Source organism: Chenopodium album, chromosome 15, assembly GCF_948465745.1.
Source record: "Chenopodium album chromosome 15, dcCheAlbu1.1, whole genome shotgun sequence".
NCBI lineage: Eukaryota > Viridiplantae > Streptophyta > Magnoliopsida > Caryophyllales > Amaranthaceae > Chenopodium > Chenopodium album.
The window spans coordinates 29,820,040-29,964,218 of NC_137848.1; the positions used below are offsets into that span (position 1 = coordinate 29,820,040).

Here is a 144,179-nt window from a genome sequence, read left to right on the forward strand (position 1 = left end):
AACATATCTTATTCCTGACCAAACTTATTTTATTCCTAACATTATAATTTTATTCCTGATATATTATTGTATTTACTGACAATTACAATATTATTCCTAATATTTATATATTTATTCCTGACTAATATTATCTTATGACAAAAATGTAGTAATCTTTTTTTTTTTTTTTGGTTTTAGGAAATGCAACTACGGATCATTCATTAATAAACACTCCTTGGAGGTAGTCAATAACAAAGAATTTCTACAACCTTGTAACAATATGTCAAGGGAACGAAGAAGCAACAAAATTATGTGACGTTGCTTTGGAACAAATGTACAAATCTGTAAGAAAAGTGTTCCAAACAAATGAAGAAAAAATTCGTGAGCTTGATGAAGAACAAAAGAGAAGGGATGCTGTAAAAGATCCAAAACGACCAAAAACAAAAGGAAGGCCAAAGAAAAACAAAAGAATTAGAGGACATTTTGAAAGAAGAAGTACAGCAACTAGAGATCCAAATGAGTTTGGTACAAAAACTCCAAATCCACAACTCATTTAATATTGAGACATTCATCAAATAATTTTTATTCATTAAAAATATTTGTAAAAAATATTATATTTTCTTCAGGTATATTTTGATTTTGATATTTTATATTTATAATCAAAATTAAGTTTTAATAAATTTTATTATTCCTGACAGAATTATTCTAATTTCTGAAAAAAAATCATACTATTCCTGACTAATATGATTTATTTCCCGATAAAAATCTCTTATTTTTTGAATACTATGTCCTAACTGTCTTTTGTTTTTCCTGATAAAATTAATCTAACTTATGCAAAAACAAGCATATATGCCTGACTGATAATATTAAAAATATATACATATATAAATAACTGTAAAAACAAAATTTATCAACCAAAACAAACCTAATATTTAACTACAAAAAGGAAATATATATACAAAATAAAATTATCTAACTATTGACTATATTTTGCTGTTCTTGCATTTCCTTTAGTTTCTGCTGCTCCATCTTGTATCTCCTCTCTTTTTCTTTCTCGATAGCAGCCTTTTGCTTCTCATATTGAGCCTCAAGCTTCTTCCTTGCAGGCTGAGCTTTGAAAATTTTGTCTTTGGAAATAGAAAAGGCAATGCAATCATTCCATAATTTCTTGCGCAAAAAATTGTCTTCTCTGTTAACCAAATCATAAGCTATTTTGCATCTATACAACTTCCGATTTTGCTTCTGGAAATTTATACAAAAATAAGAACACTAAAAAATAATTAATATAAATCACAACAAATATCAAAAAAAAAAAAAAAAACACTTACAAGTTTTAAATCAAGAAGTCCTCCATCTAGTCCAGTATACTTTTGCATACACATTAATGCAAAAATCCCACAATCATAATTTTATGTGCTCGTCTTCCAAGAAAAAGATGGAGTATTCCATGGCAAACTAGTAACCTTTTCCCCTAATGGATGTTCATTCTTTTGCAAATAAATGGAAACAGCTCTAATCTGTAAAAATATATATATATATATATATATATATATATATATATATATGTATGTATGTATGTATGTATGTATAAGCATTGAAAAGTGTAATTTTCAATAAACAGAATGAGATAGTTAGTTTACAAAACCTTACCAAATATTTATCTATTCCATTCAAATGACTTCGATCAATATCGGTCCTATTATTTATCCAATCTATATGTGGAGTTATACTAGGAATAAAATTGAAAACCATCAAAGTATAATGATTATTGTACCAAATGGGAAAGGTTATCTGCAAAACAAAAAAACAAAATAAGTTAAACTATTATATCTTATAGACATATACCTGATATAATTCGTCTAATATCTGACTAAAACTTCCTAATTTCTGACTTTTAGATTGTTATGCCTGACTAAATACAACGTTACAGGAGATGAATTATCTAACACTTGACTAAAGCATGATAATTCCTGAAGAATAATATCTAATTCCTGATTCTAATAATCTAATTCCTGAATAAATATTGTAATGTTTGATTCCTGATGTACATTATCTTAAACTTCAAAATCTTAAATCCAAAACTCTAACTGTAAGACTGTTTAATTCCTGAAGAAAATATTGTTATGCCTGACAAAAATAAATTAATACCTGACATAAGTTATCTAATATCTGACTATAAAATAATTATACCTGAGTTAGATGTTGTAATCCCTTACTAAAACTTTCTAATTTCTGATCAATATAATTTAATTCCTGATTATAATAATCATATTTCTGACTTAAATTGATATGTGTGAAAAAATACAACAATACCTGAGATATTTTCTCTAATGTCTGACTAAAACGTAGTAATTCCTGACTAAAACTAACTTATTCCTGATCATAATAATCGAATTCCTGACTAAATATTGTAATGTTTGATTCTTGACCTATATTATGTTAAACTTAAAAATGTTAAATCCAAAACTCTAACTCTAAGACTGTTTAATTCCTGAAGAAAATATTGTTATACATGACAAAAATAAATTAATACCTAACTTTAAAAGCTAGTACATGAAAATAAAAATATATTACCTAAGTAAAACAAGAAATAAAGTTAAAAACTTACCAACTCTACTTCAGCTATGTTGAGCATTGGAAATCGTTTAACCCACTTATCAATGGAAACATAAACATCATGAGAATCATGTTTTTTCAATTCTAAATCAAGCTCCTTTTTTGTCAACTGATCCCTAAACTTTGCATAATCTTCTGGATCATTTTCCAAAGAATTCAAAATTTTTTCCTATTCTTTGATGTACTTCACTTCTTTTTTATATTTTTCTCTCTTTGTTATATATCTCTGTATAGTCTTCTACAATACAAAAAATTAAAAAATATATTATGATATATACATAAAAATTCAAATGATAATAAGTAAAGAAAAACAAAAAAAACTTACAGCAACTCCAGTATGAAAAACAAATCTTTTGTACTGAAAAATATCTCTGTCACTTATTTTGCTCTCTTCAATATTCAGCACAGAAGCCCAAGCATCATGAATAGCACTATTAACCCAGATAGAGGGACGCAGTGAATAGAACTCCTCTTTTACCAAAATAATATCGCTTTGGGAAATATCTTCAGTGGCAAATTGACAGATAACAGTACCAGTATCTTCCACATACCGGCTGTTGTTACACAACTTAACTCCCTCATCTTCTCCTATAGGATCTAACTCTTTCTCCTCGTCATATTGCCTAAAAAAGAGGAAGTCACACATGTATCTTTCATGCTCACCTAAATTTTTCAGATACAGAGGCTTATTTTCCTGCAAACTCCTAGAGACAAGAATTTCTCTATTTTGAATCGGAATCTTATCAATAGGCGGATATACCCAATCTGAATCACCAGCTGCTTCCAAATTAGCCTGCAATTTCAACTGCTGTTTATCTCTTAAATATTGTCATCTCTCAACCCTTTTTTCAGCATATGTATCAGCAGCAATAAAGGTAGTTTCAGGTGGATCATTTGCACCAGTAGGAATTTTCTCTACATCAATTAACTGAATGTGTGTTTTAGGAGGCTGAGTTCCTATTTCCATAAGCTCATCTTGAGACAAATCAGCAGCAATAAGAGGAGTAGGAGTTTTATCTATTAAAATTGGTTTAGCATTAGCAGAAGTAGGAGATTCTAAAACTGCATTTGGAACAGATTCCTTTGCGACAGACTCCTTTGCAACATATTTACTTCTCATTAAATCTAAAACTGTAGTTGTATCTCTAGGCTGAGCTTTCTGGAAGAAAAATAAAATGTATTAAAATCAAACAAAAGTAATCTAAATCCAAACAATAATAAACTATATAAATATAATATGAATCGTGAATCAAAAATTCTTATTACAGATATAGGTAATCTAATAGCTGAATGAATACATCTTTTTCTTGATAAAAAACGTATTGTAATAAGAATACTTTAATCAGAAATTATAATTAGTTTTAAAAATAAGTTAATTTCTAATATCTGACAAGAACAACTTTATTCCTGATTGAAATAATTTAGTTCCTAACAAAAATAATTTAATTCCTGCCCAAACTGATCTAATACATGCCTAAAATATTCTTATTCCTGATATATTTAATCTGATTTGTAACCCTATTGCTTTCAGGCATATTTTAATTCATGACAAAAATATTTAAATTGCTGACAAAACTTATATAATAAATGAAAAAAAAAAATCTAATTCCTGACAATAAGAAACAAACAAATTTATGATAAAATGAGTTTTATTCATGACAAAATAAATCTAATTTCTGACCAAAATACTTTCATTCATGAAAAAAAATAACATAAAAAATTACATGATGCACCTCATCAATAGGTAAATGATGTTCTTCTGTAACTTTACTATGTATTACATCATCAGATTTAGTAAAAACCTGAAAACATATGTATAACAGAAATAAAAAATATATATATTTATTTATATAAAATATCAAATTTAAATACAATAATTATTTTAATAAATTATTCAAATAAAATAAAGATATTAGACCTTAGATGTGATGTCATCATCCTTGTCAATTTTTCTTTCTTTTTCATTAGTTACTGGAACTTCTTCTTCAGTAACTTCAGCATTTTGTTCTTGGTATGGTAGTAAAGATGATTGAGGAGAAGGAGGAGTAGGAGTAATTAATTGAAACTTTGGCATAGAATCTTCTCCCGTGGAAAAACTCTTACCTTCTTGCACAACCCTAGCCTGATTATCATTCAAACCATCAGAATAAAATTCATTGAGTCCCCTGGCTTTCCTTGGTGTTCTAGGAGGTGATGTTGAAGTTTTTAATGATCCTGTAACCAGCTCATGACCAACCATGGTTGTAGAACCAAGAACACCCTCCCCACCAACTGAGCTAACCATATTTTCTAATGGTGCTGTGCCAGGTTCAGAATATACAGTACCAGCTTCTACACCAGTCAAGAAGTTGCCTTCATCTGTATTTTTCTCTGGTATATCTTCAGGCATACCACTTTCAGGTATATCAGTTTCTTCTTCTACATTGAATTCTTTTACTTTATTAGCACCCTCTAAATTATCTCTTTCACGTATATCTTGACTTTGGTCTTTCTCCAAATTAAGATCAACAATAACATTATTCACCTATGTAAAATAAATATTAATGTCAAACATAAATCTTAAATTAATTTCATATATAAAATGATGATAATGGTAATTAAACTTACAATTTCATCAGGCTTAAGCTTAAGATCAAAATTATCCAAATCAGTGGCCAACTTTTTGCTCTGCATAGCAGCTAACACTATTTCATCAATTTTTGCTAAGAATTGAGGATTGGAATATACATCATCTTCTCCTTGAGATTGAGATTCTTGTGAAGTTTTTATTGCTTCATCCTTCAAATCAATAGCAAAGTGAATTTGGTTCTCTGATACGATTTTCAAGTCACGACCAAATTTCATCATTTTCTTCTTCACAGCCTAATAAAAAAATGAATAAAGAGTGAATGAGTAAAATATAATAAAATATCCTACCTACAAGGGAATTACAACATTCTAATTCCTGATAAAAGTAATATAAATCTGACTAAAACAATATTATTCCTGACTAACATTATCATATTCCTGACTAAAAGAATTCATCCTTGACTAAAATTATCATATTCCTGAGTAACATTGTGTTATTTCTGATAAAAGTAATCTAATTTCTGACTGAAATAACGTTGTTCCTAATTGAGATATAACTTATTTTTTTATTAAAATAACTTCATTCCTGACCATAATTATCATATTCCTAATATAAGTAATTTAATTTCTGAGTGACAATATTAATGCTGATTGAGATAATTTATTTCCTGATATTAAATTTCTTACTCCTGATAAAACTAAATTAATATCTGACTACAATTAATCCTCATTCATATTATATTCTATTCTATATTAATCACTTAATTCCTGACAAAAAGAGCTAGTACATAACAGCAGCTTATTCAGTATGAATTCTTGAAGAAAAAACTTTACAAAATTAATAAAAATATGAGATTTTAAACTTACATCAATGTCCATTTTATCAATCTCATCATCAGTGGGGTACTCTTTAGGAATCCTGTACATTACATATCTAGCTTTGTCATCTTCAACTTTCAAATCAATGGTAGCAGATTGTACACCCTGACCTTCCTTATTTTCCCAAGAATCTTCATCACTAGTATCTTCAAGTTTAAACTCAATGCTATCCAACTGAAAAGATTTTAGAAGCTCCTGTTCACTTTTCTCAGCAACGGCTTTAATCCTCTTATTCAGACTTTCACAAGACCAATTCATTACAAATGGCTTCCTATCTAAAGTGGTCCCAAACTCAAACTTTTGCAAAAAAGCAATTACAAATGCAACCAGACAACCATTTACTTGTTTTGATTTAGTTTTCAATACCTCTCCTGCTTTCTTCTTCAAAACAAAAGCCTGAAAGTCTGCTATTGAATCACATAACCAACCCATCACATAACCAGCCCAGTTGTAAGTCTTTATGAAACGTACATCTTCCAAAGACTTGATGATGTTAAAATTTGGGGACTTGTCACCAATTGGAGCCAAAAAATTAGATATAGCAAACATAACAAATAGTCTCTTGAATTCATAACCTCCCTCTCTATATTTCTCAAACAATGTTTGATAAGTAAGAAAATTGACATATGTCTTCTTCTTCTTACTTTGAACTGCTCTTTGAAAACCTTTTTCAGATTCATCACCAGTTTTCCTCTTCTTTTTCTTGTTAGTTTCAGAGTCATTTCCTTTTTCCGATTCATCTTCTACATCCAAACACAAAAACTTCCTCTACTCTAACTTCAAATTGTCATCAGGATTAAATCCTTTCTTGTTTTTTGAAATCTCTTTCACAGCTAGATCGTATAAGGAATACCCAAAACATCAGCAATATCAGAACTATCAATATGAATAGCATGTTCCTTTTTACCAACTATCACATTTCTTGCCTTGGGATTATAATGAGTTACTAAATAACCGTACAACTGATGGCTAATATTATCCTTCAAATTCATATGAAGCAATCCACCAAAACCAATGTCTCTTACATCCTTCTTTTGCTTATCACTTAAATCTTCCAGAATTTGACAAAGATGATTGGGACCAGATTTATTACCAAGCTCTAAGTCTGAAATATCATCTTCAGTAAGAGAACTGAAAAATTGAAAAGTAAAAAATGACATTAAAATTGAGAGCTATATAAAACATTCTTATTCATGATAATAATTATGTTATTCCTGAAATTAGTAATCTTATTTCTGAGCATAAATATCTTTTTCCTGGCAAAAATAAACTCATTTCTGACCAAAATAATCTTATTCCTGATGAAAAAATTATTATTCCAAACTAATGTAATGTGTCACATATATATCTTATTACTGATAAAAGTAATCTTATTTCGGATTGAAGAAATATTATTCCTTACCGATGTAATTTAAATACTGACAAAAAGAAGTTAATTTCTGACCAAAAAAATCTAAATCCTGAAAAACATAAACTATTATCAAAATAAAATAATCAAATTCAAGACAAGCTAATTTGCATATATATGATTTATCACAGAAGAATAAGCTAATTTCTGATAGAAAAATTGCAATTCCTGACAAAGTAATTGTAAATCCTGTTATTATCAAATTGCAATATAATAATTAGATATGGTATGTTTCCAAAGAAAAAAGATTCTATATAAAACAACAAGTACAGAATGCTATATCTTTTTGCGAATTAAATAGAAACAAAATTTCACACCTAACAGGTCGACTTCGTTTAAAACCAGGTTTAGGACCACGCTTCTTCAATGGAGGTTCTGAATCGACCCTACAGAACGAAATAATAACTTATAAAAATGGATTTTTAAAAAAACAGTACAACCTAAAAATTAATGAAATATAATAAACCTTTCGGCCATTGCAACTGTCTTCTGCTGTTTTCGTGCTTGTTTACTTCGTTTAACATAAACTTTTAAAGGAGAAGAATCTTTAATCGACGGAATGTCAGCCATTAATATAGTCGAAAATGACGAAAGTTAGGGTTTATATAAAAGAAGTAAAAATTAAATACATGCAAATAAAATTAAAGATGGAAAATGAAGTAGTGATGCGAATAATTCGAAAACGTGAAGTTAAGTCGATAGTAATGGAGTGTAACTGATGAAAATGGAGTGAGAATGCAGAAAACGTGGGTGAGAAGAAGAAGGAGAAAGGCGGGACGTTGGGTTTGGTTTTTTTTTTTTTTTTTTTTTTTTTAAAAAAAACCCATGGTTATTTAAAGATCGGGCCGCGCGCGGGCTGAACTTTAAAGAAACGGGCCGAGCGCGGGCCGAGTAATAGAACGGACTCACATGAGTCCGTTCTACACAATATATTTTATTATAATTTTTTATTTACAAACAGTGACCCGGGACATCGTTCGGGCCAAAAACTAGTTAGTATCTTAATTGCTATTAGAGGTAAGGCTAGTGAATATTTTTGATTGGGAAAATTTGTGTAGAATTACTCGGAAGATAGGGTGTTTTGTGAAGAACTACCCATATTTTTTTTATTGTTTACAACTACCCGAAAAATGGAAAGTGTTTGGGTAGCACTAACCAATAACGTTTTCCGTCCATTTTACATGTTAGTGCTAAAACGTTTGGGTACTAATCCAAAGTTGTCTTCATTTGCTAACGTGTAAAATGGACGAAAACGTTATTGGGTAGTGCTACCCAAACGTTTTTCATCTTCCGGATAGTTGTAAACAATAAAAAAAAAATGGGTAGTTTTTCACAAAATACCCTATTTTCCGGGTAGTTCTACACAGATTTTTCCTTTTGGTTGTGATTAATAAAATTGTTGCCTTTTTCTCAAAAAAAAAAAAAAAAAAAAAAAAATAAAAAATTCAGTAACATCATCGTGGACGGAAACAAAGTTAACTTTGTTCCTTTTCACTTGTACGCTTCACCTATTTCTCTCTCCTTTATTGCAGCGTACTCAGAGTTCTCCATTGAAGCAGCTTAAGGTAAGTTCATATTCAACTATCAATTTAATTATACCATCAAAATTTAATCTCAAAATCTAGGGTTTCATTTAACACTAACATTAATTGAATTGAACATTAGGAATTTTGGATTTCCCCAACTAGATATTTTCTCCATCTACAAGCTAAAAATTGAGAATTTCGGGTATCTTCAAAATTTTTCCTAGAAATCCCACTCTTAGGGTTCCAGATTCATCTATATTTTTTACTGAAATTTTCTATTTTTTTTGGTTTTTTTTTTTAGATTTAAGGGTTTAGTTCAGTTGAACCTACTGAACCCTTGTTTAATGTAATTTTTTTTTTTTTTTTTTTGTTAAATTGAGCTACTTTTACTGTTTCATTAATGAAGTTGATATATTTTTGTTGTTTGTGATTTTTATAGTTAAACAAGATGGCGGATCCCCATCCTCATAATGTTGAATTTGAGGCTGCCAAATTTTTGCAGAAGCTCATTCACGAGTCTACAGACGAGCCTGCGAAATTGGCGACGAAACTCTATGTTGTGAGTCTTCGGTGTTGCTGTCGTTGTCTCTGTCTTCTTTTCCAAGTGGAATTTTGGTGATCTTTGATATATATGTTATGATTATATGGTTGTTAATTTTCATATGTTTTTTATGTTTTAGATATTGCAACACATGAAAGCAAGTGGGAAAGAAAATTCTATGCCGTACCAAGTAATATCTAGGTAAGTAGTTTACAATGAGTTCATCATTTCATTAGTTTTATGTTTTATTATGAAAGCATACGGTGAAATTGTGGACCTTGAAATTTTTCGATTGATTTATGTTGTCGTGATGTGGCTTGCATGCGAAAAACTGTTAGTTTTGGGTGGTGAAATATAAGAGGTTTAATAAATCTTCATGCAAACCTGACTCTGGTTGCGTTTCTTCAGTTAGGCAAAACCATGTTGTTAATTAGATTCTGATATCTTTCCGTCAAAAAATTAGATTCTGATATCTTGCTATTGCTGATAGGTTATTTTTAACTACAATATTAAAGCTATGATCTGGAAAAGTGCTTACTTTAATGTTTGTTAAATTTCAATTTCACAAGGGCCATGGAGACTGTTATAAATCAGCACGGCCTTGATATTGAAGCATTGATGTCGTCACGCCTTCCTTTGAGTAGTGGATCTCACTTGGGAGAGTCTGCCAGAGCACAATCAGCAGGTGTTAACTGAAGATTTTATTTTCTTCTCCTTCAAGCATTTCATTTATTCAACGTGAATGTTTTGTAATTGTTGAATTACTTTGCAGGATGTTCACAGTCTGCTGGAGTTGTCGCAGACTCTAAATCAGGCATGATTGAAAATGAGATTACAAGGCCTGATGGTTTTTGTTCTGGCAAGCCACCTGCTGTTCCTAGCAGTATTGGGAACGATCCTTTCCAAGGACCAGTTTCCCAAAGGAGTGCAATGTCGTTTGATCATGAGAGCCCTTCAAGTATTGACACTAGATCTACTAACTCATATTCACAGGATAGGCGTGAACCGCCAGGTTGGGAGCAACTAGGTATGCAGAAAGATCCTAAAAGATCCAATATCAAGAGAAAGAGGACTGATTCATCTGGCATAGAAATACAGGAAGATATCTCCCAACAGCTTGATTCTTATTCTGGCATGCCTGATATGAGAAAGGAGAGGCTTGCTGGCAAGTCTGAAGCTGGAGGAACTCTTCCAGGTGATAGCTTACTACTCTGTACTCTGTGTTATATTACTTATTTACCCACTGCACGTGCAGTGGTGCAGAAAACGGAGGATGAGTTAGGGTTCTTTGGGCTGTGAGAGTTACATTGTGCTAGTTGTTTGACCCCTTTAGTTTTTAATTAGAGCAAATTAATCCTTCCGCTTATAATGATTCAGGCATTCAGCAATCTACCATTAACCTCATATTTATAATGCTAGAGAAGGAGGTGTATGAGCTTGAACTTGTGGAACCATCTTGCTATTGCTGTTTTTGCTCCACTTCCTTGTGTTGGTGTTGGTTTCCACATCATGTGCAATATGCAAGATGATAAATTTTCTTTTATTATTCTCCCGCCCACTTTTATTTGATCAATTATCTAGCTACGATCCATTTCTCTGCGAAAAGGTCCTTATAACGATTCATGTTAGCCGACCCCAAATCATTTTCAGACTAAGGCTTTGTTGTTGTTGCATTTTTACATGGGTTGTTCTTCTGCTGATCGTCTGCTGGTAAATCTGCAGTTGATTCTGAAAGCTGGAAGCAAGGATTCTTCAGGGGTGCAACCAGCTTGCGAGAGAGAATTGTACCAGGGCAATTATCATCTGGTATCAAAGTTGACGGAGCAATGAGAAACTTAAATTCACCTTCTTCTTTTGACGCTGCTGAAATTTCACATATACCAGCGAATGCTGATAGGCTTTCTCAAGTAATTTCTCACCTTTGACTACTTAATACATCTTTCTTGCTCTCTGTTCAATTTCACTCCTTCTTCCCTTTATCTTCTCCATCGCCCTCTCCGCAGATGTTTTTATCCTTTTTGTAGGGGGGGGGGGGGTAGGATGAATTGCCAGGCAGCTAATTTAGTGAGTAACATCGATTTTCAGTTTTAAAGTATGTCTTACTTGACAAACAGTATTTGTACGGAATTAAGAATAACTGTACAAATCTACAAAGTAACATGATAAGTTTTTCTTTGAGCAAGAATATCTGTATCTTGGGCGCAGTGCTTGAAATGCTCCCGCAGCATTCTATCAAGAATAGGCTGTATACTAATACACTGTTTGTTATTTGTTTTTGTTCATTCAATATTGACTTTCATGTTTACCAATACACAACTTTAACTGTTACTATAATCATGTTTAAGCAATAAATATAAAGAAGTCGATAATAATGATTCAATGTAATGAGACAAATCTAATATTTCTTCCATTTCTCTTATATTGCAACAATTACCAGAAACATGCACAAATGTTGCTACATTACCATATTTGCACATGCTTTTTCTCTATCTCTCTCCTCACCACATGGGTTTCTATCTTTTTCTCTCTCTATATCACTCAACATCCTACATTTCTTGTCTTCACCCCCTTGTTGGAATATTACGGGGACGAAGGAAGTAAATTTACGTTATAACTTTTTGCTTTTATAAATTAGTAGATATATATGGTGAAAGTAAAATTTACTATTGAGGATAAATTATACAGAAGTATAAAAATGCACTAAAGGGGTTGCTAACCATTTAGCCAATATTTCTGTGTCGTCTAGCTATCAAGTGACAATATATTTATGAACTTAAAAAAGTCAATTTTTATTTAGAACCTTGACATGAGCAAGTTTCCTCTAAAAAATCTGCTGGTTTCCTTCTTTCGAAGTGTGAACAAAACCATCCTCCATACTAAAGAAAAGTACCTTTATCTTCCTTATTTGCTATGTAACATAAACATCTTTGGCAGAAAGGGGATTAAGTGAACTTATACTAGACAAAACTATGAAGAAGTGCCAAAGAGATTGAAATTGTGGACTTAAAGTAAGACTCTAAGAGACAATCAACATACATTTCCTCCACTTGGCATTGGCTACAAACCTATAATCTGCTTTCAAAATTAAAATTCCTTCAGAGTACATTGTCTCTTGGGAGTTTCTTCATTATTGCTTTCCTTGTAGAAATGTTCGTTAGGAGCTTATCTTTTCCTTCTTATTAGTAGAGAAATGAAGTAGATATTCCTTTTAAGAAGTCATAAAAATTTCTTAAAAGATTAATTTTCCTCCCAGGACCTTCAAACTCATTAATTTAATTTCATCCCGACAACCCATATTTGTGAAATTTCATTCTACATTTCCATCCTCAACTTTTCTGTGTGTGAAATTTAACCCCTATGCTTTATTGATATTAAGTTTCTGTAAAAAATTAGTCCAACTTAAAAATATACTTACTATTGAAAGGAAGATATACCCTCAAATGACACTAAAATTAGTGTAAAGAGAAAAATAACCTCAATTACTCTCGGTAATGAATTTTAATTTTTATACACTGATAACTCCACCATTTCATGAGTAACTAATCATTACCTTCATATAACACTTGTTTTATTACCGATTCTTGTTTCTCTTTTGATTCTAATATCTTGATTTTTTTTTTTTAATCAATTCTTTATTGCTTTCTAATAACTATTCATTTAATCGTACCAAACTTTTTGTTTGGTCACAATCTCTACAACATTTCATATGTCATATATTTTTCACACATTTATATAACAATGCAAAAGGGAACATTTCCAACACTTCCTTTACTACCATACCTAGACAATTTTCACTCATGATCATCTCCCTAACATGTAACATATACAAAATTCTACTACCTTCTATCCTAACATCCTATTTGCTTTCCTCATTTGGAATATGGGAGTAAATTAAGGAAAATGAATCTTATTGTGAGAGAAACAATTAAAATAATAGAGATTCTAATTTATTCATGAAATAGTTTCACTTTTTAAAACAACAAAATGATAAAGAAAAAAGAGGTACAAGGTAATTAATATGTCGATTGGCAAGAGAGAATAATGATTAAAAATATGAATTATGCATCATGAAATTTAATCATTATTTAAAAAATCTTGTGAGAAGAGAAAACTGTGATAAATTTGGCACATTTTCCAAATAAATAGTAAAAATAGATGGATGTTTTTTTTTTGAATCGTGTAAGAAAGTATTCAAAATAAGAACTTTTTGAACCTTCCTAACTAGGAAGCAGAATGAATAAATATGATTGGAGGAAGTACTACAGTAAATGAACTACTGATTCAATCCGCTAAATCCATCCATGGAGAATTTTATGCATGGACTCATATTAAGTTCTTTTTTAAAATTGAAATTTTCTTTTATTATTTTTATGCCAATAACAATTTAGTTATATAAGGTAACATGGCATCTTTGAATCGGTGCTTTAGATCACAAAACAATGACATTTGGTATCGTTAATTAATGATGTGTTATGCCACTTAAAAGGCATCTAGGAAAATTATGCCACCTTATAATATTAGTGTTTGGTTATAAAATGAAATTCTAGTATTTTGTGTGTACAAAATCTAGTATAACTGTTATGATATAATTCATTAACTGTCAATTTTTAAACCATTAGATTCATGTTGAGTTGTATTAAGATCCATTTATGATACAATAAGATTATAATTTACCTATTTTATAATTATTTAATAGATGTTTTATCATTTTATATAATTTTATTCTTGGCTTTTTCAAAGCTGTTCTGATTTGATTTGCATGTTTGCCAACATACAACTTTGATTAATTACATTTGTAACTACATTTAAGTACTCCTTCGGTTTTTTTTTTTTATGTTCTACTTGTTTACTATAGCTATGCAAATTAAGGAAACATTGTAGAATGTGACTGGGTGTAAGATAAAGTAAGAGAGATTGTAAAAAGGTTGGTTTGTGTAAGAAAAAAGTGAATAAAGTAATAAGTGAGAAAGTGTGGAAAGGTGTAATTATTATGTTGCTGTAGGGGTAAGATGGTAAAAAGAGTTGGTCTAAAATAGAATAAATCAAAATGAGTAGAAAAAAACGAACGACCTAAAACTGATTATTAGTGCAAGAAATTTTTTTGTATTGGTTTAAATTGATTTTAGCAAAACATTATTTTTTTATGGTGAAAAGAACAAAGCAAAAAATTGAAAGAGAAAATTCTAGTTTTCATGTAATTTAAATGCATTTAATATGAACACATGATTCCAACATCTAATGAAAAAGAAATGCTATACATGATTTGCTTCTTGGTTGCCATGAAGTCAGGTATAGGACTTCACGGTTATCCAGAAATAGGTTATCATCTACTCTCAAACTATCCATGGAGCATAAAGATTTCTTGTAATCGTCTACCATACAATGTTGGTAAATGTTGTAGTACTATGAGCTGACTCTCTGTCAAGTTATTGGGTATTAGGCCCTATTGTGTTCCCCTTAAGTCCTCTTATTTCATGAATAAGAAGTTCAGATAAAGGCTGTTAATTAATAACTTTCTATATGTTCAAGAAAGAAAAACTTCAGATGAGGGTTACTAAGGTTACCTAAATTCAATCTACAGCTAAGATAAGCTCTAATAACTTAGCTTAGCTTAGATAAGTTTAGATTAGTATAGTTAAGTTTAGATAGGTTTAAATAAGTGTAGATTAGGTGAATAGAATGCACCCTTACATTGTAAGTGAAAAGTGTTGATGGGAAAAGTTGAAAGCATTTAGAGTTACTCTATCGTTTTTCTTTAGAATGCTTAATTATTTCACACCTGCTCAACCTGTACTGTTTATGATGATTTGAAGTCGGTGATTTAGATTTTTTCTGCTAAGGCAAAATTGAATATGAAGTGGTTGCCAGTCTTGTATCTTCCTTGGCAGTCCTTTGTATAACTATTGTGACCATTTTAGATGCCAATCTATTTTACTTTTCTTTTGCTTTAGTTTGTCATGTCGTCTTCTATTGTTGTGGATGCACTGGTTGAACCTTTAACCTGTTGTTCAAATAAGCATACTCGATCCCTCTGCCACAAGCTTTTATACATTTAAATGTATAGGTTTTGTAACCGATAACTTAAAAAATTATTCTGGTTGGGGCCTTGCTTGCTCCTGAGGAAGATCCTTTAAGTGTACCTTTATTTTTCGTTGCTGACCTTTTAATTTACTGATCTGACATTGTTTGATCGTATCTTTCTGTTAGGCTATTAATCCCAGCAATCACTGTGGAGGGGGGATACCTGGAAGTTCAGGTTCAAGAGATACAGGAAAGTATCCAGCAAGTACTGCTTCTGTACCAAGCATGCCTTTTAAAGAGCACCATTTGAAGCAGCTAAGAGCCCAATGTTTGGTCTTCTTAGCATTCAGGTGTGTATTATATTGTTGACAAATTTTATCTTGACAAACTATATTAGAGAATCGGTATTTTTATCTTGACGAATTTTCATTTGCATAGAAATGGGTTGGCCCCAAAAAGACTCCATCTTGAGATTGCACTTGGAAACATCTTACCTAAAGAAGGTACTATGCTCACAACCTGTATCATCAACTATACGTTTTGAACTAAAAGAAAAAAACCTTTATGTGTCTATATAATTCTAATACTCTGTTTGATGCTGCTAGGATCCAGCAGTAGTGTAGATGGAGCTCAAATGGAGCTAGCAAAAGATAAGGGCAAGCAACAAACAACTCTTGAGTCGAGCAGTATATCTGAAGTCCCTTTGCCATTAGGAAACATGGCTGGCATGAAGAGTGATGGTGCTCCTACTGCTTCTGCTGCGGGTGCAATTGTTAGAGAGGCTGATCCTTTATCAAAAGAAGCTGAGAATATAAAACATGAGGCGGGAAAACCTGCATTTGCTGACCTTTCACATAATGATGAAGATATGAAACACCATCCTCCTGGAAGTAGAATTATGGAGGATGATACAGAGAGTCAGGAAACAGCCAACTCTTCTGCACTTGTTACTACTTCAATTCAGCATGATACTTTAGGGATGAGAAGTCCAGCCACCCATGTACATGAAGAAATTTTGCAGCCAGGGGGGGCAAATCATGTGGCTTCTGTTGTTGGTGTGAACAAGCAGCTAAATCCTGAGATGATTAGGTGGGCTAGAGTTGGTCATAATGACCTCCCACGAGGGCCATTGCATTCCACTGTTCAACATGACATTGGGGTCAATAATGAGATTTCTTCAATTTTGTCTCAACGTGACAGCCATAGTCAGAACCAACAGCTGCCCGATAGCCAATTGTCCTCATCTTGGAAGTCAATTCAAGGCATGGACAATGGAAATCACAGGGCAAGACCAGTAAATGATGCTAACATGTTGCTCAGTAATGCCTTGCATGGTGAGTAAAACTCTTGGCTGGAGATGCTTGGGTGAAAAGGCTATGTTTATGTTATAGATGAAAATGTGAGAGTATGGGGTCTATTGCAAACTGTAAAATGGAATTAGTTGATATAAATTTATGTTGTGGTTTGTTTCATGCTTTTTTAAAAGAAAAGCAAATATCATACTGCCGGAGGGGAAGAGGGAGTATTATTTAATTTAATGGGATAGTGGTGTACCTTATGTTGCATTAATTTGCTAAGTAATAGCAGGAAAAGTAATTTTAAAGAAGCTGAATGGGCCATATATACAACATAAACTTAAAAATAAAGAAAAGTCTCAGAGGTATTAATTTAACAAACATGTAAGAGAAAAACGCACATTTTCAAGTATATCCCTTCACCTCACCTTTCAATTGCTCCTCTTCATTTGCAGTTTTCTTCTTAAGGAACTAAGCTTAGTTATGCTCAGAAAAATGATCTGCATTGACTTTAACCCTACATTACCTGTGAGGACTGCCCCTCCTTATCATACGCATAGACTCTGTAGTCAAACTATTCTGATGTAATCGCATGCCCATAATCTTGTTACTCTTCATTTAGTTTATTAATGTGCAGATGGTAATGGTGCTCTAGAGTATCAAACAAAGTCTATCTCAGATGGGTCAATAGTTGTTCCGGTGGCTGATTCAAGCTACATGCATAAGGATTCTAGCTCTCTTGCTACTATGGATAAGCTTATAGAACCTGAAGAGGAAGAAAATCCAGTGTCTGCTAACTTGCGCCCTTCTCCAAGATACACATTGTCTGAGAAATGGATTATGGCTCACCAGGAAAAGAAACTTGCTTCAGAACAAAAGTGGGTGCAAAAATTGCAAAACGCTGACCAGAGAATCGCCTCATGTTTTAGTGAGCTTAAGGTATATCCTATCCTGTCGATTTTTTGTTATGGTATATGACTTACATTGGGGGGGCTCACTGCTTAATTTCTATATCCTTTTCAGTGTATATGGAACTTAGCTATTTATGCATGTTATAGAACTGAATTTTATGGAAAGTAGCTGTATATTAAATGCTTAAAAACTAATGAAATTTAGCTGTAATTAATCTGTTTTGCTGGTAGTAATGCTAATCAAGGGTCACATATTTTTTACACCTCTAGTTGATTTTATCTTAGGTATTAATTATGTACTCCATGTAAACATGTAACTTTATTTTGCACATAGACCAAGGTAAAGGTGGATGAAGACATTAGGGTGGTGAGTGCGAAGATGGAAAAAAGACAAGTGTGGAGAGTGGCTTAGTATGTTGAGTGGGGGCCATTTTACTAATCTTTTGTCTTAATTTCAAGATATTAGTGTGGGTCAAATGAGCTATCTGAAGTCCATTAATTGATAAAATTTTCTCGTAAACCCTTAGAATTCATTGATTGAGTGCAGGCAACTAAGATAGCTCCCAATTTAAACACATTAGAATGTTATTAGAGCCTTTTGGGACTTCCGTGATCACGGTTAAACAGAAGAAAATTTATCAATGATCTTGGTATTTAGAAATGTTATTCAACATGTATAAAGGATGAACAAAAGGTGGTGACTCTAGGAGAAGCATCAAGGACATGGTCATGATCAGAGGGAGTGTCTTAACAAGAGTGTGCTAACTTGGGTAGGATAATTATTGCCTTTTTCTAGTAAACACTTCAACTTAGGTGAAATAGAAGCTCAAATATGTAGTAGAAATAACAGAAGAAATAATTTTAGGTTTTTTAAAGGAACTTAAGCGCAAGGAGTTTGTGGTGGTATACCGTATACCCACTTATTTTCCTTGGCTACTCTTGGAAAAATAAGGTTTTCTAGAAGAATAAGATTTGGTTTCTTCTGAAAGCTTTAAAATGAGAAACCTTATTATGACTGTAAAGTCGTAAACCTTTTTCTCCAATTACGTATTTCATAAGTGTCTTGGTATGTTCCAGCCATAAACCCTTAAAAGTGTCGTTTTTGTACACATAAATAAAAGGATGCTGATTTCATGGTTGCTCTTCTAATTTTCTTGTCTGTGTGATCTGTAGGAAACTGTTAGCTCATCCGCAGATATATCTGCAAAAACAAGGAGTGTGATAGAGTTGAAAAAGCTTCAATTATTGGAGCTTCAGCGTTGCCTTCGAAGGTGATATAGATATAATTTTATCTGTCTTTTGCTGAAATATTCTTTCTCTACTTATCTGAAATTTTTATGTGTCACTTCTCCAGGAATATCTTGAGTGATTTCTTTAAGCCCATACGAACTGAAATGGACCGTTTGAAATCAATCAAGAAACACCGAATTGGTAGGAGATTGAAGCATGTAGAAAAATATGAGCAGAAGATGAAGGAAGAACGTCAAAAGAGGATCCGCGAGAGACAGAAGGAATTCTTTAGTGAAGTAGAAGTTCACAAGTGTGTCTGATGCTATTTTTCAATAAGATGTTTCATATTTGATCCTGTTTGTTCTATATATGTTAATTATTCTCTCCATGCCCAAATATAAGTCCCATTTTACCCAAAAACATTGTCACTAAATTAAAGTCCCATTTGACCTTTATCTATTTCTATGTTCACTTTTACTTAACCAAATCCCACAATCTTATGTTTTTTATTCATTTTAAATCAACCAAATCCCACTATCTTATTTCCTTATTCACCTTCCAAAAAATGTGTGCAAAAGGCAATGAGACTTTTGTTTGGGGACTGAGGGGGTATCTTGTTTAAATCTTGCTGTTTCGGTTTCTTTTCACTGTATTTCATGTGTGGCTTCGACTTCACTCAGGGAGAGACTGGAGGATGTGTTTAAATATAAGAGAGAACGCTGCAAAGGTTTTAATCGATATGCAAAGGAGTTTCACAAAAAGAAGGAGCGGATACACCGGGAAAAGATTGACAGAATTCAGCGTGAAAAAATTAATTTACTGAAAATCAATGATGTGGAAGGATATTTGCGGATGGTTCAGGTATGAAAATTGAATCAACTTAATTGTTGCATTTTCTGGCCTTAAGTTCTGAGTTTTACATTTGATTTGAAAATTGTTAGGATGCAAAATCTGATAGAGTCAAGCAACTTCTCAAAGAGACAGAGAAATATCTTCTTAAGCTTGGATCAAAGCTTAAGGAGGCAAAGGCTGCTGCTCGACAAGTCGAGATGGATGAAAACAGGATTGCAACTATTGATGAGAGCAGCGACATTTTCGCTGATATTGAGGATGAGAGTGATCAGGCAAAGGCAAGTAGTAGAAAAGGGTTTTCGATTTTCTTCCATTTTAGGGGAATACTCTCTCATTTTTATTTATTTATTTATTTTTTGTTTCAGCATTACAAGGAAAGCAATGAGAAGTACTATTTGATCGCTCACAGGTTAGATTCATGTCTTTCACTCTAAATAAGCATAAATCATATTTTGACTGTTGTGAGTTGAAGCTGTTAAATTTGTTTGTTTAATCTGCTAAAATCGGGTTCATATAGTAGTGTAAAAGCTTTGTTTAATGAGAAATAATTTGATGGGTACAAGAATGCTGATCTTGCTGATTATTTTATTTCCACAGGAATATGTGATTTTTTATTTTTTTATTTTATTTTTATTTTTTTGACTTGTGTATAAATTACTAAATTAGGAGCATTTGAGTGAACTTTGTAAACGATGATGTCAATAACTAGTGTATTATGATGCAATCAGTTGCTACTCGTACTTATTATTATTTATAATTTATTTAGCCTAACGCTCACCTTCTAGCTACATATTGGAATTTATTTTTGCAGCATCAAGGAGAGCATTGCTGAGCAACCAGCTGGACTTCGTGGTGGAAAATTAAGAGAGTAAGTTAGAACAGAAACTTTGCTATTCTAGTTCTTTCTTAGAATAGTCTTGTGGCTACTCCTTTCTTCTGAGGATCAGTGTACTGTGACTTGCGTTGTCATGTAATTTGTTATTTATTTATTTTTAACTTTTTTTTTTGTTAAGGTACCAAATGAATGGTTTGCGATGGCTTGTCTCACTGTACAATAATCATTTAAATGGAATTCTTGCTGATGAAATGGGTCTAGGGAAAACTGTTCAGGTATGACTTAATTGGGTTTGGGTTCACATGATTCAAGAAGGAATATAGAGCTTGTGATGGTTTGCAGTTACAGATTTTGAATTGTGGATGATCTAGTATATTCGTACTGCAGGTGATCTCTTTAATTTGTTATTTGATGGAGGCAAAAAATGACAGAGGACCTTTTCTAGTGGTTGTTCCGTCATCAGTTCTTCCTGGATGGGAACAGGAAATGAATTTATGGGCGCCTGGTATAAACAAAATTGTTTATGCAGGGCCTCCAGAAGAGCGGCGTAGACTATTCAAGTAATGAACTTTTGTATTATAAAGTATCTATTTCATACATAATACCCTCACGAATAATTGCAGCTGTTAATTTTCTGCTGTAGGGAGAGCATCATCCACCAGAAATTCAATGTCCTTCTGACAACATATGAATATCTTATGAACAAGCATGACAGGCCAAAGCTGAGTAAAATTTTTTGGCATTACATTATAATTGATGAAGGACATCGGATAAAGAATGCATCATGCAAGCTAAATGCTGATTTGAAGCTTTATCATAGTTCTCACAGATTACTATTAACTGGAACCCCTTTACAGGTTATTGATTAATCTTTTTTTTTTTTTTTATACATTATCTTCTTATTACACTCTTTTATCGGTTTGTTTACACTCTTTCAAGTTATGTAATCCCATTGATTTGGTTATCATCCATTTCTTTAATGTCAAATAATATGGTGACCTTTGCAGAACAATCTTGAGGAGCTTTGGGCTTTGCTCAATTTTCTATTGCCAAACATTTTTAACTCTTCTGAGGACTTTTCTCAGTGGTTTAACAAGCCATTTGAGAGTAATGGTGACAATTCCCCTGACGAGGTGACTTTAATTTTGGCACCTTCTCACTGGTTTATCTTTCAGAGTTTTTTCACTTATTCACCTGAAGTTTTGATTTTCATCACCAGGCCTTGCTATCCGAGGAGGAGAATCTCTTAATCATTAATCGTCTTCACCAAGTTCTTCGTCCATTTGTACTTCGTAGGCTGAAACACAAGGTTCCTCTGATGATATCTGTTACTTTTTTCCCCATCTTTTAATCACATATATTAGTCTTTGTTGGTATAATGGCGACTCCGATTGAAAATACTATCTTGGACATGAATGCTTATATAATTAGACATATGATACTATTATAATGGCGCCGAATATAGTTTTATATCTGATCTATAAGGCTAGGCCACCAAGAACAATCCTAAAACTCCGATTAGCTTTTGCATGAAGACAAATTTAACCACAGACTCACAAATCTAACAAATTGAAAGTTTTAAGCTGTGTATAAGTAATTGTGCTTGCTGTTCTCTCACTTATACAGTAGATTTTAGGGAATTGAGAAGATGGATGAGGTATTAATGACGAAATTTGTAATCTATTTCGAACAAAACTAGTAAGGTATGATTTGATTGATGATAGCTTAAAATAGCATTTCAAAATTCTTTTTCCTCTCTCAACTTGCACTCTGCCTTATTCTCCTGGCTAATTCTAAATCCAGTAGCACCTTCCTCCCTTGTTTAGTCTATATTACTCCCTCTGATAAGTAATAATCGCAATAGTAGGGAGGGCACAAAGTTTTAGGCAAATTATAGAGAAGTGACAAAAAATAGTAGAAGTGGGGCTAGTAGGAGAGAAATAAAATGAAATAGTAGTGGGTCCTTACCAGAAAAGGAAGGGTTGCAATTATTACGAAATGGATGAAAAAGGAAAGTGTTGCGATTATTACGAAACGGAGGGAGTACAAAAAACACAACAAAGCACCATATTTATATTAGTAGCTTCTTAGCCAGGATGTGTCATCCATGATTAACCACCCCCCCCCCCCCCCCAAACACACACACACACACACATCCTCCTCCCTCACGTTTTTGGTATTTGAATGGAATGGGTTTTAATTTGGTCATTGAGGAAGCTAGTTTTGGGTTTCAGGATTATTTTTATATGTGAAGTTGTATGATATTTCTTTGTTTCTTAATACTTGCAACTATTCATACAATTTGACTATATTTGCTGATTTAAATATAAGAAGTATATAGTTATATAGGATCTTGAAGATACGCCTCAAAGTATATTTTCAAAACATGACGTGTTAATTTAAAAAATATAAATGATTGATAATCTGCATTGGCAAACATGAAAATGGAAGTGTGGCAAGTATTACAAAGCAGAGGAAATACATATTAAATTTTGAAACTTTTTCGATACTTGTACTTTTTATTACTTTTACGTTACCATCAGGTGTTGCTAAGAGACGAGAGAATTTATGATAAGTATACGGGGATCTGGAGCAGCTGAAAAGAAGAAAGCATCCTGTTAGTGTTTGCTTAAGGAAGGGGGAAAATGTGGCTTTTGATAATATGCTGTTTTCGTAAACCTGGTTTTGGCAGTGGCCATGAATACTTGGTTAACTTTTCCTAGTGATGTACAACTTTTCATCAAAACTCCTCTCTCTAAAAAGCCTTTAATTCTTCTTTATATTAGTTGACTTCTGGCTCAATTATACTTTCCGATCACTGTATCAGTGTAGCTATTTCTGAATAGGAGATACATAATAGAAAAAAGGGTAGCTAAAGTTTAGTGATCATGTTTTTTGCAGGTGGAGAATGAATTGCCTGAGAAAATTGAGAGACTTGTCAGGTGTGAGGCTTCTGCATACCAAAAACTCCTGATGAAGAGGGTGGAAGAGAATCTCGGTGCACTTGGGATGTCAAAGGTTTCATTATTTTCATTAAGTTTTCTGTTTCATTTTTTTTTTTTTGAAGAATCATATAGATTGAGATAAAAAATCTGGTTCTTTTTTTAGACCTATCTCAATTTTCAACACTTGATAAAATTCAGAAAACCAGTTTCATGCTCTGCACATATTGGTCCATATTCTAAATTAGTTATTTGCTTATGTTGATCACTTATTATCAGGCTCGAGCAGTTCACAACTCTGTCATGGAGCTCAGGAATATCTGCAATCATCCATATCTTAGTCAGCTTCATGCAGAAGAGGCATGTTTCTTTCTATTAATTGGAGTTGTTAGTTTATGGTTAAGGGTGCGGGTTGGAGGATCGGTGCATAATTTTATTTGTCTATATGCAGACATTATTTTTTTTTTTTTTATTAAAATTTCTTCTTAATGTAGGTGGATAGTTATATACCTAAACACTTTCTGCCACCAATTGTAAGGCTGTGTGGCAAGCTTGAAATGCTCGATCGTTTGCTTCCTAAACTCAAAGCAACTAATCATCGGGTATTGATGCACTTACTCTTGTTGTTTAAGTCCTTTACTTTATTATTAGATTAATGTCTTTCAAATGTAGATGGTGACCCTCCTTTTATACATATGTGGTGGCCAAAAATATGAAAAAACGTGAAAATTTCAAAAATTAATTTCACCCAATATCATTGTTATACAAAGGTTTATGTAATCTTACAGCCAAAGAAATAAAAAAACCTTGTTAACTTTTTGTTGTTTTAAAAAAAAAGTAAAAAAATGGAACTCATTCCTAACTGAAACAACAAAACACACGGCCTGTGCTGCCACAGCATCACTCCTTTGTAATCCCATAGCCCCAGCCCCCAAAAACCTCAACAACTGCTGCCTAAAAACCTCAACCACTGCTGCCCATAACCCTCACCAACCTCAACACTGCTGTCCATAATCCCCACCTACTTTAACCATTGCTGCCCTTTACCCGTAGCCCTGCTCCCTTGATTGCTGGCCTAACTACCTCCTTTCTTTGGTTCTCTTACCCATTTGCCCCTTCTTCTAGGGAGTCTAAATATGATTTATGAAGTCTACTGATGATGTGGGCAGGATACATATCCAACAGGGGAGTAGTATTGAAGATTTTGATGGTTGCTTTATTCATGGAATAAATTAGGTCCTGTAAATTATAATATGTCCAAGTAGTTTAAACCGACTTATAAAATCAAAGATATGATTGAAGACCACCAACACTTGTATTTATTGAAAGAAATGTATCTATTCACTTGGGAGAGTAATCCCAAAATTACCTTTGAAGGCTTTAAAGATGTCTGATATGGAAATATTATATACTACCTCCATTTTTTTTTTTTGTAGTTGACATGTATTCCTTTTCAAAAAGATTATTTTTAGTTGACATGTTTCCTTTTTGGGTAAGTTTTATACTTCGCATTTAGTAGTCCCCCTTTTTGGTTAAGTTTTATACTTCGCATTTAGTAGTCTACCCCACTTGCTTTATCATTCTCTCTCCTTTCATTTATTTGTGTGCCTAAATTGAACGCGTCAACTAAATAGAAACAGAGGAAGTAGTTGGCAACAACCAAGATAAACTAATTGAGTATTTAAAAGCTACAGAAAAGGGGCTACTGAGGGAGCAGAGTGCCGATGATCATGAAGGGTGGTCTAAGTAGGGGTGGGCAGTTGTAGAGAAGTTAATGAAGAAGGGAAAGGGTGCAGTTGTGATGATGGCTGATTAGTTGGTTGGAGGTGGCAGAGGAGGTTGCTGGTGGCTATGTGTTACATGTGCATATGTGTAAAGGCGTATTCTCATAAAAAAAATTTAAGAACATAACAAAAAGTTAACTGGTATTTGGTCATGAAGGTCTTAGAGTCAATCAGAGCAATAACAATTGCCTACTTTTGAAAAGTCACCGTTTTAGTGTAGCAATGTGAATGTGTAATAAAAAAAGGTTTATCATGTAAAATTTTCTACCAAATAACTATATGGCAATTGGCAATTCAGTAAAGGATACGGCGGCATGATCCAAAATAATTAAATAAATCAATTGTAACTATTAAATTCCTTAAATTCACTGATTTTTTGACTGTGGTATGAACAGTCAAAGCCTAAACTCAGCAATTGTAGAAAACAGTTAAATTTCACATTTATACATTAATATTATTGAAGTTTCAACTTTCAAGCTAGATGAAGTCATCAATTAGCTTGTTTCAGTGGTGACCGTTGTTAAATTTAACCTGCTGACTCATGTGCTCAAAATTAAGAAAGTGATTGTAAAAAAAAAAAAGTAAAGAAGTTATGTTATCTGTAAGTTTGGATATATGTCTGGTGTGGGGCATTAATGTCCTGCAAAGACGTTATGCTTATAACTTTACAATGAATCACAAACATTTAATTATTTTAGGTTTGGTTTTCACTTGATTCATATGAGTGTCTATCTACCCAAAGTCCCAAACACTTTTTGCATGTTTATTATGCTCTTATTTGTCTGGGCAATACAATCAGGGCTTTTGTTTTTTTGTGCTACTGCATTTGCAAGGATTATTGTTTCAGTGAGTGATATTGGGTGAATCCTCGTTTTATTTTGCAGGTTCTTTTCTTCTCCACAATGACTAGGTTACTTGATGTTATGGAGGAATATCTTGTATGGAAACAATATCGTTACCTTAGGTTAGATGGGCATACATCTGGCCTAGACCGAGGTGCTCTTATTGAACAATTTAACCGACCAGAATCTCCTTATTTTATATTCCTGCTCAGGTTAGTGTAGACTTGTTTTTGTTTAAGTTAACTGGATTTTAGAAGGTACAAATGGTATCTGAATCTTTGTTTAAATCATTTCACCCATTCAATCCGTTAGTATAATTCTTATTCGTGTTTGGGATGTCACAAATGTTTGCAATTTGCTTGCTTAAAGAACTTCCACTGTCTTTATTTACTTGCATCACACTATTTTGTCGTTCACTTTAAGGAAGATCAGACTAGGTAAACAGGAAAAGTGATTAAAATAATTGTACCACCAATATAAAGAAAGTGTTAAGTTATGGTTTAGATTTTATAGCTTAATCCGTCAGTTTACCCATCTATTTACCTTCTCTAATGACTACCTCAGATAGTATTCCAAATTGTGTTGCAAGTATTAAAAAACTAGAGGAAGTTTATTTCATCAATTCATCGTTATATTATATACTAGTTAAATAAATTTAGTCAATATAAATTCGTCATTGATTGCTCTAATATATATATACAGATTTTTTTTTTTTTTTTTTTTTTTTAATTTATTTATAAAAAAAACCAGCTTAGGTAGTATTCTGTACTTCGTATAATGCACTAACTTTTCGGAATAAAAAGGGTATAATTAGGAGCCATATAATTTAAAGAAAAATATTTGGTGTATTCAATTATTGAGAAGTAATAGATGGGGATATAGTGTTGTCATAAATGTTTTTGGCGAAATATAAAATAGATTTATTATTTCCAAGATGATAGACTATTATTTAGCTAAAATAGTGGGTTTAATTGAATTCGTGGTGTTTTGTGAATCCATGTAATGATTTTGGGTTCTAATGATCTCTATTTGTTGCTCAATATCTTTTTTGTGAGGAATAGGATTTGTAGATTGTTGAAGCTTTTTTAAATCTCTTACTTTTTACTGTATTTAATTTTATCTATTTTTTTTTTCATGTTTTGTAGTATTCGTGCTGGTGGTGTTGGGGTGAATCTTCAAGCAGCAGATACTGTCATCATATTTGACACAGATTGGAATCCTCAGGCATATTTTCTGTGCCCTTTCTTTTGTTTTTTCTGTTGGTTTGTATGTGTGAGTGAAATTTTATTTTATTTTATTTATTTATTTATTTTTTTTTTTTTTTGTGTGTGTGTGTGTGTGGGTTGGGGGGTGGGGTTGGACACTCATGATGATAATGTTGGTTTGAATTTTTAAATGCTGACTTTATTTATTAATGATTGTGATATAAGGTTGATTTGCAAGCACAAGCTAGAGCCCATAGGATTGGACAGAAGAAAGATGTGCTTGTTCTTAGATTGGAAACAGTAAGTTCATATTTGTCTCAGGGTTTTACCTTTTTTCTTTGTCTCGCATTTACCTTGAAGATGTTGTGATACTTTAGCAGTAAACATTACCCGAGCATATTAATTTATTTAATTAACTTAAATTTTAGATTTGATAACCCTTTATTACCAATCTTTAATCAATATGACAAAGAAATGAAGTGAAGGTTGAAATCTGCTCAACGTCTCCTTTTGTGTTCCACTTCCTCATGTATTCATGATTGCATTCTGATTGTCTTCATATGATGGAGCTAATTAGACTCATCACAAAGTTGCCAAGGCACTGTGAATTATTTTTCTTGGTGATTTTACTGTAATTGTAAACATATTTCTAAATTACGTTAGATTAGGAGAGATGTGACCATGATTTTTGGTTTCATTTATATTCAAGGTGCTGAGATGAATCAATATCTAAGGGAATTTGGCTTGGACATTTGAATGAAGACGTCCTCTTCTTGTTGGTCTATTGTAGAATAATTCGGTAAACCATGTTGAGCTAAGGCACAAATCTACCACCCAAAAGCATAGACTATGCAAAATTATTTGAGGGATTTTGGGCTAATTTTCGCTGTATTTTTAATTCTTTGTGCAATTATAGAAGGATTAGTAAACTGAACATTATCCAATTAACAATATCAGAAAATGGAAGAAGTCCCGTCTTTACTTATATTTTTTGGGTTCGCTGCAATATTATGTTTTGCACTGTTGGTTATGCAAGTCAATGCTCATTGCAGATCTTTCTTTACAGCTTATAATTCTCATTTCTTTTCTGTGTTAATTTTATGCTATAAGACTGTTAATTTGTCACCCTTATTGTACGATTTCATGATACTCAAGGTCCATACTGTGGAAGAGCAAGTGAGAGCTTCAGCTGAGCACAAATTGGGTGTGGCTAATCAGAGTATTACTGCTGGTTTCTTTGATAACAATACAAGGTATAACATATTTAGCTAAATTTTTTTGCTTTGCTTTTAGATTTTGTGGTAATTTATACATTACTATAGCTTATTGCTACATTATAACTTATACCATCTTTCAGTGCTGAAGATCGTAGGGAATATTTGGAGTCTCTCCTACGGGAATGTAAGAAAGAAGAAGCTTCGCCTGTTTTGGATGATGATTCCTTAAATGACATATTAGCCCGCAGGTATCATATTTGTGTCCAGAATTGTTTGTGAGCTGTTCATGGATTTTAATCTTTTTGTTTATTAATTTAACTTTTAATTTTTTACTTTTATGCTTATTGCGTGTGGGACCCTGACTGGCAATGCGGGTAAAAACATGCATAAACCCAAAAGTGTTGTGCACTTTCAAAGACAATGAGATGCAGTTGTTTTTGTCATGGTTCTGACCTTGTTTGTTGGGACAAGTGGCAGTAGAACTACTTTTAAATTGTTTATCCAAATGTGAAAGTTTGTTTTATGTAAAATACTGTGCTCACATAGTTTAAGTGTGTGTTGTTGGTTTTTAGTTTCTCTGTGTATGTATGTGTGTGTGTGTTGTTGGCATGATGATAGAGCTAGCTTTAGTATATTATTGTCCCATACTTCTTTCCTGGTGCTTGATTTCCACTTTCTCTTATCTGAACTTCGTATTTTTATTTCAGTGAGTCTGAGATCGATGTATTTGAATCAGTTGATCAAAAAAGGCGTGAGGAAGAGATGGTATGTATCTCAAAGAACACAGATCTTAACTTTTATCTATTCTGGTATTCTTCATAACACCCCCATCCCTCTACCCTCAATCAAAATGGTGTACTTATGTTATTGTTGTTGGGCTTGCTATCACTTTAAATTGAAGATAACATGGAGGAGGCTGTTACTCGAGATGAAGGGTGATTGTTCTGAAGTGCCGCCTCTACCCTCACGTCTTGTAACAGATGATGATCTTAAGGCATTCTATGAAGCGATGAAGATACATGATATTCCTAATGATGGGACATCTTCTAGTTCTGGGATGAAGAGGAAAAGTGGGTATCTCGGAGGTTTTGATACTCAACAATATGGGCGTGGGAAGCGTGCTCGAGAGGTGAGCTAATTATATTTGGTCTTGTGCATAGTACATGTTATCAATCCCTCCTTTGCTTTTGGCATTTATTTTCATCTTTTGTATGATATGCATGAGCTTGTATAATTGAAATATTTGTCAATTTCCCATTTTGATACATTGACTCTGAGTTTGCCTTTATAATTATTCAGGTACGGTCTTATGAAGAGCAGTGGACAGAAGAAGAATTTGAAAAGATTTGTCAGGCTGAGTCTCCTGAAACTCCCAAGCTAAAGGATGAGAAGATGGATGTCTCACAGTCATCAGACAATAGTCAAACTCCTGGAAAAGTAGAGCTATCTACGCAGACCCTGCAATCTCCTCCTGCTTTAATATCTTCACCACTAATCAAGAAAGAGGTCACACCACCTGTTAAGCGGGGGAGAGGTAGGCCAAGGAGAACAACTACAGATGTCTCACTGTCTATGGGAGTTAGTGCAACACCTATTGGAGCTAGTCAACACGCAATTCAATTACAAAAAGGAACAGATTCAATCATGTTGAATTCAAGTTGTCTGGACACTCCTGGTACTTCTGGTTTCACTAAAGATACCAGTGCAGACAAAAATCAGAATGTTGCAATTTCTCACATCTCTGAGGCAGTTCCACCGTTGCCACCTATTGATTCTGGGGTTCAGTCTAACCCTGCTGGTACTTTAGTTTCATCGCAGTCTAAAAGACAAGGTCGAAAGGGGCAGCCAACCAATAAGTCTATTGGAGGGGATTCAGGGGTAGAAACTGTTAGGCGGCGGGGGAGGAAACCTACTCGTGTGTTACACCCTGTTCCTACTGGCTCTCTGGTTGAAGATTCTAAACCTGTCGAAAAACTTGCTTCAGATACACATGTAGCAACTGCTAGTGTTAGCACAGATTACCATCTTGCTGAGGGCTCAGATCCCAAATGCTTGAAGGGCCGTGCTGGGATTGTCGTCAAGAATTTAAATGGATCTGAAGTTGCAGCTAAGAAGACTTTTTGTGATTCCTTATCATTGACTGTTGCTCCTCTTACTGATTCAGAAACAAGCAAACTTACTGCCGTTTCACATAACCAAAATGTATCTGTCCAAGAATCAGCAGCTGTACAAGCTCCAAAACCAAGTGGTCAGTCTAAGCTAGATTTATTGGATTCCTCTTCTGTTTCATTGGCTCCTTTGGAAGCTTCTGCTGCCAGCAAATGTGATCCAGTCTCTATTTCCAAGAGTTTTGATGGCCCAATCGCATCACCAAAAATTGGAAGCCAGCCTTGTTTGAAATCAGGGGCTGAGCTTCAAAGCATTAACCCACAATCTGCTAATCCTAGCTCTGAAACTGCCCTGACCAGCTCAACTGGACTCAGGCCTGGTAGAAGACAAAGTCAGAAGCCTCACGGTGGAATCGAACCAGTCCGACGAAGGGGTAGGAAACGGGTAAGGATTGTGCCAACTGACCCAGCTGCACCTGATGTTCAAGATAAAAATTTGAAGGAGCCTGTGAAAATCACAGATCCATTGTCCACCTCTGCTGTTACATATGTTGCAGAACATTCTGGAACTGGTAACATGGGAATGATTTCAGATGTTGCAACAGTTCCTGTAATTCCTCTTGTCCCAGTTTCAGGTTTCATGCTAGGCTCTGCACCTTTGACTTCTACTAGTGGCTCAATGCATCATTCAAGCATTGGTTCACAATCGAGTCCTGTTCTACCCGGAACTTCTGCTATTCCCCTTCAGACTCCTAAATTATCTGTTCCTTTGCAAGTCCAAGGACAAGATCAGAATTCACAAGCCGGAGAAACTGCATCACGTCGACGTGGAAAGAAAAAAAGTGCAGCGTTGCTTGATAACTCGGGTGATCAGTCTTTATCATCCAATAAATCTGATAAGAGTCCTAGGGGCTCTGGTGGCCGCAAAGTCATAGCAACAAGAAGTAGGCGAGTAAATAATTCTCGTAGTAAGATTGCACAGGAAGAGGCAGATGCATGTAGCAAATCTATTGCTTTAACTAATAGTACAGATGCCGTCCAGCATCCCAACCTGTCTTCTCATGTTCCAGATTCTACCCTTGTTAAATCCAATGAAGCCAGTATTCGGGGGTCAAGGCATGCTAACCCGTTGGAAGAGATTACATTATGTCGCACTCCAGCAGATATTCCGCCTGTATCATGTAAGGGTAAAACAAATGTAATTGTGTTGGCTTTAGAATCAACTGGTCCTGCCGTGGATCCTCCTGGGAGTAGTTACAAAAATGCAGATGGAAAAGTTGAATGTTCGGAGTTACAAAAGAGTTCTGCTCGAAATGTACTCATGCCAGTCGTTGATGTTTCTAGATCAGAAGTCAGCTGTAGTGCTGGTGTTCAAGCTCCTAATCTGGATGAGGAAATGTCCGCACCTCCTGGATTTGACACCCCAAGATCAGAAGTGCCAGATGCTGAACTGGAGAAGGTGTCAGAAAGAGGTGTTCGTGGTGCATCTAAGATTACTGATGCAGAAAGAAGTTCTGTTGTCTTGGCTCTGGAATCAACTGCACTGACAGCCACAAAAGAAGAATCTTCAGAATTGCTGGGAGTTGAAGGTTCCAGAAAAGGAAGTATCTCTTCTACAAAGCCTATAGTTTGTGAATCTACTTCTAATTTGGCTGATGCAGCAACAATAGGTCAGCCAGAAGAAGAAATTTCAGCTCCTCCTGGGTTCGACATACCTCAACGTTGCCTATCTGAAAATGCTGTTGCAATGTCTTTTGAATGTGTTGCTGGCCTGGCCTCGGACCAGGTGATTGATTCTGCTTCAAAATCGAAACTTGACCAATGTTCTCAAGGTACGTCAGATGCTGATCCTGAGTTTAAAAGTTTGGAAGAGAGAATCAGATACTTTTAAGGATTTCTTCTTTTTCCTGTAATTCCTGGAGCATCAGCAGGTGAACTTATTCGATGTGATTGTTGTTTTTTGTTATCTTGTTCATGGAGCCCTTACTAGAATTTTTTATCAGATGCACTTCTTAGATGGGTATGCTGGTTTTGTGCTCAAAAAACTCCATCTCTATTAATTTTGTATACCATGACTTATTTTTGCTTTAATATAGGTAGTATGGCAGCTTCTTTAATTTGCATTTATGTTTGACAGGATCTCTTGATGGTAATGCTGAAATTAGCACTGTTGAATCTCCAACTGCTTCCACTGTTGTAGGTTTTGGTATTACGTTTGCGTCAACATTGGAATCAAGTTCAAAAGAAGCTGAACCTTCTCATGGTATGTCTGAAAACATGTACTCGTTAAGTAACTCATAAGAAAGTTTTTTTTTTCATGCCTGGAATGGTGACAATATTATTCTGCCAGTACTACAATGCGTTTTGCATGATTTAGCTGTTTCTATTCTAATTTTGCAGGGCCTGATGATGCCAAAGTTGATGCTGCTGATGCTCCTAAAGTATCTCATACTGTGGAAGCTCCTAGTTTAGAATTAAAAGTGGAGGACTCTATTGCAGCTCCTACTCTAAAGTTAAAAGTGGAGGAATCTTGTGGTATGTCTGGAACATGATTTTCGACTGTTTTTTCTTTTCTGTTCAACTTATGTTATTTACGATACATATTAGATATTCCTTTATAAGTGGGACAGATGTATTAATTTTCCTTAATAATAAGTTTGTAATTAAGAAAAGTATTTTTGATCCATCATAGTTCTGTAATTTTGTTTTCACTTTACAGAGCCTGAAGTTGACAATGCTGAACATAATGTCTGTGATCCAGAGTCTGATGCTACAGCAACATCACCTTTAGAATTGGCTAAACATAAAGAAGAATTACATGGTTTGTCTAAAGCACAATTTAATTTTGTTACATGGTTTGTTATCTTTTTTTCTTTATTTTGAATTTTTGATTGACATTGCTGAATTGCTGATCTTTCTGTAATAATGACAACTCCTGGCAGTTTCCAGCAAATCAATTATGTTAATTTGACCATATTGTCTAATATCTTACTAAAAACGCAAGGGAATTGTGATTTTAACATAGCTATGATGCTGGTATTGCTCTTCGGGACCCCAGTAAAACTAACTAGGAAAGGTTGTTAAACACAAGTTTAGAGGGTTTCGAATTGTGTAAACGAGGGAATAAGGGTAAACTGATTTTAGAATTAGTTCTCTATTGGAACTTATCCTTCATATATATACTTCCTCCGTTTGTTAATACTTGCAAGTTGCAACACTTGCCTAAATGGAAATGTCACAATACTTTAGACAGCCGTAAGAGAAGTGAAGTAATTTGTCTTTCTTTTTTGCAGGATCTGATGGTGGCAATGCTGAAATTGATAATGTTGATGCTCCTACACTTTCTCATGTTGTCAGTTTTGAAACGGCGGCAGCTAGCTTGGATTCGACGGAAGAGTGTCACAGTAAGTGCAACAATTTTAATTATGCAGTCCATATCACTTTGTTGTAGTTTTTGGCATCTATTGGTTGGTTTATAATGCTTTGGATTTACCACAATCACAGCATTGTTTAAAAAGGTAATGCTGAACTTGCTGATGTTGATGCTTTTGAAATTTGTCATTCGCTTTTGCAGTACCTGATGGCGGCAAAGCTGAGCTTGATGATGTTGATGCTCCTACGGCTTCTCATGTTGTCAGTCATGAAAATGTGGCAGCTTCAAATTTGGAATCGACAGAAGATTATCGCGGTTAGTTCAACAATATATGTATAATTAAAATTATAGTCTATAACTCCGTTTGAGGTGTTGAGGCAATACATATCCCTTTATATTGCTTTGGTTACCCTGTGTCGGTTGTTTTATAATGCTTTGAAATTACCACAATCACAGCATTGTTTAAAAAAGCGTACAGTTGTTCTGTCGCAATATTTCTTTTTAAAAAAGTCACTGAAGAATCAGACTTAACTGTAAATTATAAAATGAGTGATTAAGAGCCTAAGAGCAATACACATGTAAGAGAGAGCTATAAATAAAAGAGATTACTGGTATACAATATAAGAAAGTAACGATAAGTAAATACTTAAACTACTGTAAAATTTTGGAAGCCGTAATAGAAGTGGAGAAATTTGTCATTTGTTTTTGCAGGACCTGATGGTGGCAATGCTGAACTTGATGATGTTGATGCTCCTATGGCTTCTCATGTTGTCAGTCATGAAACTGTGTCAGCTTCAAGTTTGGAGACGACAGAAGATTGTCGTGGTAAGTTCAACTGTATATTTACACGTTATTTAAATTACAGTCTATAACTCTATGTTTGAGGACTTGTGGCAGTCATATCACTTTTATGTTGTGTTGGCAACCCTGTGTAGGTTGGTTTAGAATGCTTTGATATCAACACAATCACAGCATTGTTTAAAAAGGCGCACAGTATTTTCTGCACAATTCTTTTTAAAGCCGCTGAAGGATCAAACTTAAGTGTAGAGTAAAAAATGAGTGATTGAGAGGTTTACAAATGTAAGAGAGAGCTATGAATAAAAGAGATTACTACGATACAATATAAGAAAATAATGATAAATAATGCTTTAACTAATGTAAATTTCTGAAAGTCGTAATAGAACTGGGGAAATTTGTCATTCGTTTTTGCAGTACCTGATGGCGGCAATGCTGAACTTGATGATGTTGATGCTCCTACGGATTCTCATGTTGCGAGTCATGATACTGTGGTAGCTTCAAGTTTGGAGACGACAGAAGATTGTCGTGGTGAGTTCAACAATATAGTTACGCATTTTGAAATTACAGTCTATGACTATATTTGACGAGTTTAGGCTGTACATATTACTTTCATGTGGCTTTTGGCAACCCCATGTCAGTTGGTATATAATACTCTTAAATTGCAACTATTACTGCATTGTTTTAAATTTTAATTCATTTTTTTACTGTTTATATTTTAATATATATTTTTTTTAAAAAGTTAAGTTTCACTCTCTTCAATGAATCGCTGAAAGGCTCTGGAAGACCGGACTTAACTATATAGTAAAACACTGATTAATTGAGAAATAAACAGAAGAGAGTTATATAGTAAATTGTAAGATTTTAAACTATCACATCATTGTTTTAAAAGGCACACTGCTTTTATTCACTGTTTATATTTTTTTTCGCTGTTTCATTCTCTGCAATGAGTTGCAAAAAGGCGATGTTGGACCATACATAACTCATTGAAAAATAAACAAAAGTAAAAGAGTGTTATGAAAGAAAGAAATCATTGGGATAAATTTTTGGGATGGAAAATTAATGACAATTGTGTACTTTAACTTGAAGGTAATTATTATTACTTGTTTTATATTTTGGAATACCATAAGAGAAGTGGAGTAAATTTGTGTTTCTTTTTTGCAGGACCTGATGGTGGCAATGCTGAACTTCGTGATGTCGATGCTCCTACAACTTCTCATGATGTCGGTATACAAACAGTGGCAGCTTCAAGTTTTGAGGCGACAGATGAGTGTCATAGTAAGTTCAACAATTTTAAATATGCATCATTGAAAATGCTCTCTATAGTTTGAGGAGTTGAGGTAATCCATATCACTTTCATGTTGTTTTTGGCATCAATTTGTTTGTTTATAATGCTTTGAAATAACCACTACTACAGCATTGTTTAAAAATTAAGTGATAAGAGGTATACAGATGTAAGAGAGTTATATGAATGAAAGATAATATTGGAATAATATATCAGAAAGTAATGATAAGTATATAAAATTTAGGAAAGGTATATTAAAAGTGGAGAAATTTGTTGTTCGTATTTGCAGGACCTGATGTTGTCAATGATGAGCTTAATGATGTTGATGCTCCTACAGCTTCCCATGTTGTCTGTCATGAAACTGTGATAGCTCCAAGTTTGGAGACAACCGAAATTTGTCATGGTAAGTTCCTCAATATATATATAGGTGTAATTTAAAGTAAAGTCTATTACTCTATAGTTGAGGTGTGGAGGCAGTACTTATCACTTTCATGTTGCTTTTGGCTACACTTTGTCGGTTGGTATATAATACTCTGAAATTGCAACTATCACAGTATTGTTTTAAAAGGTGCACAGCTTTTCTTTCACTGTTTATTGCTTTATTTTATAGTTAATATTTTATTCTTAAAAAAATCAAGTTTCACTCTTTGCAACGAGTTGCAAAAAGTCATAGAAGTATCAGACTTAACTATATACTAAAACTAAAACATTAATTAATTGAGAAATAAACAGAAGTGCGAGAGGGTTGTGAAAAAAAGAAATTACTGGGATAAAATATGGGATGTAAAAGAGATGATAATATTTACTTTAACTTGAAGGTAAGGAAAGCCATAAAAGAAGTGGAGTAATTGTCTTTTCTTTTTGCAGGACCTGATGGTGATAATTCTGAACTTGATGGTGGTGTTGCTCCTACAACATCTCATATTGTCGGTTTTGAAAGTAAGGCAGGACCTGATGGTGATAATTCTGAACTTGATGGTGTTGTTGCTCCTACAACATCTCATATTGTCGGTTTTGAAACTAAGGCAGGTTCAAGTTTGGAGTCGGCTGAAGGCTCTTGTAGTAAGTTCAAATATCAAGATACACATCTCTAATATACAGTCTATATTTGAGGAGTTGAGGCAGTCAATAATCTCTTTCATGTTTCTTTTGGCAACCCTTTGTCGGTTGTATAACTATCACAGCATTTTTTTAAGAGTGCACAGCTTTTCTTCATTGTTTATTTATTTATTTAATTTCTTTAATTTTTAATTTTTTAGTTAAGTTTCACTCCGTATGATTAGTTGCATAAAGGCACTTAAGGAACTTACTCAACTGTGTCGTAAAATGTTGATTAATTAAGAAATAATTAGAAGTAAGAGAGTGAAATGAAAGAAAGTAATTACTGGGATAAAATATGAGATGTAAAAGTAATGACGATTTGAAACTTTAAGTTAATGGTAATTAATATGATTATTATATTTTTTGAAAGCCATTAGTGAAGGGGAGTAATTTTTCTTTCTATTTTGCAGGACCTGATGGTGGCCATGGTGAACTAAATAATGTTGATGCTTCTACACTTTCTCATGTTGTCAGTTTTGAATCTGCGGCAACTTCAAGTTTGGAGGTGACAGAAGAGTGTCACAGTAAGTTCAACAATTTAAATTATGCATCACTGAATATACAATCTATTTTTTGAGGAGTTATGGGCTTATGGCAGTGCATATCAACTAGTTGGTTTGTAATGCTTTGTAATTACCACAATCATAGAACTTTATTTTTTATAAAGGTGCATTGTTTTTCCGTCACATTTTTTTTTTGTTTTTATTTTTTTTATATTTTTTTTGTAAACGCTTAAGGATCAGACATAACTGTCGAGTAAAAAGTGAGTTATTTAGAGATATACAGGTGGAAGACAATGCGATGAATAAAAGAGATTACTGGGTTAAATTTTAAGAAAGTAATGATAACTATATATTTTAACATTTTATATTATTTTCGAAATCCTTTATAGAAGTAGAGACATTTATCATTCGTTTTTGCAGGACCTGCTGGCGGTAATGCTGATCTTGACTATGTTGATGTTCCTATAACTTCTCATGTTGTCAGTCATGAAACTGTTACAGCTTCACATTTGAAGTCGACAGAAGATTGTTGTGGTAAGTTCAATTATAGATTTATGCATCATTGAAAATACAGTCTATAACTCTATAATTAAGGAGTTGAGGCAGTACATATCACTTTCATGTTGCCTTTGGCAACCCTGTGTCAGTTGGTTTATAATGCTTTGAAATTACAACAATTACAGCATTGTTTATAACGGCGGACAGTTTTTCTGTCACAATTTTTTTTTTTTTTTTTTTTTTTTTTTTTTTTTTTTTTTTTTTTTGTTAAAGGTGCTGAAGGACAAGACTTAACTGTAGAGTCAAAAATAAGTAATTAAGAGGTATACACATAAAAACACGTAAGATAGAGCTATGAGTAAAAGAGATTAATGGGATAAAATATACAAATGTAATGATAATTAAATACTTTAAGCAATGTAAAATGTATTTGTAATAGAAGTGGACAAATTGGTAATTTGCTTCTGCAGGACCTGATGGTGGCAAAACTGAGCTTGATGATGTTGATGCTCCTACAGCTTCTCATGTTGTTAGTCATGAAAATGTGGCAGCTTCAAATTTAGAATCGACAGAAGATTGTTGTGGTTAGTTCAACAATATATTTACGCATCACAGAAATTATAGTCCATAACTCTATATTTAAGGTGTTGGGCAATACATATCATTTTATATAGCGTTTGGCTGCCCTGTGTTGGTTGTTTTATAATGCTTTGAATTTACCATAATCACAGCATTGTTTAAAAATAGCACAGTTTTTCTGTCACAATCTTTTTTAAAAAAAATTCACTGAAGGATCAGACTTAACTGTTGATTAAAAAATGAGTGATTGAGAGGTATACACATGTAAGATAGAGATATGAATTAATTAGATTACTGGTATAAAATATTATTAAGTAAATACTTAAATTAATGTAAAATTTTGGAAACTGTAATAGAAGTGGGGAAATGTGTCATTTGCTTTTTTGCAGGACCTGTTGGTGGCAATGCTGAACTTGATGATGTTGATGCTCCGATGGCTTCTCATGTTGTCAGCCATGAAACTGTGGCAGCTTCAAGTTTGGAGATGACAGAAGATTGTCATGGTAAACTCAACAATATATTTACGTGTCATCTAAATTACAGTCTATAACTCTGTGTTTGAGGAGTTGAGGCAGTACATATCACTTTCGTGTTTTGTTGGCAATCCTGTACTGGTTGGTTTAGAATGGTTTGAAATTAACACAATCACCGCATTATTTAAAAAGGCACACAGTTTTACTGTCACGATTTTTTTTTTTTAATTTTTTTTTTAAATGGCGCTGAAGGATCATACTTGAGCGTAGAGTAAAATATGAGTGATTGAGAGGTGTACAAATGTAAAAGAGAATACTAGGATAAAATATACGAAAGTAATGATAAATAAATTCTTTAACTAATGTAAATTTTCTTAAAGGTGTAATAGTTGTGGGGAAATTTCTCATTAGTTATTGCAGGATCTGTTGATGGCAATGCTGAACTTGATGATGTTGATGTTCCTATGGCTTCTCATGTTGTAGGTCATGAAACTGTGGTAGCTTCAAGTTTGGAGGCGACAGAAGATTGTCGTGGTAAGTTCAACTATATAGTTACGCATCATCGAAATTACAGTCTATAACTCTTATGATTGATGAGTTGTTGCAGACTTGCAGTCTTGCAGTACATATCACTTTCATGTTTTGTTTGGCCAGCCTGTGTTTGTTGGTTTATAATGCTTTGAAGTTAACACAACTACAGCATTCTTAAAAAACAGTGCCCACTTCTGTCATGATATATTTTTCTTTTTTAAATAGGCGCTGATGGATCTGACTTAAATTAGAGAGAAAAATGAATGATTGAGAGGTATATACAAATGTAATAGAGAGCTATGAATAAAAGAGATTATTAAGATAAAATATAAGAAAGTAATGATAAGTTAAAACTTTAATTAATGTTAAATTTTGGTAAGCCGTAGTAGAAGTTAAGAAATTTGTATTTCGTATTTGCAGTACCTGATGGCGAAAATGCTAAACTTCATGATGTTAATTCTCCTACGGTTTCTCAGATTTTTATTCATGAAACTGTGGCTGTTTCAGGTTCGGAGTCAACAGAAGATCGTCGTGGTAAGCTCAATAATATATTTACGCATCATTGACATTATGTTATGTAACTGTTTGAGGAGCCGAGGCAGTGCATATCACTTTCATGTTGTATTTGGCAGCCCTGTGTTGGTTTATAATGCTTTGAAATTACTACAATCACAACATTGTTTAAAAAGGCGCTCAGCTCTTCTGTCACAATTTTTTTTTTTGGATTCATTGTGTTGCAAAAAGGGAGTATTAGACTTATCTGTATAGTAAAAATTTAGTTATTGAGAGTTAGACAGATAGAAGAGAGTTAAGAACTGAGATGGGAATGTAATGATAAGTTACATCAACTAGACTTTATTTTTTATTTATTAAATTATTGTTATTATTTTTTTTTTTTCATTTATTTATTTGGGATAGCCATAGTAGAAGTGGAGTAATTTGTCTTTCATTTCTGCAGGACCTGATGGTGGCAATCCTGAACTTCATGATGTTGATGCTCCCCCAATGTCTCATATAGTTGGTTGTAAAACTGTGACGGCTTCAAAATTGGATTCGAAAGATGAGTGTCATGGTAAGTTTAACAATTTAGTTGCACATCACTGAAAATACACTATACTTCATGAAGCCCCCATATCACTTTCATGTTGATTTTGGCAACATTATATATATATATATATATATATATATATATATATATATATATATATATATATATATATATATATATTAATTTAGATTTATTTATTTTTCATACAAAAAATTAAGTGCCACTCTTTTAAGTATGTCGCCAAAAGGCGGTAAAGGATCAGACTTAATTGTAGAGTATTGAGATTTTCGATTGTCTAACGGAAGTAAGAATGTTAAGAACAAGAGAGACTACTAGGATGGTAAATAAGAAGTAAAACTAATGATAAGCTTTTAATTTAACTTCAAAATCGAGTTTTTTATAAGGCATAATAGAATTGGAGTAATATTTCTTTTTCAGGCCCAGATGGTGGCAATGCTGAACTTGATGGTGTTGATGCTCCTACAGCTTCTCATGCTGACGGTTTTGAATCTGTGGCTGCATCAGGTTTGGAGTCGAAAGAAGAATTTAATGGTAAGTTCAACAATTTAGTTACATGACATTTAAAATATACTATTTACTTGAGACTACTAGGATGGTAAATGAGAAGTAAAACTAATGATAAGCTTTTAATTTTACTTGAAAATCGATTTTTTTTATAAGGCATTATAGAATTGGAGTAATTTTTCTTTTTCAGGACCTGATGGCGGCACTGCTGAACTTGATGGTGTTGATGCTCCTACAGCTTCTCATGCTGACGGTTTTGAATCTGTGGCTGCATCAGGTTTGGAGTCGAAAGAAGAATTTAATGGTAAGTTCAACAATTTAGTTACATGACATTTAAAATATACTATTTACTTGAGACTACTAGGATGGTAAATGAGAAGTAAAACTAATGATAAGCTTTTAATTTTACTTGAAAATCGATTTTTTTTATAAGGCATTATAGAATTGGAGTAATTTTTCTTTTTCAGGACCTGATGGCGGCACTGCTGAACTTGATGGTGTTGATGCTCCTACAGCTTCTCATGCTTCTCATGCTGACGGTTTTGAATCTGTGGGTGCATCAGGTTTGGAGTCGAAAGAAGAATGTAATGGTAAGTTCAACAATTTAGTTACATGACATTTAAAATAAACTATTTACTTGAGACTACTAGGATGGTAAATGAGAAGTAAAACTAATGATAAGCTTTTAATTTTACTTGAAAATCGATTTTTTTTATAAGGCATAATAGAATTGGAGTAATTTTTCTTTTTCAGGACCTGATGGCGGCACTGCTGAACTTGATGGTGTTGATGCTCCTACAGCTTCTCATGCTGACGGTTTTGAATCTGTGGCTGCATCAGGTTTGGAGTCGAAAGAAGAATGTAATGGTAAGTTCAACAATTTAGTTACACGACACTAAAAATACATTCTATACTTGAGACTACTAGGATGGTAAATGAGAAGTAAAACTAACAATAAGCTTTTAATTTAATTCGAATTTTTTACAAGGCATAATAGAATTGGAGTGAATTTTTTCTTTTTCAGGCCCTGATGGTGGCAATGCTGAACTTGATAGTGTTGATGCTCCTACAGCTTCTCATGCTGATTGTTTTGAATCTGTGGCTGCATCAGGTTTGGAGTCGAAGGAAGAATGTAATGGTAAGTTCAACAATTTAGTTACACGACACTAAATATACATTCTATACTTGAGACTACTAGGATGGTAAATAAGAAGTAAAACTAATGATAAGCTTTTAATTTAACTTGAAATTTGATTTTTTTATAAGGCATAATAGAATTGGAGTAAATTTTTTTTTTTTCAGGCCCTGATGGTGGCAATGCCGAACTTGATGGTGTTGATGCTCCTACAGCTTCTCATACTGACGGTTTTGAATCTGTGGCTGCTTCAGGTTTGGAGTTGAAAGAAGAATGTAATGGTAAGTTCAACAATTTAGTTACACGAACTAAAAATACACTCTACACTTGAGGCAATATGTATCACTTTCATGTTGCTTTTGGCAACACTTGGTTGGTTTATCTTGCTCTAACATCATTGCAGTGTTTAAAAAGGCATCTAATTTTTCATTCACTTATTTTTAATAAGGCATCTAGGTTTGGAGTCGAAAGAAGAATGTAATGGTAAGTTCAACAATTTAGAATATGCACAAATTATAACTCAGCACCTATAAAACAAGTACTAGTCTGGCAATGAAATAATCATATGTGCATATTCTCATAGTCGAATGTGCATAATGTTTACATAGAATATGCATAATTTTTTTAAAAAAATGTTGATATATTCTGATTGGACGAAAAAAGCATGATAAACGATGAGCACTAATATTGTGCATAATCTATAAATTAGATGTACGAGCAAGCATAATTTTTAATTTCATCAAAATGTCTACGGCTAGCTTAGTGGGCTACCTTATCCACTCTCAAATCAACTCTTGTATCTCAATACAACTCACTAATTTTGTGCAATTGAATGTTGTAATCATCAATAAGATTAAGCTGAAATTTATTGTTAAAAAAACAAGCACAGATGCTATGATTTTTATAGAGTGAAAACATGTAGAAGGAAGAGAGAGAAAAGAACAAGAGTATGTCAATTAAAAGTGCACATTGAGTAGTGAAAATTTGGGGATGAAATTGGTGGAGCTTGATTAAAAGGAAGATTATGAATTAGTGGGAGCTATGGAGATCAACCCTCAAAGTTCTATAATCCGACGATATTCAGTATAATAGTGGTGAGGAAGATGAAGTAAACAAAATATTATTTTGTTTTTAATATCAGCAGTTAGATTGTTTCATATGAATGGCTAAGATCCCTTCTCATCTTTCTCATTTTCTACTAAATGTGCATTATTTTCTTTTGACCCTTGTTACTTTCTTTCAAGTTTCTAGGAAAACGAAATTTTATGCACTTTATGTACAAAAAATATGCACAATGAATTTCGGTCAAATTTTGTTTGCACATTTTGTTCAAAAATTATGCACATTGAGTGAAAATTTATGCACAAAAAATCCTTCTCATTTTTAGAAACTTCTCCTTTGACCCTAAATTTAGAACAAGTGAGTAAAAATTTAGAAAATTTGATTTATGAAATTTAGAACATGTGAGTCAATTTAACACCTGATATAGAATAAAAAACATGTGAGTAAAACTTAGAATATACGAGTAAAAATTAGAAGATACGAGTAAAAATTAGAACATATGCTTTAAAATCTAGAACATATGATTTAAAATTTAGAACTTATAAGTTAAAATTTTGGAACAATTTATTTAAAATTTATTACATTTGATACAACTAATTTATGGTAGACTAATAATTTAGAGGATATGATTTAATTTAGAACACCTGAGTAATAATTTTGAACACCACATTTTAAATTTAGAATATACGAGAAAATTTAGAACATAAAAAGTGTTCTCACATAACAAAAGGGCTCACACATAAAGGTGGGATTCTCATGAGAGTCGTGTGATTTGTTTTTTGGCAGTACCTGATGGTGGCAATGATGAACTTCATGATGTTGATGCTCCTACAGATTCTCGTGCCAGTATTGAAAATTTGGCAGCTTCAATTTTGGGGTCGACAGAGGAGTGTCATGGTAAGTTCAATAATTTTATTATGCATCACTGAACACTTGTGCAGTTGAGTCAGTCTATATTTCTTTCTTGTTGGTTTTGGCAAGCCTTGGTTGGTTTATGCTCTTAAATTTTGCAGCAGTGTTTAAAAAGCATATAGCTTTTCTTGTACACTTATTTTATTCATAAATTTAGTGCGATTCTCTTTAATTAATTGCAGCAAGGCATTGAAGACTTTACTGTAGGGTGAAAAATTGATTTATTGAGAGAATAAACAGAAGAGTGTGTTACGAATGACAGAATAATTTAAGATCTGAAAAGGAATAATAATGATAAGTTCGTATTATCTTTTTTTTTTTTTTGGGTTAGCCATAATAGAAGTGGAGTATTTTCTCTTTCGTTTCTGCAGGACCTGATGGTGGCACTACTGAACTTCATGATCTTGATGCTTCTCCAGCTTCTCAGGCTATTGGTTTTGAAACTGTGGCAGCTTCAAATTTGGAGTCAAAAGAAGAGTGTGAAGGTAAGTTCAACAACTTAGTTACTTATTACTGAAAATTCACTCTATACTGCAGGCAGTCCATATCACTTTCATGTTAATAGTGCAACACTAGGTGTTTTATTGCTCTGAAATTACAAACATCATAGCTTTTAAATATGCGCACTTTTTTTGTTTAGATGTTTGTGCATGAGTTTTCTTTTTTGTTTATATATATATAAAAAAATATTATATGTGAGTCTTTTTGAATGAGTTGCCGCAAAAAGGTACTGAAGGATCAGACAAAATTGTACAGTTAGAAATTGAGTGATTGAGTGATAAACAGAAATAAGAGTGTTTTGAGCAAGAGGGATTATTGGGATAATAAATGAGAAATAAATGTAGTAAAAAGTTGGTACTTTAAAGTAATTTTTTTTCCCTTTTTGTAGGACCAGATGGTGGCCATGATGAAGTTGGTGGTGCTAATGTTCCTTCAGCTTCTCATGATGTTTGTTTTGAAACTGTGGAAGCTTCAAGTTTGGAGTCAAAAGAAGAGTGTCATGGTAAGTTCAACATTTTAGCTACATGTCATTGAAACATTCTGTACTTGAGTAGTTAAGGCAATCCATATTATTTTCACATTGCTTTTGGCAACATGGGGTTACTCTATATTCCTTTGAAATTACAATGACCACATCATTGTGTAAAAAGGGGTGTGCGCACACTCACATATTTTTATGTTAAGTGGAACTCTTCAATGAGTTGCAATAAGGTGCTGAAGGATCAGTCCAACCGTACAGTAAAAAACAGAGTGATTGAGGGTTAAACAGAAGCAAGAGAGTTATGCACGAGGGAGATTACTTTGGGATAAAAAATGAGAAGGAAAAGTAATGATAAGTTGGAGCTTTAACTGGTGTTTTTATTTATATTTTTTATGGATAGCCATAATAGTAGAGTAATTTGAGTTTCCTTTCTGCAGGACCTGATGGTGGCAATGCTAAACTTCATGATGTCGATGCTCCTACAGCTTCTCCTGTTGTCGGTATTCAAACTGTGGCAGCTTCAAGTTTGGACTCAAAAGAGGGGTGTCATGGTAAGTTCAACAATTTATTGCCGCATCACTGAAATTACAACCCTCGCAAATGTGCTTAAAAGGGGCACAGCTTTACACACACACACACACATACAAACCTAGTATTGTCAAGCAATTCCCTGGAACATATGCTAGCATAACAATAAGTTATGTTTTTATGCTTGAAATTATTATTGAATCCTCTTAACAAAACATATTTTTCTTTATCATATTAACAAAGAATGTAGTTTATTGGATAAGACTAGTGTTGAAAATTGAGGTTGGGTGTTCGAGCCTTGTACAAAACCTTATATCTGATTTTTGAGTAATGGAAAGCATGAAGTGAAGAAGAGAGGGCCATGTGGAATATAAACATCCTTTGGGATGCTTTTTAATACCTACAGTATAGATTAATGTCTCTTCAATGATTTGCAAAATGGCACCGAAGGATCCCTATCACCTCAATCGGTCTCGACTCTTGAGCCTTTCTGTTCATTACATCACAAGAGATGCTGAACATGGAGATACCTTTTTAATTTTGGCTGTTTTTCATGTCCTTCAGGGTGTGATGATGGAAATGCTGAACATGATATCAGTGATATATGTAAAGTTTCTGACACTCCAACAACCTCGACTTTGGTATCAACTGATAATGAACCATGTCATGGTATGTCCAACAATATATTCTGCTTTTAAGCTTAAATTGCCACAATCCTCAGTTTGGGCTAATAATATATTCTGTATGATAAATGTTGCTTCTATATGTTTTTGACATGCTTGGCTGATGAATCTGACCTTTGTCAATTATCCCTTTGAGAGTGCAGAAAAACAAATTGGCACTCTAAAACTAATAATGTAATTAAACTAATAATGTAATTTGCCCAGCTATTTTAGGGCCTGATGATGGCAAGGCTGATGGTGTTCCAACGGCATCGTGTGCGGTTGATACCAATACTGCGGCAGCATCAACTCCGGAATAAAAAAGAGAGCGCCATGGTATATTTTGATGATATTAACCCAGCATCACTAAATTTGTGTTAGAATTTCCTAGTCACACTTTGGCATGCTGTGTTTGTATATTATTATTACTGTCCAGTTTGTTTGTTACTACTGAAAAGCTGGAGATATACATTATTATGCCAACATCTGCTTATTTGCTTGACCAAGATATATGTTTGTTAATTTTGTAGGGAGTGATGATGAAAATGCTGAGCATGAGTTGATGATGCTTCTATATCTTTTGGTTGTTTGATATTACAGCAGCTTCAGCCCGAGATAACAGTGATGCTATGTGTTTAGTTTTAGTTGAGCATCCCTATACAATTGCCATTTTTCATCAATGCTATTCCATTGAGACTTGGTGTAAATAGATAATTTTATGTGACTTACATGCTTCATCAATGTATCTGAAGCTTTTCTACTACCGGGTTGAAATTTACGCTTCTGGTTCAAAATTACGTGTTCAAAATTACGTGATTACTGTGGCTATGCCGCCGAGGGGCTTGTGTTCAATTCGCTGAGCATAGTCTCATTTGTCTCGATTAGGTAGGGATCACTAAGCATGATGTGAGGTGGGATGATGAAGGGCATATAAATTATAACCACCATGGATGGTGGGGTAAGTGAGAGTGAGCAAGTTACGAATTAAATGATAGTTAAAGCGTGGATATATGCTAATATTTTGCTTCCTTTTAGGATTCTAATCTCTATTAAACGACTCGTGTAAGATAGAATTGTAGATTTTTTTTTATCTTATTTTTTTTATCTTATCTCAGAAGTCCCAACTCTTCTAGCATTTTAGTTCATGTCAAACTCAAAAGATAAAACTTTAGAATTCTAATCCCAATCTAATTGTCATATCTTAAGTGTCTCCTATTTCATATTTTACTCTGTTTTCTTTATCCATCTTCTAGATGTTTTTGTTTAGGGTAAAATTACCCCAACACGTTGTCCATTCTTGAAATGACATGTGGCCTTATTAAAGGGCGACACATGTCTATATAGGAAGATGACACGTGGAAAAACACTTTACATTTGGAGACCCAATTCCCGAGATAAGCGCTAAAAACAATGCCTCTTTATGACACGTCAAGAAAACAATAATACTTATGCCTTGTTAGTCTTTCAAGCATTTGGTCAATGAAGGGAAGGGGAAAATGATCCTTTTTGGTGGATGTGTTTAGACGTCAATAGTCTATACACATTCGCCATCCCATGACCGTTCTTGTAGAAATGAGCTCACCTCTCTCATTCTCTACAACGGTCATGCCTCTTTTCTTTGGGACAACGTGGACCTAGGGAACCCATCTAGAGCTAGAGATGGGGAAAATGATTTCCGCATCCAATAGCTTAGTGATTTCCTTCTTGACTACCTCCCCCATTTGAGGGTGTAACTTTCGTTGTCTTTCAATGCTAGGTGAGGTGCCCTCCTCAAGAGTGATTTGGTGTGTACATAAGGCCTGGCTTATACCTTTGAGGTCATCAATTGTATAACCCAAAGCACCTTGGTGCCTTTTCAAAACACCACATAACTCTTGAGTTTGACCCTCACTCATGGCGGAGCTAATAATAACGGGAAAAGTAGAGTTGGGCCTAAAAATTCATACCTAAGGTGTAATGGTAGATGTTTGAGCTCTACTATGGGGACACCTATACCTTCCTTTACTGAGACCTCTTGCAATGCATCATGGCTTGAGATTCCCATGCAAATATGATCATCACCCTCTTCCATGCTCTCATCAATGATTCTCTCAAAGAATGCCATTTCCTTGCCATGATCACCTATCTTTTTCTTATTCAACAAAACATACTCAAGTGAATCATTAGATGTGAGAAAGTGCTCATGCATGGAATTCACAATATTATCTAAAATTTCAACTCTCATGCAATTTGCAAGTGAAGAAGAAGGATATTTCATGCTTTCATTCAAATCAAATTCAATAACCTCTTCTCCAACTTTGAGGAAAATCTTAGCACTTTTAACATCAATAATGGCACCCGAGGTAGCAAGAAAAGGTCTACCAAGTATGATAGGAATATTGACATCCTCATCCATCTCAAGAACCACAAAATCAACCGGAATCACAAACTTCTCTACCCTCAAAGGAACATCCTCTACCTTACCTTTTGGAAATTTAATTGATCTATCAGCTAATTACAAGGTAATGTTGGTAAACAAAAGTTCCCCTAACTCAAGTCTTTGTAAACCGAATATGGCATAAGGCTAATACTAGTTCCTAGGTCACACAAGGCATTATCAATTTGCATATTGTAGATAACATTTCGGGGTCCTTCAAGTTAGGCGGTATCTTGTTCATAATGATTGCACTACAATTCTCGGTCAAGCTAACCGTTTCCGCCACATCACAAGTCCTTTTTCCACCCAAGATGTCCTTAAGGAATTTTGCATAATTTAGCATTTGGTCAATGACATCTGTAAATGGAAGAGTAAGATGAAGTTGCCTAAGCATCTCTATGAATTTGCCAAATTGTTCATCTAATTTGTGCCTCATGAACTTTTGGGGATATGGAAGCTTGGGTTTGACAACTTCTCTTTCTTTCTCTTTTTCTTTTTCAATTGGTTTCTCACCTACATCCTCATTCAAAGGGATTTTTTCTTTCTCATCCTCAACCAAAACCTCCTTAGGACTCTCCTTAGCCTCACTCTTCCTAGACACACCATTCTCAAGGATCCTACCATTCCTTGTCACTATGGCATTTATCTGTCTCTTGAGATCTAAACCTTGAGAAGGTAGAGAAGAAGGACTTGCATGCTCTTTCAAAACATTTTACTATGAGCCATGGCCTTGAGCCTTTGGAGTGAAATCAGGTAGGGGACCTCTTTGATTGTTGTTTTGAAAATTGCCTCAATTTTGGTTACTCCAATTGCCCCGACCTTGATTTTGGCCATAATTTTGATTGTGGTTACCATAATTTTGATTATGGTTCTCACGGTGGTTATAATTGTGTAGACACCTGATTGTGTCTCCCCAAATACCAAACCCAGTGATGAGTACCTTTCACGTTATTGAATATCGAGCAAGGTGAAATGTTGAAGAGTTTTGCGAATTCTTCTGTTTTCTAAAATGTTTTAATAAAAATATTTCATTTCTTATTTCGAAAATCATTCATTTTGTATCCTATTTATGAAAATTGTCCAATCAAGTTTAGTTTGGTTCATGATATGGGTCCAATAATTGTGTAGTTGGATGGGGCTTGAAAAGAGCTTTCCAACGATATATTATAAGCCCAATTTCGAGTTATACCAAGGAAGTTATGGCTAAAATACTAAACTCTAAAAAATGGGTTTTATGTACGGACCAAATGATCATGTGGAGGGTCCATTAATTATAATTGTATTCCTAAAATTTTTATGATTTATCTTAATCTTTTAGAATTATCAAAGAGGTTATTTTGAGTTCTAAAGGGATTAAGATTGATAATTATAATTATTATTTAATTTGAAAAGATAGAGAGTTCTACATCGGATAAAACAAGTGTTTTAAAAGGATTAAATCTGATTTAATAATAGATAAATACGGACTCCGGCTAACCCAATTTGATTGGAAGTTGGATTCCATATGAATTTTATCGTACAGTTTCTATCGCACCGCGATAGGATTATCGTTGTGTGATAGAGCCATCGCGTTGCGATGACCCTGTCGCGCCGCGATGGAGCCAGTTTTACTCTGAGTCAAATTTTGACTCTTATTGATCGTTTTTGGTCAATTTTTCTCTATAAATAGGGACGACTTTCCCCGTTTTCAATTCACCAACAATCAAACACCATCATCATATTTTCTCTCTTTCTATGCTAAAGCTTATTCCTTCTCTCTCTCTTGATTTTCTAAGCCCTTTTCTACACCTTTTTACAAAAATACATCATACGTCCTTCGCGAAACTTAGAAGACCTAGCCAAGCTCGAAGTTGCCTTAGACCTCGACATGAAAGGTTGATAGTTCTGAGGGTTTGGTCCCAAATCTCCTCAATTCTTTAATAAGATTTATAGTTTAATATTTTCCTTGAATTTACTAATGTGTGTTTTATTTTGATAGATAGAGGTACGAGGCATCAAAATAAGTAATTTGATTACTTAATTATTCTTTTGATAGAATATTATTTTAATTCCTAGTATCATGTTAGGATGTTTTATTGTTTTCTAGTATCATGTTAGGATTAAAGCTTTGATTTTTATTATTTAGTGACATGCTAGGATTTGTTATTAATCTTATTAATATCATGCCTAGGATCTTGCTCAAATTATTATGCTTTGATGAAAATATTACGATGATGATGATTTGTGGTATCGATATTTTTATGTTGCTTGATATATTATTGTTATTGCTTGATCACGCCCTCTCTTGCAGGTTTAAAGGGAGTTTGTACTTGAAATCACGTTTAATAAGATAATTAATAATTTGAATTAGGCAAATGTGATTTTAATTCAAGTGATCGCCAATATAGCCTTATTTATGCATTAATAATAAACCAACATAGATTAAACAGTTATAGGATTAATATAATGATTGTATGTTAATTGGAAGGCGCACATGAATATGAGAAGAACAAAGTAGAGGCCTATTTAGGGCAGGTTCAATCTCTTTTAGGTTGGATTTGTACCTTCATCCCCGAATACTCAGTCATGGTTCAGGACCATTATGGAGTTAGCGATCTCTGTGATCGTGAAGGGGTGTAACCTTCACCTCGTGAATGGTTTACAAGTTCCTAAAACTTATTGGCGACTCGTTTGCTCTAGCTTCCTTCTCTTTGGACGCCACCATGCTTAAGTGCATGATCACATTGGGGCTCAAAGTTGGGTGACTTGAAATATTCCCTACAATTTTTAGCGACTCCACTGGGGAGGATTTCTATTTTAATTCCTAAAATTTATTTTGGCAATGATTTAGAATGAGTGGATGAGACTTGAAACATTCTAAATATTCATGTGCGTAATTTTGATTAACATTGTGGCATAAGCATTAAAAGGTCCGCATTGGAAAGACCATCCTTAATGCATCAAAAACATAGGATTTTTATATGTAGGAAATTTGGGAAATATGTTTCACAAGTAAAATCGAAAAAATACTACGAAGATCGAAAAATTCTAAGAACACAGAAAGCTACAGAGGCATGTAGGAACTGTCGCGAGATAGCAGGTTCCTTCGTAGTTAGATGGCCTTGTCGCGGCGCGACAAAGCCATCTACTCGCGATGAATACTATTTTCTCGCTTCGAGTTCTTCCAATACCGAGCCAGAAATCTGCCTTTTGTTTTGACCAATTCGAGTACTGTTTGGCCGATTTTACTTCTTGATTGAGTTTTTCCTTCTTTTCCGAAACCCATATGTGTTCTACATATGGCTTTAGCCCTTGGGAATTCACGCTCTAATTACCCAATTAAACGCTTCGTGCAACGAAGCGTACATCCGTGTTTGTGAATTCACCAAACCATGGAAGCAAGTTAAACTTGTTGGGTCCCATCCATATGCGCCAACCCTCCTAAGGTAAGGCTTTCGCGCGATGCATCTGGACTCATAATTATGGACCCTCTTTTGACTACCACAATCCTTGAACTTTAGAGAACTAGAGCCATGGTTAGGTTGTAAACTTATTGCATCATATTGTGACTATTTGAATACTTGTGCATCTTTTACTTGTGCATAGCCTATATGTGATTGAACTAACCATTTGTTTTGACTTGTGATTATAAATAAGTCTTAATAAAATGATTAAATGACTAAAGGACTTTGCTTAATTAAGTAATTAATTAATTTGGATTATTAAAGTCTAATAAGTTTCGACTTAACACGACTTAGCACGACTATAGGCTTACCCTTTTCAAGTAGAACACTGGAAACAAGTTAAAATTGACGTTTCAATATTGACGCGGAGGTTTGGCTTGTGACGCGAAGCATAAGTGTCCATTGCGACGCGATAGTGATATCGCGCAGCGATGGCTCTGACGCGACGCGTTAGTGCCATTGGTCATGCGATGGTCCAGTTTTCTGTTCAGGTCTTCTCGTCAAGTCTAAATTGTTAATTAATTAATAACCAAAGTTGTAATTTGGTCATTAATCGAGTCTAGTCACATAGTCCCATGGTCTTACACAATTATCAAGTGTGCCACTCTCACTCACTAATTAATAAGCACACACTTTGTATATATGTCACCACGACCATGTCTTAGAGTCTTGTGTACTGTGCACGTTTTTCCGTCATTTTTTTAGGGGGGTAAGTCGGATATTATCCTCCCAACATAACCATGTTTCTTATATTTGATTCCCAAAATATGCACCCATTTTTTGCTTTTTTGTCTTTTAAACCAATAAAAGTAAAGGTCAATTCGAGTCGAGTCATTAAAAGAGTCAATGGTTTAACATGACAGCACTTGGTCAAAAATTATATCTCCCCAACAAACCAAACCCTGTGATGAATACCTTTCAGGTCATTGAATATCGAGCAAGGTGAAATGTTGAAGAGTCTCGTGAATTCTTCTGTTTTCTAAAATGTTTTAATAAAAATATTTCATTTCTTATTTCGAAAATCATTCATTTTGTACTTTATTTACGAAGAATGTCAAATATAGTTTAGTTTGATTCATGATATGGGTCTAATAATTATGTAGTTGGATGGGGTTTGAAAAGATATTTCCAGTGATATATTATAAGCCCAATTCCGAGTTATAACAAGGAAGTTATGGCTAAAATACTAAACTGGGCCTAAAACAGGTTTTATGTAAGGACCCAATGATCATATGGAGGGTCCATTAATTATAGTTGTATTCCTAAAGTCATAATGATCTATCTTCATCTTTTAGAATTATCTATAAGGTTACTTTGATCTCTAAAGGGACTAGGATTGATAATTATAATTATTATTTACTTTGAAAAGATAAAGAATTCTACATCGGATAAAACAAGTGTTTTAAAAGGATTAAATCTGATTTAATAAAAGATAAGTATGGACTGCAGCTAACCCAATTTGATTGGTAGTCAGATTATGTACGAATTTTATCATACATTTTCTATCGCACCGCGATAGGCTTATCGATGTGTGATAGCCATCGCGTCGCGATGGAGCTAGTTTTACTCCGAGTAAAATTCTGACTCTTTTCTGATCGTTTTCGGTCGATTTTTCTCTATAAATAGGGAAGATTTTCCCTATTTTCAATTCACTAACAATCACCCACAATCATCATCTCTTCTCTCTCTTTAATCTAAAGCTTATTCCTTCTCTCTCTCTTGATTTTATACGCCCTTTTCTACACCTTTTTACAAAAATACATCATACGTCTTTCGCAAGACTTAGAAGCACCTAGCCAAGCTCGAAGTTTCCTTAGCCCTTGACGTGAAAGATTGATAGTTTTGAGGGTTTGGTCCCAAATATCCATTTCAATTCTTTAATTATATTTATTGTTTAATATTTTCCTTGAAGTTACTAACGTGTGTCTTGTTTTAATAGAAAGAGGTACTTGGTATCAAAGTAAGTAATTTGATTACTTAATTATTCTTTTAAAATAGAAATCATGTTTAGAATATTATTTTAGTTCCTAGTATCATGTTAGGATGTTTTATTGTTTTATTGTATCATGTTAGAATTAAAGCTTTGATTTTTATTATTTAGTGACACGCTTGGATTTGTTATTAAACTTGTTAGTATCATGCCTAAGATCTTGCTAACATTATTATGCTTTGATGAGAATATTATGATGATGATAATTTGTGGTATTGATATTTTTATGTTGCATGATGTATCATTGTTATTGCTTTGATATATTATTGTTATTGCTTGATCACGCCTTCTCTTTTAGGTTGGATTCGTACCATCATCTCTGAATATCCAGTCATGGTTCATGACCACTATGGAGTTAGCGATCTCTGTGATCGTGAAGGGGTGTAACCTTCACCTCGTGAACGGTTTAAAAGTTCCTAAAACTTGTTGGCGACTCTTTTACTCTAGATTCCTTCTCTTTGGACGCCACCATGCTTAAGTGCATGATCACAGTGGGGCTCAAAGTTGGGTGACTTGAAATACTTCCGACAGGCGACTCCACTGGGGAGTATTTCTATTTTAATTCCTAAAATTTATTTTGGCAATGATTTAGAATGAGTGGATGAGACTTGAAACATTCTACATATTCATGTGTGTAATTTTGATTAACATTGTGGCAATAAGCATAAAAAGGTCCTTTGGAAAGACCATCCGTAATGCGTCAAAAATAATGGATTTTTACATGTAGGAAATTTGGGAAATATCTTTCACAACTAGATCCCGAGAACACAGAAAGCTGCCGAGGCATGTAGGAATTGTCACTAGACAGTAGGTTCCATCGCGGCGCGATGGCCTTGGCACGGCGAGATAGCCTTATCGCGGCGCAACAAAGCCATCTCCTCGTGATGGATATTGTTTTCTCGCGCCGAGTTCTTCCAATACCGAGCCAGAAATCTTCCTTCTTTTTTTGACCGATTCGAGTACTGTTTGGCCGATTTTACTTCCTGATTGAGTTTTTCCTTCTTTTTTCGAAACTCATATGTGTTCTACATATGGATTTAGCCCTTGGGAATTCACGCTCCATCTACCCAATTGAACGCTCTGTGCAAATAAGGGTACATCCGAGTTTGTGAATTCAGCAAACCATGGAAGCAAGTTAAACTTGCGGGGTCCCATCCATACGCGCCAACCCTTCCAAAGGCAAGGATTCCGCTCGATGCATCTGGACTCATAACCATGGACCCTCTTTTGACTACTATAATCCTTGAACTTTAGATAACTAGAGCCATGGTTAAGTTGCAAACTTATTGCATCATATTGTGACTATTTGACTGCTTGTGCATCTTTTACTTGTCCATATCCTATATGTGATTGAACTAACCGTTTGTTTTAACTTCTGTTTATAAATAAGTGTTAATAAACTGATTAAATGACTAAAGGACTTTGCTTTGTTAATTAATTTATTAATTTGTATTATTAAAGTCTAAAATATTTCAACTTAACACGACTTAGTATGACTATAGGCTCACACCTTTTCAAGCAGAATACTTGAAACAAGTTAAACTGACGTTTCAATATTGACGCGGAGGCTTGGCTTGTAACGCAAAGAATTAGTTTCCATCACGACGCAATAGTGATATCGCGCAGTGATGGCTCTAACGCGACGCGGCAGAGCCATTGGTCATGCAATGGTCCAGTTTTCTATTTAGGTCTTCGCGTCAAGTCTAATTTGTTAATTAATTAATAACCGAAGTTGGAATTTGGTCACTACCCGAGTCTAGTCACATAGTCCCATGGTCTTACACAAGTGTCAAGTGTGCCACTCTCACTCACTAATCAATAAGCACACACTTTGTATATATGTCACCACGACCATGTCTAAGAGTCTTGTGTGCGCGTTTTTCCGTCGTTATTTTTAGGGGGGTAAGTCGGATATTATCCTCCCAATATAACCATGTTGCTTATACTTGATTCCTAAAATATGCACCTTTTTTTGTTTTTTTTTGTCTTTTAAACCAATAAAAGTCAAGGTCAATTCGAGTCAAGTCAATAAAAAAGTCAATGGTTTAACATGATAGCACTTGGTCAAGAAGAGAAGCGCGCTTAATCAAGGACAAAACTTTTGTCCAAGTTTTACCTTTTGATAAACCCATCAGGCATAGAAAAAAGTTCGTGATAATGGCTACCCAACAGGAAGTTTATGAGATCAAGCAAAACATCAATGGACTTACTAAGATGATCAAGAGTCTTGCTCTCCAAGTCAATGACCCTAGCAGGCAACTACAACTTGATACTACCAAGCGCATGGAGGAGAGCCTCACCCAAATATCCAATGACTATAAGTTTCATGGGATTAGCTTGCAAGGGGTCTAAGTGGACAAGGAACTTCTTCCGTAGAATTTCAATGCCAATGACATCCCTAAATTCAAACCAACTGACAACCCTTATTTTCATTTAAGAGCTTTTGAGACAATAATGAATATTAAGTTAATTGATAAGAGGGTCTTCCCTTCGCTTTTCCACTATCTCTTGAAATCGTTTGTCAACAATGGTTTTTCTCCTTAGATAAGGAAAAGATTGCTTCTTGGGAAACCATTACAAATGCTTTCATAGATAGGTACAAGTGAAACATCCAAGTTGAAACTGACCGTAGGGAACTTGAAATGTTGAAACAGAAAGAAAACGAAGGATTTACTGCCTTCTTCAATAAGTGGAAGGAAACTTGCGCTAAGATGGTCGAGGTTCCTACTGAAAGGGAGTCTGTGAGGATATTAATTGAAAACCTCCCAGAAAAGTATTTAAAGCACTTGAAATACCAAAACAACTTGAATACTTTCAAGGCTGTCTATAACAAAGGCATTGATATCGAGGATGACCTCGCGAAACAAAAAGCTGCTATTAATAGCTATAGTGGCTGGAAAGGAAAGAAGAACGACAATCCTTTTTCTTCCAAAACCACCCACTCGAATAACGTTAGCACTATCAACTTGATGAAGTTCTTGCCATGAACAATTAGAGACAAAGGAAACACTTAGGAGAAACTTTACTCCTATAGGCATGAGTTATGATACCGCCTTTGATCGGCTTCTCATAAACCCTATTGGACCAATGGGAGATCCACCAATCAAAAGGAGGATGGCCAATTAGAACCCCAATGCACACTGTAAGTATCACCAACGCAGGGGCCATGCCACCGAAAATTGTTGGAAGTTGAAAAAAGCCTTTCAGGATTTGATTGACAACAACAAGCTTCCATTGCCTCCTACTAGCAAGAAGCCAAGCATTAATAACGCTCCACTTTCGGACGCCTTGGAGATTTCCGATGAGGAAGATCATTTTGATTCATTATTCCTCATCAAACCAATAGAAGAAACTCATGCTATTGAAGAAGAGGAGGAAACCTTCTTCTATGCCATGAGTGATTTTCCCCCAACCAAGGAACTTGCCTCTAGAGAAGAGGTATGTTTTCTCATAAATACAGTAGGGGAGTTAGTGAGGTTACTCAAGGACTACAATAGTCAAATAGAAGAGGCTGAAGAGAAACGCATCATTGAAAAGTTGATGAGTATTTCTCCCCCTAAAACCTCCGAAAGAAAGCTATTCACCTTCAACGTGGTCACGCCACCGAGAAAGAATGACAAAGTTTATACACCTATTGGGACCTCCCATGAAAAGATGTTCAAAATGTTCTTCGAGAATGGAAAGGTTAAACCTTTGGAACCAAGACCATTTGAATCACTAAAAAGGACATATAGGTTCTACTATCAATATCATCAATTTGGAGGGCATACCATATAACTCTATTTCAAATTTAAAGATCTCATCCAAGGATTCATTGATAGTGGAAAGCTTGTCCGAGCTAAACAAGAAAAAGATGTTAGTAATGGAGTTTGGGATAGTGATGACGAAGATGTTTTTCTTAAAGACGTAGAGGAACCCCCACTCTCCACAATCTATCCCGTTGATGACATTTGGGATGAAGAAGACTCCCCCATAGATGTCATTACGAGATCAGGAAGGATGCAACCTCCCATCACAAATCCACCTATTCTTACCACTCAACAAGTCCCTATACCACTCATAGAATATAACGATGTTGTTAAGCAACTTAAGAAAACTTAGGTTGAGATGAATGTATGGAAATTATTAGCCACATCTCACGAGCATAGGCTCGTGGTAATGGATGCTTTGGCTAAGGTAGGGATAAACTCAGAAACCACTCATGAGGGATTAACCAACTTCCTCACATATGATCTTCCTAGTCCCATCAATTTGATCACCTTTTCTTACAAGAATTTACCTCCAGAAGGTTACAAGCATAACAAGGCCTTGAACCTCACAATGATTTGTAAAAGAACGAATGTCCCAATGACTCTTGTAGACAATGGGTCGGCAATCAATGTTTGCCCACTTCGAACTGCAAGAATAAAAGATGAGGACTTGTCTCCATCTACACAAGGCATAAGAGCCTACGACAATACTCGTCGTCAAGCTCTTGGAACAATCACCATGAATGTTACGGCAGGAGTCATCGAACATACTACTATTTTTCAAGTGGTAGATATCAAAGTCTCATTCAACTTATTGTTGGGACGCCCTTGATTTCATGACCTTAAAGCTGTCCCTTTATCCCTCCATCAACAAGTTAAGGCCGTAGTTGGAGGAATTCCTGTCAAAATCGATGCTTCCCCTATGAGAATCATGATACTCCTTTGAACAAGTGTATTATTCTGATAGAGGGTTCGAAATTATTAGAAAGCTAATTATTCAGTGAGGTCAAGTGATCAGAATGCCTAGTTGGAGGCCGCTTCGGATCAGTAATATTAATCCACAATTAATATTACAGCTTAATCTTAACTAAACCATTCGGGTCACACCCAAGCAACTAACGATCCGACACGACAAATTAATTCGGAAGGAATTAATGAGTCGCTCGAGTTTTAAATATTTAAACGTCGAAAATCGAGTTAGGAGCGTCGAAACCGAGCGTTGCAAGTCGAGTCGAATTAATAAGAGACCAAATGGTAAAATCAAACTAATTAATCGACAATTACCAAAATACCTTGCGCATGTGTGTGCGTGGCTTGCTACGCATGTGCGGGCTTGGTGCGAGGCCAGCACTGCTAGCGCGCTAAGCTAGCAGCGCCTAGCAGCTAGCAGCTAGCAATATGCTAGCGTGCTAGCACCAGGCGCGCATGCCTTGGCCAGCAACCCACAAGCATGCGCGGCTTGCTGGGCCAAGGAAATAGCCCTCCCCGCATCATAGCACGAGCAGGCCTAGCCTAGCACAAGGCCGCCAGCTGGGCACGCCTTGGTGCGCAAGGCTGGGCGCCACGTGGCAGCTTGTGAGAGCAGTCGGTTTTGGGGAAGCTTGGGGAAGAAGGCATGGTCCCCTCCCCTTGTGGTCCTCACCTAACCTCTCCTTGTGTGATTGCCACTTGTTGATTAATTAGTTGTTTGGTATTTTCTTTTATTTTTTATTTAAAAATAAAAAGGAAAAATTGATTTTACCAACTCTCCCACATTGATGGGAGAGTGGAATTCTCTCATGACATTCTCTATAAATACCCACCTTGGGATCTGGAGAAAGCCACTAGAGTAGGAACTCAATAAGGCATCTCTACTTGAGAGAAAACCTTTAAGTTCATATAATAGTTGAGTAGTGTTTTGGTCCGACTTGGCTAAACTCCAAGTAAGAGACCGGTTGGGATCGAGTTGCGGGTGGATATCGTAGGAGGTCTCTATGCTTGCAAGACTTGGCTTTGAAGTAAGAGCTCCGAGTGAGATAGAAGCACGCGGAAAGGGTAAAATCGTCTTTTCTCTCTTTCTTGTTATTTATGTCGTTTTAGTTATATTAATTGTGAGCGGGTCTTGGGGTCGTGTTTTGTTCTGCGGTGAGTTAGACTCATCGAAACCCAACAAATCAAAGCGGTCGATAAACTGATCATAAATGTGGAGCATGATGAAAATGATGAAGATTTATGGGGTTTTAATGGCGAAGAGGTCTCTTTAATCGAGGAAGATGAAAAGACCCTTGTTGGCTACGACCTCCATTTAAATCTTATAGTTAACACTATTCTTAAGACACAAGGACACTTTCCTGGAATGATTCTAGGAAAGAAGAAAGGAATAGCAAAACAAATGGAATTACCTAGCCTCCCTAAGTTAGATACTTTTGGACTTGGTTTTGAACCAACTCTAGAGGATCTTAAGCGAGCCCGAGAAAAGGCTAATGCACGGAGAAACGCTCGTACCCAGAAAAGAGCAATCCCAATGGATCGTTATCCTCTCACTCTAAATGGACATTTCATAAGAGAGGGAGAAGATTATCCATGCTACAAATTTCCTGAACCATTTGTCAAAGATGGAATACGATAATTAGGGTTCGAAATTTTCTTGGATTGCAACTTTCTAGATGAGATCCCAACTCCTATCCACAAGGAGGAAGCACTTCCATGCTTTGACTTTAATGTCATGGGTCTCCTCTTCGAATACGAAAAGAATGAGCCTAAGTGCATCGGCAAAAACTCCACGCTCATCCAAATAGTGTTATAAAGTGAAAAATTTGACCCCTCCAAGATTATCACTCCGGCAGAAGGATTAATTCAAGGATGGCGAAAGACTGTAAAGGTGACTACACCTAGTGGAAGGACCAATGTTTAAGGAGTTCGAATCGTCTGAGTCTGAGTCTGAGTCTGAATTTGAGTCTTCTGTCATCGAGTCTTCTAAGACTCGTATAGTTTCACCTCCCTCTATTTCCCCCTATTTTAGCACCTACTCCTAGGATAGTTAGTAGTCAAGTCCCAACGGACGTTTCTCTTTTTGATGTAATTATTTCATAATTTAATAATATGTCTTCTTCTGCTTACTCCTCGTGTCACTCCCTTACCCAAGATGACGAGCATTGCTTTACTAACAATGAAAATGACAAAGAAATAATTAAACCAATGGAAACACTTGAGAATAAAACATCGATAATTGAAGAAACTGAAACTATTAACATCTCCAAGGATCCGACTATTAAAAGAGAAGTTAAAATTGGTTAAACTCTTAATCAAGAAAAAAGAACCGATTTAATTAATCTACTAAAATAATTTATCGATTTTTTCGCTTGGTCATACGAAGATATGCTAGGAATGAATAGAGAAATTTCTCAACACACTATACCATTAATTCCAGGAATGAAACCTGTAAAACAAAAGTTACGTTGAATGAAACTCGATGTAGCTCTTAAGATAAAAGAAGAAGTACAAAAGAAATATAACCACATGTTTTATCAAAGTATCCAAATACCCTGAATGGGTCGCCAACGTGGTACTAGTTCCCAAGAAAGATGGTAGGGTAAGAATGTGTGTCGACTACAGAGATCTACATAACGCAAGTCCTAATAACGACTTCCCTTTACCACACATCGATATCCTAGTAGATAACACAGCCAATCACGCACTTCTCTCATTTATGGATGGATATGCAGGTTATAACTAAATCCTCATGGCTGAAGAAGACATGGAAAAGACCACTTTTATAACACCTTGGGGCACTTACTGTTACACGGTGATGCCATTCGGGTTGAAAAATGCAGGTGCCACTTACCAAAGAGCAACAACTGCTTTACTTCATGAAATGATGCATAAAGAGGTTAAAGTATATGTGGACGATATGATTGTAAAATCAAAGGATCGTCCGGGACACCAAGTAGCCTGAAGAAAATTCTTCAAAAGGTTAAGAAAATGTAACATGAGGCTAAACCTAGCCAAGTGTGCGTTCGGAGTCACTTCGGGAAAACTCTTAGGCTATGTCATTAGCACTAGAGGAATGGAGATAGATCTAACCGAGATCAAAGCAATCATGTCAATGCCACCGCCCAAGACTGAGAAACAGATTCGAGGATTTATTGGCCGGTTGCAATATATAAGTAGGTTCATATCTAAACTCACCACGATATATGAACTAATATTCAAAAATCTCAAAAAGAATATGCCGGTGATATGGGACAAAGAATGCTAAAAATCCTTTGATAAGATCAAAGCCTATCACGCTAATCCTCCTGTGTTAGCACCCGCACTTCCAGGAATCTTTCTTCGCCTATACCTAACAGTTACGAAAGAAACAATGGGAGTTATGCTCACGCAAGAAGTAGAAGGTAAAGAAAATGTCATTTATTACCTAAGTAAGAAAATGCTCGAGTATGAAGTACGTTACAGACCACTTGAAAAACTGTGCCTTGCACTTGTGTGGGCCACAACCAAACTAAGATATTACGTGCTCGTCCATAAGGTATATGTGGTATCCCGAATGGATCCCCTTAAATATCTCTTTGAGAAATCCACACTCAACGGACGAATATCTAGATGGATAGTGAACTTAGATCAATTTGATGTAAGATTCATGCCTTAAAAAGCCATTAAAGGATCAGTGGTTTCAGACTTCTTAGCAGATTTCCCGATCGAAGATTAAACACCAATGTACGAGAATGACTTTTCGGACAAAGACTTAATGGTCACGGAAGATGATACTTGGACATTATACTTCGACGGAGCTTCAAACCAAAAAGGATGTGGCGTAGGAGTCTTATTAGTATCGCCTAAGGAAGAACACGTTCCAATCTCAATCAAGTTAGATTTCAACGTTACCAATAATGCTGCAGAATATGAAGCATGTGTGGTAGGCCTTGAAACAACTTTGGCATTGGGAGTAAAAAACATCAAATATGTGGAGATTCTCCATGGCCATTCTCGACGTGGAAAATAGACATCATTGGAAAAATAACCCCTCTTGGGACAAGAGGCCATGAATATATCCTCGTTGCAATAGACTACTTCACAAAATGGATTGTAGCAGCCTCATATGCGAAACTCACCGTAAAAAATGTAGCACTCTTTATCGAAAGAAATATCATTTGTGGATATGGTGTCCCACATGAGATGATAAGTGACAATGGAACTCACTTTCAAGCGGGATGTGAAGAATTACTCCAAAAATATGGCATTCAGCATCATCATTCACCCCCATATAGTCCTTAAGCAAATGGTAAAGTAGAAGCATCCAATAAGAACTTAAAGACTATCATCGAAAAGATGACAGAAAACTACAAAGATAGGCCTGACAAACTCCATTTGGCTCTTTGAGGTTATCGCACGTCAATCCGCTCATCCATAGGAAATATGCCATTTTCCTTAGTCTACAGAATGGATGCGTACATTATGAGTGTCATTTATGGCACTCATTTAAACTCTTTTAGGATGAATTTTGATTTCTTTTATATCTCTTTTATCTCTTTTTCTTTAGTTTTACTTGTTATCTCTAGTTTGTGTTTTCCTTAGTTGTTTTCCCATTTTCTTGCATTTATTAGTTTATTTTGCCTTTTCTCCTTTATTTGTTTGCTTCTCTTTAATTTCAGGAGAATGGTGATGTTCAAGGAACTCAATGACCTTTTCTCGGGATTTTCAAAGCTTAAGATGCAAGTCGGTCTCTCTTCTTGAAGCTCAAGTGCTAAGGTGTGCAAAGTCCAAGTCTTCTAGGCCGCACTCTCAAGCTGCGTGGGCATAAAAAATGGTGTTTAACCCACCATGGTGGCCTTTGGAAACTGCCACCCCCAACATGTATCAAGTGGAGCGCACGGGAGCATCAAAGGACGCATGAGGAAGCTTTCCCCTGCACCCAGGCACGGGCGCGCATGACAATGGCGCGGGCGCGTAGGTGGGAGGTGCGGCCGCGCAGCTTCTCTCCCCATGTTCCGTACCCACTTCTTTGCGACCGCACATTTAGAGGAGAGGGTGCGCTTATTGGGGTTCTTTTTGGACGTCTAACTAACTTCTCCTTTATTAGTTTTACTATATATAGAATTTCTTCATTTTTTAGAGAGAGAATGAATTAGAATTAGACTTTTGATTGGATTCTTAGAAAGAGAAGCTCAAGATTTTGGGAAACTTTGTTCTTAGATTTTAGAGAGAGAAACTTGGTAATTGATGATTGCTACATTTTGATCTTCATTCACTTTGCTATTGATAAAAGTTTTGTAAGAATCCTTTCCTCTTTAATGCAATTTTAGTGTTTGATTCTTGATATATTGTTGAATTTTTATAGTTTGTTTGATTTGATTGTTGATATTTGGATTGCAATGTTGATGATTAGTTTAGTTATGCTTTTCAATTTTACAATGTGTAGTGAGTAGTTCCTTTGCTAGGGAAGTGGTGAAACATGTATGAATGATAAGCTATAGCTAATTTGGGGGTTTTTGATTGATTGGATGATGTGATTAAATTGGTTGATGGAATTTGTGCATGTGTTTGATTTGATGAGGAGTATCTAACCTTGATTATCAAGCTAGATTGCATATTAGTTTTCAATGATACGACAAATTGGAAGCTATTATTATCGATTGATCTTGTTTTGCGATTTTCCTTTGAAGTCATTTGTAGAGACATCTAGCTTGACCCTAGGAAATAGCTCTTTAAGTGATTTTATATTTAAATACCGTTTTCCTTCACATTGCTTGCTTGATCAATTTCCCGACAAATTTGCAAGTTTATCGTGAGTGCATGTGGATCCTAAATCCCTAGTGCTTTGATATCGATTTCTATTATTAGCTTTGATTATATTGATTTACTAGTTTAGACCAACCCTATTGCTTAAGATTTCGGATTAGCTTAACTGGAGACTTTAGCTTATACCTCATTCCCTTGGGTTCGACCCGGACTTACACCTATACCTTGGGTTGGGTTTAATTATAAATTTGGTTTTGATTGGGGATACTTAGAATTCAACGACCTATGTTTTCCTGACGTCAAAGATGGCGTCGTTGCCGGGGAATGGCATGGTTATTTACTATTGTTGATTGAGTCTATTCCACTTTATTTGAAAAATGCAAAAAGATTTTCTTTCCTTTAGGCTACATTTGTAGCCGTGCTATTAATATTTTCCCTTGAGATTTGTATGCGTAGGGCACGAGATCGAAATTTAGTGCCATATGATCCGGAAATTGAGAGGACCATAACAAGGATAAGGGTTGCTAATTGTTCCTCAAGCTCAAGTCCCTCAAGAGAGGAAAACCATCAAGAAGAAGAAGAAGAACGAGAAAGTATGGGTGCTAATCTGAGAGTATCATTGAAGGAGTTGGCAACTCCGGGAGCTTATAGGTTTGAAAGCGAAATTGCTCCTCCCACGACACCGGGAAATGACTTTGAGATAAGACTGGCGATGATTACTTTGATAGAGAGGCGTCAATTTAGTGGAGCCAAGCATGAGAGTCCCCTCAACCATCTTAAGAAGTTTGAGAAGTATTGCAATACCATCAAAGTGAATGGGGTTACTCAAGAGTTCATTCGACTTAAACTTTTCCCTTTTTCTCTTATTGGACGTGCTCTAGAGTGGTTAGATAAAGAGGTGAAGCCAAACTCTTTGAGAACATGGGATGAAGTGACTAAGGAGTTTCTATCTCGGTTATACTCACAAAAGAAGACGGCTGAAGCAAGAGCTCTCATTTAAAGTTTCAAGCAAAAGCCCAATGAAAGTCTTTATGAGGCATGGGAGAGGTATAAGGAATACCAAGGAGAGTGCCCACACCATGGGATTCCCACCTATCAAATCATCCAAATCTTCTATGGAGGTCTAAGCCCTCAAGGAAAATGTTGCTTAGATGCTGGTGCCGAAGGCCCTATCATGAACAAAACGGAGGATGAGGTGGTGGACTTAATTGAAGATGTGGTAAGGTATCACATGGATTGGCAAGAAGGTGAGAGAGAGTCGACAAGCAAGAGCGGTTCTGCAGTGTATTCAATCGACCATCTCAATGATCAACAATTTGTCCTCACAAATTTCAAACTTGGGAAAGGAGATGAACTCGATCAAAGAAAAGCTTGAGAGTGCTTCATTACAAGAATCAATTCTTCCCTCCCAAAATAAGGGGAGAGGTACATCTTCTAACTTAACTCCTCCTTCTACTTCGAATAATATGTCAAATGGATGTTTGTTTTGTGATGTATGTGGATCATATGACCATGATGCTTCTAATTGTCCACATGCTTTTGATAATTGTGATGATGTTGATAATAATGATTGTGAACAAGTGAACTTTGTTTCAAACAATAACAATGGGCAAAGATTTGATAGACCAAGGAATTTTGGGAATAGAAATTCTCACCAACAAGGGAACTTTGATAATTATAACCAAAATGGTGGTTATAAGAACCAAGGAAATCAAAATTTCCGAGGTAACTATAACAATCAAGGCTATAATAATCAAGGTCAAGGTCAAGGTCAAGGGTATGGAAACCAAAGCCAAAACCAAGGCTATGGTAACCATTACAAAAACAATGGCCAAAATCAAAATCGGGGTAATTTTCAAAACAACAATCAAAGGGGACCCCCACCCGATTTTTCTCCAATAACTCAAGGTAATGGTGAAAATTCCTATGCTCAACCTTCATCTTCTAGGACTACTTTGGAAGAAATCATTGCGAACCAAACTAAGATTTTGAACACTTACATATCGGTAAGTGACAAAAAGTTCAATGAGATGATGACACACAACAAAATGCTTGAAACACAAATCACCCAATTAGCAAACACCTTGAAGGAGAGTGTGAATTCTAGTCCTACTTCTTTACCCTCTCAAGGAGTTGATCCTAAGAAACCTGTGTATTCTATCACCACAAGGAGTGGTAAAGTGCTTGAAGAGAGAGGTTCTAGAAAGAGTGAGGAGGGTGAGAAGGTGAGTGATTCAAGTGAGAAGAAAGAGCTTGATGTGTCAAGGAAGGTGAGGCAAGAAGCCAAAGATGAAGAGAAATTGATGAAAAATTGCATGAGGATGTGATCAAAGCCAAACTTTCATATCCCCAAAAGTTTTTGAGAAACAAGATTGATGAGAAATTTGGGAGATTTCTTGATATGCTTAAGAAAGTTCATCTTTCAATCCCTTTTACCGAAGCTATGACACAAATGCCAAGATATTCTAAGTTCCTTAAGGAAATTTTGAGTGGCAAGAGAGAGTGTAATGAGGTTGAATCGGTAAAGGTTGGGGAGTGTTGTAGTGCTTTGATTCACAATGACTTACCCAAAAAAATGAAAGATCCGAGTAATTTTTCAATCCCTTGCAAGATTATTGGAAAATTGTTTCAAAATGCTCTTTGTGATCTTGGTTCTAGTGTTAGCATAATGCCTTATTCGGTCTTTAAGATGCTTAAGCTAGGTGAGATTCTTCCAACCAACATGTCCCCCTCAAGATAGGTGAGTTTACGATTTCGGTTGACTTCATTGTGCTTGAAATAGTGGAAGATGACAATATATCTATCATCTTAGGGAGACCATTCTTAGCTACTTCGGGAGCTTTGATTGATGTGAAAGGTGGCCTTATTACTTTGCGTGTTGGTAACAATAAGACAAGTTTTGAGTTTAAGTCTATGCATGAATCTTTGTCTTTTGTGAAAGGAATTATGTGTATCAATTCACCGCGTTCCAATGATAATGTATGCATGTTTGTGTCTTCAACTAACGATGTTCTTGAGGTTTGTGATGATGTGCCTTCAAGTGTTGAAAGCAAGAAGGTTAGTAAAGATAACATGGAGTCCTCAAGGCTTGTGGAAGATAATGTGATTGATATACCCTCATGGTTTAAGCTGTACCCGAGAGAGGATGAGGTTGACTCCAAATGTGTTGATGGTGAGAAGCCGTCCACTACAAGGAGCAAGAAGACAAAGAAGAAAAATAGCTTTTATGAAGAAGAAGTTGAAGTTGAAGCAAAGAAAATTTGATTCGGAATTTTCAACACAAGAAAATACATCCAATAAAGAAGTGGAGTTGCCAAGAAATGGCATGAAGTTTGTTTCCTCTACCGCTTTGAACAAAGTGGTGTTCTTTGACCCTCCCTGATTTGGAGGAATGGTCGAGATTAGGACCATAAGCAAGCGCTTCCCGGGAGGCAACCCCGATTTCTAACCGGTTCAAAACCCCCAAATTCCACCAGTTTTGAACTGCTGGGCATTTGGGGGGTGGCAATACTCCCTTGAAAAGCCACCGGTTCAAAACCGGTGGCAAAACCAAGTATTGCAACCAACCGATGGCAATAAACCTTCCGCTTTATTTTTTTTGGGTATTAAATATAAATGCCACCGGTTAACCGGTGGCAATTTACATGTAAAATTTTTTGTTTTGTTTTGTTTTGTTTTGTTTTTTTCACTTGAAATATAATCGAACAATTAAATGTAAGAATCACAAGATCGTAATCAACCAAAATATAATCGGAAATATAATTATCATTAAATTGTTATTGTACAATACCAAAATAAAAAAAATGAATAAATAAATAAATAAATTACAACATAAAAAAAAAAAGTTACAACATAAAAATCAAAAAAAAAAAAAATTACAACATCTAAATCAATATTCCAAAATCAACATCTTAATTCTTCTATGTGGAGTCATAATCTAATACCTGCATCAATTAAAACACCAAAATTAATAAAACTCACGAACTCAAAATAAAAAAAGATGCATCATGTACCCAGAAAACTCAAAATAATAAAAAAAAATTTTAAAAAAACCTAGAAATCCCCGAAAAAAATAAAAAATTAAAAAAACCAGAAAACTCAAAATAAAAAAATAAAAAAAAACCCAAAAAAAGCATGCATGTACCCAGAAAAATCAAAATAATAAAAAAAAATTAAAAATAAACCCAGAAATCCCCGAAAAAAAACCCAAAAAATAATAAAACACCAAGATTAAAATTAATAAAAACTCATAATAAACTATGAAAAAAAAAACCCAGAACACTCATGCAATTTCGAAAATCAATTAAATTCAATTAAACGCAGAAAAATCAATTTAACCCAGCAATTAAACCCAGAAAAATCAATTAAACATAGCAATTAAAAAATCAATTAAACCCAGAAACCCTAACCTCGAATAATCAAACCCAAAAACTGCGAAAAAGGGCGGAAATTGATATTGATGATGTCGTCAATATGTCGGTGTTGTTGATATTGGTGTTGGTGGTGGTGGCGGTGGCGGTGGCGGTGGTGTGGTGATTTCGTGGGTGATGGGGTTTTTTTTTTCCGGGTGGAGTTGGGTGGTTTCGGTGGAGTTTCGGTGAAGAATGGTGGTTTTAGGTGGTTTTGATGGTGGCTGGGTAGTGGCGTTAGGGTGTCGGCGATTTTATGGAGGACGAAAGAGATAGAAGGAGGAGAAAGAAGGAGAACGAAGGAGAGAGATGAGAGATCAAAGGAGAAGAATAGGGTTAAGTGGTTATAAAACGGTTTTTTTTTTAACTATTGTCACCGGTTCAAAACCGATGGGATTAATCTTTTCCCCACCGGTTCAGTTTGAACCGGTGGCAATAATCTTCCCTCAAAATCCCGCCCATTTTTCCCCATCGGTTTTTAAAAACCGGTGGCCTTAGCTCGGTGCCAATCTTCTTTTTTCACCTAGTGTTTATAGGTAGAATTCATGGGAATCGGACCCCTCAAACGAGCATGAGCATAATGGGAAGGAGTTTTGTGATATATAATGAGAGTATGCTCGATTTTCTTGAATTTCGAGTTCAAAGGTAAGGTAATCAAGGAGGTAAGATTGGAAAAATTGTGCTTAAATGAGAAGGGAATTTGTGCTTGGTGGGTTCATTATGGTGCTCCTATTAATTTGGGATGTTGAACCCACTGCCAAGGCGTTTTGAAACTGATGTGTTTAGTGAGTTCAATAATCCCGGATCGATAAAGATGCATAAATGACGCGGGTGAAACCTAGGTCGTTGGTTACTAAGATTCCCTAATCAAAACAAAATTTATAAAACCAAACCTAACTCTAAGTATAGGGGTAAGTCCGGGTCGAACCCAAGGGAATGCGGTATTTGCTAAGGTCTCAAGCTAAGCTATTCCGAAGTCTAAAAACAATGGGTTGGTCTAAGCTATACTATCGAATCAACTCAATCAAAACTTATCAAATAGAATTCAAATATCAAAGCACTAGGGAATTTAGGATCCACATGCACTCACGATAAACTTGCTAATTTGTCGGGAATTTGATCAATCAAGCAATGCGAGGGAAAACGATATTTGCAATCAAAATCACTCAAAGAGCTATTTCCTAGGGTCAAGCTAGATGTCTCTACAAATGACTTCAAAGGAAAATCGCAAAATAAGATCAATAGATAATAATAGCTTCTAAATCAATTTTTCGTGTCATTGAAAACTACTATGCAAACTAGCTTGAAAATCAAGTTTAGTTACTCCTCTTCAAATCAAACACATGCACAAATTTCATCAACCAATTTAATAACATCATCAAATCAATCAAAAACCCCAAATTAGCTATAGATTATCACTCATACATGCTTCACCACTTCCCTAGCAAAGAAACTACTCACTACACATAATAAATTTGAAAAGCATAACAAAAGTAATCATCAATTTCATCATCAACATTGCATTGAAATTCAACAATATATCAAAATCAAACATAAAATTGCATTGAAAAGTAAAGAATTCTTACAAAACTTTGATCAATATCAAAGAGGAATGAAGATCAAAATGTAGGAATCATCAACACCATGTTTCTCTCTCTAAAATCTAAGAACAAAAGTCTCCAAAATCTTGAGCTTCTTTCTCTAAAATTCTAATCAAAATCTAATTCTAATTCAGAACTAGCTTAATTCTCTCTCTAGAAATGAAGAAATTCTATATATAGTAAAACTAATTAAGGAGAAGTTAGTTAGACGTCCAAAAAGAACCTCAAACGACGCAACCTCTAATCCCAAAGCGTGGCCGCAAAAAAATGGGTATAGAACAGGGGGAAAGGGCCTGCGCGGCCGCTCCCACTACCTGCGCGGTCGCGCCACTACCTTGCACGGCCGCTCCTCCCTCACGCGCGGCCGCGCCCGGGAGTAGGGGAGAGGTGTTCCGTGCGCTCATTGATGCTCCCGTGCGCTCCACTTGATACATGTTGGGGGAGGCAGTCACTAGAGGCCTTCACGGTGGGTTCAACACCGACTTTGATGTCCACGCGGCATAAGAGCGCGGCCTTGAAGACTTGGCTTATGCACTCCTTCACTTCTTAGCTTCAAGAGGAGGACCCGGGTTGCATCCTAAGCTTTGTATACCCCGAGAGAATGCCAATGAGCTTCTCGAACATCACCATTCTCCTAAAATCAAAATAAAGCAAACAAGTAAAGGAGAAAAGGCATAATAAACTAAGAAATGCAAGAAAATAAGAAAACAGCTAAGGAAAATGCAAAATAGAGAAATTACAAGTAAAACTAAAGTAAAAGAGATAAAAGAGATGTAAAAGCAATGAAAAATCATCCTAAAAGAAGCTAAATAAGTGCCATAAATGACACTAATCAAACTCCCCCAAGTTTGACTTTTGCTCGTCCTCGAGCAAAGAAAAAGCAAGAAGAAATAGGATGAAAGATTTATTCAAACAAGAAAAGATAAAAAAAAAGAGATAACAATGTACACTAAGACTCACTTTCGTAGGAATCTCGGTTGTTTTTAGCTATAACAAGCCCTTTAAACCCCAAAGTCGCCAATGAGTATGAGTGAGGTCTCGTAAGGGTATCTAAAGAGTTTGACCCATAACTCTTTAAGGTAAAAATAAGGCAAATCAACAAAAGAAAGTAAAATAAAAAATTCAAACAAGTAGCTTTTGAAATGGACTTTTACAAATGATCAAATGCAACTGAATAAACAACTTTCTATACAATAAGGGTATGCATGTTCCAAGATATCTAAGGTTGATTGAAACATAGGATATGCTAAGCATAGAGAACTAATGAAACACAATTCACCTTCATCTCAAACATTCTTACCACGTTCTCCCAATTAGCTTCAAATCCACCTCTAGTGAGCATCTCAATAATTCCTCGAAGGAACCGGAAAAAAGAAAGATATTTAAGGCTACTCGACATCTTGACTAATGCACACCACTCTATAGGCTACACATCTCCCTCCACCGACTTGTGACTCAATCACAAAGGTCAAAAGGTCTTGAGAAGGGTTGTAATGTAAGGGCGAAAAGGGTGAAGGTAGGCTAAAAATTTGAAATTTGGTGGTGTACCTAAATTGTGAAGCAAAGAGTGATCAATCCTCAACACCATAATCAAGCAATCACCAAACAAAAACACCAACACCCCCAAGCTTATTCAAAGCCAAAATCACAAACATATATACAAGAAGCGTAAGAACGATTCCCCCCAAGCTAAAATGAAGCATTGTCCTCAACGCTTAAAATAGGGAGAAAACATTTACATCAAAATATTTTTGAACTTTTCATTTTTCACATTTTTTTTTTCATTTTTGCCAAAGCTTTTGAATTTGCTTTGCTTATCTCATTTTTTTTTTCAATTTTTCACATTATTTCAATGTCCTTGCCTCTTTTAATTATGGACGGCTTTTTCAACTTGGCATTTGCCTTTTATTTACAAGATATTTGCAATACAAACTTGCATTCATTATAAGAACCAATAATCAACTAATCCACCATAATCTCCAACAATGATCAATTGCTTCACAAAAACCAATAATGGAAATAAGAATAAAACAAAGGGCTCAAAATCTAAAGATATGACTTGAAATGAAGGTTTATGGCTCAAATGGTTATCAAGTAGGAAAATGAAAACCCAAAATAAAGAAATAGAAAACTATCCTAGAAAAAGAAAAATCACCACCCCAGAAAGGTGCCTTTGTCCTTCCTAAATGGTTCGGTCGTGATCTCGGGAGACAAAAATCAAGTTCTAGATAAAGCATAAATAGTCAAGGATCCATGTGCCGCTCATGCAAAATATGTAGAAGGCTTGAAAAGAATTAAACCTCACATGGTTGTAGCAATAACTCACTATTAGTTTCAAATTCACCAAAAGGGAGCAACTCCAACTTTCCACAAACAATTAAAATCCGGCGTCAAGGTCCCAAAAGTTCTAAAGACACTACCTTAGCATACTCTATCCTAGAGTCAACCAAAGATACTCTCAAACCGTGCACACCGATACCACATAGGAAACCATTCATTCAAAAGAAAAACTTCGGATGATATTATGTCCATAACATAAGTATAACACAAAAAGAAAGCCTCAAAATCATATTTTTGGATTTTTGCATTTTTGAAAAGAATGAAAAGAAAAAGGAAAATAGAAAAGAGAAGAAAAGGAAAAGATTAAGAAAAGTGCAAAGATGATATAATCATGGAAGAGCAATCATCATCAAAATCAATCATCAAAAAATTACCAACAAGAAAAAACATGATATAATCATGGAAAACAATAACACTCAACAACATCAAGTATAGATCGACATAGGGGTAATTAGGATCACCCCTATAGTCGCTCCCACCGGGCACACGGTAATCATAGTTATCGTGCTCATCCACAAATGAACGAGTCTCGGTGTTGGACCCTTGAGGTCCTTGCCAATATGGGTAGGTAGCCCTCCCATCATCTCCCCAAGAAGGTACGGGACCGAGTTGAGGAGGAAAATGTTAACACTCGCATCATAGAGTTTTTGTTGTTGGAGAAACATATCTTGTTGCATTTCGGAGATGCCTCTCATTTGGTTGTAGATCGTCTCAAAGTCTTGATCATACATCCCCTCCAATAGAACTTGAATTCCCACCATTTGGGCACTCAAAGCCTCTATGTCGGGGTTGGAGAATCGATGTTGTTGATATTGAGGTTGAGGCACTTCTTACTCTTGTTGTTGTTGTTGTTGTTGTTGTTGTTGTTGTTGACGTGGATTTTGATTTTGTTGAATTTGTTGCTCTTATTTGAGGACATCTTGCATGTCTTCATCTTCACCGGGGATGTGGTTACTAATGGGAACAAACCACATATTCGGGGCATGCCGGTGGAGGGAGGTCAAGGAGGGGTTCGGAAGATAACACCGATGAACATTCCTCACTATCCAATCAAACACCTCATCATCATTACCCTTTGCTATGAATTGCACTTGCCGGAGTTGAGCAATTTCGAGGTAGAGGGTGTCGGCGTCCCCCGCCAGAGTGCAAGAAAGGAGATGTCTACCATAACCAAGGGTAGCCAACCTAGTCACCATGATACCACAAGGGATGTCTCCCGACTTGTTACTCCGCATATCCATACAATTCCTCAAGAATATGTTCCCAAAGTTCAACCTCCCATGAAACTCTTCCCTAGGTGCCATCCAAAGAACTCACAACTCGGCTTGCGACATCTTTCCCAAGTCTTGCTTTGGGAAAATCGAGTAACCCAACAACCGATGAAGCACTCTGAGGCACGGTTGGAAAATGTCGCTTGCAAGAGAATAGCAGGCGGTGAACTCATCTAACCCCGAGATATCATGCCACCATGCATTTTAGGGGTACCCATCCAAATAATCATGCTCGGAGATAAGGATATCCGTCCCCGGATTGAAATCAAGGGCCGCATTGAATTCGACCAAAGACATGTGATGCTCCACATTGAAGAATTGAAAGGTTATTTGGTAGTCCTTGGTACTGACCGGAGTAGTAGTCAAAGAAGCCAATAACTCCCTAGTCGGCTCAAGGTAGGTTTGGTAGTGTTTGTTGACGAAACGACCCAACCTATGGTTGTCAAATAAGACCCTTAATTCCTCATCAATTTCTAATTTAATCATGCTCGATTGATGATAGTGTCGTGAGGGCTTTATGGTTCTTTTTTTGAATTCATTCCAAAGTGGTTTATGGTTTGGGTTGCCAAATCGTGTTTTGGGTAATGGAAGAGGGTTTTTATTTTGTGTTTGGGAAGAAGGTGTGTTTGAGGGAGAAGGTTCTTCAATGGTTATGTTTGTTTTTCTAGCTTGGGGGAGTTTGATGAGTGTCATTTATGGCACTCATTTAACCTCTTTTAGGATGAATTTTGATTGCTTTTATATCTCTTTTTCTTTAGTTTTACTTGTTATTTCTCTAGTTTGTGTTTTCCTTAGTTGTTTTCCCATTTTCTTGCATTTATTAGTTTATTTTGCCTTTTCTCCTTTATTTGTTTGCTTCTCTTTAATTTCAGGAGAATGGTGATGTTCAAGGAACTCAATGACCTTTTAACGGGATTTTCAAAGCTTAAGATGCAAGTCGGTCTCTCCCCTTGAAGCTCAAGTGCTAAGGAGTGCAAAGTCCAAGTCTTCTAGGCTGCACTCACAAGCTACGTGGGCATCAAAAATAGTGTTGAACCCGCCGTGGAGGCCTTTGGAAACTGCCACCCCCAACATGTATCAAGTGGAGCGCACGGGAGTATCAACGGACGCACGAGGAAGCTTTCCCCTGCTCCCAGGCGCGGGCGCGCACGACAGTGGCGCGGGCGCCCAGGGCCAGTGCGCGGCTGCGCAGGTTGGAGGTGTGGTCGCGCAGTTGCTCTCCCCTGTTCCGTACCCACTTCTTTGCGGCCGCGCATTTATAGGAGAGGGTGCGCCTATTGGGGTTGTTTTTGGACGTCTAACTAACTTCTCCTTAGTTAGTTTTACTATATATAGAATTTCTTCATTTTTTAGAGAGAGAATGAATTAGAATTAGACTTTTGATTGGATTCTTAGAAAGAGAAGCTCAAGATTTTGGGAAACTTTGTTCTTAGATTTTAGAGAGAGAAACTTGGTAATTGATGATTGCTACATTTTGATCTTCATTCACTTTGATATTGATCAATGTTTTGTAAGAATCCTTTCCTCTTTAATGCAATTTTAGTGTTTGATTCTTGATATATTGTTGAATTTCTATAGTTTATTTGATTTGATTGTTGATATTTGGATTGCAATGTTGATGATTAGTTTAGTTATGCTTTTCAATTTTACAATGTGTAGTGAGTAGTTCCTTTGCTAGGGAAGTGGTGAAACATGTATGAATGATAAGCTATAGCTAATTTGGGGGTTTTTGATTAATTGGATGATGTTATTAAATTGGTTGATGGAATTTGTGCATGTGTTTGATTTGATGAGGAGTAGCTAACCTTGATTATCAAGCTAGATTGCATATTAGTTTTCAATGATACGACAAATTGATTTGGAAGCTATTATTATCGATTGATCTTGTTTTGCGATTGTCCTTTGAAATCATTTGTAGAGACATCTAGCTTGACCCTAGAAAATAGCTCTTTAAGTGATTTTGCTCGCAAATACCGTTTTCCCTCGCATTGCTTGAGTGATCAATTTCTCGACAAATTAGCAAGTTTATCGTGAGTGCATGTGGATTCTAAATCCCTAGTGCTTTGATATTGATTTCTATTGTTAGCTTTAATTGTATTGATTTGCTAGTTTCGCTACTAGAAAAACCGTGTTTTGCGACACTTTTTAGCCCTTTTTTTTGACGTAAATAAGCATCGAGAAAAACTTTTGCAACGCTTATAAAAAGCGTCGAAAAAACGTGAGTCGAGAAAAATTTTCAACACTTTTTATTGTCGAGAATATCGACGCTTTTCTTTCAAACTGGATGCATTTTGGGGTCGAGAATATCGACGCTTATTTATGTCATTAATTTACATCGACACACAAAAGCATCGAGAAATTTAGAACCAAATTATTAAAAAGTTATTTTTCCGCCAAATATTTTACACCAAAAAGCGTCCATAATTTCACTTATCAAACTCAAATCAAGTCCTTTATTTAATCTTTTTTATTTCTATTCTTATTATATCTACGTATTTAAATCAAGCTTTTTTTTATTTTTTTATTTTTTTTTATAGTAAGGACCCTACTGAATCGGTACCTTTAAAAGTTTTAGCCAGCCCAGTTCCGCAGGTCATCGAGTAAGGGAATCCCCCTACTCCCAACCATTTTATAGTTGGTAGGACTCGAACTCGTGACCTCAAAGTCACAAGGTGAGTTCCCCACCAACTCCACCAAACTTTGCTTGGTAATTTAAATCAAACATTGATCGTCAAAAAACACAAAATATAAACATGGACAATAAATTATACTACAAAAGTATTTTATTACTTTAATAATTAATATTTACTTTTACAATTAATTAAATGACATAAATGTCAAACCATTTACAAACTCTTAAAGAGAATACTTTTCCAAATCAACCATATATACATCATAAACTTTCACATTACATAGGTCCCTAATTAAAAGTTGATGGAAAAGCTGTGTTTTTGCGTAGATACCAAGCCTCCACTAATTAAAGTCTCATCTTTGTATACTTTTTGCTTACTAGTGTATCTGTGCATTTAACCTGAACATAAAAAATAAGGTTTGTTAGTGGAGTACTTATAACATATTAAACGAAGTACACAAGACTCAAATAGACTTATTGCAATGTCTTCCCAGCAGCATCAATCAATCATTATCTAATGGCAAGAAGTAAGGTTGTAGATTGAACATTAAAACAATGATATTTATCTCAATAAAAACTCTAAATTTATAAATTTAGCAACCTCAGTTATCAACCTTAAATTTCTAGTAAGATTTAAGAACACGTCAAGAGCTAAAAAGAACAAAGAGCAAAGCCAACTCCCTAGAAATTTATACAAAGATTATTAAAGGAAATTAAGAAATAGAGACGAGGCAAAAAAAAAAAAAAAATCAAAAAAATTCAAAGCCGAAATTTTAAGAGAAAATTACAAAGTATGTATCTGAAAATTAAGACAGATTTATTTAAATCTGAAGTAGTGAAGTCTGTAAGTGACGATATAACACTGCATTAGTATACTGATGTTCTCACCCTATGACATAAAAATACAATACATAAAATAAAAAAAAAATAAAAATAAAAATAAAAAAAACATTATACTAAAACTTTACTTGTAATGCTGGATGACCAACATCATTTGGCATAATTTTGTGATAGCAAAAAACACAAAGGTTGACAAGACAAGGTGGTAGTACAAGTTACATGCACATAAATTTGTTATTTTAATCATTTCTACAACTTTTTCTCACTTGAACCAGCCCTTTACTCATTTACATTTACACCAAGCCAGCAGCACCAATAGAAGAACACCGGAGTCAGAATAATTGAAATCCAACCCCATACTTCCAATCTTGTATACGCGTTATTTAAAAGTTAACAATCCAGCCAGATGCCAATCAGTGCATAAAAATATGATAACCAAATCACAGCTTTAGCAATCACTTGTAGGAAATCAGAATAATGATTTAAATCTTAGAAAATTACTATAAACTATCTAAACAGAGTGTTAATATATGGTGTGACATTACAGTAACAGAGTCGTTTGTACTTTAAAGAAACAAACTAGTGGCAAAATATCTACAATCACCTTAAGAAGCAATGTAAGATACAATTTAAATACATAAGACACAAATTGTCTTATAGCACACCCAAAAAGTGAATAGATTAAGGGCTACCTTTTTAATAGACATTATTGAATAAAAAACAATCTAACTTACAACAATAAGCTGAACAAGGATTGCTGAAACTTGTGGCACATAACTTTGAACAAAGACATATCCTTTCATTTGCAATCTGTGCTTAGAAATTTTAGAATTGCATTTAGAAAGTTTATAATCAGGGGAAAAAAAGTTGCAGACCTTCAGGAAATATATGTAAGCAAAGGAACTCATTATAGTTACTAATAATTACAAAAGAACAAGACATTGAGCCTCAATAACATTTCTAGAGCTAGTCAAATTTAAAAATCCTTTTTCCAAGATTTTTAGGTGAATATATTTCAGACAACTCCAAGAAACCATTAAAATGAGCGAGCCAGTATAGGCGGTACATTTCAACTAGAATTTTTATGACCTTTGTATGCAAACCCCAAATATGTGTGCTACATCAACTTTAACCATCCTAAGTGCAATAATGTCTGCAAGGGCTCAATAATAGTATATATAGAGAGATTACCAGAAAAATCCCAAGGAATGCTTACATTAGCTTTCACTGCATAAGATATTTGACCAAAAAATTAATGTTTTAGAATTACCAAAAACAAATTAAATACAAAAGAGAAAAAATTTAAGAACTCACAAAAAAAAAAAAAAAAAAAAAAAAAAAAAAAAAAAAAAAACTTGAAAGAAGAGAGTAGGAAGTCAAGAGACATGCAAATCCAGTAGTAAATTCAGAGCAAGAGATCGATTTTGAACCTTATTAATTAATCTTTAAATTTAGATAGCCATTTTCAAATACCAGATTTGATTAATTGGACTTTGGTTCCAACAAAAAAATGAGTTTAGGGTTAATAACAAACCTAATTTCATGTAAAGAAAGCGAAAACTGAAAGAAATAAAGCAAATCAAGAGTCAAAATCTACCAATCTGCACCAACTCAGCCGATTAACACTATCTAAACCCAAACTCACACAGATGTAAACAAGAATAAACAAAAAAATCTCTAATTTCAAAAAAATATAAATTGAAGAATAAAATCACCTAACCTTCTCCAATACCCCAGACTTCTGCAAAATAAGCAATAGAAGGTCTCGCCATGGATCTCGACTTCGTAACTCCAAGGTTTTTCACTAATCCTTCTGCAAAAAATAATAGAGCAATTTAGGGATCTAAGAGTTTATTCAAATGAAAATTAAAAAAAAAAAAAAAAATAGGGTAGAAGAAAATCACCATCATCAGCCTTAACACGTGAAGATATGCAACCAATCCTACCAAGGCCATGGCAGAAGATCCGAGTGAAGAAGACGGTTGAAGAGGGAGAATTTTCGTTGAGGGCTAGGGTTTTAGACTTTCAGTTATTGGCGAGAAGATATACGTGAAGGAGTGGGCATTTTACCCCAATTCTTTTTTTAATTTGTAGACTAATTATCATGTGCTAGACTGCTAGTACATGACTGGTATTCTAGACGCTTTTTTACGTAGCCAATAAGGACGTAAGAAAACGAAACACGCAAATTCAACTTTTTACTCAACGCCCTTTTTAAGGCGTCGAGCCTTAAGCATCCATAATTGATGGGTTTTATAGTAGACTAAACCTATTGCTTAAGATTTCGGAATAGCTTAACTAGAGAGTTTAGGTTATACCTCATTCCCTTGGGTTTGATCTAGGCTTACCCCTATACCTAGGGTTGGATTTGGTTATAAATTTGGTTTTGATAGGGGATACTTAGAATTCAACGACCTAGGTTTTCCCCACGTCAATACAACCTGTAGAATTGGAAATGTCTTCTTACGCATCGCATTGGAAAGTAAACTTGACGAGGTTGAATGGACAAGGGCAAGATATGAGGAGCTAATTCTACTCGATGAAAAGCGACTAGAAGCTCTACATCATACTCAATGCTATCAAACTCGCATGGCTAGACACTTTAATAAGAAGGTCAAGACAAGAAACATCAAAGTAGGAGACTTGGTGTAAAAAGTATTAAGGAAAAACGTTCTAGACCTGAGAGGCAAATTTAGGCCTTACTGGTCCAGACCATACATCCTCAAAACTATCCTATCAGGAGGTGCCGCAAAACTAATTGATATGGAAGGTAATAAGTTTTCAAACATGACGAATCTTAATCAACTTCAGAAATTCTACCCATGATTATTTGAGTGTTTTACACAAGAGAGCTACGCTTGGTATGATTGCATGATTCCTTAAATAAGGATACGTAAGCAACCCTTTACGAGGCACGGCCACTTTAAATTTCGCAAATATCGCATTTTTACATTAGCACGTCGAATCAGCATCAACATCGCGTCAAAAGAAGAATTAACAAGCCGCGATAGAAGTATCGCGCTGCGACAGGCCCATCGTGCCGCGATAGGATTATTGCGCCGTGTTGGATTCGAATTTCCGACGTAAGATGTCATTGTCGATCTGTGAAAATTTCGGTCAATTTCGGAAAATTTCGACTTTCGTACTCGAGTTGTTTTCATTGCTTTAATAAAATAAAATAAAAAATTTAAGAGCTGATTTAATTTAAAGCTTGAAAATTGCATTAATAAATAAAAAAAATTACATTATTGATGAAATTAAAGAATGCTTAAAAGTAAAATTGACTTAAAATTTAAAAATTGTCTAATAAATTGAAAGAAAAGCAATGCTCTAATCTGTCTTCTCCTTTCTAGCCTTTTTCCAATTCTTGTCTACTTCTTCCTCATCATCTAAATCTTTTACTAATAGGGACCCTTTAGATGATCTAACCGCTACCTTAGTAGAAATAGTTTCCCCTTTCGCAAACACACCAACTTTCTTTTCAACCCACACTTTTTTATCTGTAGAGTCAGCTTTTCTCTTTTCCTTGTTTTTAGCAACACTCTTTTTCTTAGGCATAATAGGAGTCTTGAGTTCAACTCTTGAACCCAGACGATCTTTAGCAGGGATTTTCTTGTCACCTAAGCGGTCTTTTATATTAGCCTTTTCTGCAGTTGTGCTTCGAGCTTTGTTCTTGTCCTTTTCGGATCTACCAAGCAACCATTGCTTCACTTCCCTAGACAAAGGAGGAATAAATCTATTAGAGATAACTTCCCATAAGGGGTGAGCGCACCAATAACCATCAGAACACTCAATATTTTGCGACACAGGATGCTCATAGGGCTTACGAAGGTCTCCAGAAAGAATAGTCAACATTGACAAACTTGGGATATGGCAGGTAGGTAGGTTGAGCGTTGGCTCCAACCATCTTCTCAATTTTCCACCAAGGGATGACCTACTTGATGGAAAAGTCGCGAGTTTTAAGGATTCTACACCACTCCCGGCGACCCATCTTTAAAGAAGAGCATTTCTTTCTTCTCACAAGACAATTTGGAGTGTATTTTTCAATGTCGTTAGGAGGACTTATTAATTCAAGTCTCTACATTAGCCAAACCTGCATGAATAAAATAGAATTGTTATTACTCTACAAAATTGTATTTTTAATTTCTGTAGTTAAAAGTATTAATTTTCTACCTATAATTGTAGGTACCTGATTGTGTCTCCCCAAAAACCAAACCTAGTGATGAGTACTTTTGACGTCATTGAATATCGAGCGAGGTGAAATGTTGAAGAGTCTTGTGAATTCTTCTGTTTTCTAAAATGTTTCATTTCTTATTTCGAAAATCATTCATTTCGTGTCCTATTTATGAAAAATGTCTAATCCTGTTTAGTTTGGTTCATAATCTGGGTCCAATATTTGTGTAGTTGGATGGGGCTTGAAAGAGCTTTCCAACGATATAAGACCAGGCCAATTCCGAGTTATAACAAGGAAAATATGGTCGAAATAGGCCTAAATCGGTTTTATGTGCGGGCCCAATGATCATGTGGAGGGTCCATTAATTATAATTATAATCTTAAAGTCATTAGGAATTATCCTAATATTCTAGAATTATCTAGAAGGTTATTTTGAGTTCTAAAAGGATTAGGATTGATAATTATAATTATTATTTACTTTGAAAAGATAAAGAATTCTACATCGGATAAAACAAGTGTTTTAAAAGGATAAAATATGATTTAATAAAAGATAAGTACGGACTCCAGCTAACCCAATTTGATTGGGAGACAGATTCCATACGAATTTCATCGTAAAACTTCTATCACGCTGCAATAGGTCCATCGCGCCACAATAAGCTTATCGTTGTGCGTACTGGCGATGACCCTGTCGCGCCGCGATGGAGTCAATTTTACTCCGAGTCAAATTCTGACTCTTTCCTAATCGTTTTCGGTCGATTTTTTTCTATAAAAAAGGCTATTTTCCCGTTTTCAATTCACCCAGAATCATCATCTCTTCTCTCTCTAAGCTAAAGCTTATTCTTTCTCTCTCTTTCTCTTACTTTTTAAGCCTTTTCTACAGCTTTTCAAAAACACACATCATACGTCCTTCACGAGACTTAGAAGCGCCTAACCAAGCTCGAAGTTGCCTTAGACCTCGACGTGAAAGGTTGATAGTTCTGAGGGTTTGATCCCAAATCTCTATTTCAATTCTTTGATTAAATTTATTGTTTAATATTTTCCTTTAAGTTACTAACGTTGTCTTGTTTTGATAGAAAGAGGTACGAGGCTTTAAAGTAAGTAGTTAGATTAATTCTTCCTATTATTTTGATATGCTTAGATTATTATTTTAATTCCTTGTATCATGTTAGAATGTTTTTATTGCTTCCTAGTATAATGTTAGGATAAAGCTTTGATTTTTATCGCTTTGTGACATGCTAGGATTTGTAATTAATCATGTTAGTATCATGCCTAGGATGTTGCTTGATATTATTGTTATTGCTTGATCATGCCCTTTCTTGCAGGTTTAAAGAAAATTTGTACTTGAAATCACGCTTAATAAGATAATTAATAATTTGATTTTAGGCTAATATAATTTTAATTCAAGTGATCGCCAATAATAGATTTATTTGTGCATTAATAATCAACCAACATAGATTAAACAGGTTTAGGATTAATGTAATGATTGTATGTTGATCGAAAAGCGCACATGAATATGAGGAGAACAAAGTAGAGGCCTATTTAGGGAGGGTTCAATCTGTTTTAGGTTGGATTCGTACCATCATCTTCGAATATCCAGTCATGGTTCAAGACCACTATGCAGTTAGCGATCTCTGTGATGGTGAAGGGGTGTAACTTTCACCTCGTGAACGATTTACAAGTTCCTAAAACTTGTTGGCGATGCTTTAGCTCTAGCTTCCTTCCCTTTAGAAACCACCATGTTTAAGTGCATGATTACAGTGGGGCTCAAAGTGGGTGACTTGAAATATTCCCTATAGTAATAAAATTGGAGATCCTCGAAACAGAGCTTTGGGATCTTTCTTTAATTCGTCTAAGCTAAGCATTGTCTCACTAACGATTAATGGCATTGGATTTCTCCTGGCATCTATTTGTTCCGTGACAGATGCTAAAATAGCTTGACCCACATGCATCCTACCACTAGTAAGTAAAAATTGGATTACCGCTAGATCTAAAGAAGGAAAACCAAGAATTGAACCAAATTATTCTAACAAAGGGCTAATCTCATCAGGTGCAAATTTATAGCAATGAGTATTGGAATCCCAATATTCTAAGGCGGCATGGATTAAATCAATGTCAAGATCTACCCCTTTGATGTCAAATAAACCCCCCTATGTGGAAAAAGTCAAGCTTTTTTTTATCCCTTTAGCGGTCAAAGACCGGCACCACTCATGGGTCATGTCAAAAAAATTCCTAGTCATGATTATTTGGTTGGGAATTAAAAAGTTAAAATTTGCTATTTGCTCGAATTATGCTTAAATCGGTGTATTTGGGGGCTTTTTATAACATAAATGGATGCAAAAAGCTGAGTTCTATTAGAATTCGGAAAAATTGAAGCCATCAAGCTGCGACAACACTGTCGCGCCGCGATAAGACCTTGACGTCAGCATTGGGAAATGCGTCATGCTGAACATGTTTATTCAACTTTGACTTGGATTTGTACTTTGGTTTTTTGATGGAATCTTATCCTCTCAAAGCCAAATCTATATTTTTACATACAAATTTTCAAACATTTATCCCATTATAATGGAAAAATTATTTTTAAGTTTAATTATTTTAAGCTTATTTTAGTTAACTCTATTTTATTTTTTTCATTTTTTTTCTTTTTGGGGGAGAAAGTTGGATACCCTCCAATGATAACAAAAATGACGGAATTTTTTGCACAAATTTGTCATAAATTTCACACACTCACATGCACATAATAAAATGTAAAAATAAAATGGAATAAAAATGTACATAGTAAGTCTAGTGTATATATACATCATGTCTAACTAAGTCGCAAGAGTTAATCCACATAAATAAGCAAAGTCCTACATAGTCAGAAAATGAACAAATAATAAATACGGGAACTACGGTGCTGGAGGACGAATGTCGAAGGTGTCATTGAAGAATAAGGGTCAAATCCTAACCATCATCGACACTGCCAGTCATTGGGATCGAGAGAGACGGACCAGCCCATCCTGTCTCCCCTTGTCAGGGGAAAAAGTCCTCGACAAGAAGGTGCGCACCCGCTGCTCCAGGGTGGTCGCATCATCACGGAAGGCCTCTACTAGCAGGGACCGGTGGAAAGACCGCTGACTAGTCCATATCCTCCCGACCTCTAAATGTCCCCAAACGACGATAGGGCCCAGCAGCTCGCAAACCTCCGAAGAAGTGAGGGTAAGGTCTCTATTGATGGGAACTGCAGTCGACCAAAACTCTAATCCGGTAATAATAGAGAAGTCGAAAGGGGTGATAGTCATCTCACCCCAAGGAAAATGGAAAGTGTTAGTGGTGTCCCAGTGGAACTCCACTAATCCTCGAACTATGAAGCGACTGAACATCAAAGGCTGAAGGGCCACCGCAGCCTAATAAAGGGGAGTCAAGCCGCATGATTCCCAAAGTGCGGTCAGCTCCAAGTTCCCTCGATAGTAAAGCTCATAAAGCTATCTAATGTCGGTGTTGCCGGAGCCATGACAACGAATCCTATTGTAATACCCCATATTTTCATACGTATTTTCTAATTAATTAATTAGGAATTATTTTTATAAAAAGGGTATTTTAGTTAATTAATTATTTGGACCCAAAATAATATTTGCATTTTGGCGCCAAAAGTATTTTGAAAACTAATCATTATTTTGGATAAGATTTATTATCCATTTATCTTATTCTAAAAACCGAATTATTTACATATTTCGGATATTTTAATTAAAGCAAAATAATATTTTATTAATTATTTATGATGGCCGAAAATTCCCAATAATTAGCTAGGGATTTCGGATTTTCCATGTATGGAAAATCTGATTTTTCTTGGTCATTTATTGATGAATAATTGGTATTTTATTAATTAATTATTTAATTATTTATTCTATATTATTTATACAATTATTTATTCCTTAAAAACCGAGCAAAATCTTCCTAAATATATCTAGAGGAATCCGAAAATTTGAGCTATGGTAAGCTCAATATTTTCGGGCCTTTTGAATTACTTTGGGGGAATTTATTTGGTAAGATTGTATTTTTAATTATCTCCCAAAATCTCTTATTTTTCTTAATTGTATTTCTCCATCTTTTTAAAATCTAATCATCATATTTTCTTGCCATTCATTCTTCTTAATTATTCCCCATGTAATTCCAATTTCCTTATTATTTTTCATGACATACATACATTCCATATTCAATTATACACAATCACCTTAATATCCAAACTTTCCTTAATTCTTTTACTCACTTCTCCAAGTAATCCCTTAAACCCTACTTGCCATAATTCTTCCCACATTCTCTTGCTATAATTCTTGCATGAGCTAGCCTATAAATACCCCTCCATAACTCTCACATTCTTCACACCAATTCTCTTCTTTTCTTCTCCTCTTTTTACACAAATCATCCCGTTTATCTTTGAAGCCAATTTTCGGGCACTTCTGGTCAGTTTTTGGGGTATTGACGTTCCACAAAAGATTGTTCCTCTCGAAAAATCCTTGAGGTTAGGCTCAATAATCACCCAATTCGGAGTTATATCAAAGGAGTTACAACCTCTGCAAGTTCTGCCTATTCTTTCCAACGCAAATCCAATTCTTCTCTTTTCTTTGGTTTCTTATCTTTTCTTCTTCTCTTCTCTTATTCAATTATTATTATTATTATTATTATGGGAGATTTATAAAAATTATTATGAGTAGTTTTAATTATATAAAATCAGATTTTTAATGGTGTTTACTATAAATTAATTTAAAAGGTTCATGTACATATAGTTAGGAGGTTTTTAGTTTAATTATTGTGATTATTTTTTTAATCTTATATTAATTAAGGTTATATTTATTTGTAGGGTATGTTCGAACAAGAATCTTGAGGTTTCGTTTGTGTGTTTTGATAAGCGAGGAACAAGGTACGTTAGGTGGTTAGATACCTTGAAAAAGATTGATTTGAATGAACATGTTTGAATGATTTCTTGTGATGATTGAATTAAATTGAATTGAATTATGATTTATGAAATAAAAGTGTGTTTAAATAAATTGGTTTTAATAAATAAATTGGAGTATTGATTTTATATCATGTTTTAAATGAATTAATTATTATTCATGTTTAAAAGGGATTTATTTTGAACGCATGTTGAATTTAATAAAGAGGAGTTTTGGAATTATTATTAAAAGTTGGAAGTATTGGATTTAAAGAGGATTTATTGGATTATTATTATTAATGCTTTACAAGCATGTTGGTAATCCCACTATGCGGATTTGGTTTATTGATAAGGTCTTGGACTTTGTATGACCGAGTCTTTCCTCAAGAATAGCCTTGTAATATAAGGAGACTAGCTTGGAGGGTGTGCACACTTGGGTGAGGAATTGGATTTAAAGGAATTGGTTTTAAGGGAATTAGTTTTAAAGAGGAATTGGTTTATTGAATTGACTATTGATATTGATTATTGAAATTGGTTTTGGAATTTTGAGTTGGAATTATTGGTTAAATTATTGGAAAGGATGGAATTGATTTCAAAAGCATGTTTGCTAATAAATTGAGTTTAATTATCTTGCACTTATCGTACTTAGCATATTTTGCTAATCCGTATTTCTTATTTTGTTTTGGTTTGCCTTGTTTACCTTAATGGTAAGCAGTGTTGACTAATTTCAGGTGGAGTCAATAATTGAGCATATGGAGTCCCGGGAATGGTTTCACCAAGATTATGAAGTGTTGGTCTTGTGTTTCTTTTTGAGTACTCATGACAATGGTTACTATTTTTAGTCTATTATTAATAAAGAAGAGTTTTGAAGTTTCCGCTGCAAAGTACTGGTTTATTTAGTAAGTTTGAGTAGCCTTGCGTAATCACGCGACGGTAATACGCCTAAGTCTACCTTTACGGTATAATTATACGTATTATACTAGTATTTCCGTAGAGGGAGATTTGGGGGTGTTACACCTATCATCAGCGTACCCCCGTCGAGCGCGCTCAGAAATGTGGTTGATGGGATGGAAATACAAAGACTGCCCATCCCACTTGGGGAGTCCTACAGCGCGACTGGTGGAAGTGCCTTCACTAGTGTCGATGGACTCGTCCTCTAGGTGAGCCGCGCGAGAACGTGAGCTAGAGCCTTGACGTCGAGCCATACTAATTATGTTTAACACATGAACAATAAATTAAAGGCTCTATAGAATCTAGAGTTCGCCTAGTTGCATGATACTATGTTCGTAAAAAAACAGAGTGTGTAGTACTAATGCAGAGCGTGTTTTTGTTTCGAGCAATAACAAAACTTTTGAGCAACCAAACAATTTCTTGCAATACTATGACAAATATTGTGACAAAACGAGCATAAAAAACAAGCAAAAACATGTAGAATAGGCTACATTGTACTCACGAACCTAGAATGTTAAACAATGGTGAAATGCTCGTTTCTTCATCAAATCGAGCCCAACAAGTCTCAAAATACTCATAAAGCAATATTTAAACATAAGCAAGCAATATCATGACAAGAAATTCAATAAAATATTAGCAAATTCGCATGAACATGATCAAATTTCCGGAAAACCGAGAATAAACATGCACGAAATTATTCCAAAATATGTGAGTTGGAGCAAAACGTACATAGATCGACAAACTAGAGATGAAGGGCTTCAATTTGCAACAATTTTGAGCGAATTTTGTTGAAAAATGAGCAAGAATGAGCAATTTGAAGTTTTCGGCGGAAATGAGCAACAAATGAGGCATGAACGAAACGAGGAAGAAGCAAGGACTTAAATCCGGAAAAACGCGACTTTATCACTGTTGGGTTTCGTGATGTCCAACAACACGCGGAAACAAAACCCGACCCCAAGACCCGCACATAACTAAATACAACTAAACATAAACATATTAATTAACATAATTAATAACATAACTAACAAGAGAAAGGAAAGACGATTTTACCCATGTTAGCGTGCTTCGCTCCTTAAAAAGCTCGTACTTGAAAAGCTACTTGAGTTTCGCAAATGCGAGAACCTCATACGAAGTCCACCCACAAGCACGACCTGTACGGTCCCTACCCCGTAGCTTAGCCGGGGATAGACTAAAAGAACTTAGAGTATAACAAGCAAAAGTGTTCACGCTTTTGGTGATCCTTTCAAGCTCACAACTCAAAGTGAATTTTCTCAAATCCCAAAACTTGGTATTTATAGAGAAAATCCCACGAACAATCCTCTCTCCCATCAATGAGGAATAGTTGGTAAAATCCCTTTTTCTAATTTAATTTAACTCAAAAATAAAAAAAAGGCAAAATAATCAACAAACAACAAGTGTCATACTGTGACCAAGGGTAGGTGAGGACGACCAAGGGGAGGGGACCAATTCCCCTTGCTCCCCAAGGCTCCTCACCAAAGCCAATTTCCACATGGCACACGCACAAGCTGCCGGCTGGCCACCCGAGCTTGGGAACCAAGGCACGCTTAGCTGGCTGCCTTGTGCCTCAGCTGGGCCTGCCAGCTCGGCAGCATGTGCGGGCAGCCCAGCGCGCCAGCACACACAACCTGCAGCTGACGCACGTAATTGCGTGCTACTATTGTTGCGATGTTTGTGTTAGGCGCTGCCCAGCACGCTGTTGCCTCGCACGCAAGGCACACCACGCAAGTGCTGCTGCCCTTGCTTGCGATGGTGCGAGTTGGCTGCTATCATGCCTAGCAAGTGCGGCTGGCTGCGGCAGCCTAGCCTTGCACGCAAGGCTAGCTCGGCCATGCTAGGCATGCTGAGCTTGGGGTCGAGCCTTGCCTTATGGCAATAGCTTTGGCTAGCCATGCTAGCTATCCTAGCCTTCGATTGGCTAGGCCAATCTGAGGCAAGGATTTTCCCAAGCACTAACTTGTTGTTTGCTTGATTTTGCCATCTCGTCGTTTCATTAATCCGATTAGACTTGTGACACTCGGTTTCGACGCTCGTAGCTTGACTTCTGACGTCTATGCTCAAAATACTCTAATGACTCGTTAATTCCTTCGGAGTAATTTGTTGTCACGGATTGATTATTTGATTGTGTGTGACCCGTAGGGTTCAGTCAAGATTAAGCTGTAATATTAATTATACATTAATATTACTGATCGGAAGAGGCCTCCAGCTCAGCATTCCGATCACTAGACCTCACTGAATAATTAGTTTTCTAATAATTCTGAACCATTTATTGGAATAATACACTTGTTCGAAGGACACCATTACTAAGGACAAGTGCGGGTTTTTTATACAGTCTATTTCCTATGTCACTCAATGTCTCTTCATGAACTATAAGGTAAAATTAGTCTTCATCCTTATTACATCCAGAAGTGTTTCTCGATATCCGAGTTTGACTGTCAATAAGCAGATGATTTCTAAAATTCACTTGAGCACGACCATGCATTTTCACGGTCTCGCTCATCAAGAGGCCTTGTAAACAATAATGACATGTTCCCTATTTATTCAATAGGGGGACATTCCCAGTCTTGTACTGTAAGCTTCTCTTACTAAGAGGACCTAGCCGCCCGAGTGTTGCTGTTATAATCCCCATGTACGGCAAACGTTTGACAGATATCAAAACGGACTAGTACTCAAACAAGAGAACTTGCAATACTCATGGTCGAGGAAAAAGGTTCCGATAGTCATAATGAGAAATGTGCTTATGACGATTTTTAATCTCTTAAAGTATTATCACAGGTCTGTCCAGTATGGTTCTAAACCAATACCCGTGCAAATGATTAACGACAATCATGTCCTTGTAGCACAAGAAACAGTGCTATAAATCATACTACACACTAATCTCAAATGGTCATTAATCGTCCAATCATTTAAATGACCTTGATTAGGGATAATTTTCGATTAAAATATTCAACGTTCACTTAATAGGTGTTTTTTTATCCAAGACATTGTCTTGATATCCTATTTTGAATTTTCTCTAAATCAGATGGACTCATTATTTAATTCTAAACCACAATTAAATAGAAATGGATTGATAAAAATTGCATAAAATTTAAATTACTCCAAAAACTGAATGGTTCAACATAGTGTTTTACATTAAAAATATCCAAAATTAATTAAAACACATAACTAGGGAAATCAAAGCCAATCTCCAACGTGCCTGATTCCCATTGCCTCAACGTGTTTGTTGCGTTTCACTTGAGGTAAAGGTTTAGTGAGAAGATCGGCTGCATTGTCTTCCGTTCCAATCTTACAAATCCTTATTTCACCTTCAGACTTCCATTCCCTTATCATGTGAAATCGTCTCTTGACATATTTGACCTTCTGATATTCCATTGGCTCTCTAGCCTGAACAATAGCGCCATTGTTGTCACAATAGAGGTCTATTGGACCCTTGATGGAGGTACAACATCAAGTTCACCAACGAACTTGCAAATCAAAACTGCCTCCTTAGTTGCTTTAGAAGCTGCCAAGTATCCGGCTTCAGTTGTAGAACCTACAGTCGTGCTTTTCTTAGCACTCTTCCAACTAAAAGCTCCTCAATTTTGACAGAATATGTATCCTGATTGCGACTTGAAGTCGTCTTTGTCTGTTTGGAAGCTTGCGTTGGTGTAACCTTCAACAATCAATTCATTACTTCCACCATATACTTGGAATTTATCCTTGTTCCTTTTCAAGTACTTTAGGATATTCTTGGCCACAGTCTAATGCGCTTCTCTTGGGTCTAATTGGTATCCAGCATAGTACATATCATGGCATACATGATTGATCCAATAAGCGAAGCATATGGAATCTAATTCATCATTTCTGGCTCATCAGGTGTCTTTGGACACTGCTTCTTGCTTAGGGTTATGCCATGTGACATGGGTAGGTGACCTCTCTTGGCCTCATGCATATTGAATCGTGCCAGTACCTTATCGATGTAAATACTTTTGCTCAATCCATTCATCCTCTTTGATCTATCCTTATAGATCTTGATGCCCGATATGTATAGTACCTCTCCCAAGTCTTTCATTGAAAAACATTTTCCAAGCCAAGCCTTTACAGACTCTAACATTGGAATGTTGTTTTCAATGAGCAATATGTCATCGACATATAAGACGAGGAAGGCGATGTCACTCCCACTGACCTTCTTGTAAACACAAGACTCATCCGGATTCTTGATAAAACAAAACTTTCTTAAGGCTTCATCGAATAGCAGATTCCAACTTTTGCTTGCTTGCTTCAATTAATAAATGGATTTCTTAAGCTTGCATACCTTCCTAGAATTGCTTGGATCAAAAAAACCTTCGGGCTGTGTCATGTACACTATTTCTTCCAAAATACCATTTAGAAGGCGGTTTGACGTCCATCTGCCGTATTTCTTAATCGTAATAGGCAACAATTGCTAGGATAATCCGGACGGACTTAAGCATTGTAACTAGAGAAAAGGTTTCATCATAATCAACACCGTGAATTTACCTGTAACCTTTTGCTACCTGTACACACCTGATTGTGTCTCCCTAAAAACCAAACCCAGTGATGAATATCTTTCACGTCATTGATTAACGAACAAGGTAAAATGTGAAAAGTCTTGTGATGTGGTCGTTTTAATAAAAAATACTTCTTTCTGTTTTCGAAAATGATTCTTTTCTTAGCCTATTTATGGAAAATGTCTAGTCCAATTTAGTTTGGTCCATGATAAGGGTCCAATAAAAGTGTAGTTGGATTGGGTTCGAAAAGAGCTTTCCAACGTTATATTATAAGCCCGATTCCAATGAATAATAAGGAAGTTACGGCCAAAATACTAAATTGGGCCTGAAATGAATTTTATATACGGCCCAATGATCAAGTGGAGGGCCCATTAATTAATATTTCTAAAGTCATTAGTGTAGACACCCATTTGTGTCTCCCCAAAACCAAACCCGGTGATGAATACTTTTCACGTCGAATTATAATCGAATGAAGTGAAAGTGTGGAAAGTCTAGTGTTGCGGTTAGTTTTTATTTCTCTTCTTTCTCTCTGTTTTCGAAAACCTATTTTATGAAAATAGCCAATCCAGTTTAGTTTGGTCCATGGAAAGGGTCCAATAATAGTGTAGTTGGATTGGGCTCAAAAAGAGCTTTCCAATGATATATTATAAGCCCAATTCCGATGAATAATGAGGAAGTTATGGCCAAATTACTAAACTGGGTCCGGTTTAACCTTTATATGCGGCCCAATGATCTAGAGGAGGACCTATTATGATTTATCATTCCTAATGCAATTAGGATTGATTATAGTCTTCTAGAATCTTCTAGAAGGTTCTTTTGAATCCTAATTTGATTAGCATTGATAATTGAGTTTTATTAAGAATAAAAGAAGTGTTTTAAATGAAATTACAGTTTTACCCTCGTACGCTTAATTTTATCAAAAATATGAAAACGTGTGAAAAAACTGCCTGCAGCGCCGCACCACAGGCTGTCGCATGGCAACAGAGGCTTGTGTGGCGACGACGTCGTGTTTTATTCTTCTTGAAACTCTGATTCTTTTTTATCATATTCCGACTGATTTTCGTTATAAATAGCCTCCTTAAACCTTCGTTTTTAATTACCAACTCTCATCAAGAATTTCTTGATACCCTCTATCTCTTTCTAAACCAACTTTTCACAAACAAAATTCCGCATTCACAAGATCTAGACACACCTAGCCCAATTCAAAGTTGCCTTCGCCCTAGACGTGAAAGGTTTGATATTTCTGAGGGTTTGGTCCCAAATCTCTATTTCCATTATTTAATTTAATTGTTTGATTTATTATTTTCCTTGAAGTTATTAACATGTGTATTTTGTTATTAGAAAGTGATACGAGGCATCCAAGTAAGTACTTTAATTGTTCAGTTGATCTTGTGATATAGAAATCATGTTAAGATTGTTATTTTGGTTCCTAGTATCATGTTAGGATGCTTTCCTTAGTATGATATTTAGGGTGATTTGCTTATATCAATTATGATATCTAGGATGCTTCCTATTTTCTTTCCTAATAGCATGTTAGTATCATGTTAGGGCTAAAGCTTTGATTTTTATTGTTTAGTGACATGCTAGGGTTTGTTATTAATTTTGTTAGTATCATGCCTAGGATCTTGCTATTAATATTATGCTTTAACATGATTATGATAATTATGATTATTATGATGATTATTATTATGATGATTATTATTTTTACTATTATTATGTTGCTTGATATATTTTATTATTGTTATTGCTTGATCACGCCTTTTATGCATGTTTAAAGGGAATTTGTACTTGTAATCACGCTTAATAAGATAATTAATAATCTTGTTTAGGCTAATTTGGTTATAATTCAAGTGATCGCCAATAATAGTTTTCTTGTGCATTAAATTCAACCAACATAGATAAACAGGTTTAGGGTTAACCAATTGATTGTATGTTAGTCAGAAAGCGCACATGAGTACGAGAAGAATAAAGTAGAGGCCTATTTAGGGCAGGTTCAATCTCTTTTAGGTTGTATTTGTACCTTCATCCCCGAACTTCCAGTCTTGGTTCGAGACCTATTGGAGTTAACGATCTTCTGGATCGTTAAGGGGTGTAACCTTCACCCTGTGAACGGTTTACAAGTTCCTAAAACTTGTTGGCGACTCTTTTACTCTAGCTTCCTTTTCTTTGGACACCACCATGCTTAAGTGTATGATCACAATGGGGTTCAAGTTTGGGGTAATGCTTGAAATATTCTCTACAGTTTTTGGCGACTCCGCTAGGGAGGATTTCTATTTTAATTCCTAAAATTTATTTTGGCAATGATTTGGATGAGACTCGAAAAGTTCTAAGTATTTAATGTGCGTAATTGTTATTTACATTATTGTCATATGCATAAAAAAGGTTCTCATGGAAAGACCATCCGTAATGAGTAAAAAACATAGGATTTTTACACGTAGGAAATTTAAGAAATATCTTTCACAACTAGAATCGAAATAATACTGCGAAAACTGGAAAATTCTAAGAACACAGAAAGCTGCTGAGGCATGTAGGAACTAGCGTCTAGAAAACAGAGTGCATCGCTTGAAAAATGGCCTCGTCGCCTGGCGACAATTTTTTCGTCTGGCGACGGAGTCATTTTCTGGCGACAGACTCTGTTGTCTGGCGCCAAGTTCTTCCAATACCGAGCCAGAACTCTGCCTTCTTGTTTTGACTGGTTCTAGAACTGTTGGCTCGATTCTACTTCCTGATTGAGTTTTTCTCTCTTTTCTGAAACCCATATGTGTTCTACATATGGACATAACCCTCTGGGAATTCATGCTCCATCTACCCAATCGAACGCTCTGAGTAACGAAGGGTACATTCGAGAATGTTGAATTCACCAAACCGTGGAAGCGAGTTTAAGTCGCGGGGTCCCATCCACACGCGCCAACCCTTCCAAAGGTAAGGCTTCCGCGCGGTGCATCTGGACTCATAACCGTGGACCCTCTTTGACTAACCTATATCCTGAACTTTAGAGAACTAGAGCCATGGTTAGGTTGCAAACTCATTGCATCATAGTGTGACTACTTGACTACTTGTGCATTATTTGTTTGTGCATAACCTACATGTGATTAAACTAACCGTTTGGTTTGACTTGTAATTATGAATATGCTTAAATAAACTAACCAAGGAATAAAAGGCTTTGCTTAATTAATTGATTAATTAATTTGAGCTAATAAATATGTCTAAAATCGAGTCATAGTTCCTTTGAGTCAACTCGGATTTTTATTCCCGTATACTGCACAAGTGTCAACTTGTTTTGGTCATAGTCGGAATTTTAGGAAGAACTACGAGTCATACAACCTATGGATCTGTAGCCCCGAGTTTTATCTTTCATTTGGAATTGGTTTCGTTGAATTCAAAGTCACAGATCAAAAGTTATGACTAAAATACCACAGCCTGTCCAGTTTAATGCATATATGTGAGGTCTTAACTTAGTCTTTGCTTGAGTCTAGCCACATAGTCTAGCCACATGGTCATGACACAAGTCTTAACATGTCACCTACACTCACTAGTCTTAGCACACACTTTGTGAATATGTCACCATGACCATGTCTTAGGTTCATGCATGAGTCTTTTTCCGTCATTTGAGTTGAGGGTCCATTCCATTTCTATTCTCTTCCACATTCTCTTCCATGTTGAATAAATCTTGAGTCAAAATAAATGATAATAAAAAAAACTTATCCCTAATTTCCCTTTCCACAGTACTTGGTCAAGGAGAGAAGGGCGATTAATCAAGGACAACACCTTCGTTCAAGTTCAACTTTTTGATAAACCGATTCGCCAAAAAAGAAAAGCTAAGAAGATAATGGCGAGTCAAGAAGAAGTCAATGAGCTTAAGAAGCAAATGGCCAGCGTGAATGAGGTGTTGAAGGCCTTAACCCTTCAAATCAATGACCCTGTGAAGCAACAACAAATGGAGCTCATGCAAGAGAGCTTGAGCAAAATATCCAATGACTATAGATTACGGGGCATTAGCTCGCAAGGGGTCTTAGTGGACAAGGAACTTCTTCCGCAGAAGTTCAATGCCACTAACATCCCTAAGTTTAAGCCAACTGACAATCCTTGCTTTCACTTAAGGGCCTTTGAAACTGTAATGAACATTAAAGGGATTGATAAGAATATTTTTCACTCTTTGTTCTCGCTATCTCTTGAAACCATTTGTCAACATTGGTTCTTCTCCCTTGATAAAGAGAAGACCTCTACTTGGGATGGAATAAAAAATGCTTTCATTGATAGATATAAGTGTAATGTTCAAGTCGAAACCGACTATAGACAACTTGAGATCTTAAGACAAAAAGAGAATGAAGGCTTTACTTCTTTCTTTAACAAGTGGAAGGAAACTTCCGCCAATATGATAGAAGTTCCTACTGTAAAAGAATCTGTAAGGATGTTTATCAAGAATATCCAAGAGAAGTATTCGAAGAATTTAAAATATCAACATAATTTGAATACTTTCAAGGCCGTCTATGACATCGGTATCGAAATCGAAGATGACCTCGCAAAGCAAAAAGCTACTAACTATAGTAACAACAGTGGCTGGAAAGGAAAGAAGAACGACAATCCTTCTTCTTCCGAAAACGCCTACTCTAATAACAATGTTAGTACCTTTGACCATAACGGTGTCTTAGCCATGGATAATCAAGGATCTAAAAAGAAACCCAAAAGAGAACTCACACCCATTGGAAGGACCTATGATGTTGCTTTCGATCATCTCTATGATCGAGGATTAATCAAACCTATTGGCCCTACCGAGGATCCAACACCAGAAAAGCGATCTTCGAGATGGGATCCCAATTCTTATTGCAAGTACCATCAAGGAAATGGTCACACCACCGATGAATGCTACGGGTTTCAAAATCTCATTCAAGATCTCATGGAAGCAAACAAGATCCCATTGCCTCTAGCTAGCAAGAAGACTGGGTGATGATAAAGCAAAAGATATAAGGCGGGCTTCAACGACAAGATTTCGTGACCTCTTTTTCTATTTTTCTTTTATTTTTCCTTTCCCCAATAAGTCTAGAATAGGCACCTTTCACTTTCCTTAGATTTATTTTGTAGGATTTTTTCCTTTTTTCCTTTTAATAAAATGAGCATTTATTTCCTTGCATATGATCATTGCCCATCGCATAAAAAAAAAAAGTCCATGTTGAACTAAGCACAAGGTATACCAATGATTTGAGGTACCCCTTATAGCCACATCATATCACCTTTCACCCTTTCAAATATACAATCCTTTCTTTATAAACCACTTTGAACCTCATCTAACGATTGACTTTTCTTTCTTCAACCCACATCTACCTAACCTTGGGATGGGACAGTGTGCAACTTATGCAATTTTTTTTTTAAAAAAATAATAGCTTGAGTGATTAAAATTAAAATTGATAAAAATAAGAAAGAATAAAAGTGTAACAAAGGGCAAGTGTTCCAATGTCTTTGATATGAAAATGTCTTTGATATGAATACGTCTCAGATTGCGTTTCTTATCGAGTGCTCGGTACTGTACCTGAGAAACATGAATGCCAAGTGAGTGATAGACCACATGATCGGGATTGCCCACACTTACCAAAATAAAAAATGCAAAAGCAAAAAAAAAAAAAAAGAGAGCAAAAACATAAAAGAGAATTCAAAAATGAGAAAACTCAAGCATAAAAATAAAAGGATCCAAATGCAAGGTTGCACACCTTGGGGGCTTATCTAGGGTCTTGAGCCTTTATCCCTTTCTTCTATAACCTTTAGCCTAACCACGTTACAACCCTCAAAAGACCTCTTTGAGGAATACACATACTTATGCGAGGTTCGGCTAGAGCTACGTTCGGCCTGATTCCTAACGGATACGTAGGCAACCTCACAAAGGGGTGCAGCCGTAATAAACATGCATTCATATTCACATTCACACACTCACACCATGATCATATCAAAGGATCTCCAATGCTCATCCCTATTCATTTAGAGCTAGACTTTGGGGCTTGATCCCTACATTATTAACTTACCTAGCCTAAGAGTCACCATCATTTGACTCTTCTTGAAATAATATCTTTCCATACATTTAGCCTTTGCAGCCTAACTTTAGTGTCACTATCACACACATCACAGATACATGACCAAATAGTCCTTCCCTTAGGAACCCTTTGTCATGAAATCTTAACCCAACATCAAAGCATACTTTGTCATAACAAAATCACTCATCACTCATTATTGCATCACAAAGTATGAAGTGCTTAGCCTCTGTGCCTAAGTTACCCAAATACTTTCATCATTGAGTCAACAATTGAGATAACCTAGGATGAGTTAATCCTTGAACCTTGAGAGATAGTATCAAACAACGTTTGACTAAGCTCATTCAATATGCACCATAAAAAATTCCTCCTTTTTGCATCTTTCTTTTTCGGGAGAAAGTCGATACCCTCCACAAAAATGACGGAAATTTTTGTTTTTCTGTATTTCGAGTCATGTACATATCGAGCTTCATGAGTCAACACTATGCACACACGAGTCACACAAAGTGAGTCTTCATTAAGTCAAGTTTATACCTTGAGTCATGTCAAGTCAATGAGTCAAGCAACACTAAGTCTTAGGTCAACCCTAAAGAAAGATAAGCAAAGTCCTATAGTCCAAAATATAAATGCAGGTACATTTCAGTGAGCAAGAACATTCCCGGATTTTTTCGAAAAACCGCGAATGAAAACCTGACTCCAGCGTCAGACGACAAGGCTGTCGCCTGGCGACAAAATCTGTCGCCTGACGATAGAGCGAGGAAGCGGCGACAGCGGTTTCCAGCGTGCGTCGGAGCAATAATGAGATACATGGCCCCATATTGGATTATGCGGACCTCATACAGCAATTTCGGGTTCCTTGGTACGCCAGTTAGCCCCTATAAGCAAATTGACATGATTAGTAGTCAGCTCGATTACAATCGCAGTAAGTGATTGACCTGACGACGATCGTCTCACTTAGCTTAAGCGCCTAAGCATTTGCTCATTACAAGCACCAACGCATTGGTTCAAAAGCAAGCACTTATACGACAATTTTTCCAAGATTGGATTGTCATCTCAAACTGACAATATTTTCAAAAGTGGATTGTCGCACATTCTTCTTAAACGACAATTTTTCCAAGATTGGATTATCATCTCTGGCAAAGTTTCCAAGCGTGGATTGTCGTGCTCCTGCTCTATTTGGCAATTTTTCCAAGATTGGATTGTCATACACATAGTTCCCTATGGCAAAATTTCCCAAAGAATTGTCGTAGGTCTCTACTCATCATAAATTTTGGCAAAGGTTCCTCAACGTGGATTGTCATTCATTTCAGTAAGTGGAAAATTTTCCCGAAGTGTATTGGTTGTCGACTCTTTTTTGCAAATATTTCAAGACGCGGATTGTCAATAGTGGTAATATTTTCCTAAAAGGATTGTCGTAGAGCGTTGGCAAATTTCCAAGGTGGATTGCTTTCAAGAGTTATATTCCAAGATGTGGATTGTCGATCGTAGCAAAGTTCTTATGACAGATTGTTACGAAGCATTGTCAACTTTTCCCAAAATTGGATTTTGGCAAATTTTCCGAGATACGGATTATCGCTTCATCGTAGCAACATTTCCAAGGATGGATTGTTACGTGGCATTGACAACTTTCCCTAAATCGGATTGTTATACATCATACAAGAGTCGTGTTGACAACTGTTCCTGAAGAAAAAAGGATTGTCATCACCCAAAGCATCAACAGCAAAATTCAAGCAGCATTAAGGATCGACAGGCGTTGATCTTCGGTAATTTTCTTCAGAATATTATCGCAACAACTAAGGATGGCTTCAGGCTAAAAAACCTTCGGTCATGTTCCCTGGCTTGCGGAAGATGGTCACAAAGCAATGAAGATTGTTTCAAGCGAAGCAGTCTTCGATAGGATTCTCTGGCTTGCAAAGACTATCACATCGGAGATTGGAGGCAGTTACAAGCGTAGTAGTCTTCAGGCGGTATCCCCTAGCTTGAGGAAGATCGTCAAAAGCAGCAGGATGGCGTTCCCTAGCTTGTGGAAGGTTGTCACAACATCAAACACAACAAAAATCGGTTACTCCAAAGACGTGTGCTCGACGGTGCAAGATACGCGTTTCTTAACTCTTTTATTTGTTTTAACTAATGCTAGTTTGCAGGTATCGGCATTACAAGAATGATTTAGGATCGTAGAACGTTCTGAATCATTCTCCGTCGCTATCGCAACATTGACTTTTATTTTCGAAACTTGCGTTTCTCCAAACTCAGTCAAAGTGGGGGCTTCTGTAGACACCCATTTGTGTCTCCCCAAAACCAAAACCGGTGATGAATACTTTTCACATTGAATTATAATCGAATGAAGTGAAAGTGTTGAAAGTCTAGTGTTGCGGTTAGTTTTTATTTCTCTTCTTTCTCTCTGTTTTCGAAAACCTATTTTATGAAAATAGCCAATCTAGTTTAGTTTGGTCCATGGAAAGGGTCCAATAATAGTGTAGTTGGATTGGGCTTGAAAAGAGATTTCCATTAATATATTATAAGCCCAATTCCGATGAATAATGAGGAAGTTATGGCCAAATTACTAAACTGGGCCCGGTTTGACCTTTATATGCGGCCCAATGATCTAGAGGAGGGCCTATTATGATTTATCATTCCTAATGCAATTAGGATTGATTATAGTCTTCTAGAATCTTCTAGAAGGTTCTTTTGAATCCTAATGTGATTAGCATTGATAATTGAGTTTTATGAGTTTTATTTAGAATAAAAGAAGTGTTTTAAATGAAATTACAGTTTTACCCCTCGTATGCTTAATTTTATCAAAAATATGAAAACATGTTAAAAAACTGCCTGCAGCGCCGCACCACAGGCCTGTCGCACGGCGACACGCCTGTCGCTCGGCGATAGGCTCTGTCGCGCGGCGTCGGCGTCGTGTTTTATTCTTCTTGAAACTCTGATTCTTTTTTATCATATTCCGACTGATTTTCGTTATAAATAGCCTCCTTAAACCTCCGTTTTTAATTACCAACTCTCATCAAGAATTTCTTGATATTCTCTCTCTCTTTCTAAACCAACTTTTCACAAAAAAAATTCCGCATTCACAAGATCTAGACACATCTAGCCTAATTCGAAGTTGCCTTCGCCCTAGATGTGAAAGGTTTGATATTTCTGAGGGTGTGGTCCCAAATCTCTATTTCCATTATTTAATTTAATTGTTTGATTTATTATTTTCCTTGAAGTTACTAACGTGTGTATTTTGTTATTAGAAAGAGATACGAGACATCCAAGTAAGTACTTTAATTGTTTAATTGATCTTGTGATATAGAAATCATGTTAAGATTGTTATTTTGGTTCCTAGTATCATGTTAGGATGCTTTCCTTAGTATGATATTTAGGGTGATTTGCTTATATCAATTATGATTTCTAGGATGCTTCCTATTTTCTTTCCTAATAGCATGTTAGTATCATGTTAGGGCTAAAGCTTTGATTTTTATTGTTTAGTGACATGCTAGGGTTTGTTATTAGTCTTGTTAGTATCATACCTAGGATCTTGCTATTAATATTATGCTTTAACATGATTATGATAATTATGATTATTATGATTGTTATAATGATTATTATTATGATGATTATTATTTTTATTATTATTATGTTGCTTGATATATTTTATTATTGTTATTGCTTGATCACGCCTTTTATGCATGTTTAAAGGGAATTTGTACTTGTAATCACGCTTAATAAGATAATTAATAATCTTGTTTAGGCTAATTTGGTTATAATTCAAGTGATCGCTAATAATAGTTTTCTTGTGCATTAAATTCAACCAACATAGATAAATAGGTTTAGGGTGAACCTATTGATTGTATGATAGTCAGAAAGCGCACATGAATACGAGAAGAATAAATTAGAGGCCTATTTAGTGCAGGTTCAATCTCTTTTAGGTTGGATTTGTACCTTCATCCCCGAACTTCTAGTCTTGGTTCCAGACCTATTGGAGTTAACGATCTCTTGGATCGTTAAGGGGTGTAACCTTCACCCTGTGAACGGTTTACAAGTTCCTAAAACTTGTTGGCGACTCTTTTACTCTAGCTTCTTCCCTTTGGACGCCACCATGCTTAAGTGTATGATCACAGTGGGGTTCAAGTTTGGGGTAATGCTTGAAATATTCCCTACAATTAGGATTGATTTTAATTTTCTGGAATAATCTAGAAGGTTATTTTAAATTCTAGTGGAATTAGGATTAGTAATTATATCTTTTAGAAAAGTGAAGAATTTTATTTGGAATAAAACAAGTATTTTGAAAGATTAAATCTGATTTTAAAAGATAAGTACGGACATTAATTAGTCTAATTTAATTAGATTAAGGACTCTGTACGGCTTTGAGTTAGCGCGTGAACCGTCGCGAAACGACAGAGCCATCGCGCCGCGATGGCCCTTTCGCGCCGCGATTGGAGTAGTTTTACTCCGAATAGATTTTGATCTTTTTCTGATCGTTTCAGGACCTTTTTCCTTATAAATAGGGTCGTACTTCCGTTTTTTTATTCATTCATGATCATTAACAATCATCATCTATTTCTTCTCTCTAAAAGCTAAAAGCTTATTTTTTTTCCCTCTTTCTAAGCTTTCCCTTTTCAAAGTACAATATTCCTCATTCACGAGACTTAGACACACATAGCCAAGCTCGAAGTTGCCTTCGCCCTAGAAGTGAAAGGTTGATACTTTCTGAGGGTTTGGTCCCACATCTCTATTTCAATTATTTAAATTAATTGTTTGATTTAATATTTTCCTTGAAGTTACTAACGTGTGTATTGTTTTGATAGAAAGAGATACGAGGCAACAAAGTAAGTTGTTTTATTGTTATATTTTTATAGAAAGCATGTTTATATCCTAGTATTATGTTAGGATGCTTTTATTGCTTTCTAGTATCATGTTTAGGTTGCTTTCTATTTCTTCTATCATGTTAGTATCATGTTAGGGCTAAAGCTTTGATTTTTATTGCTTAGTGACATGATAGGGTTTGTTATTAATCTTGTTAGTATCATGCCTAGGATTTTGCTAATATTATGTGATGAGATTGATATTATTATGATGATGATTTGTTGTATCATTATTATTATGTTGCTTGATATATTATTTTTACTACTTGATCACGCCCTTCTTTTGCAGGATTAAAGGGAATTTGTACTTGTAATCACGCTTAATAAGATAATTAATAATTTTATTTAGGTTACTATGATTTTAATTCAAGTGATCGCCAATAATAGATCTGTTTGTGCATTAATAAATCAACCAACATAGATTAAACAGGTTTATAATTAATGTATTGATTGTATGTTAGTCAGAAAGCGCACATGAATATGAGAAGAATAAAGTAGAGGCCTATTTTTAGGGCAAGTTCAATCCCTTTTAGATTGGATTTGTACCTTTATCCCCGAATATCCAGTCATGGTTCAAGACTACTATGGAGTAAGCGATCTCATGGATCGTGAAGGGGTGTAACCTTCACCCTGTGAACGGTTTACAAGTTCCCAAAACTTGTTGGGGACTCTTTTGCTCTAGCTTCCTTCCCTTTGGACGCCACCATACTTAAGTGTATGATCACAGTGGGGCTCAAGTGTGGGATGCTTGAAATATTCCCTACACTACCAGTCTAGCTTTGTATATAAATACATATCCATCTTTGTCGGATTTCATCTTGAAAATACATTTGCAACCGATAGGTGTGTAACCTTTGGGCAAATCAACCAAGTCCCATACTTGATTTTCAAACATGGAGTCCATCTCAGATTTCATGGCTTCTTGCCATTTAGCAGAGTCGGGGCTCGTCATAGCTTACATGTAGGTTGCTGGCTCATCTCCTTCCATGACAAGGATGTCTTGATTCTCGGTTAGTACAACACTGGGATATCTATCTAGTTGAGACCTTGGCCTTTGTGACATACGTAGGGTAATGGACTGAGCAATTGCATTTTCGGTTTGACTTTGCACAGTTTGACCAATGTCAACAGATGCTGTTTGAGCACTTTGATTGTCAATTTGACTTTGTTACTCGTCCTCTCGAACTTCATCGAGTTTGATTTTCCTCCTACTTGTCATTTTGGAAAGGTGCTCCTTCTCCAAAAAGACACCATCGCGAGCAACAAACACTCTGTTCTTGGATTTATTGTAGAAGTAATACCATTTGGTTTCTTTTGGATATCCCACAAAGAAACACTTGTCAGATTTAGGGTGTAGTTTATCAGAAATTAATCTTTTGGCATATGCTTTGCATCCCTAAATCTTTAGAAAAGACAACCGTGGAGGTTTGTTCGTCCATAATGCATATGGAGTCTTTTCGACAGCTTTTGACGGAGCACGGTTCAGTGTTAGTGCTGCGATTAGAAGTGCGTGTCCCCAGAAAGAGATAGGAAGATCACTAAGACCCATTGTTGATCATACCATGTCTAGCAAGGTTCGATTTCTCCTTTCGGATACTCCGTTCCATTGCGGAGTTCTTAGAGGTGTCAATTCTGATAGAATACCATGTTCTTTCAAGTGGTCATCGAATTAATAGCTCAAATATTCACCACCTCGATCCGATCGAAGGGCTTTGATTTTCTTGCCAAGCCGGTTTTCAACTTCACTCTGAAATTCTTTGAATTTCTTAAATGATTCAGATTTGTTCGACATAAGGTAGACATATCCATATCTACTATAGTCGTCCGTGAAGGTGATGAAATACTGATAACCATTCCTTGCGGGTGTGCTCATTGGTCTGCATACATCGGTGTGTATTAGGACCAATAAGTCACTTGCCCTTTCTCCTAACTTGGAGAATGGCTACTTTATCATCTTGCCTAACAAGCATCCTTCGTATTTCTCAAATGATTGTAAATCAAATGAGTCAAGATTACCTTCATGTAGAAGTTTCTTGATGCGCTTGATGTTAATGTGGCCAAGACAGCAATGCCACAAGTATGTCTTATTTGACACCACAGTCTTAGGTCTTTTGGTGGTATCATTAACATTATAAGCATGTTTGTCTAAAGAAAGCACATAAAGACCATTTTAAGAATGTGCCGTACCATAAAAAACATTATCGAGATAAAATGAACAAACATGTCTTTTACTCGGAATTCAAATCCTTTGGAATCCAACGCCGAAATTGAAATGATATTTTTGGTAATGTTTGGAACATGATAACAGTTTTCAGGTTCTAAAACAAGCCCAGAGGCAACAGACAAACTGAGAGTTCCCACGGAGACAGCTGCAATTCTTGCTCCATTACCGACCCGGAGTTCAACCTCTCCCTTCTCTAGCCTTCTAGTTCTCCTTAGTCCTTGAGAATTAGAATAAAGGTGTAAGCCACATCCGGTATCTAATACCCATGATGTTGTGCTAGTGAAGTTTAAGTCTATAATGAAAATTATTTTGGGTGTTTTTGTCCCTTGGGAGAGTTACAACTCGAAGACTGGTCCTGCTGACTCTGTACCTGCAAAAACAACGGAGACACCAGTTGGGTGGTGCTCCGCCTCCAACTCTCAAGTTAGTAACTTGAAGGAGAATAAAAGTGCGGAAATTTAGGTGGGGATCTGCTTGGATTCCAAGCTCAGGAGCTCTCTGATGAGAGAGAAAGTAGGATGTAATAAATGATCGTAAATTTATGAATGTCCCCCAATTTGGGGGAATATCTCCCTATTTATAGGGTCATTGGGAAAAGTGCCCCTCCCTAGGTCATTCTGACCTAGGACTGATGGGCTGCGCCGCCAAATAGCGGATTTTGGGGAATTGTGCCCTTGAAGGCCGCAATTCTAAGGAAGTATCTGGAGAGGCCACGTGTCAGCTGGAGATTGGCCAAGGATGACCTGTCAGCCTCTGACAGGTGGCACCCCCTCATTGGTCCACTTGTCTAGGGTAAAAATTCCCTAAACATTTGCCCCTCACAGGTGGCACGTGGCAGGCCACGTGGCGCCTGTGACACGTGTCAGCCCATGAAGGGTGAACAGTGAAAACGACTATTTTTTGACAGAGGTGACGGGGATTCGTGTCGTTTCACCCCCTATAAATAAGGATTTACCCCCCCTCTCCTCTTCACTTTTTACATTCTTGACTTTTTAGAGATAGAAAGAGAGTTTTCTAGAGAGAGGTGCTCTGATCCCGGCTGCGTTTAAGCAAGTTTCAAGATTTCCGTGTGCTCTTTCGAAGTCACCCGGTCACCGGTTACTTTGCCGTTTTCAGATTTTCAGAACTTAAAGTAAGGTAACTATCCGTTTCCTTCTTTAAGTTTTCTTCTTTTTCTTTTTCTTTAGCCTGTATACACTCGTTTCCGGCTGTATACATTAATTTTTCAAAAAATAAAATGAACTCTCCATTTACACACACGGCACTGCCTAGGACGCTCAGCCGGTCACCAGGGACGGCTGAGTCTAGAACCGGGGGTGCCTTGTCTGGAGTTTCTGGAGTGCTTTGCTCATCTCCGGCTTCTTCCCTCTTTGTGTCTGTGCAGGATACAATGGCCAGAACTAAGCAAACGGCTACCAAGCCTAGCAGGTGGCGCACTAGGGAAGTGCCCGCAAGTGAAGTTGTGAGGGAGGAAGACTACGAGGCGGCTGAGCAAAGTAATTCAGCTGAGGACACCCCGTCTACCTCCAGCAACAGCGACTCGAGGGGAGACGGTGAGGAGACCGCCTCCTCTCCAGACCAACCAAATAACTCAGCCGAAAAGGCTGCTGAAGAGCAAGAGGGATCCGGCTCTGATGGAGAGGACCTTGCTGAGGCTTATCGCCAAACAGCAAAGAAAGAAATAAACCCGGATCCCACCAAGACCCGGATGAAGCCCGGAGACAGGGCTCTTCTTGGAAGCGGCTTTGAGGCTTTCAAACAACAACATCCCTTTGGGGATGACTGGGACATCATTGTCCCTCCGGCTGATGCTGTTCTAGCCTGGGGGGACGACATAGACAACGCAGACAACTACTTCGTCTGCTATGAGGCGGTGATAGAAGCCGGCCTCCGCTTTCCCCTTCACAGAGGCATCCGGAAGATCCTGAAGGGGTACGACTTGGGAGTGTGGCAATTAACGCCTAACTCTTGGGTCAATATCCTAAGCTACATCGCCGCCTGCGAGCTCCAGGATATTGAGCCTAGTTTCACCGCCTTCGCCCATATGCACTACCTCAAGAGTGCCCCAGGCGGATATGGAGCGTGGTACACTATTTCCACGCTCCCGAAATATCTGATGACTTTGGACAAGGTGTCCAAGTGGGGAGGCTGGAAAGACAAGTGGTACTTGGTCTCCTCCCCTCAAGTGAGAATAAACAAGATCCTCCGGCGCTACAACAAAGAGCCGGCTTTGGTGGGCCAGAAGTGTATACGCCCAGCTCTTACTACCAAAGCCCGGGAGCAAATAATAGAGCCGGAGTTCTTCAAGACAACAACTGAGCCCTTGGGGGATGGGACTCACATAGTTGTTCCAAGAAATTGGATCCCCCACCCGGATTTCTTTGCGGATGAGAGATTCTTGTCCGCCTGCGGGTTGAGCCCTATGTTTCCAAAGGGTAGATACACTCACCCACCCGGCGGTCTTCCGCCTGCAATTTAAATTTCAATGCTTTGAACTTTTTCTTGTTCTACCACTTTTCATGTTTTTCTGCAGAGGAAGCAAGGAGAATGGTTGACCCAGCCAAGACTCCGGCTAAGTCTGCGGCTCAGCTCCGCAAGGAAAATATTATGGCCAAGAAGGCCACCATTGAGGCCAAGGAGGCCAAAAAAGGCGGGGTAAGATAATCTTCAAACTTCTCTTGAATTTTTTCAAGCTCTTTTTGATACCGGATGAAATACGGTTTCCTTGCGTTTTTGCAGGCTTCAACTGGCATCCTCCCCCGCTCCGTAACAAAGGTCTTAAAAAGACCTGGGGATGAGAACCTTCAAAAGCCAGCTGCCAAAGCCGGGAAGAAGGCAACCTCGACGGTCTCCGGCACTAATGCCAAAGGCCACCCAACAACTAGGGGAAAAGGCCCCGAAGCCATGGCAACTCTGAGTGAAAACTCAGAGAAGTCTAAGAGAAAGCCGGATTCTACTGAAGCATCGAAGGATGGCGAGCCATCCAGGGCTGCAGGTGGTGCTGCAGCCGTAGGGGAGGAGCCGGCGAGGGTCGACTCCAAAGGTAAGATAGAGATTCCTTGGCCGCTTGATTTTATGCGCGTCAAGACTATGACTGACCCTTCCGGGGGTTTCGTGAGTAGCCGGCAAAGAATGAATGCCAAATACGCTGCTAGTCTCTCACCAAGTCCTTCTTATGCTGCAGATGCTACTTCTGGGCCCCCGGACCTGGCGGGGTTTGGCAAACGGATGGTGAGGACTCTCACCCAAACGGAGAAGAACTCCATACCCAACTGCCATGAGGTCGACTTCGACCAGATTCTGGGGCAGCTGGCGGAGGTAAGTGAAACTTGCCCCTTATCTTTTTCTTTTCAATTCATTTCATTTTTCTTCATTTTTACTAAGTATGTAATTTCCCGGATGACCTTGCTCAGGTTATGGTCCGGGTGGATGGGCTACGGGTGCCATTCCAGAAGAAGCAGGAAGAGGTAACTGATGCCAAGAAAAGGGCTCAAGCCAATCTCAACTCTGCTGAATATGCATATATTAACTTTGATCTTGAGATTAAAGCCCTCGAGTTGAAACAGGAGGAGCTGGTCAAGACCTTGACGGCTGCTAACGATGAGGCTAACAGCCGGATCAGCGACCTGGAGCTTCAGCTGAAAAATGCCGGCTCGAGTCTCAAAGCCTTGGAAGGAGTTGACAAGGAAAATGCTGATCTAAGGAAGGACAAGTCCCGGCTGATTGCCGAGCTTGCCACTCTGAAAAGTCAGCATGAAGAAGAGTTCAAGGCTGAGTAGGGACGACTCATCAAGGAGAATGAGCGGGATAATGAGATCCGCCTCCGGATGGCTTGGGGGCTTCTCTACCCTGAGGTAGACTTTGAAGTCTACAAACTGAGGTACAACTACGCCACTGAGGCGTATGATGCCAAGGTTCTTGGGGATCCTGCTCCGCCTCGCTTCAAGGACTGGGCCTTGGAAAATGGTGCTGAGGTTTCGGACACAGAGGAGCCGGACTTAGATGAGATAATGAAGGAACTGGGCACCAAGGACAGCTAGCTTGAAGAGGCTGTGGTTCCGGATGATGTTCCTTCTACAACTCCATCCCAACCGGAACAGCCCCAAGCGTAGCTCCCCTCCTTTTCTGCGGCAGTATGCCAACCATTTTTTTTTGTTTTTCAGCGGCTGTGTGCCAATCTTTGCTTTTCCGGCCTGTGTGCCGAGTATTTGTGTAACTTCTTTTTTTATGTTTCTCTGTATACCGGATGTGGATCCGGTTGACAATCATTCCTGGCCTTGAGCCAGTTTAATTTATTGAAGTATACCGACTCAGTCGGTTTTCTTATACTTGCACAATTTTTCAATTTTTTCAGTTTTTTCACTTTTGCATATATACTCAATATATACTTGTTATTTTGCCTATCTTATGAAAAGCATGCGGCAGGTACAAATCCGGCTGTCCTTGCCCCTAGACGGCTGTGTGGTTGGTTTAATCTGAAAAAGGATTGATTGTCTTGGAAACTTCTCATACTTTAAAGAGTATGGGATGTTTGTAAGACAATCAATCACAATAGTGATTTCCCCAAACCAAGTACACAGCCGGTCAAATGACAGGCATACAACCTCTGCCCCAGTCGGTATCAAACCGCCTGGGTGTTCTTTAATAGCCATTACACAAAAAGGTTTTGCCCTATAAGTGCGTAACTTGAAGAAAATTTTCCTAAGTAAAAACTTATGATGATACTCCGGCTGATACTTGCAGGCAGCCGGAGTTTACACAACCAAAAATTACTTAGAAGAGAAAACATGGTCAGACAGCTATAAGTTGGCTAATCTAGCCACTCAATCTTTGCCGCCTGCATGGGTATATAGAACGAGCAAGGTGGCTGTTCTCTGGGACGATTGCACCCGGAGGGGTGTCGCCGGACGCCTATATCCATAACAGGATAGACGAATTTGTAAAAAAGACAACCATCTAGCCTTTGGCTTCTGGTCTAGTTGGAGACCGGCTGCATAGCCACTAAACGGTTTTGTGCTTAGCTTAAGGATCCGGCCATTGGCCTCTTGTCACTATGGACTTTGATTTTATATACTAAGTATCAAACTTAGTTTTTTATCTAGCCATTGGCCTCAAGTTATTCACATATTAGATTTGCTACTAAACTTCACAACATTTGTATGGGTAAACCCAGACGGAAATAAAAAGACAATAAATGAAACAAAAGCATTTGTTACAAAAAACTTTACAATACTCAGAAGTAGTACTTTTTTAAGTTATCTACATTCGAAGTTCTAGGCAGGCGTCTACCGTCTGGGGTTTCCAGGCGGTATGTGCCATCCCTAACTTCTTCATAGATCCGGTAGGGGCCTTCCCAATTAGGAGTTAGCTTTCCAAGCTCATTGGCCCTACCGGTTGCCTCCATTTTCCGTAACACAAAATCATCCACTTTTAAAGGACGTTTGTGCACTCGTTTGTTGTAGGCTCTCGTCATTCTCAGACGGTATATCTCATGTCGCAGGGCAGCATTGCCCCTGCGTTCCGGGAGGGAGTCCAATGCCATCCGCATGGCCTCCCAATTTGCCTCTTCATCATAGAGCATCACTTTGAGCGTAGGCTCATAGTGTTCAATGGGTAAAACGGCTTCAGCCCCGTATACCATGAGAAATGGGGTTTCTCCGGTTGACCCCTTGGCAGTTGTCCGGATGGCCCAAAGGACATGAATTAACTCTTCAGCCCATAAACCACCGGCTCTTTCAATTTTCTTTTTTATGCCGTCTGAGATGAGTTTGTTGAATGCCTCAACCTGACCATTTGCTTGAGGACGGCCGACTGAGGCAAAGTAACTTGAGATACCCTGATCTCCTAACCAAGTCTTGAGCTGAGGCGTCTCAAACTGAGGGCCGTTGTCAAATACCATAGACATAGGTACCCCAAACCGGGTGATAATATTCTTCCTGGTGAAAGAGATGACATCCTTTGTCTTGATATTCTTAACTGCATCCGCCTCCACCCATTTGGTAAAATAGTCCACAGCCACCAAGATATAGCGCTTTCCGCCTGGAGCAGGCGTATAAGGACCCAAAATGTCCATGCCCCACTTAGCAAACGGGACTGGGCTGTGGATTGCCGTCAGATCAGTAGCCGGGCGATGTATTAGCTTGCCAAACCTATGACATTTATCACATTTCTTCACAAATTCTTTGGCGTCTGCCTCAAGGGTAGGCCAAAAATAATGCCGCTTGGCTCTGACGGCTAGGGACTTGCCGCCTATATGGGAGGCGCAAAATCCCGCATGCAGCTCTTCGAGTACCTCTTTCCCCTTTTCTGGGGTAACACATTTCAACAAGGGCTTGAGAAAACCAGCCTTGAAGAGTTCTCCGTTTCTCAACTCGAAGTTAGCTGCTCTCTTTTTCATGACGGCCGCCTCCTGAGGTGAATCAGGGAGCGTGCCGTTTGCAAGATACGCCCGGATGCCATCCATCTAAGTAGAACTTCGATCTAGAATTCCAATGGGCTCTTCATAAATACTTCTTTTTTCAAGAACTTCCCAAAAGACTGACCGAGGCGTGTCATGGCAAGCGGATGATGCCAATTTTGATAGTGCATCCTCCGGGTGATTATCTGACCTGAATTCCTCAAGTGTCCCAACCTCATCTTTGACAGCCTGAAGATATTTGATCATAGCCGGATGGGTCGCTTCATAAGTGCCCTCATACTGGCTAACAACCAACTGAGAATCAGAATGGGCGTCAATCTTTGTTGCCCCTGCTGCCTTACACATGCGGATTCCGGCTAGCAGGGCTTCATACTCCGCCTCGTTATTTGAGGCCTGAAACTTGAACCGTAGTGCATACTTATATCTATCTCCTTCTGGAGATTCACAAACAATGCCTGCACCACAGCCGTTCTTTGTAGAGCTCCCATCTACATACACCTTCAAAACCTGATCAACATTATTCGGGAGAACTGGACGAGTCATTTCAACAATGAAGTCGGCAAACGCCTGTCCTTTCACTGCTTTCCTTGGTTCGTAGGAGATTTCAAGACTTTGCATTTCAATAGCCCATTTCACATTCTGCCGGATGACTCCAGAGTAGACATTAACCGCTTGAGGGGCTGATCGGTGTAAATTACAACCGGATGTGCCAGAAAGTATGGCTTCAACTTTTTGAAGGCCATATATAGAGCAAGACCAAATTTTTCCACCATGGGGTACCGGAGTTCAGCATTCTTTAACACATGGCTAATGAAGTATACCGGGAGCTGAGTACCGTCTCGTTCAGCAAGGAGAACGGCACTGAGGACATGGTCTGAGACGGCTAAGTACATGTACAACTTCTCTCTAGGCAAAGGACTAACAAGCCTTGGCAAAGAGTGTAAGTGTTCTTTCAATTTTTGAAATGCCGCCTCAGCATCATCCCCCCATTCAAATCTAGTCTTCTTCCTGATTGCTAGGAAGAAGTAAAGGCATTTGTCACCTGACCGGCTGAGGAATCTCCCCAAGGCGGCCAGGCAACCGGTGAGTCTCTGAACTTCCTTAACAGTGCGGGGTGACTTCATGTCAATTACCGCCTGTATCTTCTCAGGGTTAGCCTCTATCCCCCTTTGATCAATTAGGAATCCGAGAAACTTCCCAGACTCAACACCAAAGACGCATTTCTTAGGATTTAACATAACCCTATGCCGCTTGAGTGTGGTGAAGGTTTCTCGGAGATCAGCAAGGTGATCCGCCTGCTGCTTGGATTTGACTATCATGTCATCAATGTACGCCTCTACGTTCCTCCCAATTTGACTAATGAAGACTGTATTAATCATCCGTTGGAACGTAGCCGGCGCATTCTTCAAGCCAAACGGCATCACAGTATAACAGAATAACCCCTGATCAGTGACGAAGGCCGTCTTTTCTTGATCTTTTTTCCACAGAGGTATCTGATGGAAGCTGGAATAGGCATCCATAAAACTCATCAAGGCATGACTGGCTGTTGAATCGACCAAGCTGTCAATTTTTGGAAGTGGATAACTATCCTTTGGACATGCCTTGTTGAGATCTGTGTAGTCTACACACATCCGCCAGGTACCATTCGACTTCTTTACAAGCACAACGTTTGCCACCCAGTCGGGGAAATTACAAGGCCGAATGAACATGGCATCCAACAGCTTTTTTACTTCGGCAGCCGCCGCCTGACTTCTTTCCTCACCGTGGTTTGTGGACAGCGAGATCCGGGCTGATGCCTGGGATCTCTTCCACTTCAAAGGCAAACACATCTTTGAATTCTTTCAGCAGAAGGTGCTAGTCTGCACCCAGAACAGCATTAGCAACCGTCCCAACCTTAACAGTTCGCTCTGGACGGCTGTCGTCCAAAACAAGATCAATACTTTCACCAGCCGATCAGTGATTGCTATTTCTTTTCTTTCTTCACCACCACCACCACCAGCTCTGCAGCTTTTCTCTTTTTACCGGCTGCTGGTGGGGGTGAAAGAGCATCCTTGACATTGTCAAGGTCTATTGGTTCCTTCCCTTGGCCGTCTGAGGCAACAGTATCCTTGACGGCTGAGAGGTAGCACCCCGGGCCGTCTTCTGATCCCCGTTCAGGGAACCAACAGAACCATCATCCCTCTCATACTTGATGAGCATGAGAGACGGGATGATTACCGTCTTGGCTTCGTTGAGGGTTGGCCTCCCAAGAATGATGTTGTAGGCGGTCAACTCCTCAACGACCAAGAATCTGACGACAATATGTCGTCCCTGGCCTTTCTCACCCAACCAGATGGGTAAGTCAATTCGTCCGGCTGGATAGACCATCCCACCCCCAAAACCAACCAAGGGGTGGGTGACCGGATGCATGCTGCTGGAGTTATATTTCAGCTTCTGCAAGCACCGGAGTCTGATAATGTCCGACGAGCTGTCGGTGTCAATAAGGATCCGTCCAACCAGCTGGTTGGCAACCTTACATTCAATGACGACCGGGTCGTCATGCGGACGACGGACGCTGCCCCTGTCCTTCTCAGTTATGAGGACGTCTGGGAAGGTGGAACTGGCAGACGCCTGCTCATCATCATCATCCTTGTCCATCTTTCGAAGATGGCTCTTGGTGCCCCGGATGGTAGGGCCACCACATGAAAATCCGCCTGCTATAGTGTAGACCAGATCCTTGTCGGTATCCGAACTACTAGTAGGCTGGGGGGTTGCCTTGGAGGACTGACCCTTGTTCTTCTTCTTTGCCCCAACTGGGGACTTAGAAATGTAGGACTTTAGAAGCCCTTTGTCAGCCAGACGGTCCAACGTCCGCTGTAAACTGAAGCAGTCGTTGGTGTCATGGCCAACCTCCACATGGAATTGGCAAAATTTATTTTTGTTCCGTGACTGGACGGAACTCTTCATTGGATTCAGCTTCTCAATGGACAGCCGGTCTTTCACCTCCATGAGGATGGAGTTGCAGTCTTTGTTAAACTCATACCGGGGAACGTATGGTTTAAACTCTTTTTTCTTCTTCTGGGACGGCTGCTCAGAATCACTGACCGGCCTAGACTTCTTTTCTTTTCTTTTCTTGCTCTCCTCTTTTTTCTTTGCCGGCTGAGCAGACCGGCTCTCTTTTTGCTTGTCAGACTTCCTGGAGTCCGACTGGCTACCAGGCGTGCAGAGGTCGGTTGCTTGTATATAGCTTTCCGCCTCCCTCAGGGCCGCCTGTAGCGTAAATGCCCCTGTTCTAACAAGGTCGAACTTAAAAGTCGACCCGTCTCTCAGACCCTTGAAGAAGTCTGTAAATGCTACCTCGTCAGACAGCCCCTGGATCTGAATTCTGACCAGGTTGAACTGTCTGACATATGAGCGTAGCCCTTCTCTCTCTCCCTGCTTAATGGTGCTCAAGTCTAAACTAATTTTCTTAACAGGGATGTTCATTGAGAAGTTGGTGGCAAACAAGAAGGCTAGCTTCTTGAAGCAGTCAATAGATCCGGCTGGCAAGTTGCCAAACCATTGTTGGGCAATGCCCTTCAATGTAGCCGGAAAACAGCGGCACCAGGTGGCATCGTCCCAACCTTGTAAACACATTAGGTTGGTATATGCCATCAGGTGGTCTTCTGGGTTGGTGGTGCCATCATAAGCACCAACCAAAATATTCTTAACCTTGGCCGGCTGAGCCGCCTCGGTTATATTGGCTGCAAAGGCAGACGGCTGTTCGCCTAGCCTCATCAGCCGGAGCTGCCAGTCTAGTGGCTGGACATTGGTATATGCCGCCTGACCTCCGAATGGGGGTGGCTGCATGAACTGGAGGCCATATTGCCCATACTGCGCCTGGGGTGCGTATGGCATAGACCCTATCATCAGTTGAGGTTCAGTGTTGACGGATTTACCGCCTGTCCGACTCTCATGCAAGGACATAGAATTCCTTGCAGAAGCTTCCTTGAAGCTGTCTGGAAAGCTTGAGGTAGAAGCTGACTCAGACTGTTGCTGCCTCCTTCGATTGATGACTTCTCTAGCATCGAAGGTAGACGCCTTTTTGGCCTTCGGCTGGGGTTGCCGGAGCTGCCTCTAGGGCATCAGAATCTTGGACCAGTCAAGTTTTGCGGCTGCCTTCTCCTTTGGATGAGGAGTTGGCTGCCGGTCCCTGACCGACTTCTTCTTCTTCCCATCATTGGGAGTCTTTTTAGCCAGCGGACTCTTGCTAGAGCCTGCCTTGTTGTTGATCATCTCCTTAATTTCACCCTTGAAGGAGTTCATGAATTTCATGAGCTCGTTCCGGGTGACTGGAGCCTCTCCTCTGGTCTTCCGGGTTACCCCGTCTGACCTCCCAATGGGCCGGCTGCTTGGGCCCGCCTGATCTAGATTTCGCTCCAGTTGATCTCTGGAACGAATGGACTTAGAGATGAGGGAGCCATCTTTGGTTATGTAGGTCTCCACATCATTGTCTTCTTCTTCTTCCTCCTCCTCAGTGAATACCTCTGGCTGAGGTTGAGGCGGAGGCTGAGGGATTTCAAAACCTTCCGGTTGAATAACCGGTTGCAAGTCCTCTTGGTTACCCGTCTGAGTAACCGGACGTAGAGAGGTAGAATTGAGAATTGGTACAGAATTTTGAATCATCTTGAGGTACTCTCCCCATAGACGGCGCCAAATGTTTTGGGTGTTTTTGTCCCTTGGGAGAGTTACAACTAGAAGACTGGTCCTGCTGACGCTGTACCTGCAAAAACAACGGAGACACCGGTTGGGTGGTGCTCCGCCTCCAACGCTCAAGTTAGTAACTTGAAGGAGAATAAAAGTGCGGAAATTTAGGTGGGGATCTGCTTGGATTCCAAGCTCAGGAGCTCTCTGATGAGAGAGAAAGTAGAATGTAATAAATGATCATAAATTTCTGAATGTCCCCCAATTTGGGGGAATATCTCCCTATTTATAGGGTCATTGGGAAAAGTGCCCCTCCTTAGGTCATTCTGACCTAGGACTGATGGGCTGCGCCGCCAAATAGCGGATTTTGGGGAATTGGGCCCTTGAAGGCCGCAATTCTAAGGAAGTATCTGGAGAGGCCACGTGTCAACTGGAGATTGGCCAAGGATGACCTGCCAGCCTCTGACACGTGGCACCCCCTCATTGGTCCACTTGTCTAGGGTAAAAATTCCCTAAACAAAAATACTTGATCAAGAAGCAACGGTTCCGTTCTTCTTATCTTCCTTAAATATGAGGCAATCTCTCTTCCAATGTCCTTTCTTCTTGTTGTAGAAACATTCGGAATCAGATTTAGAAGAGGATACCTTCTTGTCCTTGTGGTCCTTGGTAGCTTTTGACTTAGGCGCAAAGGTCTTCTTACCCTTCCCCTTAAAGCCTTTCTTCTTCTTGCCCAAGCGCTTGAATGGCTTGCCCTTCTTGACCATAAGCATATCATGCTTCCCCTCATCCTTGAGAGTTTTCTCGGCTTGCTTCAACATACCATAAAGCTTTGTGAGGGTTTTCTCCATGCTGTGCATGTTATAGTTCATCTTGAACTGATCATAGCATTTATGCAGCGAATGGAGAATGATGTCAAATGCCATCTCGGTCGAATACCCCGCATCAAGCCTTTCCATGTTCCTAAATAAACCAATCATTTTCAGTACATGTGGGATGATTGGCTCTCTTTTCTTGAGTTTGCTCTCAAGGATCTGCTTGTGGGTTTCGAACATTGCAGTTCGAGCCTACTCTTGGAACATATTCTGAAGTTCAGAAATGATCTCAAAAGTCGTCTTCTTCTCAAAGAAAGTGTTTTGTAGGTCAGGAGACATTGTGGGCGACATGATGTATTTGACATCCCGATTGGCAGTTTGCCATAGGTTTAGGGCAGCCTGAGTGACTTCCTCATTGGGAGTCTCGGGCATTTCCTCATCAAGGACGTATTCCTTTTGCTCTTGCATGAGAACTATACACAAGTTCCTTTGCCAATCAAGAAAATTTGTCCCTCTTTGTTTCTCCTTGTCAAGAATTGAGTGTAACGAAAATTGGTTGTTTGAGTTATTCGCAGACATGTTTCTACAATTGAAAGAATTTGAAATGAAAAACCATTCATGAAACAATAAGTTTGAATTTTAAAGCATTCATGCATAATTTCAAGCTTATTAAGCGTTTTATCCACACATTAAATTTGTCCCCATTTGGCGAGAATAAAACGATTCCAAGATCCAAAGAATCAATGAGTGATTAAGCATGCTTTAGCTTTTCTTAACAATTAATATTCTAAGGTAAGCAAAACCTTGCTAATAGCTCTAAGCTATTCTTGGTTCGATAATACGTCGCATCTAATGCTTTATGACGTCTATCTCGATTTCCGCGATATCTAGACTCCTTACTGATATCGTTGACTTTAACCAAAAATCAATATGTATACCCAGTAAGTGATGCCTCGCTTTGGCGTAACCCATCACTATTCTCATTAGTTCGGTAAGTGTTGTTTTTAGAATGGCAAATTTGACTAAATATTTTAGAGACTTAGGGTTTCTACGTTCGTTGATTTAAGTGAACTTAATTAATCATCGCAACATTCGAAATCCTAAACATGCATCCAACATATCATTCATATATTATTTAAACATTAATATATATCGAAAACATAAGTAAAAGATGCATTTGGCAACTACCATGACCCCTTGAGTCTTCAAGGGTCTTTATTGCAAATTTAAGGCTTCGTCTTCAAAGAAACGCCGTCTTTAAGACATGACCATCATTTATGCAACTACTAGTAACTACGACTACGATTAATCTAAATATTAAGGTACAAAAATATACAACGGTTCGAAGACCGTATTTAGATTTACAAAAATACATAACGGATCGAAGTCCATATTTTCTATCCTAATCGGGTCACACTAGTTGCCATTTTTAATAAAACCTATGAGAGAATATACATTCTATTTAACTATTCACTATATGTGAATGACCCATGCATTTTACAACGAAAACAAGTAACAATACAACATGTTGGGTTTCGGAAAGTCTGACTTTCCGCGGAAACAAAACCCGACCCCAAGACCCACTCACAATTAATATAACTAATAAGCATAATTAACAAGATAAGGAGAAAGACAATATTACCCTTGATGCGTGCTTTGCTCCCCTTTACGAGCTCTTACTTCGAAAGCTACAAGTCCCGCAAGTGCGTAGACCTCCAACGAAAATCCACCCGCAAAACGACCCGTCCGGCCCTTACTCGGAGTTTAGCCGAGCTAGACCAAAAATAAGACTAATCGAGTTTTTATGAACTTAAAGGTTTTCTAACTTTAGGAGATGCCTTATTAAGTTCAACTCAAGTGAATAATCCCAACTCCTAAGGTTGGTATTTATAGGCAAAGGCTCCCAAAAATTCCAATCATCTTTCCATGTGGGAGAAATGATATGGTGAGAAAAATAAGCTATTAATTTAATTCCAAATTTTATTATATTAGCTATGCAATAGTCAAATGACAAGTGTCAACATGTGGAAGGAAGTAGGTAAGGACCACAAACCCATCCTTGAAGGGCAAGCATAAACCCACCAACCCCATGTTGGCACACTTGGTTAAACAAGAGATGACCAATCCACATGCCTTTGGGCCTTAAGGCTCGGCTGGGTAGTCTAGCATGCGTCAAGCCCACCCGAGCTTGCGGGTTGCTACTAGGCCTTGCCGCAAGGCTCGGCTAGCAGCTAGCCTTGCTAGGCAGTGCGCCCAGCCCACGCAAAGGCCACCCATCGTGCTGGTGTTCTCGGCACATGTTCTTGTCCTAAGTCTTGTCCTAACATCGAGGTATATCAAGACCTTTACACTAGGCATCCGATCCTAGGTAAATATGTCTTTTGACTAATAAAGTCAACTCTTGGAATTGACTTGACTCACGACGCTCGGTTTCGACGCTCTAAGCTCGGAATCCGACGTCTTTGTTCATAATACTCGAGTGACTCATTAATTCCTTTCGGATTAATTCGTTGTGACGGATTGTTAGTTTGCTTGGGTTTGATCTGAAGGGTTCAGTCAAGATTAAGCTGTAATATTAATTATACATTAATATTACTGATCGAAAGCGGCCTCCAACTAGGCATTCCGATCACTTGACCTCACTAAATAATTAGCTTTCTAATAATTTTGAACCCTTTATTCGAATAATACACTTGATTGAAGGACACCATTCCTATTAATGTCCCACTTGTCCTTCTGGACAAGTGCGCTTTTAGTGTATAGCCTATTTCCTATGTCACTTAATGTCTCTTAATGAACTATAAGGTAAGATTATTCGTCATCCTTATTATGTTCGGAAGTGTTTCTCGAAATCCGAGTTCGACTGTCAATAAGCAGATGATTTCTAAAAATCTATCTGAGCACGGCCAATCATTTTCACAATCTCGCTCTTCAAAAGGCCTTGTAAACAACAAAGACATGTTCCCTATTGTTAATAAGGGGACATTCCCAGTCTTGTACTGTCAGCTTCTTTTACTAAGAGGACCTACCCGCTCGAGTGTTGCCGTTATATTCCCCATGTACGGCAGACGTTTGAAGAACATCAAAATGGACTAGTACTCAAACAAGAGAACTCGCAATACTCAAGGTCGAGGAAAGAGGTTCCGATAGCCTTAATGAGGAGTATACTGTAACACCCCAATAATTCTCTCTTAAAAACCTGTGAGAAACCTGTAAATAACCTGAACAAATCCAAGAGAATTACTGGTGTGCTACCGCCACGTGTTCAAACGTTAAGGCTATCTCAGAAATTAGCAGCGGAAAACCAAAACAGATTTAAATAAACCTCAAAGCAAAGTATTCAAATCAAAATAAGTATTACAAGTTGGAACCTTTAAGGCCCTTATTCAAAACCCAAAAGTAATAGTAAGTAATTAAAATTCAGTGTTAAAACAAACTTAAACCAAGGGAAATAGTGTCAAATAAAATCGAGTTAAAATAAAATCAAACTTGCAAGAAACACGAAATATAAGCAACCAACTCTCTACTCAAGACCCCACAACCCTGATGAATGCTGCATGTGAGAGAACCTGCGGTTATTCTGCTCCCCAATATTACAAGTGTAAAAATTAGATCGTCACAGGGTCATTGAAAGGCGAAGGCCATGACCAAAGAAGGACACACACACAAAAGCACGCAATCAGCAAAGCTGAGTACATACAAGCTGCAAAGTAAAATAAGGAAGTACTTAACATGCTACTAATAATCAATCATACGCATCATTAAATAACAAACTCAACACACGACTCGATTATTTAATTTATTAAGACTCCACTAGCTAATAGTAGCTAACTCATTTCAATTTATTCATTGGATTTAGCAATAGACAAGGTTGTCCAACCCATGTTCCATTTGGAACATCAATAAAGAAAAACCCCATGCCTCCATTCGGAAACATCAATAAACATCCAACGACCACGAGCGCGACTCCGTGACCGTAGTTAGTATGAGATCTCACCTAACTCCTAGTTTTGAAAAATATTTGAAATAAGAGACTCGTAGATCAGACGGCCTCGAGAAAAGTACACGGCTAATACCCCATGTACCCCAACCCCTGATTGTCATTACTCCAGAAGTGCACCAATCCAGAGTTTTATTGCTCATCCATCTTGCACTTTACGTGATTTACAGGTTTAGACTTGGTGATGACTCATATGCATAACAATTCAATCAATCCAATATCAATTCAATCAAGTAAAACAACTTTTCAATTTCAATTCTTGATTTATTAGTGGCAAGCAACATTTATTATTTATTCCTTTACTACCTCGGTGTATAAACACCTTGAGTGGATAAGGCACCCCAAACTCTTAACCTTGTCTTATAAGACATGAACCATTCTTTTACGCATCCTATTCCATTAAATCATGAATGAGTAATAATTAAATCGTTTCACCAATCACATACCTTTGCCTCTAAGCACACCTTGCATAATTAGTACATAACCAATAATTGCAATAAGAAATAGTGCACATCAAATGAAATTCACAATGTATGACCAAACAATTTAACCCAATCATCCCTAGACATGATACTAAGTTCTCGATCCATCCTTAAACATGCACCTAAAAGCAAGGTTTTGTAACTTGTACGTACCTTGAGTAAACAATTCCATTGGCCACTTTAAAGACTAGAAATCACCTTCTACAAAGTCCTCTCCTAAACCAAATAATAAGGAATAAATCAATACCAAAGCAATTAAAATTACAGCAATACTAAAGTATTTAAAAACCTCTCAAACCATTAAAATAAAGTCCTTAAATTAATCCAATTAGCCAAAACTAATAGTACAACATCCCAACTACAAGTTTAGGTGTTAAAATCATGAAAATATAGTGTTTAATAATAAATTACAGCAACTTTAAAGTGGTTAAATAAATCTGAAAATTTGGTTTAAGCATATAAAATAATCCCATAAGCATAATTATTTGAAAAAGCCATCATATAGCAATTTAGTGTGTTAAAAACCCAAAAATACGTCAATTCAACGCAATTAGAGGCTTCAAAATAGAAGATACAAAATCTGAAAATTTATTAATAATCAAAATAATTGAACTTAAACATAATTTACACATAATATAATTAGATAACTTAATTAGTACGTTTTAAACCCTAAAACCATGAAAAATCAACATTTAAACCCTAAATTTTTAATTAAACCAAATCTGAAAATTTATTCAATAAATTAAACATGATAAAACTCATAAATTTATAATCTTTAATAACCCAAGTATAATACCAAACCATAATAATAATAATTCATGAACAAAATTTCAATAAAGATCAAAACTTTAATTAAAAATAACAAGAATAAGAGAAGGAGAAATAAGGGGAAGGAGAAAGGAGGAAGGGGCAAACTGCTGGGCTGGGCTGCTGGCGGCGCACGGTGGCTGTCCGGCGACAGGGCGGTGGTTGTCCGGCGGCAGGGAAGGCTGCTGGCGGCAGCAGCATTTTCAGCAGGTAAGTTTGTTTTTTTTTTTTTTTTTTTTTTTTTTTTTTTTTTTTTTTTTTTTTTTTGCTTTTGATCGTGAAAATTGTAGGAGGAGAGGAGAGCTTTTCTTTTTTTTTTTTTTTTTTTTGTACGTGAGAATTGAGGGAGGAGGAGTATAAGGGTTTTTATTTTGGGCTTTAATTTCCTAATTAGATTAGGAGTAGTATTCCTAAATAGACTAGGATTATTTGTAAATAAAAAAAAATACACTACTTTATTTTAAATCCTTCCATAAAATAATTTATTTAATAAAATTACCATAAATATGATTACAAGAATAACATATAATTAAATTATAATTAAATTAAAATGTGGGGGATTACATATACTTATGACGATTTTTAAATCTCTTAAAGTATTCTCATAGGTCGATCCGGTATGGTTCGAAACCAATGCCGGAGCAAATGATTTATGATAATCATGTCCTTGTAGCACAAGAAACGGTGCTATAAATCAAACTACACACTAATCTTAAGTGGTCATTAATCGTCCATTATTTAAATGACCTCGATTGGGGATAATTTTTTATTATAATATTCAATGTTCACTTAATAGGTGTTTCTTTATCCAAGACATGGTCTTGATACCCTATTTTGAATATTATCATAAATCGAATGGACTCATAATTTAATTCTAAACCACAATTAAATAGTTTTGTGGAATATTTAGAAAAATTTTATTCCACTATGAAACTTTTCAACGTTTCATCTTATGATAAATGGTTTTTCTAAATGTTGTAAGAGTAATACTCTTTCTAAAACATTTATAGAAATCACACCCATATTTAATATGCTTGATTTCTTTCATGAAATTGTGAATGTTGTCGTTCACTTATTGCATAGGTTTAGTTACGATTACTTTGCAAATCCTAGCATCTTCATTATTGATCACTTTCATAATAAGATGATAAAATTTAAGAGTGTTATAGATTATATTTGATTTAGGATTTATTGTCCAAGTGATGGCTCCCACTCATTTTCATGATCTGAGATCTTCAACTTATCAACCTACAATCATTAACGTTCAACAACGAACTTTCCATTGAACAACTTTCTTATTATTTCCTTTAAGGCAACAACAATGTTCTCAACATATATTTTAGTAGACTTCCTAATGGTGCTTTGCTTGGATTTTATTCCAAATGGGTCACAGTGATTTGGGATACCCTAGTCTCTTGTGATCATGGAAATTTACCTTAAATTTCCGCACATTACCTCACGATGCATATTAGCTTGTGCTTATAAATGGCTTCCTTGTTAAGTATATTGATCCTTCCTTTGGATTTACTTGCAACATCAATTCTCAAATTACGTTTATTTCCATGCGTCAAGAACCCATCCCCTTTACTTATCCAAGTACTTTGGATGTTCTTGATCATAATCTAACGATCCATTACTTAGATTTATTTTGATTGGTACTTTATTCTTCTCATGCTCTAAACATGTAAACTGTGTGGCGATTCCATAGTAGCGTACATGATGGATTTAATTTTAGAATTATTCTCAATCTCATTCCATCCATGTGACATTTTAGCTCATCCAGTTTCACTGAGTCTTGCTAAACTGTTTGCTATGTGATATGGTTGAAAGTCTCTACTAGATTCTTTCTTATTTGAATTACTATTAAGCCTAGCTCATACTTTTTATACATATGGGTCGAAAGCCTTTCAAAGTCCTTCATGTTTAACATGGTAAATTTCTTTACTCGTTCAAACATTTAATTAAGTCTATACCATAGCTCTTAATTCCCAATATGTACTAAGTATCGCTTTTAGCTTGGTCCATTGTCAAAAATACTTTCAAATCTAAGCATTTAGCATTTGATAGTTAATTTACAACAGAGTTCGTGAACTTCTTGTTGGACCTTACAAGATTGACTCTTGCTCCCACTAAACTTCTTATCCATAAGAATTTCTATGTTTTTCTATAAGCCAATCCTTTTATTAACTTTATGAGAAAACATGTTCCAATTCCTTTATGCAATGCTTCCTTTAATCCCAGAATGGATTTCTTGAGCTTGCTTTCAAATCTAGCATTATTTAGATTTTCAAAACCCTTCCAAAATTCATATGTGCAATTTTGGTATCTATTTTAGGAAGGCGGTTTTGGTATCTATTTTTCCATATTTCATATGTGCAATTTTGCTAGAATAATCATGAAAAGACTTGAGCATTCCGATTGGTGAATAGGTTTTTATTAAAATCAACTCCGTGAATTTAATTTTATCCTTTTCAACCAGTCTACCTATGTATGCATATACATTTCCACATTTTTAGTTTTCTCCTTGAAAACTTATTTGCGAGTGATGGGTCTTTCACCCTTCATGTAAATTAATCAAGTTTTAAACTTGATTTCAAACATGGAGTCTATTTCAGTTTTTATGGACTCTAACCATTATTCGGAATTTTGATTTGTCTTAGCTAATTTACAAGACATTATTCCCTTACCATCTAATAGTAAATAGTATGCTTGTAAGTCTTAGGTTTATTTCTAACTTAATAGAAATTTATAGGATTCAATCCAAACCATTGGTGAATTCTATACCTGTACTAGGTAATTGCATCAAACACTAAGTTTCAAGGCGCTTTCAAAGCCCTTTGATTATGTTGATTTTACTCCAACATTTCTGATGTTTTGTGAGTAATGAATTCTCTTTTAAGGCACTTGTAAAGTCCTTCTGAGTATTCTTGATCAAGCATTCTCATGAAGCCCTTTGAGTTTTCCGAGATTCTCAATTCTAGTTTGTTGCTAAGCTCGATGGTCATCAAGTTCATTTTCCTCCCACTTGTCGTTTTGAAAATGTGTTATTTTCCAGAAAACACCATTTAGAGAAACAAATAGTATGTTCTCAATTAGGTTGTGGAGGTAATGCCCGTAGTCTCAGTTGTATACTTACAAAGAGACATGTATGTTGTCTTTGGATAAAAGTTCGTTGTGAAACAAACAGTTAGCTCCTACTTGAGTTATCTTAGCCTTTATTGAGCCATTAAGCTCCAACTAAGCCACCTAGCTCTTGCTGAGCCGGTGAGTTCTCATTGAGCCACTTAGCTCCCACTGAGCCAGTGAGCTCCTACTGAGGCTAAGAGTCTTAGACATATACTTGAAAAGACGTTAAGAATTTATTTCTATCCATAACTGAATATGGTGTCCTTTCTTAGCTTCGACATTTTGTTTAGTGCAACATTAGTCATTTGTGCAAATTTTTAAGAGTTTTATAAGAAGGGATGTGATTCATCATTGTTCGAGTTATTTTCAAATGACATCGAGGTCTCCGTGAAGACATACTATGTTCTTTGTGGAGTTATTTTATGAAAAATTTCAATTTCATAATTTTGAGATGGTCACACTTGGCTCAATCAAACATCGCTCGATCTAGACATTTTTAATATCTTGCCAAGTCGATTCTGTACTTCATTGAGCTTTTGAGCTACTCAAGGTCAAGTTTGTTCACATTTGATGAATATAGCCATATTCTTTCAAATTCTTGTGAAACATTGAAGTAATTGAATCTTCTATAACTTTTGGAGTCAATTGTCTATGCCAAGAACAATAACTCTTTACTTTGTCGGTTTTTAACAAGTAAGACATCCTTTTTTTAGAACGATTCCGAATCGATCAACTATCAAGAGCCTATCTAATAGAGCCTTGAGTACGTTCTTGTCAATGTTACATTGCTAAAGATGTTTGGAACACAAATCATGCCCATGACTTGAACTTTGTGAGTTTATCATGTTAGGGAAATGTTTGTTTATAGGAAAATTTGTCAATTACTACCGCGTATTAAACCCACTTTGAAAATTACTACCGCAAAATAAAAAACTTGTGAATTACTACCATAATAACTTTAAAAAGTTTTATTTTACTACCAACCTCCACTTGAAGTCCATAATGACGTCACTAACCCACGTTAAACCCATGGTTAAGAAATTTAACCCAACTAAAAAAAAAGAAAAATAAAAAGAAGCTAACCCTTGGTTAACCCCCTAACCCAATCCAATTTCCCTCCTTCTTTCTCTCTCATATTGTCTATCTATCTCTCTTTCTTCTTTACTCTGACTTTGAAGGAACTCCATTGACGAAGGAACTCCATTGACGAAGACTCTGATAATTTGAGCAGACAGTGACGCGAGCAATGAAGGAGCAAACGGGGTCCATCGAAGGAAGCGGACCAAAAAAGAAAGCATTAACATTACCACGTAAAATTGGATCCAGATAGGTGAACCTAATTTATTTATTGATGTAATTGCATTATTCAATTAGTATGTGCTGCTAAGTGGTGGGTAGTTTTGATGTTGTTGAAATTAGTGAGCTAAGCATGAATTTTGAGCTAAGCAAACCAAAAGCCCTAAATTGAAAATTCCATAAAATTTGTTGAACCCTAGAAATCTAAAACAGTTGAACAACATTTTTGATAGCGAAAGTAAACAAATTGATGGATTACCTTAATCAATATGAGGATAGATGAGAGGAATTTGTTGTCAATTTGGAGAAACAACTTTAATTTGGAGAGAATTCACAAATGGTGAATTTTCTGAACAAGAAAAGGTGAATGAAAGAGGGAGGTTTAGTTAAGTTAGTTAAGGGGGTTAACCAAGGGTTAGCTTCTTTTTATTTTTAGGTGGTTAATTACATAACCATGGGTTTAACGTGGGTTAGTGACGTCATTATGGACTTCAAGTGAAGGTAGGTAGTAAAATAAAACTTTTTAAAGTTATTATGGTAGTAACTCACAAGTTTTTTATTTTGCGGTAGTAATTTTCAAAGTGGTTTTAATACACGGTAGTAATTGGCAAATTTTCCTTGTTTATAATCAAGCAATCTTGACTCACGGCTTGGATAACCATGCCATTCAAATGAATTCACAACTAGTGCCCTTTACTTTGAATGTGAGTCTTTCCGTGTGTTAACGGATTATTTGCTGATTATGGAACATAATAACCATTTATTTGTTCTAGCCTTAGTTTAAAAGGTCTTTTAACAAAGCATACGACCTTATAATTGATGTAGCTCTTCTTGCTTCTTTCTAAGCTTGTAAGTCAATAACTTAGCTTAACTTCAATAGTTTGAGGTCACTTTCAAAGTTGAACACTCCAGCAGTATCCGATACTTGTGAAGATAATGAGTTGCTAAGTTGATTATAATAACATGAACTCTTTAGTAGAAATGGAATCTTATTCCTTTTCTTTGTTCCCTGTTTCCTATATTTCTTATCATACATCATCTCATAATCTTTAAGAACCGTTTCTTAAAGTGTTTTGACTTTTATACTTTGTTAGGCATATTTAAGCATCTGGTGCGCCGTAAAACAAAGTTCCATCTTTTAATTTCCTTAAATTCGTACTAGAATTCCTACATCAATGAGTTGTACTCATTAGTTTATGAATCAAAAAGATATGTTGGTTGTCAACTTCTGACAATTTGAGTTTTCAACTTCTGACAATTTGAGTTTTCAACTCAATACTTCATGTTTATCAAAACTACCTAGTATTTTGAATACATGATGTTCAACCGTCCTTACGGACTTAGTTTATAAAAGTCATTTATGAGAATTGTATTTTAGAATTGCCTTTCCTCTCTTTGAGAACTATTCTCAAAGATTTTCTTTACAAATCATTAAAAACAATATAATTTGATTTACAATTCTACAAATATTAGTGCAAAGTGTAACCATTTATCAAGATAATAACATAATAAGTTTGAAATTTAAAAGCATTCATGCAAACTTTCAATCTTATTAGGCGTCTTATCCACGCATTAAAATTGTCCCCATTTGGCGACAATTTATCTATTTTTCCATGACATGTTAGCGCTCCATCACTTATATCGTTGAGTCTAACCAAAACTACCATGCATACCCAGTATGCCTTACGTTCCTAGGAAAGTAGTGATGCCTTGCTTTCGCGTAGCCCATCACTACTCTCATTAGTTCCGTAAGTGTTGTTTTGGAATGGCAAGTTTTACTCAATATTTTTAGGGACCTAGGGTTTCTATGTTGGTTGATTTAAGTGAACTTAATTAATCATCACAACATTTTGAAATCCTAAGTATGCATCTAACATATCATTCATATATATAAGCATAAATATATATCGAAAACATAAGTAAATGATGCATTTGGCAACTAGCATGACCCCTTGAGTCTTCAAGGGTCTTATTTTGCGACTTCATGGCTTCGTCTTCCAAGAAACTCTATCTTCAAGACATAACCAAAATAATGTAACTATGAGTATCTACGATTAGGACTAATCTAAATATTAATGTACAAAAATACGCAACTGTTCGCAGACCGTATTTAGATTTACAAAAATACATGACGGAACGCAGTCTGTATTTTCTATCCTAATCGGGCCCCACTAGTTGCCATTTCATAAAACCTATGAGAGAATATACATTCCATTCATCCATATGTGAATGGCCCATGCATTTTACAATGAAAAACAAGTAACAATGCATCAACATACGTAAACTAGTAACTAACTTAGGTGGTTCATCCGATTAATGCGACTAATTTAAACTAGTCAAAGTTGTTAATTGATTATGTGATTAAGGGAAATTAAAATAGCTCAAATAAATAATGAACCTCCCACTAAATTCCGCATCCAACTTAATTAATCCAGTCAATTAAGCCAGTAAACCCGATATTTTGCCAAAATTAAATTTTCAAGTGCCGCTCAAAATCGAGGCCTAGCCTCCAAAATTTAATTTAATTAAATAAACATAAAGAAAATAATTAAATCAGCAATAAAACGCAAAATTACATAGCCCTAAGACCCCAAGTGCCTAGCATCAAGCCTTTCGGCTTGGTGTGCTAGGCATCAAAGGCGTGGGTGCCTTGTGGGGGCTCGTGCACACAGCGCACACACATGCACACCCAAACCGCACCATGCTGCTGCCTCGCACACCTAGCTCGAGTACCGCACACACACGAGGCATCAGCCAGCACCCTTCGCCAGCCACATGTGGGCTGCGCAAGCAGCCTGGCTGGCCGAAGGTGTGCACGTGGCTATTGTGCCTCGTTTTGCGTGCTCATGATTAGGAAAAAATTCCAATTTTTGTGTGACGATTCTAATCAATTCTAAACTAATTTTAGAATCAATATTTTGAGCAAACAAAATGAAAATTAAAACAAGTCCAACTAAATAAAATTCTTTTAAGTGCACAAATTAAACCAAATTAATCCAAGAACTATTCCCTAAATAAAATTTGGTTCAACTTGATGCTACAAAATAAATGGCTATTCTCACTATTAATTTAACCAACATAAATTAATCATGAGATTTGACAAAATTTAAAGGGAGTTGGAAAAATGAACATAAATATTTAATGAAAAATTCCAACTATAACTTTTGAATCCTTAGAAATATTTCATTTTCTAATATGAAGATTAATTAAATTTTAATCACAAGTTTGAAACTTTATGACTTTAATTAACTTAATAAATGATTAAATCAAGAAAGTTCAATCACGGAATCTAGTAAGTCAAGATCCAACCAAATAAATAATTAAAGATTGAATCTTTAACACATTTTGGGACTTCAAAATGAAAAAATTACCATAAACATTCACTTGAAGCAATTAATTTGCAAAAATGTGAACTTTCAAGTTTATGTGAAAAATAAGCCAACCATTAAGCACCAATTACTACATAGTAATCATGCTTAAAAGTGGTCTAAAATTGCAGAAGCTTAAAGGAAAGAACAAAACACATAATCACAATTAAAATGCCATTAAGATTCAAGGTTTAAAAGTTTTAAAAATTTTCGTCAAAATGAAAAATCCCTCGAAATAGGCACTTCTGGGTAGAATTTGGCTTTTTGACAACCATGAAGGTTTCAGAACGTTTCTAGAACATCGATTCCACCCAAAAATTACTAATCTTGGTTGAAAATCTGGGTTCGGGAGCCAAAAATCTAATTAAAACGAGATTAACATTAATCTAATCAAGCTACTAATCTAATTAGCAACCAAAACCAGAACTTTAAAGCCATTTTAACACCTTGAAAATATTAGTTACAAAAATAAATTAGCAAGACTCCGATACTGCTGTTGGGTTTCGAAAAGTCCGACTTTCCGCGGAAACAAAACCCGACCCCAAGACCCGCTCACAATTAATATAACTAATAAGCATAATTAACAAGATAAGGAGAAAGACAATATTACCCTTGATGCGTGCTTCGCTCCCTTTACGAGCTCTTACTTCGAAAGTTTTTATGAACTTAAAGGTTTTCTCACTTTGCGAGATGCCTTATTGAGTTCAACTCAAGTGAATAATCCCAACTCCTAAGGTAGGTATTTATAGGCAAAGGCACCTAAAAATTCCAATCATCTTTCCATGTAAGAGAAATGATATGGTGAGAAAAATAAGCTATTAATTTAATTCCAAATTAAATTAAATTAGCTATGCAATAGTCAAATGACAAGTGTGAACATGTGGAAGGGAGTAGGTAAGGACCATAAACCCACCAACCTCATGTGCATGGAACACTTGGTCAAACAAGGGATGACAAATCCACATGCCTTTGGGCCTTAAGGCTCGGCTAGGCATGCTAGCATGCTGCAAGCCCACGCGAGCTAGCGGGCTACTGCTAGTCCTTGTCGCAAGGCTCAGCTAGCAGCTAGCCTTGTTAGGCGGTGTGCCCAGCCCACGCAAAGGCCAGCCATCGTGCTGGGCGGCTTGGCCGCCCGCTTGGCCCTAGCATGCTAGCTAGGCCTTGTGCTACAACCAGCAACCAGCACGCACAAGGCCATTTAGCATGCTAGGCCCGAGTGATGCGGTTGGTGTTCTCGGCACATGTTCTTGTCCTAACATCGAGGTATATCAAGACCTTTACACTAGGCATCTGGTCTTAGGTAAATATGTCGTTTGACTAATTAAGTCAATTCTCGGAATTGACTTGACTCACGACGCTCGGTTTCGACACTCTAAGCTCGGAATTCGACGTCTTTGTTCATAATACTCGAGTGACTTATCAATTCCTTTCGGATTAATTCGTCGTGACAGATCGTTAGTTTGCTTGGTTGTGACCCGAAGGGTTCAATCAAGATTAAGCTGTAACATTAATTATACATTAATATTACTGATCAGAAGCGGCCTCCAACTAGGCATTTCGATCACTTGAGCTCACTGAATAATTATCTTTCTAATAATTTTAAACCCTCTATTGGAATAATACACTTATTCGAAGGACACCATTCCTAACACAACATTCGCGTAACTAGCAGCTAATTAAGGTGGTTAATCCGATTAACGCACCTAATTAAAACTAGTCAAAGTTATTAATCAATTATTGATTAAACGTAATAAACAACGAAGACCCCACTAAATTCCTTATCCATCTTTATTAATTAAGCTGGTAAATCCATTATTTGCAAATAAAATTTTGCAAATGCCGGTCATAACCTGAGGTCTAGCCTCCATTTTTAATTAAAATAATTAAACACAAAACGCAAAATTAATCGAGAGAATTTAGGTGCTTTGGGTAGGCCAAGGCAAACAACCCGAGCCTTCGTATGCACGCATGTGTTGTGTGATGCTTAGTAGCTCGCACACCATGCATGCCGAGGTGCTGATGGGCTTTACCTGGCAGCCCGCACCATGCTACGTGCCATGGCCGCAGCTGCTGCTACGCCATGGCTATCCCTCGTGCACCCTTTTACACCAATGCAACATCAAGCATGCACATGCCTCGCACACAAGGCTCGAGTAGCGCCCAGCTGAGGCGCCATCCCGTAACCCTTGGCAGCCATATACGGGCTACAAAAGCAGCCCAGCTGGCCGAGGGATTTGCGTGGGTGGAATGCTTCGGTTTACGTGCTCTTGCCTCGGGATTTTTATCCCGAATTTTGTGTAAAGTACACGATAATTCTATTAATTTTAGAACTAATTATGGGCAAAAATGAAAAATAAAATAAGTCTAACTAAAATAAATTCAATTTCAAGTGCATAACCAAAATTAATTTCAAGAACAAATCTTTAAATTATTTTTGTTTAACTTGATGCCACAATATTGATAAGGGCTAGCCTCATAATAAATTTAAACACACATAAATTAACAATGAGTTTTTGACAAAATTAAAAGGAAGTTGGAAATATGAACTCAAACATTCAACAAAAAATTCCAATATCAACTTGTGCATTCTTGAAAAAATTACGTCTTCCAATATGAAGACTAATTACATTTCAATCATAAGTTTGAAACTTTATGACTTTAATCAACTTGGATAATTGATTAAATCAAGAAATCTCAATAAAATCCTGGAATGTAGTAATATATAAAGTTCCCATCACTTAAAATAATTAAAGATTAGAACTTTAATAATTGAAAGCTTCAAACACAAACTTTTCACACAAAAAACAATTAATTTGCAATTTGTGAAAAATTGGCCAACTATTCATGCACTAATTATAACTTAATAGTAATGCTCAAAATAGGCTTATATATGCAGTAGGTTAATAATAATAACCTTACATATAATAAACAATTAATATGCCATTAAACAAACAAGGTTTAGAGATTTAAAATTTTTCTATAAAACCGAATAAAACCTCAAAAACAGTGTTTTCGAGCAGAATTTGACTTTTGGACAACCTTAAAGGTTCTAAAATGTTCCAGAATATCTATTCTACCCAAAATTCACTAGTCTTGGAAAATTTGGGTTCTGGAGCCAAACTACGATTTAAAATCGAGCTTAAAATAAACAAAACGAGCTTCTAATCTAATTAGCAAGCATAACTAGAAATGTTAAGACATTTAAATCACCTTGAAAAATAGTTACAAAAATTAAATAATCGAGGCTCTGATACCGCTATTTGGTTTTGTGATGTCCAACACCACTCGAAAACAAAACCAGACCCCAAGACTCGCACATAAATAAGTGCAACTAAACATAAGCATATTAATTAACATAATTAATAACATAATTAACAAGAGAAAGGAAAGACGATATTACCCTTGTAGCATGCTTCGCTCCTTAAAGAGCTCGTACTTGAAAAGCTACTTGAGTTTCGCAAATGTGAGAACCTCCAACGAAGTCCACCCACAAGCACGACTCGTACGGCCCTTACCCCGGAGCTTAGCCGAGGCTAGACCAAAAGAACTTAGAGTATTACGAGTGAAAGTGTTCACGCTTTTGGTGATCCTTTCAAGCTCACAACTCAAAGTGGATTTTCTCAAATCCCAAAGCTTGATATTTATAGAGAAAATCCCATGAACATTCTTCTCTCCCATAAATGTGGGAGAGTTAGTAAAATCACTTTTTCTAATTTAATTTAAATCAAAAATCAAAAGAAAAAGACAAAACAATCAACAAACAATAAGTGTCATAATATGACCAAGGACAGGTGAGGACCAACAAGGGGAGGGGACCAATTTCCTTTTCTCCCCAAGGCTACTCACCAAAGCTGGCTTCCACATGGCACACGCACAAGTCACCTGCTGGCCACCCGAGCTTGGGCACCAAGGCATGCATAGCTGGCTTCCTTGTGCCTCGGCTAGGCCTGCTAGCTCGGCAGCATGTGCGGGTAGCCCAGCGCGCTAGCACGCACAGCCCACAGCCCACGTATGCAATTGCGTGCTGCTGCTGCTTCGCACGCAAGGCACAACACGCAAGTGTTAATGCCTAGCAAGTGCGGCTAGCTGCGGCAGCCTAGCCTTGCATGCAAGGCTAGTTTGTCCAGCTTGCTAGGCATGCTAAGCTTGCGGTCAAGCCGAGCCTTGCGGCAATGGCTTTGGCTAGCCATCCTAGCCTTCGATTAGGTAGGCCTATCCGAGGCTAGGATTTTCCCGAGCACTGACTTGTTGTTTGCTTGATTTTACTATCTCGTCATTTCATTAATCTGATTCGACTTATGACGCTCGGTTTCGATGCTCGTAGCTCGAATTCCAACGTCTATGCTCATAATACTCTAACGACTCATTAATTCCTTTGGATTAATTCGTCATCACGGATCGGTTACTTGATTGGGTGTGGCCCGTAAGGTTCGGTTAAGATTAAGCTATAATATTAATTACACATTAATATTACTGATCGAAAGCGGCCTCCAACTAGGCATTCCGATCACTTCACCTCAATGAATAATTAGCTTTCTAATAATTCTGAACCCTCTATCAGAATAATACACTTGTTCGAAGGACACCATTCCTATCAATTACGTTGCGATAAAGTAATCGCGGCGCGATAACGTTGTCGCGACGCGATACGCCTAACACATCGCGATAGCACGTGGAGGCACACGTTGGCTTTCCTTTCTTCAACGATGGATTTCTAAGGCCCATGAACAACTTATGTTGACCTTGTTCAGCATTTTGGGTTCCTTGGTACGCTATTTATCCCCTAAAGCAATTGGCTTGATTAGTAGTCAACTCGATTACAATCACGATTAGTGATTGGCCTAACAACGATTATCTCATTAGACTTAAGCGCCTAAACATTGGCTCATTACAAGCACTAAAGTATTTGTTCACAAGCAAGCACAAGCACCGAAGTACAAGCGCCGAGGTTGTCAATCAATTGATCAAGTCAAGGTAACGACGAGATTTTGAAGATGGCGACATACAGCAGTCTTCGACGATGTCCCGAGGTACAGAGGAGATTGTCTACAACGGCGAGGTACTGCCGTGGCAAGGTAGAGCCACAAAATTGAAGATGACGAGGTACAGTCACCTTCGACGATGTTCCCTTGGATGTGGAGGATTGTCACAATAAGTGAAGATAGCGAAGCATCGTTATCTTTAGGAGACATTCATGAGGTACTGCGGAGGTTGTCATAACAAATGCAGCAAAAGAGATGTTAATCGAGAGACATGTGCTCGACGATACAAGATACACGTTTCTAACTCCTTTATTTGTGTAACTAACACTAGTTTGTAGGTATCTGCGTTGCAAGAATAATTTAGGGTCGCAAAACATTCTGAATCATTCTTCGTCCATATCGGTACTTTGACTTTTGTTTTCGAAAATTACGTTTTTCCAAACTCAGTCAAAGTGGGGGGTTTTGTAGACACCTAATTGTATCTCCCCAAAAACCAAACCCAGTGATGAATACCTTTCAAGTCATTGAATATCGAGCAAGGTGAAATGTTGAAGAGTCTCGTGAATTCTTCTACTTTCTAAAATTTTTTAATAAAAATATTTCATTTCTTATTTCGAAAATCATTCATTTTGTACTTTATTTATGAAGAATGTCAAATCCAGTTTAGTTTGATTCATGATATGGGTCCAATAATTATGTAGTTGGATGGGGCTTCAAAAGATATTTCCAGTGATATATTGTAAGCCCAATTCCGAGTTATAACAAGGAAGTTATGGCTAAAATACTAAACTTGGCCTAAAACGGGTTTTATGTAAGGACCCAATGATCATGTGGAGGGTCCATTAATTATAATTGTATTCCTAAAGTCATAATGATCTATCTTCATCTTTTAGAATTATCTATAAGGTTACTTTGATCTCTAAAGGGATTAGGATTGATAATTATAATTATTATTTACTTTGAAAAGATAAAGAACTCTACATCGGATAAAACAAGTGTTTTAAAAGGATTAAATCTGATTTAATAAAAGATAAGTACGGACTGCAGGTAACCCAATTTTATTGGTAGTCAGATTCACTACGAATTTTATCATACAGTTTCTATCGCACAGCGATAAACTTATCGATGTGCGATAGCCATTGCGTCGTGATGGAGCCAATTTTACTCCGAGTAAAATTCTGACTCTTTTCTGATCGTTTTCGGTTGATTTTTCTCTATAAATAGGGAAGATTTTCCCTATTTTCAATTCACTAACAATCACCCACAATCATCATCTCTTCTCTTTCTCTAACCTAAAGCTTATTCCTTCTCTCTCTCTTGATTTTATACGCCCTTTTCTACACCTTTTTACAAAAATACGTCATACGTCTTTCGCGAGACTTAGAAGCTTCTAGCCAAGCTCAAAGTTTCCTTAGCCCTTGATGTGAAAGATTGATAGTTTTGAGGGTTTGGTCCCAAATATCCATTTCAATTCTTTAATTATATTTATTATTTAATATTTTCCTTGAAGTTACTAACGTGTGTCTTGTTTTAATAGAAAGAGGTACTTGGCATCAAAGTAAGTAATTTGATTACTTAATTATTCTTTTAAAATAGAAATCATGTTTAGAATATTATTTTAATTCCTAGTATCATGTTAGGATGTTTTATTGTTTTCTTGTATCATGTTAGAATTAAACCTTTGATTTTTATTATTTAGTGACATGCTTGGATTTTTGATTAATCTTGTTAGTATCATGCCTAAGATCTTGCTAACATTATTATGCTTTGATGAGAATATTATGATGATGATAATTTGTAGTATTGATATTTTTATGATGTTTGATATATCATTGTTATTGCTTTGATATATTATTGTTATTGCTTGATCACGCCTTCTCTTTTAGGTTGGATTCGTACCATCATCTCTGAATATCCAGTCATGGTTCATGACCACTATGGAGTTAGCGATCTTTGTGATCGTGAAGGGGTGTAACCTTCACCATGTGAACGGTTTACAAGTTCCTAAAACTTGTTGGCGACTCTTTTACTCTAGATTCCTTCTCTTTGGACGCCACCATGCTTAAGTGTACGGTCACAGTGGGGCTCAAAGTTGGGTGACTTGAAATAATTCCTACAGTTTTTGGCGACTCCACTGGAAGGATTTCTATTTTAATTCCTAAAATTTATTTTGGCAATGATTTAGAATGAGTGGATGAGACTTGAAACATTCTACATATTCATGTGTGTAATTTTGATTAACATTGTGGCAATAAGCATAAAAAGGTCCGCATTGGAAAGACCATCCGCAATGTGTCAAAAATAATGGATTTTTACATGTTGGAAAATTAGGAAATATCTTTCACAACTAAATCCCGAGAACACAGAAAGCTGCCGAGGCATGTAGGAACTGTCACTAGACAGTAGGTTCCATCGCGGCACGATGGATATTGTTTTCTCGCGCCGAGTTCTTCCAACACCGAGCCAGAAATCTGCCTTCCGGTTTAGACCGATTCGAGTATTGTTTGGCCGATTTTACATCCTGATTGAGTTTTTCCTTCTTTTCCGAAACCCATATGTGTTCTACATATGGATTTAGCCCTTGGGAATTCACGCTCCATCTACCCAATCGAACGCTCTGTGCAACTAAGGGTACATCCGAGTTTGTGAATTCAGCAAACCATGGAAGCAAGTTAAACTTGCGGGGTCCCATCCATATGCGCCAACCCTTCCAAAGGCAAGGCTTTTGCGCGATGCATCTGGACTCATAGCCATGGACCCTGTTTTGACTACTATAATCCTTGAACTTTAGAGAACTAGAGCCATGGTTAGGTTGCAAACTTATTGCATCATATTGTGACTATTTGACTACTTGTGCATCTTTTACTTGTCCATATCCTGTATGTGATTGAACTAACCGTTTGTTTTAACTTCTGTTTATAAATAAGTCTTAATAAACTGATTAAATGACTAAAGGACTTTGCTTAGTTAACTAATTTATTAATTTGTATTATTAAAGTCTAAAAAATTTCAACTTAACACGACTTAGTATGACTATAGGCTCACCCTTTTCAAGCAGAACACTTGAAACAAGTTAAAACCGACGTTTCAATAGTGACGCGGAGGTTTGGCTTGTGACATAAAGAATCAGTTTCCATCACGACGCGACAGTGATATCGCGTAGTGATGGCTCTAACGCAACGCGGCAGAGCCATTGATCATGCGATGGTCCAGTTTTCTATTTAGGTCTTCGCGTCAAGTCTAATTTGTTAATTAATTAATAACCGAAGTTGTAATTTGGTCATTACTCAAGTCTAGTCACATAGTCCCATGGTCTTACACAAGTGTCAAGCGTGCCACTCTCACTCACTAATCAATAAGCACACACTTTGTATATATGTCACCACGACCATGTCTAAGAGTCTTGTGTGCGCGTTTTTCCGTCGTTATTTTTAGGGGGGTAAGTCAGATATTATCCTCCCAACATAACCACGTTGCTTATACTTGATTCCTAAAATATGCACCTTTTTTTGTTTTTTTTGTCTTTTAAACCAATAAAAGTCAAGGTCAATTCGAGTCAAGTCAATAAAAGAGTCAATGGTTTAACATGATAGCACTTGGTCAAGAAGAGAAGCGCGCTTAATCAAGGACAACACTTTTGTCCATGTTTTACTTTTTGATAAACCCATCAGGCATAGAAAAAAGTTCGTGATAATGGCTACCTAACAGGAAGTTCATGAGATCAAGCAAAACATCAATGGACTTACTGAGATGATCAAGAGTCTTGCTCTCCAAGTCAATAACCCTAGCAGGCAACTACAACTTGATACTACCAAGCGCATGGAGGAGAGCCTCAACCAAATATCCAATGACTATAAGTTTCATGGGATTAGCTCACAAGGGATCTCAGTGGACAAGGAACTTCTTCCGCAGAAATTCAATGCCAATGACATCCCTAAATTCAAACCAACTGACAACCCTTATTTTCTTTTAAGAGCTTTTGAGACAATAATGAATATTAAGGCAACTGATAAGAGGGTCTTCCTCTCGCTTTTCCCACTATCTCTTGAAACCGTTTGTCAATAATGGTTTTTCTCCTAAGGTAAGGAAAATATTCCTTCTTAGAAAACCATTACAAATGCGTTTATAGATAGGTACAAGTGCAAAATCCAAGTTGAAACTGACCATAGGGAACTTGAGATGTTGAAACAGAAAGAAAACGAAGGATTTACTGCCTTCTTCAATAAGTGGGAGGAAACTTACGCTAAGATGGTTGAGGTTCCTACTGAAAGGGAGTCTATGAGGATATTCATTAAAAAAACTCCAGGAAAAGTATTCAAAGTAGTTGAAATACCAAAACAACTTGAATACTTTCAAGGCCGTCTATAACATAGGCATTGATATCGAGGATGACCTCGCGAAACAAAAAGTTGCTAACAATAGCAACAGTGGCTGGAAAGGAAAGAAGAACGAGAATCCTTCTTCTTTCAAAACCACCCACTCAAATAATGTTAGCACTATCAACATGAATGAAGTTCTTGCCATGAACAATCGGGGATAAAGGAAACAACTTAGGAGAAACATTACTCCTATAGGCATGAGCTATGATGCCGCCTTTGATCGCCTTCATGCTAAAGGACTCATAACTTCTATTAGACCAATGGGAGATCCACCAATCGAAAGGAAGACGGCCAATTGTAACCTTAAAACACACTGTAAGTATCACCGGGCAGGGGCCATGCCATCGAGACTTGTTGGAAGTTGAAAGAAGCCATTTAGGATTTGATTGACAACAACAAGATTCCATTACCTCCTACTAGCAAGAAGACAAGCATTAATAACGCTCCACTTGCGGACGCCTTGGTGATTTGCGATGAGGAAGATCATATTGATCTATCATTCCTCATCAAACCAATAGAAGGAACTCATGCTATTGAAGATGAGGAGGAAACCTTCTTTGATGCCATGAGTGATTTTGCCCCAACCAAGGAACTTTCCTCTAAAGAAGAAGTATGTGTTCTAATAAATATAGTAGGGGAGTTAGTGAGGTTACTCAAAGGGTTAAAATTGGCGAATAGAAGAGACCGAAGAGAAACGCATTGTTGAAAAGTTGATGAGTATTTCTCCCCCTAAAACCCCCGAAAGAAAGCCATTCACCTTCAACGTGGTCATTCCACCGAGAAAAAATGACAAAGTGCTCTTCGGGAATGGAAAGGTCAAACCTCTTGAACCTTCTATGAAAAGATGTTCAAATGGCTCTTCGAGAATGGAAATGTCAAACCTCTCGAACCAAGACCATTTGAATCACTAAAAAGGACGGATACGTTCTACTGTCAATACCATCAATCTGGAGGGCATACCATAGAACGCTGTTTCAAATTTAAAGATCTCGTCCAAGGATTCATTGATAGTGGAAAGTTTATCTGAGATATATAAGAAAAAGATGTTAGTATTAATGGTGTTTGGGATAGTGATGATGAAGATGTCTATCTTAAAGACGTAGAGGAACCCCACTCTCCACAATCTTTCATGTTTATGACACTTGGGATGAAGAAGATTCCCCTATAGATGTCCTTACGAGATCAGAAAGGATGCCACCTCCCATCACAAATCCACCTATTCCTACCACTTAACAAGTCCCCATACCACTCATAGAAGACAACGATGTTGTTAGGCAACTTAAGAAAACTAAGGTTGAGATGAATGTATGGAAATTATTAGCCACATCTCACGAGCATAGGCTCGCAGTAATGGTGCTTTTGATAAGGTAGGGATAGACTCAGAAACCACTCTTGAGGGATTGGCCAACTTCCTCACAAGTGATCTTCCTAGTCCCATCAACTTAATCACCTTTCCAGACAAGGATTTACCTCCAGAAGATGATAAGCACAACAAGGCCTTTAACCTCACAGTGATCTGTAAAAGAATGAATGTCCCAATGACTATTATAGACAATGGGTCGGCAATCAATGTTTTCCCACTTCGAACTGCAAGAATGTTAAGAATAAAAGATGAGGACTTGTCTCCATCAACACAAGGCATAAGAGCCTACGACAATACTCATCGTCAAGCTCTTGGAAATATCACCATGAATGTTACGGCAAGAGTCATCGAATATACTACTACTTTTAAAGTGGTAGATATCAAAGCCTCATTCAACTTATTGTTGGGACGCCCTTGGCTTCATGACCTTAAAGCCGTCCCTTCATCCCTCTATCAACAAGTTAAGGCCATAGTTGGAGGAATTCCTGTCACAATCGATGCTTCCCCTATGAGAACAAAGCGGTTGATAAACCGATCATAAATGTGGAGCACGATGAAAATGATGAAGATTTATGGGGTTTTAATGCCGAAGAGGTCTCTTTAATTAAGGAATATGAAGAGACCCCTCTTGGCTATGACCTCCATTCAAATATTATAGTTAATGCTATTCTTAAGAGACAAGGACACTTTCGTGGAATGACTCTAGGAAAGATGAAAGGAATAGCAAAACAAATGGAACTACCTGGCCTCCCTAAGTTAGATACTTTTGGACATGGAGACAACTTCCTATAAGGGGTGAGCGCACCAATAACCATCAAAACGCTCAATATTTTACGACACAGGATGCTCATAAGGCCTACAAAGGTCCCTAGAAAGAATGGTTTGAGCAAGGCCATATTGTCCTTTCACTCTGCAGGGGTAATAAAAATTTAACTTTAACAAACTTGGGATACGGCAGGCAGGTTGAGCGTTAGCTCCAACCATCTTCTCAATTTTCCACCAAAGGATGACCCACTTGATGGAAAAGTCACGACTTTCAAATATTCTACTCCACTTCTAGCGACCCATCTTTAAAGAAAAGCGTTTCATTCTTCTTACAAGACAATTTGGAGTGTACTTTTCAGTGTTGTCAGGAGGACTTATTAATTCAAATCTCACCATTAGCTAAACTTTCATGAATAAAATAGAATTGTTATCACTTTACAAAATTGTATTTTTAATTTCTGTAATTAAAAGTATTAATTTTCTACCTATAATAAAATTAGAGATCCTCGAAATAGAGCATTGGGATCTTTCTTTAATTCGTCTAAGCTAAGCATTATCTCACCAACGATAAATGGCATCATATTTCTCCCGGCATCTATTTGTTCCATGAAAGATGCTAAAATAGCTTGACACACATGCATCCTACCACTAGTAAGTAAAAATTGGCTAAACATGCAAAAGAGGAAAGCTTTACTCTTGTAAACATGAAAAGACTCCGACTTTGGTCTATTACAATAAAAAGAAGCAAACTTTTTTAGATCAACTTCGGTACCATCAACTATGGTTTTCAAGTCATTGTCTTTAAGGTTAAAAAGCCGCTCAAAATCTTTGTAGTAATATTCACAAACTGTGAAAATTACCTCTAGATCTAAAGAAGGAAAACCAAGAATTGCACCAAATTCTTCTGGCAAAGGGCTAATCTCATCAGTACTAAATTTAAAGCAATAAGTATTGGAATCCCAATATTCTAAGGCGTCATGGATGAAATCAATGTCAAGATCTACCCCTTTGATGCCAAATAAACCTCCCATGTGGAAAAAGTCAAGCTCTTTTCTCTCTTTAGCGATCAAAGACTAGCACCACTCACGAGTCGTGTCATAAAAGTTCCCAGTCATGATTATTTGGTTGGGAATTAATAAGTTAAAAATTGCTATTTGCTCGAATTATGCTAAAATTGGTGTATTTGGGGGCTTTTTATAACATAAATTGACGCAAAAAGCTGAGTTCTATTCAAATTCAGGAAAATCGAAGCCATCGCGCTGCGATAACACTGTCGCGCCGCAATAAGACCTTGACATCAGCGTTGGGAAATGTGTCATGCTGAACATGTTTATTCAACTTTGACTCGGAGTTGTACTTTGGTTTTTTGACGGAATCTTATCCTCTCAAAGCCAAATCTATTTTTCAGCATACAACTTTTTAAACATTTATCCCATTATAATTTGGAAAAATTATTTTTAAGTTTAATTAATTTAAGCTTATTTTAGTTAACTCCATTTTATTTTTGCATTTTTTTCTCTTTAGGGGAAGAAAGTCGAATACCCTCCAATGATAACAAAAATGACGGAAATTTTTGCGCAAATTTGTCACTAATTTCACACACTCACATGCACATAATAAAATGTAAAAATAAAAATGCAATAAAAATATACATAGTAAGTCTAGTGTATACATACATCATGTCTAACTAAGTCCCAAGAGTAATCCATATAAATAAGTCCTACATAGTCAGAAAATGCACAAATAATAAATACAAGAGCTATTGTGCCGGAAGGCGAATGCCGAAGGTGTCATTAAATATAAGGTTCGCGGGGTCAAAGCATGACCATCATCGACATCACCAGTCGTCGGGGTCGAGAGAGACGGACCAGCCCATCCTGCCTCACCCTGCTGCTGCTCCT

At 36.7% G+C, this 144,179-nt stretch overlaps 1 protein-coding gene, 1 long non-coding RNA gene and 1 other non-coding gene across 3 annotated transcripts; 1 reads left to right on the top strand and 2 right to left on the bottom strand.

Moving 5' to 3' along the window:
* Positions 1-8,894: 8,894 nt before the first annotated feature.
* LOC145583080 (uncharacterized) lies at positions 8,895-47,514 on the top strand. The gene is made up of 62 exons (XM_081640207.1): positions 8,895-9,015; positions 9,416-9,535; positions 9,657-9,718; positions 10,087-10,202; positions 10,290-10,712; positions 11,240-11,424; positions 15,725-15,888; positions 15,977-16,041; positions 16,144-16,872; positions 17,471-17,772; positions 18,918-19,015; positions 19,099-19,284; positions 19,655-19,835; positions 19,916-20,104; positions 20,192-20,235; positions 20,638-20,694; positions 20,840-20,936; positions 21,049-21,221; positions 21,305-21,518; positions 21,669-21,794; positions 21,881-21,970; positions 23,563-23,679; positions 23,883-23,963; positions 24,098-24,205; positions 26,272-26,441; positions 27,375-27,453; positions 27,660-27,734; positions 28,590-28,687; positions 28,792-28,899; positions 29,359-29,416; positions 29,553-29,780; positions 29,951-32,591; positions 32,897-33,022; positions 33,160-33,294; positions 33,479-33,580; positions 34,053-34,163; positions 34,334-34,447; positions 34,844-34,957; positions 35,345-35,458; positions 36,092-36,205; positions 36,502-36,615; positions 37,080-37,274; positions 37,724-37,837; positions 38,237-38,350; positions 38,785-38,898; positions 39,283-39,396; positions 39,778-39,900; positions 40,318-40,431; positions 40,856-40,969; positions 41,384-41,497; positions 41,661-41,774; positions 41,938-42,060; positions 42,224-42,337; positions 42,495-42,608; positions 42,773-42,886; positions 44,454-44,564; positions 44,951-45,064; positions 45,469-45,582; positions 45,999-46,112; positions 46,654-46,758; positions 46,977-47,087; positions 47,282-47,514. The coding sequence occupies exons 2-61, from the start codon at positions 9,425-9,427 to the stop codon at positions 47,069-47,071; spliced, it is 10,767 nt and encodes a 3,588-aa protein (XP_081496333.1). The 5' UTR covers positions 8,895-9,015; positions 9,416-9,424; the 3' UTR covers positions 47,072-47,087; positions 47,282-47,514.
* Positions 47,515-66,046: 18,532 nt separating this feature from the next.
* On the bottom strand, positions 66,047-66,152 carry LOC145583580 (small nucleolar RNA R71). Its single transcript, XR_014100214.1, has one exon. It is a non-coding gene; the product is annotated as a small nucleolar RNA R71 (small nucleolar RNA).
* An 11,300-nt stretch (positions 66,153-77,452) lies between these two features.
* Positions 77,453-80,249, bottom strand: LOC145582121 (uncharacterized). Its single transcript, XR_014099779.1, has 3 exons — positions 80,064-80,249; positions 79,880-79,972; positions 77,453-77,718 (listed from the first exon to the last, which is right to left on the bottom strand). It is a non-coding gene; the product is annotated as an uncharacterized LOC145582121 (long non-coding RNA).
* Positions 80,250-144,179: the final 63,930 nt, after the last annotated feature.

Excerpts from the sequence above, each read along its gene's own strand:
- LOC145583080 (XM_081640207.1), top strand. The coding sequence starts at position 9,425 with ATGGCGGATCCCCATCCTCATAATGTTGAATTTGAGGCTGCCAAATTT. Across the intron at positions 20,105-20,191 it reads ATGAGAGTGATCAGGCAAAG|CATTACAAGGAAAGCAATGA; the intron begins GCAAGTAGTAGA and ends TTTTTGTTTCAG. Across the intron at positions 20,695-20,839 it reads CGTGGTGGAAAATTAAGAGA|GTACCAAATGAATGGTTTGC; the intron begins GTAAGTTAGAAC and ends TTTTTTGTTAAG.